Below are 130,987 nucleotides of genomic sequence, written 5' to 3' on the forward strand. Positions count from 1 at the left end.
CGACCAGTCAGGGAGCACCAGCCCATCCACATCAACGGTGTCAAGGTCGAAAGGGTCAGCAGCTTCAAATTCCTTGGCGTCAATATCACCGAGGATCTCTCCTGGACCCTTCACACAGACACTGCTATCAGGAAAGCTCGCCAGCGACTCTACTTCCTGAGGAGGCTGAGGAAGTTTGGCATGAACGCAAACATCACCTCAAATTTCTACAGGTGTGCAATCGAGAGCTTGCTGATGAGCTGCATTACATTTTGGTAGGGAAGTTGCTCTGCCAGCAGCCGTAAATCACTACAGAGGGTGGTGAAGGCAGCAGAGCACATCTCTGGCACGAGGCTTCCTGCCATTCAGGACATTTATCTCCAGCGATGCCTCTGTAAAGCACACAGCATCATCAAGGACCACAGCCACCCAGCACATCAGCTCTTCTCCTTGTTTCCATCTGGCAGACGTTACAGGAGTCTGTCTGCTCGGACTACAAGACTTAAAAACAGTTTCTACCATCAAGCCATACGACACCTCAACCACTACAATTAAACACACACAACCCACTCCACAGGATGCACTCAGAAGCTACCCTGCAGCTTCACAGGTACACTGTACACTGCGCTGGACACTTCACTCTTATTAATATTTAAACAAATAAAAACCTTACTCCGTGCAATACTGTACTAACTGCCACTCAAAATTTTGTATTGTTCGGTTTGTACTGCTGCTCACTCCTGCCATTTTATCTCATGTGCAATATCCCATTTAAATAACAGGCTATACATGTATAATAATAATGGATTGCATTTATATAGCGCTTTTCGAGACCCTCAAAGCGCTTTACAATTCCACTATTTATTCACTCTCAAATTCACACACTGGCAGCTACATATATATATATATATGGCTGTATATATATATATATGGCTTGGCTGTATGCCAAGAGTGAACGAGACATCGATTCACTGATCCACACTACCAGGCTATACAGCAATGACATTGGAATGTCGTTCGGACTGGAGAAGTGTAGTCGGATGGTAACAAAGAGAGGGAAGGTAGTCAGAACTGAGGGGATTGAACTACCAGAAGGCAACATTGCAGACATAGAGGACAGTTACAAGTACTTGGGGATCCCGCAGGCGAATGGGAACCATGAAGAGGCCGCTAGAAAAGCTGCAACCACCAAGTACCTGCAGAGGGTCAGGCAAGTCCTGAGGAGTCAGCTGAATGGTAAGAACAAGATCCGGGCCATCAACACGTACGCCCTGCCCGTGATCAGGTACCCTGCTGGGGTAATAGGCTGGCCAAAGGAGGAGATAGAAGCCACTGACATAAAGACAAGAAAGCTCCTTACCATGCATGGAGGGTTTCACCCCAAGTCCAGCACCCTGAGGCTGTACGCTAAGCGGAAGGAAGGGGGCCGGGGACTGGTGAGTGTCAGCACCACAGTCCAGGATGAGACAACGAACATCCAAGAATACATTGGGAAGATGGCCCCAACTGACCGAGTGCTCAGTGAATACCTCAGGCAGCAGAAACCCAAGAAAGAGGAGGGAGACGAGGAACCATCATGGAAGGACAGAGCCCTGCACGGTATGTACCACCGGCAGATAGAGGAGGTGGCTGATATCCAGAAATCCTACCAGTGGCTGGACAAAGCTGGACTGAAAGACAGCACAGAGGCACTAATCATGGCAGCACAAGAACAAGCTCTGAGCACAAGATCCATAGAGGCTGGGGTCTATCACACCAGGCAAGACCCCAGGTGCAGGCTGTGTAAAGATGCCCCAGAGACAATCCAGCACATAACAGCAGGGTGCAAGATGCTAGCAGGCAAGGCATACATGGAACGCCATAACCAAGTGGCCGGCATAGTGTACAGGAACATCTGTGCGGAGTATAACCTGGAAGTCCCGAGGTCAAAATGGGAGATGCCCCCAAGGGTGGTGGAGAATGACCGAGCTAAGATCCTGTGGGACTTCCAGATACAGACGGACAAAATGGTGGTGGCTAACCAACCGGACATAGTGGTGGTAGACAAACAGAAGAAGACGGCCGTAGTGATCGATGTAGCGGTTCCGAATGACAGCAATATCAGGAAGAAGGAACACGAGAAGCTGGAGAAATACCAAGGGCTCAGAGAAGAGCTCGAGAGGATGTGGAGGGTGAAGGTAACGGTGGTGCAACGATATTCGTATCGATATTGAACCGTTCGATACAGTGCTTTCGGTTCGGTACGCATATCTATCAAACAATACAAAATTTTAAATTTATTTTATCAACTTTCCTTCTGACGATGCTGTCTGTGTTGAGCACTCAGTGAATCTGCATTCGACTACTCCGCCTAGGCTGCAAATTGAACCTCCCCCACCCTCATTCAGATCTGGCGTTTGGAATTATTTTGGTTTTCATGTGACGTATGACCCTGAAGGTAAGCGAGTCATGGACTAAAGTAAAACAGTATGTTGGATGTGCCACACAATGCTTAATTACATGGGTGGGAACTAGTGTGTTAGCGCAGTTACTTCGTTAACGTGTTGGCCGTCTAGCCCCATGCACGGGGCGATCAGGGGTAGCTCGTTAACGGAGATTTGCCGTGTTGTGGCGTTAAGGTCATTTCAACGAGATTAACCTGAAAGCACTAGTGGGAACACAACGAATATGACTGCACATTTACATCATCCTAGTGCAAAGATAAGTGGAAGCAGACAAAAACGACAAGCATGCATGCTACAAACTTTACCCGAGTCATTTAGACGGCCGTTAGCACATGATTCTCCTCATGGGGACCTGATATGTTTAATATGCTGCTGAGAATATAGCCCAGAAGAAGCGGATAGTATAGCTTTTATTTTGGAAACAGACATTTCTCTGTAATAAACTCTCTTTTCCAAAGATGAGTGATTCCTCAATCAGATACAGGGCTCGCAATATCGCTAGCCCGATGTCCTGGGAAGTGTTGGTCAAGTTACTTGAAAAAAGTAATCAGTAACTAGGTTTACCCTGGTGCAGGTGTGCCGCGGTCAGTTGAAGAATCCGCGAGTTTCTCTGTGAATTTCCCATTACATCGTTGCGCACTCGGTGCTTGCTTGGAAGTTTTGGGGGGTTTTTTTCACTTTAAAAAGAAGTTTTTTTCCCACGCACGATGGACGCTAATGTTTTTGTCACTTTTTATGGAATCAAACTCAAAGGAAGGTCAGTACTTCCACGCTTTTAACGCTGCACGCTCATACTCTCTCCCACAATTGATATGTGATCCATTGTTCATCTGCACACAGCTGTTGTCACTAATGGCACACTCACTTACGTCACTGTCGTGAGACATTCTTGCAAAAAAAATCACGGTTTTAGTAACGCGGTAACGCAGCGTTCCTACGGGAAAGTAACGGTAATCTAATTACCGTTTTTGCAATAGTGATCCCTTACTTTACTCGTTACTTGAAAAAAGTAATCAGATTACAGTAACGCGTTACAAGTAACGCAGTAACGCGTTACAAAAAGCTGGCTGCCTCTGCCTCAATTTTATCGCACAACTTAGACATTCACATTACTCACACTCTCATTACACATACATATAGGATCTTGGGGGTGGGCACGATACACGGAATCCAAAGTACCATCAGGGTGTACACCTCACCCCTGGCGTCGTCGCCCACCTCTCAATTTTAAATACACGTAGACATTGAGGGCTAGCAGGAGGGACCATGCGTTTACCTGCTGCTCTCTGGCAGGTAGCTCCATGCCCTCCTGGGTTTTAAATGCACCTTAGAACACATATGCATCAACACTACAATGAGCGGGTGGAGGGAGGTTTGGAGTCTTCTCTCACCCCCATTCTCTGCGGCCTGCTGGAGCGGGGGGGCTAGGAGGAGGAGTTGGCCGTCCGACTGCGGTCTGGAGTGTGGGGCCTCCCTGCTGCTGCGGAGTCGGGGCGGTCTGCCTCCCCCCACCGCAGGGAAAAGGGTAACACCACCTGGGTCTGGGTGCAGTTCCCCCCTCCAGGGGCAAGGGTACCTAGACCCGGTTAGTAGAGTACGCTTGGGGAGTGTGATCGTGTGTACAGTGTCTCTTTATGTCTGTCTCCACGTTGGTTGAGTGTGGAGTAAGTGCATATGAGAGCATGAGGGTGGGAATGGATGTTTGTATCTGTGTATGCCTGTATGTCTGTGTCTATATGTCAGGTTGGGTGTCAGGCGCCACCTCTCTGGGGACATCTCAGGCCCTCCAAGGTTTGGAGGCCTATCTCCCCCTACCACCACTTCCCCTGCCAGTGGTGGACTCCCTCAGACATCGGTGCGTTGGTGGTTCTTTGTGTCCGGGGATGGGCGTCCAGGTACACACCGGCTCACTCCTTGGCGGCCGCTTATCGGGGCCTGGAGCCTGGGGCTCGCTCGGGCCACTTCGGAGGTGGGGTGCCCCCGGCCTCTCGGCCTGGGGCTCGGTCACTCAGGCACGGCTGGCTGCCGGCGGAGCTCACGGGCGCGTCACTGCAACTCCCCCTGGCTTCTGCTCCGCGGCTGCTGAGTGAGCCCTCATCTGGGACTCTCCTCAGCTCTTTCTGGGACAGTGGCGCGGCTGCCCCTCTGTTGGTCTTCCTTGGTCTCTTGTGTTCTGGGGGCCTCTGGATGTCTGGAGTTTTGATCTCCTCCATACCTGCTTCATGCCCTGGAGGACGGGGCTGTGGCCCCCCCACACCCTACAGATCATTACATGAAGGAACCTTTTAAAAAACAAAAAACAAGCGCGTCCATGCTCACAGGTGTACACACGGGTGATCACACCCACAAACTACACCCTTTTTGGCTCCTACCTCAAAGCACACTGTGTTCTGTTGATCTTATGTGCTGCACAATAATGTTTAATATTTAGTATTTACTCTCATATTCCCATATATCATTGTGATGTTGTTTATTCTATTACTCTTGTTCTCTTCTGCTTGTTTTCTTTTTTCTTTCTCAGCAGGTGACCCAGGTGATTGATAGATGCATTTTTTATTTTCTGCCCGTTCTGTTGGTTTTTGTTTTTTGCCCTTCTCCCCGTCCCTCCCCTGTTTCTCTTTCCCTCTTTCTTTCTCCCCTTCTTTCCCCCAGTCAAGTCTGTCCCGTATTCAGTAAGTGAAAATAAAATAAACAATAAAAGGTCAATCAAATGGACCATTACGGCAAGGCTGGGATGGTCAATTTGGTAAAGTAAATCCGTTGGGCATCTTTCTTTGCCTTTAGACAACAATTCTGATGGCAAAAGAGCCAAACGGGACAGGCAAAAAAAAAAGAAAAAAGAAAAGAAAAGCTTACCACAAAACGGAAAAGTTATGACAAATCACACTATAAGGCAAAAAGAAAGTGCAGCTTTATGGTTTCATGGACAAAAGAATTTCTGTGGCTGCAATATGATGAGCTATATAACCAAGGTGCACATAAGTGGTCCGCAGGTGCGCATTCGCTGTTAAAATAAAAAACATGCACAAGGGTTAGGGTTAGGGTTAAATTTAAAAACTGTACTTTTGAGTTAAAATATATATTTACAATTTTAATAAATGACAAATTAAAAAGGCATGAACAATTTTTTTTGTATCGAAAAAATATCGGACCGTGACACCAAAGTATCGAACTGAACCGTGAATTTTGTGTATCGTTGCACCCCTTATATATATATATATATATATATATATATATATATATATATATATATATATATAACACACGGGAAAAGACACAGGGAAGCTGAGGTAATGATAAAAACACTAAGTATTAACAATATAAATGAGTAAAAACCCTGAAAACATAAACCGGTCCATGGCCCAGGGTTTGGGGACCACTGCCTTAGATGATTTGAATGCGCCTGCAGACAGCGACCATCAGGGGGAGACAAACACTGAGGGACAAACACTTCATCTATTTGCTATGTGTCAGTGTGAATCCTGTCGGGAACACAGTTCCTCCTCATCAAATCATAACTCTGTTCCATCCACCTCTGGCCCTCTGGCAGCTAGAAGCACAGGCTCCAGAGAATGGGTGCATGGATGTTTCCATTAGTCTGTATGTTAACTCCTTTCTACACGTTTAAATACTCGCTTGGTTTCCCAGGAAAGAGGACGTGGTGTGAACAGCTCAGTTATGTACCCACAGGTTTCCAGTTACTGATTCAGTGTTACAATGATGCAGCCAGTAAACTGTAAAGTCAGCCACATCGTCACCCGTTTGACCATCTGCACTGTCCTCTGCACCATCTCCACGTCTCCACCTGTATGTGTAGACCTCCTCTTGTTGACCTGTAGGATGGCTTCTTGGGCATTCTCTGCTGTCGTGGAACATGGGGTTAATATCGTGATCACAGATAATCATATTTACTGCAGATCTTCAAATAAATCTTTTTTTCCATTTAACAATGAAGGCCTAACAAAAGACTTTTAGTTTGAAAATAACACAGGAAGTATCGGGTTGATATAAATAGTTCAATACAGTAACACTAACACTAATCAGACAAAGATCAAAGGTCAGGGATAGTGACATCACATTTTACAAATGTAGCTGTTCCAGCTATATCTGATCTAATACCATGAACTAAACATGAATATAATGGCTTTGAACGCTGAGTATGGCACGCTGGTGACTGAATGTAACACAGCTCAAGTTAAACATGGTCATTTTGTTTCCTCACTGAGCAAGAACTTACACAATGTGTCACTGAGCTATGTGCATTCACAGTAAAAACAGAGTGGCCCCTCAGGACCTTCCATAACCAGTCTGCTGGGGAACGGGCTTAATGGATAGCAGAGGAGGATGAAGATGTGTGTTTCAGCTCCTGAGGGATTTTAGGGATTTTAACTCAGGAGAACCAGCTGATGTCCGTGGCCCTTTAGCTCCATCACTCTGCTCCTTTCATCTCCAACCAAAGTAGGAGGGTAGGGGGTGGGGGTTTCTTTCAACAGGAAAATTCATCTGAAGAACCTTTATTTATTTATTTGGCTGTTGTTAATTTTTTTAAATTTTATTTTATTTACAAACATTTTAATGCTCAGGTTTGTGTTCAGTGACAGAAGAAAAGAATGTCTAAAAAATATGTTTAAAGCTTGACAATAATAATAATGGATTGCATTTATATAGCGCTTTTCGAGACCCTCAAAGCGCTTTACAATTCCACTATTCATTCACACACTGGTGGAGGCAAGCTACAGCTGCCCTGGGGCAGACTGACAGAAGCGAGGCTGCCATATCACGCCATCACCAGTCGGGTGAAGCGTCTTGCCCAAGGACACAACGACCAGACAGAGCTGGGGATCAAACCAGCAACCTTTCGGTTGAGCTTCCCAACCCCCTGAACCACAGTCGCCCCCAGTAAGCATAAACACTAAAGAATCAAAAATAAGAAAAGAATTAAAAACCTGATGTAAAACATCCACAGGACAGAGAACAACAAGAGCAAAGATCCTCCTGGGATTAATCCAAACAACACTCCAGTTAGAGAACACAGAATTAAAATCGGCTGGGCCACAACTATGCAGATGATATCAAATAATAACGATATCAAAATAAGCATTTGGGTCAGAAATCTGTGGACAGTAATGTCACATTTAACAAGGTCGCCAAATGTCTCCATACATGGTCAAGCTACTGAAGGACGAACAACTAAATGTTTCTCCCACTGAAAATTTACAGAATCAACTTTGTAGAATTTCGTTAAATTTTTGAGGTTAAAACTGTAAAGAAACTGTTTTATTATTATGTTATTATATCTGGATATGAAAGAGAGTACAGTATGAACAAAACTGTCTGTATGAAAGACCAAGAACAAGCACAGCAAGGTGTCTGGACAAATGTTGTTTCTGCATTGTTGCTCAGGTTTCTGGCCTTTTTGATCACATTAATGCTCAGCTTTTTGGCCTTGTTGCTCACATTGCAGCTCAGGTTTTGAGCTGCAAATTATCGTCAGAGTTTCTGGTCCTTGTGAACCAAAAGATCTGCAGTTCATCACTCCTCCTGGTTTTCCCTCCTCTGTACTTGAGCTCCTGTTGTTTTCTCTCAGCTCAGCTTTCATCTTCACTCTCAGCTCCTTCACTACTCTCCCTCTCCTCCTAATGCCCTCTTGTTTTGTCTCAGTGCTTACAGGCCACCTGCTTACCTCCACTTCACCTTTTCATCTCCTCCTCCTTCTTCTTCTCCTGGTTCTCCTTTTCTTTCATATTTGAGAGCAGACACATTTTCAGAGGTCTTAACACAATCTGAAGATTTGAGACTGAAACCTGATTTTAATAACTCACTTTTAATTTTTTTTACGTTTCTTCTGCCTTTTCGGTGAAAATAAACACAAATGCATACGCCTTTAAAGTCCACATTTATTATAAATGTAAAATGTGTAAGATGTGCAATCACTTCCTCATACAGCTTGGTATTTATGGTTATGTATTGTGATATTTTTTAAATATGTTTTAGTTGTAATGAAAATGAGACATAAATAATAGTATTATTCTCATATGTCTCTAGGCAGATATACACTGTAACCTATAGTATATCCTTTTCTTTCTGTACTTTGACAAAGTGTTGTGTTGAACATGCATGTAAGTACAGCTGTTAAGCACATAATTAAGATTCAAGAAGTTTATTGTCATGTACACTGCAAAACACAAATGGTTATGCAGAGAAATGAAATTATTACTTTGCAGGTTCCCTTCACACAACTAAAAGAAAGTAATAGTAAGTAAACAGTGCTTTGTAGATCTTGTAGCTTATATGTGGGTGTAAAGAATTTAAAGTGCAAGTTTTTGAAACACTGTCACAGTGATTATATACAGAGTGCAGTATTAAGGTGTATATGTAAAGATATGTCTAAAAATTGCAACAACAAAAAATACCCAGTGGAAATCTAAATTTTTGTGTTACACCACACTTACAAAACGCTGACCACCATTGTAGCTGATTTGTTCATAAGCAGGACAAAAGGACTTTAAAGCCTAAATTAACTATATATTATAAAATAATATGCAGGAATAAAGTTATACATAAAATCTAATTATTGCATTAATACAGTAAAGCAGTAAAACCCAGACAATTTAACAACATTTCATAATAATCAATGAAATCAATAAATGTGAAAGAGAAACAGAAGAGCAAGTCCAATAAACCACAGTGTTAAACAGTGATTCTTGAAATAAGGGACAAAACGTGTCCGCCAGACAAAACCCAATTTTGGGGTTAAAAATATGCATACAAGTATTAACCCAACTGACTAAAAGACAAACCAAGGTAATTTTTATACAACAAAAGTATGATTTTGCATTTTTATACATATATATTTATTTTAAATGGTACAATAGATCACCAGTACCTTAAAACTCCATTGTCCAGAAGCAGGTGTGATATTATTAAAATACAGAATTTTTTTTTAAAGTAATGTAAAATTAAACATCATGGCTCTCGTCACTAAGTATTTAAGTCAATACCTTATATAGTATCAAAATATGCAATTGAAAATTTATTTTTACATATTTTTTAAGTGATTAAAATCGTGTCCAGAGTTTTTGTGAACACCATCAGATTTTTTTAAAAGTACAAAAAAATCAGGAATTATTGTGGGTAGCTTACACTCTGAGGACCCCTTTACCACTTTACCACAGATGTGTCGAATATTATCGAATTTGTCTTATCTTGAATCTCATTGTTTATGTATACTTTATTAATCCTGTAGGAAACTGCTTAGTCCTCTGCATTTAACCCATTCACTCAGTGATGCAGTGGGCAGCTACCAATCCAGGATAGCCTCTGTTCGTTGGATCTGAACGCCCAACCTTCCGATCATGTGGCATCTACTGCTATCTCTGCCCCGAGAGCTGGTCTTTAAGTGCTGATGTATGAATCCTGCTTCCAGGCCCAAACTACTCTGTGTTTATTAAGCCTGTTGTGTTGTTAAAATGTTTTAATGCTTTTTATTGTGTTCTATTTAATCTGAACAAGCCCCTAAAAACAGTCAGTGATCACTGTCGGCACAATAATCAGAAACCCTTGCATTACCTTTTATCGAGTGGAAAAAAAGTTAGCGTTCATCCTTCAGCTTCACTGTGTTTATGTTATGCTAACATAGCTGTGTCGCTACTGATCACGTAGCACATCATTATATACCAGCTAGCCCAACTTCAGTAACCTGACAAAAGTCACTGCTGTTTAGTTTTCTGTCTCCATTTATGTTGGAATGTAGGAGGAAACCAGCGAGCTAACTTCTAACTCAGCCACACTGATCCTTTTATTAAAGATGAAAGAATTTAGACAGTTTGTAACTCTCAGTGATGCCGCAGAGTTCCTTTGACTTTGGGATCTGCAGCGGAGTTTGGACCTGGAAACAGTTAATGACGTCAGACTTAAAGACTGGATAGCATCTCTGTTGCTTAATACAATTGTGTTGTGAATATTCATCCTTAATCTGTATAAATGGTTCAGAAAAATTATAGTAATTACATAATGGTACATTTCAGGCTAGAATGCCAAAGGGGAAGCTGTCAGTAGAGGAATGAAAGAAAAGGAACAGGGAGTATCAAAAAAGGAGAAAAAAATTAACAGCCAGCCTGAGTTGAAGAAAGAGTTCCTCATAAAGGAAAGGGAAAGATGGAGAACTAGAATGAAAGAGGGAAAAATAAAGAACATCAGTGATCTGAAAGAAAGACAAAAAAGGCAGAAGCGAAGGTTTTGGAAACAAGCACAGAGAAACTCGAGACATCGCAGGAAAAAAGGAGAGAAAGTACAGCGGGGTATAAACACACAACCACAGAGTAATTTAGACATTAATTCTGAGGAATCGAGGAGTAGTAGCTACTTGCTGGTGAACTATTAAGATGTAGAACTTGACATGTGCAAAAACAGAGTTGTTATGAAGCGTCTTGTGATATTACATAGTTGTTAAACTTTAATGGTCATTTTGACAGTAATAATATCTTGGGTCCCCACCGTCAGCACCTTCTCAACTCCATAATATGGATTTTCTTGTTTATTTTTCTCTTTTGAAGAACCACATATTTTCCCCCTCTCATGATCTTCCAATAAAAATCTGTAATTTTCTCAATAAATGTGTCATTTGCATGCTTCTAAATATGATTGTTTCTTTTAGAGATTAAATACGAGCTTCTGAAAATATGTATGACTGTAACGCTAATAATAAAAAGCCAAAACAATCTTACTTTTAAACATAGTATAATTAGTTTGAAAACATATGTGCATAAACAGTAGAACAGTGCTCACAGTCAAAATAGCTGAAACAACTTAATTTAAAATATATATTTTTGCATTTGTTTGTCTCTGATGGTGTGGACAAAAACCTTGCACTTCTCCAGCAAAAACATACATTTTTAAAAATGTTACACCTGGGAGATTGTACCAAAACATGGTGAAACACCCAAAACTTTGTGTAACAATCATATGTAAATATGTTTTTGAAAAATCAAAAAATATATTTTAGAAAATTAAAACCTGTTTGGTCTCTAATCTCAGGAATCACTGTAAAATAAAATAGAGTGATAAAACAAAGTTATTCATATGCAGATGAAGACATGAGGAAATGAAAAACGTATCAAAGGCTAGAAAATAAAAAAAGGTAACCTACAAAAACTCTAAAGTCTGAAGTCTGCAGAGAAATGAACCTCCAGTTGGTTCCAGATCAACAACGTCAGCGTGAAGGTTCCTGCTGGGCTGACTTTGGTCAGGATGAGATGGTCCATCGTGAAGGTGAACGCAGACTTTATTCATGGCTGCATTTTCTACATCAACAGCTAATCACTTCCTGTTATTGGCAGTCAGTGTTTGCATTGATCCACGGAACAGACCCCCATCAGAAAGAGCAGATAGTTCAGCATCTTCCGACCGCTGTGCACCATGGGAGTTTAACGACGTCCTCCTCAGTCACACTGCAGGAGAAAGTGACACCTTCGCACCTCCTGTGTTTACAGCCAACAGCGTGAGGACAGGTGAGCATCCAGGTGCGTCTCAGGTTACCTTGGGGAACGTTCGTCCTGTTTGGATCAAACACTCTCTGCTTGTTGTCTGTTTCCATCGCCTCATTAACTCCAACTACACACCAGGTAGAAAGGACATAAGGATGGAGGACAGGTTGTGGTCGAGTGGTCCTTTTTTCTCGGGAAGGTTCCTACCTGAGTGAAGTGACCCTGAAGTATCTGCAGACATAATAAGATCCGGGCTTCACCTCTGCCTTTTTAATTCCTCTAGCAGAGGAATTAAAAAAGAAGCGTGCTTTCTGAAAGGAAACGAGATTGGAAACGAGACTGTTCATAGAAACAAACCTTCAAAAAGGGCCTAAATTCCTGCTTTGGGGGACTCTGATATTTTTGTTAAAAGCACAGCTGAAACACTGTTAACATGACTTCATTAACATGTATGAAACCAAATAAACCAACTGCTCTCATATTGTGGGGGATAGCTCTGTGTGGGTGAGTGAGCTCTTCTGAATGAGTGACAGAAATGGACTGTTTCTGAGATTTAAGATCTGGTAATAAAGTCTTATGTTGACTGCGCTGTAGTCTCTTCACACCTGACTGATGTCAGCAACATCCAGCTGCACATAATGAAACAGAGTGTGTGAAAGCAGCTGGACCTTCTCAGCACCACGCTTCTCTTTTCCTGTGATATCTTTACGTCATCGCGTTCAACATCAGGAAACTGAATTACAGACAGGAAGGATTTCTTTCACTATCCCTTCCTGGTATGTCTTTCATGTCTTTTCTGTGTTTTTAACTGCGTTCTCTGTCTTCGTCTGTAGGTCTTGCAGGTTTGGTTGTACCCATGTTGCCGTCTCGCCTCCATCTATCCTCTGTGTTGTTTACTAACAGCCAGCTGATCACACAGTTGATTATCTGATCAGGACGACTTCAAACGCTCCAACAACTTCACCTGGTCAGGTGACTGTGCTCAAACCACATTGACGCAGGAAACCTGTTAGAATAATATTTTCTAAGTATGAAAAATACCTATTTATGTTAGAAACAGAGCAGGTAATGTCTCCAACACGTGTCACATGAAACGCCCTTCCTGTTGGAATTCATTCAATTCTACATTCGGACTGTAAATGTGGGACAGTTTCATACCACACAAACGGATCATATTTTCATGAGTGTTTCAGGGGAGACAAGGGAGAATAAAAATGAACAAACATTAATGAACCTAAACACGAAAATCAAACAGGTAATAACAATAAAAATACTGACTGATTGATTGATGGTTTATTTCGAGGATTTGTGTACATATATACAAAACAGAGCACGGTGGTCAAAAAGGAGTGGGACATGTAGTCCCACCCCATTCATATGTTTAAAGCTCAGTCATGTGGTTGTGCTGCTCCTTCCTGACTATTTAAAACACTGTTTAAGAACAATAATGTAGCTTAATACTGCTCTCATCCCTGTACTGCATGAAAACACAAGCTTATACACTGATTTAAATTTGTGGATATTTGGACGATGCTTGTGCTGAGCCCCTAACCCACTCAACAATATAACCCCACACGTAGACACACACAAACCTTTCCTAGTAGTCCTTACCACGTGCACTTTAAAATTTTCAGTCCCCTTCATACTGTAGCCCCCATCTCTGTGGATGAAAAGATTTAGACTGGCAATAGATTACTTTGAGCTCTAAACAGTATCTGTGCTTTACTGTAATTAACCAGGTCATGAAGTTTTAATTTAACTGTAAAAATGAGAACTGCACCTTTTGTAGTATGAAAAGTGAATTTAGTGTGTTTTTATAATTATTTCAGTGCAAGATATGGAAGATTTAGAGAACAATAAAGAGCATAGAGTGAATTTTGTTCATGACTGAGATACTTTTGGACACTTTGTATTGCACATGTCTGATTTTATTGTCAAGTATCAGTCTTTTTAGTAAAGGAGAGTTTAATCTCCTTTACTATTTCAGTTTTGTTATTTGACCTCCCAGTGTTAATTCTGCGCTCCCTCGGTTCTGTGTCATCCCTGCCTGTGTATCCCCTCTAGTGTAGTCATGTCTCTGTGTAAAGCCCACGTCTCTGGGTCTGTGTCTTCGCATGTGTTTTGAGTTTCCTGTTTTATTGTGAAAGCCTGTGTCTTATGTGTTCAGTTTGCGTTTCCCCTGTCTCGTCTTGTCGATCACAATCAGCCTTGCCTCCCTCCTGTGTGTAGTTTCCTCGTTCCCTTCTGTGTATTTATAGTGTGTGTTCACTCATGTTCGTCGCTATAGTCCATCTGTGTTTCTTCCCTGCGTTTTCTCCTAGAGTCACCTGTTCAGGTTCGTTTTGTTAGTCATTCCCAGTTTAGGTCACCTGTAAGTTTTGTTTTTGCTCACTGTGTTTCTGTTTGTGCCGCCGGTGTGCAAATAAAGCTCCCGTCCAAGCCAGTGTCAATTCAATTCAATTCAATTTTATTTATATAGTGCCAAATCACAACAAAAGTCGCCTCAAGGCGCTTCATAGATACAGAGAAAAATCCAACAATCATATGACCCCCTATGAGCAAGCACTTTGGCGACAGTGGGAAGGAAAAGCTCCCTTTTAACAGTGAAGAAACCTCCGGCAGAACCAGGCTCAGGGAGGGGCGGGGCCATCTGCTGCGACCGGTTGGGGTGCCAGCATCTGGGTCCTCTCTCACACCCTCCACACGTCTGCAGCCGTGACAGTTCAACTGTTTTAGTAGAATTTTAGTTTTTTAATTTGATAACATTTCCATAAAGATTGCTTTTCTTTTCTCACACAGCTTGTAGCCCTTTGATTAAATATGGACCATTTTTATATTTATTATTTGTATTAATCATTTGAACTAGGTCATTTTTATTGTGTAATAATTTAAATAGCTCTATAAATTTATTGTAGGCTCTATCCATGTCTGTCTCTCTATAGACCTCGTCCTAGTCTGAAAGTATTAAATTGTCTCATGATGCTGTAATTGTTCCTTCTGCTTGTTTATAAACAGCTTGTATACATTTTGGCCTCATTAGTTTCATGCCTACGCCTCCACTGAAACAATTAATATAATTTATTAGTATAGCACTACTGAACTGTGTCTAATGACATTTGTAAAGATGTTGTCTATTAAAGTTGCACAGTATGAAATTATTCTCATGGGTTTTTTGGAAATAAGATTAAACTAAAGATCGTGTTTAAAAACCTTGGGTTGGTTTGTGTTCCCCTGGTACCAGACCCACCTGGCCTTTTTGACGGCCACGTCTGTCCCATGTACCTGAAACATAAGAACTCAGACTTTATATCTGATTTAGTTCTCAGCTCAGATAAAATAATTATTGTGGGTGATTTTAACATCCATGTAGATGCTAAAAATGACAGCCTCAACATGGCATTTAATCTGTTATTAGACTCAATTGGTTTCTCTCAAAATGTAAAAGAACCCACCCACCACTTTAATCACACTCTAGATCTTGTTTTAACATATGGCATAGAAACTGAACATTTAACAGTGTTTCCTGAAAACCCTCTCCTGTCTGATCATTTCCTGATAACATTTACACTTACAATAATTGATTACACAGCGGTGAAGAGTAGACTTTATCAAAGTAGATGTCTTTCTGAAAGTGCTGTAACTAAGTTTAAGAATATAATCCACCCACTGTTATCATCTTCAATGCCCTGTACCAACATAGAGCAGAGCAGCTATCTGAACGCTGCTCCAACAGAGGTCGATTATCTTGTTAATAATTTCACCTCCTCACTACGTACGACTCTGGATACTGTAGCTCCTGTGAAAACTAAGGCCTCAAATCAGAAGTATCTGACTCCGTGGTATAATTCTCAAACACGTAGCCTAAAGCAGATGACTCGTAATCTGGAGAGGAAATGGCGTGTCACAAATCTAGAGGATCATCATTTAGCCTGGAGAAATAGTTTGCTGCTTTATAAGAAAGCCCTCCACAGAGCAAGAACATCTTACTATTCGTCACTGATTGAAGTAAATAAGAACAACCCCAGGTTTCTCTTCAGCACTGTAGCCAGGCTGACAAAAAGTCAGAGCTCTTTTGAGCCAACCATCCCTTTAACGTTAACTAGATTAGATTAGATTAAATTAGATAGAACTTTATTAATCCCTCGGGTGGGTTCCTCTGGGAAATTCGATTTCCAAAAAAGCACAGCACCGACAGAAGTTACAGAGTTACAGAATATTATATATATATATATACATATATATATATATATGTATATATATATATATATATATATATATATATATATATATATATATATATATATATATATATTCACACACACACACACACACATATATATAAATACAGAGACAATATAAATAAAATATACCAAGGGGATAAATAGAATAAATAGGAATAAAAAATAAAAATACAAGTGAATTGCACATTTCAAGTATTGAGGTCTATTGCACTGTTGACTATTTACAAAAGTATTGCACAAAAGGTATTGCACAGTGAGGTGAAGAGGCACTACAGCTTAGTTGTTCCCCCCTCCTTTGTCCTCCTGTTTCCCCTCCCTCTCCCCTCCAGAGAGGAGTTAAACAGTCTGATGGCGTGTGGGACAAAGGAGTTTTTAAGTCTGTTAGTTCTTGTCTTTGGGAGAAGCAACCTGTCACTGAACAGACTCTTCTGGTTGTTAATGGCCGTGTGCAGAGGATGCCTGGCATTGTCCATAATGTCCATCAGTTTCTTTAATGTCCTTTTCTCTGCCACTGTCACCAGAGTGTCCAGCTTCATGCCGACCACAGAGCCAGCCTTCCTGATCAGTTTCTCCAGCCTGGATGAGTCCTTCTTTGCTGTGCTGCTCCCCCAGCACACCACAGCATAGAAAAGTACTCCAGCAACCACCGACTGGTAAAACATCCTCAGGAGCTTCCTGCAGATGTTAAAAGACCTCAGCCTCCTGAGGAAGTACAGTCGGCTTTGGGCTTTTTTATACAGGTGCTCTGTGTTGCATGACCAGTCCAGTTTATTGTCCACCCACAGCCCGAGGTACTTGTACTTGTTAACCACCTCCACCTCCTCCCCCTCTATCTGAACCGGCAGTGGACCTGCTCTAGACCTCCCGAAGTCCACAACCAGTTCCTTAGTCTTTGAGGTGTTGAGTTGCAGTAACTAGTAATGACTTCATGAACTTCTTCACAAATAAAATTTTTATCATTAGAGAAAAAATTACCAATAATCATCCCACAGATGTAATATTATCTACAGCTACTCTTAGTACCATTGATGTTAAGTTAGACTCTTTTTCTCTAATTGATCTTTCTGAGTTAACGTCAATACTTACTTCCTCCAAACCATCAACGTGTCTTTTAGACCCCATTCCTACAAAACTGTTCAAAGAAGTCCTGCCATTAATTAATTCTTCGATCTTAAATATGATCAACCTATCTCTAATGATCGGCTATGTACCACAGGCCTTCAAGCTGGCTGTAGTTAAACCTTTAATCAAAAAGCCATCTCTAGACCCAGCAGTCTTAGCTAATTATAGGCCAATCTCCAACCTTCCTTTCATATCAAAAATCCTTGAAAGAGTAGTTGTCAAACAGCTAACAGATCATCTGCAGAGGAATGGTTTATTTGAAGAGTTTCAGTCAGGTTTCAGAGCTCATCACAGCACAGAAACAGCTTTAGTGAAGGTTACAAATGATCTTCTTATGGCCTCTGACAGTGGACTCATCTCTGTGCTTGTCCTGCTAGACCTTAGCGCAGCATTCGATACTGTTGACCATAATATCCTATTAGAGCGATTAGAACATGCTGTAGGTATTACAGGTACTGCGCTGCAGTGGTTTGTATCATATCTATCTAATAGACTCCAATTTGTGCATGTAAATGGAGAGTCCTCTTCACACACTGAGGTTAATTATGGAGTTCCACAGGGTTCAGTGCTAGGACCAATTCTATTTACATTATACATGCTTCCCTTAGGCAGTATCATTAGAAGACATAGCATACATTTTCACTGCTATGCAGATGACACCCAGCTCTATCTGTCCATGAAGCCAGATGACACACACCAATTAGTTAAATTGCAGGAATGTCTTAAAGACATAAAGACCTGGATGGCCGCTAACTTTCTGCTTCTTAATTCAGATCAAACTGAGGTTATTGTACTCGGCCCTCAAAATCTTAGAAATATGGTATCTAACCAGATTCATACTCTGGATGGCATTACCTTGGCCTCCAGTAACGCTGTGAGGAACCTTGGAGTCATTTTTGACCAGGACATGTCCTTCAACGCATATATTAAACAAATGTGTAAGACTGCTTTCTTCCATTTGCGCGACATCTCTAAAATTAGAAATATCCTGTCTCAGAGTGACGCTGAAAAACTAGTTCAGGAGGGACTATGCGCTTACCTGCTGCTCTCTGGCAGGTAGCTCTATGCCCTCCTGGGTTTTAATTGCACATTAGAACACACATGCATCAACACTACAATGAGCGGGTGGAGGGAGGCTTGGAGTCTTCTCTCACCCCCATTCTCTGCGGCCTACTGGAGCGGGGGGGCTAGGAGGAGTGGGCCGTCCGACTGCGGTCTGGGGCCTCCCTGCTGCTGCGGAGTCGGGGCGGTCTGCCTCTCCCCACCGCAGGGAAAAGGGTAACACCACCTGGGTCTGGGTGCAGTTTCCCCCTCCAGGGGCAAGGGTACCTAGACCCGGTTAGTAGAGTACGCTTGGGGAGTGTGATCGTGTATACATTGTCCCTTTATGTCTGTCTCCACGTCGGTTGAGTGTGAAGTACATATGAGAGCATGAGGGTGGGAATGGATGTTTGTATCTGTGTGTGCCTGTATGTCTGTGTCTATATGTCAGGTTGGGTATCAGACGCCACCTCTCTGTGGACATCTCGGGCCCTCCAAGGTTTGGAGGCCTATCTCCACCCACCACCACTTCCCCTGCCGGTGGCGGACTCCCTCAGGTATCGGTGCGTTGGTGGTTCTTTGTATCTGGGGGTGGGCGTCCGGGTACACACCGGCTCACTCCTTGGTGGCCGCTTATTGGGGCTCGCTCGGGCCACTTTGGAGGTGGGGTGCCCCCGGCCTCTCGGCCTGGGGCTCGGTCACTCAGGCACAGCTGGCTGCCGGCGGAGCTCACGGGCGCGTCACTGCAACTCCCCCTGGCTTCTGCTCCGCGGCTGCTGAATGAGCTCTCATCTGGGACTCTCCTTAGCTCTTACTGGGACAGTGGCGCGGCTGCCCCTCTGTGGGTCTTCCTTGGTCTCTTGTGTTCTGGGGGCCTCTGGATGTCTGGAGTTTTGATCTCCTCCATACCTGCTTGATACCATAGAGGACAGGGCTGTGGCTCCCCACACTCTCTAGCAGATCATTACATGGAGAAACCTTTGGAATGCAAGCATGCTGATCCACACAGGTATGCACACAGGTGTACACATGGGTATTCACAGATGCGGACTACAGCTTTCTTGGCTGCTGCCTCAAAGCACACTGTGCGCTGTCTATCTTGCGTGCTGCACAATATCGTTTATTATTTAGTAACTATTGATATCTATGACTAGCTAGTTTATTGTGATGGTGCTTTTTTTATTATTATTATTATGTTGCTCTTTGTTGTTTGCTGTCTCCCCTGTTTTTTTTGTTTTTCTTTCTCTCCATACAGGTGACCCAGGAGTTTTTTTTTTTTTTTTTCTCTCTTCCCCCCCTTCTCACCGTCTCTTCTCCCCTTTGGTTTTCTTTCTTCCTCTCCCCCTCTTTCTTTCATTCTTTCCCCCTGTCCTATTAAAAAAAAAAAAAAAAGGATGACAAAGGATGAACTGAAGCTCCGCCATCACGTGATGTCACATGCTGCTGTTTCTGATGTCACTTCCAAAAAAAAAAAGAAAAAAAAAAGAAAAAAAAGAAAAAAGAAAAACTAGTTCATGCATTTATTACTTCCAGGCTGGACGACTGTAATTCATTATTATCAGGAAGTCCAAAAAACTCACTGAAAAGCCTTCAGTTAATCCAAAATGCTGCAGCAAGAGTACTGACAGGGACTAGAAAGAGAGAGCATATTTCTCCTGTTTTGTCTTCCCATCATTGGCTTCCTGTTAAGTCCAGAATTGAATTCAAAATCCTGCTCCTCACATATAAGGTCTTAAATAATCAGGCCCCATCTTATCTTAATGACCTTGTAGTACCATATCACCCTATTAGAGCACTTCGCTCTCGCTCTGCAGGCCTACTTGTTGTTCCTAGAGTATTTAAAAGTAGAATGGGAGGCAGAGCCTTCAGTTTTCAGGCCCCTCTTCTGTGGAACCAGCTTCCAGTTTGGATTCAGGAGACAGACACTATCTCTACTTTCAAGATTAGGCTTCAAACTTTCCTTTTTGCTAAAGCATATAGTTAGGGCTGGACCAGGTGACCCTGAATCCTCCCTTAGTTATGCTGCAATAGATGTAGGCTGCCGGGGGATTCCCATGATGCATTGAGTTTTTCCTTTCCAGTCACCTTTCTCACTCACTATGTATTAACAGACCTCTCTGCATTGAATCATATCTGTTATTAACCTCTGTCTCTCTTTCACAGCATGTCTTTATCCTGTCTTCCTTCTCTCACCCCAACCAATCACAGCAGATGGTCGCCCCTCCCTGAGCCTGGTTCTGCCGGAGGTTTCTTCCTGTTAAAAGGGAGTTTTTCCTTCCCACTGTTGCCAAAGTGCTTGCTCATAGGGGGTCATGTGATTGTTGGGTTTTTCTCTGTATCTATGAAGCGCCTTGAGGCAACTTATGTTGTGATTTGGCGCTATATAAATAAAATTGAATTGAATTGAATCTTTGAAAATGTTCATATCCAGGTGCTCCATAAATGCAACTCAGAATCATATTCTGTCTTTTGTCCATTATAATTTTAGTTGTTAAACATAGAGTGCCCCCCCCCCAACCACCACCACAATGTTTTGTTTTCATTACTGTTCTGGATTTACATCTCATGTGTCTCATGTCATTAATCCAGGTTTCTTAGATGGCTATAATCCTAAACAGGGTCTTAAAAATCTTTAATATGATCAAAGTTGGCATAAAGACTTTTACTTTTTGACAGCATCTGATCTGTATTTGTAATTTCATTTAGCTGCTTTTCCTAGTAATAAATACAGCTGTTGTTGATATGATTGAAAAAGTCTCGATAGATATCACCCAGAACATCTTGTAGTCACTGACAATGGGTCCAAAAAATTTCCAGTTCTCATAATGCATTTGTTTTCATGTCTTCACTATTAATGAGAGAGGATAATTAGAGCTGAATCCTGAAGTATGTCAGTGAACGCACATGAAATTATTCATATTGAGTTGTACTTTTACTGGGACCTGTCCAGTTCATGTTCATCTTCTTCTGGTATCCATTTATTTGATGTATATCTTACAGTTTTATGTTCATGCTGCTTGGATCCTGTTCTTGTTTGTTTTTCTTGTGATGTCAGCTTTTTTTTTTGTAAGATGGGCGTTGATGAGTATGTTAGTCTCGTTCAGTTTTCTCCCTTGCTTTAGTACAGCATTTTCTGCTTTCTGTTCAAAAACCCTCAGGCTTTGTTTTTCTTCATGGGTTAGAGGGTGGCCTATTTAGCTCTATAATCCCTTCAGTGGAGTCTGACTCCGACTCTGTGGGCTCCCCCACTGAAGCCACTGCTCTGTCATATGTGTTGATGTCCAAACCAGTAATTATTACATCATTTATCCTGGAGTATTGTCCCATGTTGGCTACCCGAGTGGCCACCTGTCCTCAGACATCCTGGTGAACTTCTATCGTTGCACCATCGAGAGCATCCTGACCAACTGTATAACCGTCTGGTACGGGAACTGCTCTGCCTCGGACCGGAAGGCGTTGCAGAGGGTCATGAAAACTGCCCAGCGCATCGCCGGAGCACCACTTCCTGCCATAAAGGACATCTACAGGAAGCGGTGTCTGAAAAGGGCTGGGAAAATCATCAAAGACCCCAGTCACCCATCACATGGACTCTTCACCCTCCTGCCCTCTGGGAGGCGCTACAGGAGCCTCCGGACTCAGACCACCAGGTACCGGAACAGCTTCTTCCCCACAGCTGTCAGACTCCTGAACTCTGCCTCCTGACATCTGACCCATGTTAACACATGGACTGAACATACACACACTCACAATGGACAACTGTACCCTCAAACACACAATAATAACATGGACTGAACCACCACTCACAACCACTAGCACTTTATATAGCCTCTGTAGGAATTATATCTCACTTATCTTAACTGAACTACTGTATAGCTCTGTGTAAATAATCATTCTGTACATTTGATAATTTTTAATCCTACAACTGTTTACAACTTGCATAGTTCCCATTTCTGTATAGCTGTATATCCCAGATTTCTGTAAAGTTATTTATTTCATATTCTGTATAGTTTTTCATATTTATATCCTGTTCATATCCTGTACATAGCTTGTACTCACTACAGCCTGTACATACTTATAGTTATAGAATATTCACAACATACTTCATACCGTGTACATTATAACATACCATAATAGACCCATTTCTGTAATATATTCACATATCTATATTATTGCTAATATATATTGTAATATATCTATATCACTAAAGCACTTCTGGATGGATGCAAACTGCATTTCGTTGCCCTGTACCTGTGCATGTGCAATGACAATAAAGTTGAATTCTGTTCTATTCTACAGGGAGTGCAGAATTATTAGGCAAGTTGTATTTTTGAGGAATAATTTTATTATTGAACAACAACCATGTTCTCAATGAACCCAAAAAACTCATTAATATCAAAGCTGAATGTTTGTGGAAGTAGTTTTTAGTTTGTTTTTAGTTTTAGCTACTTTAGGGGGATATCTGTCTGTGCAGGTGACTATTACTGTGCATAATTATTAGGCAACTTAACAAAAAACAAATATATACCCATTTCAATTATTTCTTTTTACCAGTGAAACCAATATAACATCTCCACATTCACAAATATACATTTCTGACATTCAAAAACAAAACAAAAACAAATCAGCGACCAATATAGCCACCTTTCTTTGCAAGGACACTCAAAAGCCTGCCATCCATGGATTCTGTCAGTGTTTTGATCTGTTCACCATCAACATTGCGTGCAGCAGCAACCACAGCCTCCCAGACACTGTTCAGAGAGGTGTACTGTTTTCCCTCCTCATAAATCTCACATTTGATGATCGACCACAGGTTCTCAATGGGGTTCAGATCAGGTGAACAAGGTGGCCATGTCATTAGTTTTTCTTCTTTTATACCCTTTCTTGTCAGCCACGCTGTGGAATACTTGGACGCGTGTGATGGAGCATTGTCCTGCATGAAAATCATGTTTTTCTTGAAGGATGCAGACTTCTTCCTGTACCACTGCTTGAAGGTGTCTTCCAGAAACTGGCAGTAGGACTGGGAGTTGAGCTTGACTCCATCCTCAACCCGAAAAGGCCCCACAAGCTCATCTTTGATGATACCAGCCCAAACCAGTACTCCACCTCCACCTTGCTGGCGTCTGAGTGGCACTGGAGCTCTCTGCCCTTTACCAATCCAGCCACGGGCCCATCCATCTGGCCCATCAAGACTCACTCTCATTTCATCAGTCCATAAAACCTTAGAAAAATCAGTCTTGAGATATTTCTTGGCCCAGTCTTGACGTTTCAGCTTGTGTGTCTTGTTCAGTGGTGGTCGTCTTTCAGCCTTTCTTACCTTGGCCATGTCTCTGAGTATTGCACACCTTGTGCTTTTGGGCACTCCAGTGATGTTGCAGCTCTGAAATGTGGCCAAACTGGTGGCAAGTGGCATCTTGGCAGCTGCACGCTTGACTTTTCTCAGTTCGTGGGCAGTTATTTTGCGCCTTGGTTTTTCCACACGCTTCTTGCGACCCTGTTGACTATTTTGAATGAAACGCTTGATTGTTCGATGATCACGCTTCAGAAGCTTTGCAATTTTGAGACTGCTGCATCCCTCTGCAAGATATCTCACTATTTTTGACTTTTCTGAGCCTGTCAAGTCCTTCTTTTGACCCATTTTGCCAAACAAGAGGACGCTGCCTAATAATTATGCACACCTGATATAGGGTGTTGATGTCATTAGACCACACCCCTTCTCATTACAGAGATGCACATCACCTAATATGCTTAATTGGTAGTAGGCTTTCGAGCCTATACAGCTTGGAGTAAGACAACATGCATGAAGAGGATGATGTGGACAAAATACTCATTTGCCTAATAATTCTGCACTCCCTGTATAGTGTTACATCATATTCTGTAAGGATGCTATGTGTTTGTAGACTTTGTATATATATATATATATATATATATATATATATATACACACACACACACACACACACATATATATATATATACACACACACACACACACACATATATATATATATATATATATATATATATATATATATATATATATATATATATATATATATATATATATATATACCGTCCCATTTCACAAGCCTCTCACTTCCGCACTTCTCGTACTTATAGTACGCACCGTACATAGTACGCGTAGTGTGCGTACTTCAAGCGTGCAGACCCTGAATTGGGACACAGCCTCAGTCACCTGTTAATGGGAAGGCTCCTGATCTGACCCCCGTATCAGTGCATCTCTCTAATGCTTAATTCAGATGGATCCAGGTGTGTTAAGTAGCTGTGAGCACACTCAGGTGTGTTACCTGCCGTCACATGATGGATGTTGTTGCTTTGTCCTCGTCACTGATCCACAGCAGGAATGTCAGCTATGCTAACACCCTGGCTCCTCTGTGGTATGCTGCTAGCTTACACACACACACACACACACACACACACACACACACACACACACACACACACACACACCTGTGGTCACATGACTGTCCTGAGACACCTGATTCTCATCTGAACGTGCTCTCTCTGACTGTTCTGTTTTACGAGTTCGGGCTTTTATTTTGAAGTCTTTGCTTTGTAGGCTTTCATACCTCTGTAGTAGGGCTGGGTATCGTCACTGATTTCTAGAATCGATTCGATTCCGATTCCATTTGAATTGGGGTAATTTTACCTTACTCAGAAATATTATAATTCTGATCACGTATCAGTGCTAGAGATGGCACGATACCACTTTTTTTATGTCCGATACCGATATCATAAATTTGGATATCTGCCAATACCGATATGAATCCGATATAGTGTATTTTAATCAATAAAACTGTTTTTTTCAGTATCTTGCTGCATTTTGTATAAGTTCATACTCAAGTTTAAAAAGACAAAAAAACAAACAAAGCAAAAAACACTAAAGCTATTCTGTTATACCTGTATGCAAAAAACTACACTGCAGCCAAAATATTTCATAGTTCAGCAATAGTTTAATAGTTTAATAGTTTAATTATTTATATAGCACATTTAATTACAACAGGGGTGTTGACCAAAGTGCTGTACAAGAATACAACATACATAATAAAATAACTGTGCGAGAATACAACATACTCTAAGTTATTTTATTAGGTATTGATAGCAAACACCAAATATTAATTAACAAATAACTCTCATGCTGTATTAAAAGCCAGTAAATAAAAATGCGTTTTAAGATTAGATTTAAAAAGATTGACAGCAGGAGCCTGTCTGATGTGTAGGGGTAAATTATTACACAGCCTAGGCGCTACGACTGCAAATGCTCGATCGCCTCTATGAACCAGCCTCAACCTTGGTAGCTAAAAGCAAAAGATCACTTGATCTAAGAGGGGTATAAGTCTGCAAGAGGTCAGACAAATACCCGGGAGCCTGTCCATTCAGGGGTTTGTAAGTCAACAATAAAATTTTAAAATTAATTCTGAAGCGGACAGGGAGCCAATGAAGAGAGGCAATCACCGAGGAAATGTGTTCACATCTTTTAGTACGTGTCAGAAGACGAGCTGCAGCCTTGCCGGGCAGGTCTGGCTAACTCCAGCATATAAGGAGTTACAATAGTCCAGCTGGGATATAATAAAAGCATGAATCCCCTGTTCAACGTTTTTAAAAGATAAAAATGATCTCACCTTAGATAAAAGACAATACTGAGCTAATAAACTTAAACCTGCACCATCCTTCCTATTCTGGTATTTTAAAGGTCACTTAGCAGAAATATTAAACAACCTAACTAATAGGGTTGCCAACTCCCAGCAAAAATATTAGAGAACCACCCCCCACCCTTCGCAGGTGCAAAAAAAAAATGCACAGAAATTAACAATTTTTCTACAATAATTAAATAGATTCAACTTCTTTCTTCAATAGAACTGCAGACTGCACAGATGGTACCTTCCCAAAGTAAAGTACTATAGCTTACTAAGGTATATATTAGAGTTAATAGTTAATATATTGTTACGTTTCGGTGTTGTCAGTGTGTTGTTTTTGCGTGACTGTCATGTGTTTCCTGTTTTACTTTGAAGGTCTGTTGTTATCTTAGTGTGTTCAGTTTACATTTTCCCTGTCTCGTCAGTTCTAATTTGCCCCAGCTGTGTTTCCCTCCTGTGGTCCATTCCCTGATTGCTCCTTCTATGTATTTAAACCCTGTGTTTCAGTTGGTCATGGTCGCGATCTTCCCCCCGTCCTCCCTTTGCAAACGGCGGCGCGCACCATCGCCCGCTCCCGTGACGCAGCGCATCCCCGTGCTGCACAGATGCCGGAGTGGAAGCGACAGGCGCGCTCATCCAAACGCATCGAACACAGGGGACGTGGGAGAAGATCGTCCGATTTGCGTCCGTCTAAGAGCTCCAGACCGCGGGGAACGATGCTCGGAACAAGTCGCTCGGTGGGAAGCAGGACTTAAAAAGCTGCGGAACACTTTTATCTGTATTCTCTCTTTTCCCCCACTCCGATAATAATCAAGATTCCGGGCAGTCGCCGTCCAGTTTTCTCGATCACTGAGAATTTAGTTCCAGTTTCACGACAGGTCGGTGTTTCGTTTGGACACGATGTGGAAGCCGGGAACCCTCCTCCTGCTGTTGCTGTGGCTGGCATCCGGCGAACTCCAGCAAGAGACGGAGCCGCGGAGACTCCCACCCCCAGGAAAGTTGAATTTCGGCTATGTGCCAGCGGGAGTTTACGAGACGCTGGCCCATTACGAACCTGGACCGATAGGGATTCTGTTCCACATGGTCCATGCTTTCCTGTATGCGGTACAACCCAACGCTTTTCCACACGGCCGGGGTGTAACATATGGGGGCTCGTCCAATCGTCCGGGATCCGAGGACCGCTTCAGCCGTCCGCCGTCGCTGGAGGGTCCGGGATCGCTGGAGGGTCCGAAGGAGGGACAGCTTCGGCCTTCTGTCTTCGCTGGAGGGTCCGGGGACCGCTCCAGCCTTCATCCGCCTTCGTTGGAGGGCCCGGGGACCGCTCCAGCCTTCGTCGTCTGCTGGAGGGTCAGGGGGACCGCTCCAGCCTCCATCAGTTTCATCTGCCTCCGCTGGAGGGTCCGAGGGACCGCCCCAGCCTTCGTCGTCTGCTGGAGGGTCCGTGGGACCGCTCCAGCCTCCATCAGCTTCGTCAGCCTTCGTTTGTCTTCGCTGGAGGATCCGAGGGACCGCTCCAGCCTTCATCCGCCTTCGCTGGAGGATCCGAGGGACCGCTCCAGCCTTCTGCAGCTGGTGGGCTGCGTGTCTGTGTGTGCAGCTGGTGGGCTGCTCGTCTGTCTTCGCTGGAGGACCCGTGGGACCGCTCCAGCCTTTCGTCTGTCTTCGCTTCCACTGGAGGACCCGTCCAGCCATCAGCGTCGCCTGCGGGACGGCGGCCGGTGCCGTATGGGCTGGACATGGAACAAACATTTTTCGTTGGGGTTGTATGTTTTAAATGTTTGTTTTTTTTGGGTGGGGGCTATGTTACGGTTCGGTGTTGGCAGGGTATTGTTTTAGGCGTTTTGTTTTGGCGTGACTGTTATGGAGGGCCTGCTCCAGCCTTCATCCGCCTTCGCTGGAGGGTCCGAGGGACCGCTCCAGCCTTCGTCGTCTGCTGGAGGGTCAGTGGGACCGCTCCAGCCTTCATCAGCCTTCGTCCGTCTTCGCTGGAGGGTCCGTTGGGGGGACCGCTTCAGCCTTCGTCTGCCTTCGCTGGAGGGTTCGAGGCACCGCTTCAGTCTTCGTTTGTCTTCGCTGGGGGTCCGAGGCACTGCTCCAGCCTTCGTCTGCCTTCGCTGGAGGGTCCGTGGGACCGCTCCAGACTTGATCCGTCTTCGCTGGAGGGTCCGGGGGACCGCTCCAGCCTTCGTCGTCTGCTGGAGGGTCCGTGGGACCGCTCCAGCCTCCACCAGCCTTCATCCGCTTTTGATCAAACATTTCACTTGGGGTTACATGTTTGATTTTTGGGTGGGGGGAAATGTTACGTTTCGGTGTTGTCAGTGTTTTGTTTTTGCGTGACTGTCATGTGTTTCCTGTTTTACTTTGAAGGTCTGTTGTTATCTTAGTGTGTTCAGTTTACATTTTCCCTGTCTCGTCAGTTCTAATTTGCCCCAGCTGTGTTTCCCTCCTGTGGTCCATTCCCTGATTGCTCCTTCTATGTATTTAAGCCCTGTGTGTCAGTTGGTCATGGTCGCGATCTTCCCCCCGTTGTAAATAGTTTGACGTCTTGTGTTTGGTGATGTAAATAAATGTCGTTTCTTGCTTTAAATCTCGTTTTGGGATTATCTTTTGTGGAAGCCCGTATTAGTTTTTTCTCGTGTGTTTTTGTCTTTATTTTTACTTTTTTCGTGTTGCACTCCGGTTGCCTAGGCCGGGGTGTAACATATGGGGCCTCGTCCGGGATTGCCTTCGCTGGGGGGTCCGGGGACCGCCCCAGCCTTTGTCGTCTGCTGGAGGGTCCGTGGGACCGCTCCAGCCTTCATTCGCCTTCGCTGAAGGGTCCGAGGGACCACTCCAGCCTTCATCCGCCTTCGCTAGATGGTCCGTGGGACCGCTCCATCCTTCGTCGTCTGCTGGAGGGTCGGTGGGGCCGCTCCAGCCGTCATCAGCTTCGTCTGCCTTCGCTTCAGCCGTCCGTCTCCGCTGGAGGGTCCGAGGGACCGCTCCAGCCTTCATCCGCCTTCGCTGGAGGGTCCGTGGGACCGCTCCAGCCTCCGTCGTCTGCTGGAGGGTCAGTGGGACCGCTCCAGCCTTCATCAGCTTCGTCTGCCTTCGCTGAGGGGAGGGTCCGTGGGACTGCTCCAGCCTTTGTCGTCGCTGGAGGGTCCGTGGGACCGCTCCAGCCTTCATCTGCCTTCGCTGGAGGGTCCGTGGGACTGCTCCAGCCTTCGTCGTCTGCTGGAGGGTCAGTGGGACCGCTCCAGCCTTCATCGGCTTCGTCTGTCTGGATCAAACTTTTCACTTGGTGTTAAATGTTTGATTTTTGGGTGGGGGGAACTGTTACGTTTCGGTGTTGTCAGTGTGTTGTTTTTGGCGTGACTGTTATGTGTTTCCTGTTTACTTTGAAAGTCTGTGTTATCTTAGTGTTTTCAGTTTACGTTTCCCTGTCTCGTCAGTTCTAATTTGCCCCAGCTGTGTTTCCCTCCTGATGTCCATTTTCCTGATTGCTCCCTCTATGTATTTAAACCCTGTGTTTCAGTGTGTCATGGTCGCGATCTCCCCCGTGTTGTAAATAGTTTGGTGTTTTGTTGTAAATAAATAGTTTGTTGTAAATAGCTTTAAATAGATTTGTCGATACTTTCGTTTCGGGATTTTGGTGGTGAGCTTTAGTGGGGTTTTTTGTGTGTTTTTTTTTTTTTTTTTTTTTTTTTTTTTACCAAACACAAGACGTCAAACTATTTACAAGGGGGGGAAGATCGCGACCATGACCAACTGACACACAGGGCTTAAATACATAGAAGGAGCAATCAGGGAATGGACCACAGGAGGGAAACACAGCTGGGGCAAATTAGAACTGACGAGACAGGGAAAATGTAAACTGAACACACTAAGATAACAACAGACCTTCAAAGTAAAACAGGAAACACATGACAGTCACGCAAAAACAAAACACTGACAACACCGAAACGTAACATTTCCCCCCACCCAAAAATCAAACATGTAACCCCAAGTGAAATGTTTGATCAAAAGCGGATGAAGGCTGGTGGAGGCTGGAGCGGTCCCACGGACCCTCCAGCAGACGACGAAGGCTGGAGCGGTCCCCCGGACCCTCCAGCGAAGACGGATCAAGTCTGGAGCGGTCCCACGGACCCTCCAGCGAAGGCAGACGAAGGCTGGAGCAGTGCCTCGGACCCCCAGCGAAGACAAACGAAGACTGAAGCGGTGCCTCGAACCCTCCAGCGAAGGCAGACGAAGGCTGAAGCGGTCCCCCCAACGGACCCTCCAGCGAAGACGGACGAAGGCTGATGAAGGCTGGAGCGGTCCCACTGACCCTCCAGCAGACGACGAAGGCTGGAGCGGTCCCTCGGACCCTCCAGCGAAGGCGGATGAAGGCTGGAGCAGTCCCTCCATAACAGTCACGCCAAAAACAACACACTGACAACACCGAAACGTAACAATATACAGTAATGGACTTCTATACATTTTACATCAGAAACTTTGGATGTAAGAGTCAGATAATTATTTATTAAAAGCTAGACATTTTAAATGAGAATAAGAAAGAAAAGGAACTGAAAATAAAATAAATTCATAATTATAATAAAGGTCAATCAAATGGACCAATATGGCAAGGCCATGATGATCCACTTGGTAAAATAAATCCGCTTGGCATCTTTCTTGGCCTTAAGACAACAATTCTGATGGCTAAAGATCCAAACGGGACACAAAAAAAAAAAAAAAAAAAAAAAAGAAAGGAAGAAGTCTGCATCCTTCAAGAAAAACATGATTTTCATGCAGGACAATGCTCCATCACACGCGTCCAAGTACTCCACAGCGTGGCTGGCAAGAAAGGGTATAAAAGAAGGAAAACTAATGACATGGTCACCTTGTTCACATGATCTGAACCCCATTGAGAACCTGTGGTCGATCATCAAATGTGAGATTTATGAGGAGGGAAAACAGTACACCTCTCTGAACAGTGTCTGGGAGGCTGTGGTTGCTGCTGCACACAATGTTGATGGTGAACAGATCAAAACACTGACAGAATCCATGGATGGCAGGCTTTTGAGTGTCCTTGCAAAGAAAGGTGGCTATATTGGTCGCTGATTTGTTTTTGTTTTGTTTTTGAATGTCAGAAATGTATATTTGTGAATGTGGAGATGTTACATTGGTTTCACAGGTGAAAATAAATAATTGAAATGGGTATATATTTGTTTTTTGTTAAGTTGCCTAATAATTATCCACAGTAATAGTCACGTGCACACACAGATATCCCCCTAAAATAGCTCAAACTAAAAACAAACTAAAAACTACTTCCAAAAACATTCAGCTTTGATATTAATGAGTTTTTTGGGTTCATTGAGAACATGGTTGTTGTTCAATAATAAAATTATTCCTCAAAAATACAACTTGCCTAATAATTCTGCACTCCCTGTAGATCAACTTACCTCAGAATATATAAAGCATATAAACAATCACAGCAATATGATGCAACAAACACAGCAGTGCTACTAATCCAAAATACTCAAAGCTTCATAGAACTGAAACAAACATTTATTTTTAGCTCCATTCTGCTCCTGATACATACTTTAGGTTTCTGAACATTAAACTTGTTGCTGCCTTTCATAGTGTGTAACTTGAAGGCCCTGAGTACTTTCTCCCACACTGAAAACACTGGGATGATAAAATTATTTGAACATTACCTAATAAGAATGATTCAGGACAGACAATTAGTTATGTTAAACTTTCCTCCCTTCTGCCGTATTTTGCGGCAAAATTATCCACACCCACCGCTGCGCTATGAATTGTGGGATATATGGCATGCACTGGACCACGCTTGATATTTGGGGAAATCGCCGGCGCATTTGGAGTATGCATTTGAAGTACACTTCGAATTGGGACGGTGGCGGTGACGTAATCGCACTCAAAATGCGTACTTCAAGCGTGCAGACCCTGAATTGGGACACAGCCTCAGAGATCTCAGGTGAGATTCTGAGTCATGTGACCATTTCCTTCCTGTCACTTCCTCTGGCTCCGTTTCAAACTTTATTCAGGTGTTTATAACAAAACAAGGTCAGTGGGTGACAGAAACTGTGGACAGTAGAGGTGAAACACTCTGCCTTCAGGACAGAGTCAGGGGACAAAGTTCGCTTCTTCATGTTTCGTCAGCACATTTCTGTTTACATAAATACTCTTCACAGTAAAAGTACCTGTGACTGAACCGCAAGTACACATACAGTGGGGCAAAAAAGTATTTAGTCAGCCACCGATTGTGCAAGTTCCCCCACTTAAAATGATGACAGAGGTCAGTAATTTGCACCAGAGGTACACTTCAACTGTGAGAGACAGAATGTGAAAAAAAAAATCCATGAATCCACATGGTAGGATTTGTAAAGAATTTATTCGTAAATCAGGGTGGAAAATAAGTATTTGGTCAATAACAAAAATACAACTCAATACTTTGTAACATAACCTTTGTTGGCAATAACAGAGGTCAAACGTTTACTATAGGTCTTTACCAGGTTTGCACACACAGTAGCTGGTATTTTGGCCCATTCCTCCATGCAGATCTTCTCGAGAGCAGTGATGTTTTGGGGCTGTCGCCGAGCAACACGGACTTTCAACTCCCGCCACAGATTTTCTATGGGGTTGAGGTCTGGATTTAAAGATGGCGCCGGTGAGGTCGGCTGCCGTCACGACTGCTCCGACCACTTTTTCTTTGTCTTTGTTTTTTAAGTTAGTTTTCAGCGTTTCTAAATCGGCAAAATCACCACCATTGGGTACATTAGGTATGACAGTGACACTCTTGTTTCTATTGGTTTACAATGTACTCACAATTCGAAGTTTTTAACTCCGGATCCGAGCTGGCCGAGTGAGATCTTGAGGGAGAACAAAGGGAAGCGGCGGCGGCCTAGAGGGAAGCGAGCCGGCGTCAGGAACAGGCTGAGAGCTCGTGCACACCTCTGCCTAGCATCCTGCTCGCCAACGTCCAGTCACTGGAGAACAAGCTTGACGACCTCAGGGCCAGGATAAAGTTCCAGAGAGACATTCGGGACTGCAATCTCCTCTGCTTCACCGAGACATGGCTGAACCCAGCGGTGCCGGACCACGCCATCCAGCCGGCCGAGTTCTTCTCGGTTCACTGCATGGACAGGACACGGGACTCGGGGAAGTCAAGGGGAGGCGGCGTGTGTTTAATGGTGAACAACAACTGGTGCAACAGTGCGAACGTTGTTCCTCTCACACGCTCCTGCACACCAAATCTGGAACTACTGTCCATCATGTGTCGTCCTTTTTATCTACCTCGGGAATTTACATCGGTCATTATAAGTGCCGTTTATATTCCACCACAAGCGGACACGGTCACCGCCTTATGCGAGCTGCATGAGGCACTCACACAGCACCAGACACAACACCGGGACGCTGCGCTTATTGTGACGGGGGACTTTAATAGCGCCAACCTCAAACGCGCAGTGCCGAACTTTTATCAACACATCACCTGCCCCACCAGGGGTGAAAGGACACTGGACCACTGCTACACTACGGTCAAGGACGGCTACAAGGCACAATCCCGCCCTCCTTTTGGCAAATCTGATCACGCCGCCATCTTCCTCATCCCAAAATACAAACAAAGGCTGAAACAGGAAGTTCCGGTTCAGAGGAAGGTCGCGCGCTGGACGGATCAATCAGTGGCCGCGTTACAGGACGCACTCGATGACGCAGACTGGGGCATGTTCAGAAACAGCTCCGATGATGATGTCAACGTGTTTACGGAAGCGGTTGTGGGATTCATCGGGAAACTAGCGGATGATACCATGGAGACAAAGACTATCACAACGTTTCCCAACCAGAAGCCGTGGGTGGATAAAACCATCCGCGACGCTCTGAGATCCCGCACCGCTGCCTACAACACGGGACTCACGACGGGGGACATGGACCCGTACAAAGCCGCGTCATATAACGTGCGGAGGGCGGTGAAAGAGGCGAAGCAGCGCTACGGGAGGAAACTAGAGTCACAACTCCAACAGAGTGACTCTAGGAGGCTGTGGCGGGGACTAAGGACAATAACGGACTATAAAGCACCAACAACCGGTATGACGAACGCGGCCGTGACTCTGGCAGACGAGCTGAACACTTTCTATGCTCGCTTCGAGGCTGCAGCTAAGGACTCCAACAATGCTAGTGTTAGCGGCGCTAACGGCTGCAGACAGGAAGATACTGCCAGCACCGGAAACGTGCTCGTCATCTCCGAGCATGAAGTAAGGAAAGCCTTCAAGAGAGTGAACACCAGGAAAGCAGCAGGACCAGACGGCATCCCAGGTCGCATCCTAAGAGACTGCGCATACCAGCTAGCTCCTGTGTTCACTGAGATATTCAACATCTCTCTATCTCAGTCGGTGATCCCCACATGCTTCAAAGAGTCCATCATTGTTCCTGTCCCGAAGAAACCCCACCCTGCTTCTCTCAATGACTATCGCCCTGTAGCCCTCACCTCAGTAGTGATGAAGTGCTTTGAACGCCTGGTCAGAGACTTCATCATTTCACTACCAGACACACTGGACCGACTACAGTTCGCTTACCCTCCAAATCGTTCCACAGGCGATGCCATCTCTCATCTCCTCCACACATCACTTACTCACTTGGACACTAGAAGGGGGAATTATGTTAAAATGCTCTTCATAGACTACAGCTCTGCATTTAACACCATAATTCCCTCCACACTCACCACCAAGCTGGAGCATCTGTGACTCAGCTCATCTATGTGTCTGTGGATCTCCAACTTCCTAACTGGCAGACCACAGGCAGTAAGGATGGGCGGACATGTCTCAGCCTCCACCACTCTCAGCACTGGAGCCCCCCAGGGGTGTGTTCTGAGCCCCCTGCTGTACTCTTTGTACACATATGACTGTGTGGCCACTACCAGATCCACCACCATCATCAAGTTTGCTGACGACACCGTCGTGGTGGGCCTGATCTCTGATAACAACGAGACGGCCTACCTGAAGGAGATTAGGAATCTGGAGAACTGGTGCCAGAGGAACAACCTCCTTCTAAACGTCAGTAAGACAAAGGAGCTGATAGTGGACTTCAGCACTAAGCAGGAGAGGAACTACCAGATCCCTGTCATCAACGAGTGCCCAGTGGAGAGAGTGGACAGCTTCAAATACCTCGGAGTTCACATCACAGAGGACCTGTCATGGTCCTGTCACATCAACACCGTGGTGAAAAAGGCCCGTCAGCGTCTCTACCACCTCAGACGCTTGAGAGACTTCCAACTGCCCTCCAAGGTGCTCAGGAACTTTTACTCCTGCACCATAGAGAGCATCCTGACGGGAAACATCTTAACCTGGTTCGGGAACAGCACCATGCAGGACAGACGAGCTCTACAGAGGGTTGTGCGGTCAGCTGAGCGCACCATCCGCTCCGAGCTCCCTGACCTGCACTCAATCTACAGCAGACGGTGCTGGACCAAGGCTAGGAAGATCGTGAAGGACCTCAGCCATCCCAACAACAGACTGTTCTCTCTGCTGAGGTCAGGAAAGCGATTCCGCTCCCTGAAGACCAACACAGAGAGACTGAGGAGGAGCTTCTTCCCGCAGGCGATACGGTCTCTCAATCACACCACCACACAGTACTGACCCACACATACAGTTCTTACACACACTGGACATTCTGGACATTGTTTCACTTCATTACTTAAATCACGCTGCTGTTATTGTGTATATGCTGCTGTTATTGTGTATATATTTATTTATATTTCTTCATACATTCTTATATAGTTCTATATTGTGTATTTTGTTGTACAGTTATTTTATTTTCAACTTTAATTTATATATTTTATCTTATTCTCCCAGTTAAATTTACCCTTCATTCTAATTTGTGTTGTACAGTTATTTCATTTTTAACCTTAATTTATATTTTATTCCTTCCTAGTTAAATTTACCCTTTTTAATTTTTCATATTTATTTCCTATCTTATTCATAGCCTTTTCCTTTTTTGTTTTCTTTAGGTCACGAGCAGTTGTCCAAGCATTTCACTACATATCGTACTGTGTATGACTGTGTACGTGACAAATAAAATTTGAATTTTGAAAATTTGGAGACTGGCTAGGCCACTTCAGGACTTTCAAATGCTTCTTACGGAGCCACTCCTTTGTTGCCCGGTTGGTGTGTTTTGGATCATTGTCATGTTGAAAGACCCAGCCTCGTTTCATCTTCAAAGTTCTCACTGATGGAAGGAGGTTTTGGCTCAAAATCTCACGATACATGGCCCCATTCATTCTGTCCTTAACACGGATCAGTCGTCCTGTCCCCTTGGCAGAAAAACAGCCCCATAGCATGATGTTTCCACCCCCATGCTTCACAGTAGGTATGGTGTTCTTGGGATGCAACTCAGTATTCTTCTTCCTCCAAACACGACGAGTTGAGTTTATACCAAGAAGTTCTACTTTGGTTTCATCTGACCACATGACATTCTCCCAATCCTCTGCTGTATCATCCATGTGCTCTCTGGCAAACTTCAGACGGGCCTGGACATGCACTGGCTTCAGCAGCGGAACACGTCTGGCACTGCGGGATTTGATTCCCTGCCGTTGTAGTGTGTTACTGATGGTGACCTTTGTTACTTTGGTCCCAGCTCTCTGCAGGTCATTCACCAGGTCCCCCCGTGTGGTTCTGGGATCTTTGCTCACCGTTCTCATGATCATTTTGACCCCACGGGATGAGATCTTGCGTGGAGCCCCAGATCGAGGGAGATTATCAGTGGTCTTGTATGTCTTCCATTTTCTGATGATTGCTCCCACAGTTGATTTTTTCACACCAAGCTGCTTGCCTATTGTAGATTCACTCTTCCCAGTCTGGTGCAGGTCTACAATACTTTTCCTGGTGTCTTTCGAAAGCTCTTTGGTCTTGGCCATGGCGGAGTTTGGAGTCTGACTGTTTGAGGCTGTGGACAGGTGTCTTTTATACAGATGATGAGTTCAAATAGGTGCCATTCATACAGGTAACGAGTGGGGGACAGAAAAGCTTCTTACAGAAGACGTTACAGGTCTGTGAGAGCCAGAGATTTTCCATGTTTGAGGTGACCAAATACTTATTTTCCACCCTGATTTACGAATAAATTCTTTACAAATCCTACCATGTGAATTCATGGATTTTTTTTTTCACATTCTGTCTCTCACAGTTGAAGTGTACCTCTGGTGCAAATTACTGACCTCTGTCATCATTTTAAGTGGGGGAACTTGCACAATCGGTGGCTGACTAAATACTTTTTTGCCCCACTGTATTAGCTGCAGTACTGAGTATATGAACTACATTCTATATTCTATTTCATGTAGCATTCTTTATATTTTGTATAGTATGTTATTCTGTTTATCTTATTCTATTCTATTCTATTCTATTCTCTATTCTATTCTCTTTTTTCTCTTAATTTTTTACTGCTCTTTGACTTTCTGCTGTGAACAACAATGTCCCATGTGTGGGACTAATAAAGGTTTATCGTATTGCTGTTTCAGTACACTGCACATGACTCTCTATGTGGACTCGCTGTTTTATTTTGAAAACCTCTTCTCTCTTCTTGTTCTGAGTTCCTTTAAGAGTGTACAGGTATTTATAGCGCAAGGATTTTTTTTCCCCCCGTTATACTGAAAACGTGGTGCTAATGAAAAGTCTACAAAGGATAACCATGCACAGTCTGAGCAGTTGCTAAAGGAGATGAAGACACAAACATCTGTCGTGCAAGGAAAACACCTCTGCTCTCCTTGTCCAGGTGTAAGAAACTGATGATCTAGAAGATTTAATGAGAGCTGGATTAAACAAGCATTGTACCATCATACCTCCCTGTGGTGCCTGCAAGCCGAATCATCTCTGTGAAGTTAGCTGTAGGATGGTGCACAACATTCTGCAGCTTAATGCCTCAGAAGTATGACTCCTGATGCTCACACACAAACATATTAATATCTCTGATTGACAGAAGCCTTTACCTTCTCTAAATGTCTCCTTAAATCACAGTTATAGACACAAGTATCTGTGAATGACAGCTCACCTGTCAGAACTGATTCCTCAGATGTGTTTGAGTTTGCTCCCTCATGCCCTCCTGGGTCTAATCTCTCCAATGTTTCTATCTCTGTTTACGCAATCTGGATTAAATCTCCTAATCTGTTTCTCACTCAAACTAAATCAAAGTCTGCCACAGGACCAAGCACCACATGAGAAGAAAGCCAGGCATCCTCGCTCTTAATGCCAGGTTTATGTTTGAAACACAAGTTCAGATATCACAGCTTTTGCGTGTGTGTGTGTGTGTTTGTGTGTCTGTGTGCGTGTGTGTCTGTGTGTCTGTGTGCGTGTCTGTCTGTGTGTGTGTTTGTGTGTCTGTGTGCGTGTTTGTGTGTGTGTGTCTGTGTGCGTGTGTGTGCGTGTGTGCACGTGTGTGTGTGTCTGTGTGCGTGTGTGTATGTGTGTGTGTTTGTGTGTGTTTGTGTGTCTGTGTGCGTGTGTGTCTGTGTGTCTGTGTGCGTGTCTGTCTGTGTGTGTTTGTGTGTCTGTGTGCGTGTTTGTGTGTGTGTGTCTGTGTGTGTGTGTGTGCGTGTGTGCACGTGTGTGTGTATGTGTGTGCGTGTCTGTGTGTCTGTGTGCATGTGTGCGTGGGTGTGTGTGTGTGTGTGTCTGTGTGCGTGTGTGTGTGTGTTTGTGTGTCTGTGTGCGTGTGTGTGTGTGTGTGCGTGTCTGTGTGCATGTGTGTGTGTGCGTGCGCGTGTGTGTGTGCGTGTCTGTGTGTGCGTGTGTGTCTGTGTGTGTGTGCGTGTGTGTCTGTGTGTGTGTGCGTGTGTGTGTGTGTGTGTTTGTATGTGTGTGTGTATGTGTGTTTGTATGTGTGTGTGTGTGTGTGTGTGTGTGTGTGTGTTTGTGTGTCTGTGTGTGTGTGTGCGTGTGTGTGTGCGTGTGTGTGTGTGTGTGTGTGTGTGTTTGTGTGTGTTTGTGTGTCTGTGTGCGTGTGTGTGTGCGTGTGTGTGAGTCACTAACTTCAGAAATGTTTCGGTTCATAGCTGTGACGCCACATTATCTGATCGCTCCCTCAGGTCTTGACTCGTCCTGTCAGTCTTCTTCTTCTTCTCTTCAAAGATAAACTTCAGCATAAACCGACTTCATTCTTCTTCATTCAACCACAAACACTTCCTGTTCTGCTGTCAGTGCCGAACTCGCACTGTCCTGAACCTGAACCTGAACCTGGTCCTGTACACACAGTTAGAAATCGTTGTGTAAATCATTGAATTGCTCTTCACTGTCCGTCCTCTGGCTGAACCTGGGCCGTCTGCCCACCTGGGTTACCTGTGTTTAGTCTGCACTCGGGTGTCAACAGACAGACGCTGACTTTAATCTGACAGCTACAAAAGCAGCAAGACTGACAGCAATCCCAAACTGACTCTGTTCATCTGGACGTAGCATCCACACTGAAGAATTGATAACGATGAGTGACGAAGCGTTTCTCCCTACATGCAGGTGAACAGGACCCAACCTTTGGGATTTACTTACCTGGATGACAGACTTTGCAGCATGACTGAAAACTTTACTCTGCTGCTCCTGTTGCCTGTTTTTTCCTTTCTTCTTTTGCTATAGTTGTTTTATTGAGCTGCTGTGTTTGCCGCTCTCTGTTGTTGCTTTGGTCAGAATACTTTATTAATTATGTGGTGACACATTCACACAACTTGGAGTTGTTTGTTATCACTATCACTTCTAAAGTTGCTCCCACTGTTGCAGTTCTTTCCTCGAGCACCATTGCTCCTGCTGCTTGTTGCTAAAGTTGCTGTTGAACAGAATTCTTTGTTGCTGCTTTCTGTTGTTGCAAATCTGTCTTTTTTTTGCACAAATGCTTTCTGATGATGTCGTGATTCTTATTCAGTAGGTAACTCTGCATTGCTCTGTGCTCTCACTATAGTTTATGTTGCTTCCATTGGCCTTGCACTTTTCTCTGTCTAGTTTATGTTGCGTTGCAGCTCATTTTGTTCAACCTTCAGAAATAGTTGTTTGTTTTGAAGCCACTTCAAAGCTACCAGCATGTTGCTATGTTGCTGTGTTGCTGCTGGCGAGCAGCCTTCATGCCTACGTGATGTTTCTGTGAGTCTTGACAGCGAGAAGATAAAAAGATAAAGACAGACGGATGGAGGGAGAAGATAGAGGACAAGCACAGATTAAAAAGCAACAGGTACGACTGGTTTCAAATAAACAATCACAGGACATTTCCCAGCATGCAATGCTCACACCTTAATGGACAGGTAAAACATGCTGATTGTCTGATTACAACTGTAGGAAGAGAAAATCACATTTGGATCAATCTTTGTTGAATCTGACTTTTCAGTGGCGAATTCAAATATTTACAGATATGTTGCGTCCATCCATCGTCGACCTCTTATCGGGATCTCAGGGCAGCAGTCTGATCAGTGACTCACTCTTGTAGCCAACTCCTCCAGTTCTTCTGTGGGGACACGAGGTGTTCCCAAACCAGTCAAGTTACAGTCTCCCCAGCATGTCCTCTGTTTGCTTCAGAGTCTCCCACAGGAAACACCACGTCACTCAGGAGGCATCCCAAATGACCACGCTCATCAGCCTTTCTCTGAGAGAGATCATTCAGTAATCATCCACTTTGTTCATATAAATCAAAAAATGTGAACCGTTAAACAAAGAAGCACCGGAGATGCAACCATGTTCACTATGGATAAAGAGAAGATTTCCTACATCACGTGACGCAACAAGAGACATGAAAGCCGCTCTCAGAAGGATCCTGCTGCAATCTTCTTATCTGCGTTTGACTCAGAATATCCTGATTCTTTTCCAGGAGCTTCAGTCATCATGAGGCCGAGCGATGCTATCACAGCGCAGGCAGATACACATCGGACCGGCACTGTCACGCCTTTTTTAAGAAGACAGTACATTTGTGAGTCGTCCTCCACCGATAAGACTTCTCACGGCACCAACAACAGCCAAGAAACCGTAGGCAACAGTTCCACCACAGGCACATGGCAACACTACAGGCAACACAGGAAACATGGCAACAGCCCACATGTGTGCTGTAAACTGTAAACGAGGAGCGCTGCATTCGTCTGCTTTGATAGTTTTTATCTTTCATCTTTGTTTTTTGCTTTTTTGCCTTTGAAGCTGATACGATTTTCACTTCTTTCTGCAGCAGACGACTGTTTATAGGGGCCACCTCCATCATCACCCTCCGTCGTTCCACCATCATCAGCTACACCTCCATCTTCTTCTTTTCCAGCTCCATCACAGTAATCCTTGAAACTGTACGTTGGTTTGGATTCAGATGGATTTCTCTCCTCAGCTCTGCTTCTCCGTCTTTGACCTGTTTCTGGTTGTATCTGCCTCTGTGACAGAAAAGACTCTTATTTTCTGTCCTTTCTTGGGATTTTCAAGAACAAATCTTCACACTCGGTGATCGCTCCATCACCATTATCGACCGTTAAAATCAATAGGCTCATATTCTGTTTGTCATCTGCATACTGTTGTTACAGCTAAAGGCTGTGTTGGTGGCCCTCTCCCATTATTACCTACACAGAGTGTTTAATATAATGCTGATGCACATGCCAAACTAAAGAGATGGACGCCACAGCATCACTAAATCAGAACAGTAACTAACACAGACAGGAAAGCTGATGCAGAAGGCAGACGGTCCAATGATGGGAAAAGACTGGACGGCGAAATGAGGCATTTTAATGTTAAACCCACACAGCAGCAGGGGTGGATCCACAGTTAGGCAACAGAGGTGATGCAGACGTTATAGAATAGAATAGAACATGTAAAACAAAACAGTTGGCGAGCTCCACACAAAGTAAAGAAAATATATATGTATTACATTATATAATAGCAAACAGAGGGGAATACACAGTCTAGAGCGATTGGAGAGAAAAGTGCTTGGAAGCAGTGCAAAGGGACTTTGTCTGCGTATAGAGTCCATGTGTGAGTGTACTGAGTGATGAGGGTTAGTCAGACCACGGCTCAGATTGGTGAGGGGGCGTAGTATGCCCCAGGGGAAGAGGTTGTGAGTCTGGAGGTGTGGGACGGGGTGGTGGGGAGGGGGGTAAGGGGTCATCTGTGATGGCCCTGGTTTACCTGAGACAGGAACTTGTTCTTCATGTTAATAACTGACCTTCTGGTGTGGATGGACCATCTCTTGGCATACCTTCTTCATGTCATATGATGGTGTTTGTCTCTGCCCTCTGAAGACCCTCAAGTTTTTTTCAGGACAATCAAATCCTCAGGAAGCCAGAGAAGCGCCAGAGCGTCCAAATCACAGGATCGGTTTTAAATGACGAAGCAGCAAGACACACCCTCACCGAGTATCTGTTTCAACTTGAATGGACTTCAAATTATGCACCAGTTTTTAAATTGTGTTGATAGACCAAGTAAAACCAGAGTTTCCCTCAGTACTGTTGCCATGTTTGCTACAGGAAGGAAAGGTTGAAAAAACAAGACTTTTCAAAGAGAAGATGCTTCCGAGCAAAAAACATGACACACTCTTCCTATTGGCTGAAAAATGCAGCAAACCAAAAAATTATATGGCAACACCTGGCCTTTGGTTGCTTAGTAAAAGAGGAAAGTTGTGTGTGTGACGCCAAATGCAAGCACAGTGATATTCATAGCGAGCTTTGAGATGTGAGAGATAAGCGTGCAGCATAGTTGTTCTGTGTCACCATCATCACATCATTATAAGTGAACTAGCCCGACTTCACAGATGTCATTGCTATGTGTTCATTTACATCCAGAGCTGGACGTTCCAGTGTAGAAATCCCAGTCAGAACACGGATGCATCGGGAAGCCTGCACATTAAACTTTTTTGTGACTCCTGGGAGAACAGCTGCACTCATCGTGCTATTGGAGTTGAAAGAATGACACAGAATCAGAATCAGAAAGACTTTATTTATCCCCAAGGGGCAATTAACTTACAACAAAGCAGCATAACGTTGACAATAAGAACAGGCAATAAGAGTGAGATAACAAATACAAAGAATATACAGTATATACAGTTTTAAAATTACACAGTTTAAAATTAAAGTGAGCAACACGAGACCAGAGAAGCAGTTAATCCTACACCTGGTCCTGTTCAGCCAGACTTGTTGTTTCCTTGAATCTCTCAGAGGACGGTGTCGATTTAATGGGAACACAAAGTTAAAATGGAGCAGGTGAACCACAGCGACCCTCTAATGTACTTTAAAGTCTGGACAGGTTTCCCTGGCTCTAAGACGGTCATTGGACGTTATTGTACAATAAGGTTATTCTTCTCGTTAACACGTCTTTCCTCATCCTGCCTCTGTCTCGCTCCATCTGTCTGTCTCTCTGTCGGGAATCACAACCATGTAGCATCAAATTGAAAACATCCATTAGCGTGAAGCCACATCAGAGTGGAGGGATCGGTGGATGGAGGGGTGGAGGGCACATGTGCCGTTGTTTGGAAAGGTATCTCATGTCAGCAGACGATGATTTATTTAGCAGAGAAGAAGTAGAAGAAGAAGAAGAAGAAGAAGAAGAGGAGGGATGAAATTATTTGCGTGTGAAAGAGCGGCGATGGAAATCAGCGGAGAGGAAGAAGAAAAAGAAGAAGATAAGGAGATAAGGAGACAGGATGAGGTGATTGTTGGGGAAAGGATAGAATTACACAGTCTGGGATTATCTGCACTCAGCCTCACCTGGTTTACAGGTGAGAGACAGGTGAGGCACCAGGTGAGTCAGGAGACAGAAACCTCTTGTGCAGGAATTCAACTATGCGGTGTTCCTCAGCAGGGATACGTTCAGCACAGGTTACTGTAACTTATCAATAACAAGTATTGATTAGAACATCATTGAACTACCTGAAAGCGCCAAACCTCCTGATTTCAAAGGTTTTTTGGCACCATACAGGAGGAAAAACTTCATGTTTCCTGCCTGTCTCCATCAATCATCATCTGATTATTGAGCAATAAAGTCTGAAAAGATGTTCCTTTTCAGCATCCCGGTCCAACTGATGACAGTGACAGAGCAAACATGGCTGCTGGCGGGTGCAGATATTTGGTTTATTCAGGGTAAGGGGCAGAGAGGAGAAGTATCACCGAGAGTGTGTGTGTGTGTAACGTGAGCATTTGGATGAGTATTGTCAGACTCGTCACCTTCACATAAATTTATCACATGTGAGGATGATGAAGATCGTGGCCTAGTGTCTGCTTGAAGAAGATCCCGCCTGTGGAAACATTGTTTGCTCACCTGGTACTTAAGGTGCAGAAAATCCTCTTATATTTATATCTTATATCTTTACATTTTACCGTTCAAATCTCTTTGATATGAAAATCATCATCATCGTCGTCATCCTACTGGAGAATAGTTTTAACTCTAACCTCGCTGTGTACAGCATTATGATGTGAGCGTGTTTTCTTTTAGGCTGTTGGACAGAAGCAGAGTTTTGATATCTCAGTTTCAGATTTGTTATGGAGTAATCTGCAGGATTGTAGGGCAGGGATAGCTCAGTAGGTGGGCAGGGATAGCTCAGTAGGTAGAGTGGTGGCCCCATGATCGGAAGGTCGGGGGTTCGACTCCACTGAACGGCTACCCTGAGGTACCCCTGAGCAAGGTACCGTCCCTACACACTGCTCCCCGGGCGCTGCACTGGTGGCTGCCCACTGCTTCACTGGGTGAATGGGTTAAATGCAGAGGAACTATTTCCCTATGGGGACTAACACGCACACTTTACTGTGAGTGTGTGTGCGAGGATCAGACTGGGTGGCTCCGCCGCCTGCCAGCCTCTGAACATAATCATCCACTGATGGATGTTAGCGTACACTGAAGGCAGGTAACAAGTGAGCTGAGGAGTGAGCGATCGTAATGGATCGTAGTGAAAGAGAGGAAGATGAGGCGGTCGAAGAGCGTCTGCGAGGACATAAAGGTTCACCCTGAGGACAGCTCAGTGAGTCCTGTCCCGACATGCTCTTGTCAAAACAACATTTATTACTCAGACCGAAACCCGCAGATGTCCAAACAGCAGCGCTTTGATCCTGTGCTGCAGGGTGCTCACTATGAGGCTCGGAGCCCACAAGGGGTCCTTCTGACAGTGGTCTCAGTGATGACTTCACATCCATGTTGCTGAATGAAGCTGGACTCACTAAAGGCCGCCTTCACCTGTGCACTAGGCTTACCTGTGACTCGGAAACACCTGTGGCAGTTTTAGATGTTAATTCGTCATCCTGTTAAACTTTTCTCTAAATAAGCTCTGAGATCAGCAAACTCAAAGAAAGAAAGTCCCACTAACATTCAATATTAATATTCCTGAAAACATCTGCGTGCCTGAATTAGCGTGAACTGTACTGAGGACGAGCCAGGTGTGAGTCGCTGTGTGACAGACGCTGATAACTTCATGGTGTTGTCTCCTTTCCAAGGTCATTGTGACAAAACTGTGTAACCTTGAACCGACTCTGGTACAGGTAGACCCCTGGTTGCCTAGGTAACCATTCAACGTATTAACTACACACTCATGTCAGTCAACAGTATCCTTGTCTGGGTTATTTTGTCTGTTGTTGATGAAGGTTACTCACGTTTGGTCTGTTGTCCACTCACTGCTTTACACTTTCTCAGCATCCATTTGAAAACACAGTTTTATTTATACGGTTTTAATTCTGCACAACAGTCCTTCTGAAGGTTTCTGCTGCCCTGTAAAGTCCCTGCAGCACCACAGCTGATTCACTCTGCCCCGAATCAGCTCGTTGCTTTATTAAATTCACAATCTGTTTCATTTTATAGTTAGCACAGTCTCACACTAAAGCTATAGGAACCATTTTTATCTGTTTTTATCATAATGATAAAATTATAACTGATGATGTGTACTTATAGTCGATATTGTGTGTTGCTGATTGAGAGCCTGCTCATTTAACCCCTGTCAGATCTTAAAGGGCCATTCCACCAGTTTGTTTCATACTGTTAAAGACATGAGTGTGGGTTTGATTTCAGAAAGAATCGAGAAACAGCAGAGTGTGAAGATCAGCTGCTTTAATGTGTCACTTCAACAGGTTCAGATCTCCTCAGTCAAACGTTGTTTGTTCTTCCAGGTTCAGGAAAAGGCAGTGGCTTTAACAGATAGAATAAATACTCCAAGTGCATACAGGTCATTATGATTTCTGATTGCAGAGTGTTTAAAAGTCTCTCACGTGAAAGTCTTTTCAGACGTTTTAGTTCTACTTTATTTATGGATATATATATGTTTGGATCCAGCTTTCAGTCACATCTCAGGGTCTTCCTCGGCACACAGAGACACTTATAGTTCAGTTTTGATCTTTGACATCGCCCCTTTGTTGCAGCCCTCTGTTTTCAGATGCTCACAGAAATTTGTTCCAGTGAAACTAATAAAATGTTCTTAAAAATATGAAACATGATTAAATGGGTTTTGAAATAAAGGAAATCCAGTCCAACAAACAGTGCGACGTGTGTGCTGGTTATTCAGTAATGAATCTCAGTCTGCTGATGGAGCCAAATGTTCTCATTCTGACATGATGACTTCCTGTGCTCACTGCCAGTTTAATTCTGTGACTCTATATCTTACGTAGATGAGATGGGATCTATATAGGTTATACAATCTATGACTATCTCTGTGACATCAATGTGATGTCATATGATATTTAATGATAATTACAGATACAGAGTGTAGTCTCTTTCTCTCTCTGTTCCCTCTGCTCGTCTGATCACAATGGGAGGGAGGGCCTTTAGCTGCTCTGCCCCTCGACTTTGGAATTCCCTACCCCCGGACCTCAGAAATATTAGTTCATTCTCTCTTTTTAAGTCCACCCTCAAAACTCATCTGTTTAAAATTGCCTATTCTTAAATTTCTGTATGTTTTAACTTTTATCTTCTATTTTTACCATTGTGTATATTTCCAGTTTTTATCTGTTGTACAGTGTCCTTGGGTGCTTTGAAAGGCGCTATTTAAATAAAATGTATTATTATTATTATTATTATTATTATTAAAAAACCCAGCAGGAAACCAAGTGTTCAGAGCAGTGAGCTTAGCTTTAGACTGTTAGGCTCTGTTATTTGAAACTTTGGCCAAAGTTGATATGAAGACTATCCATCGAAATACAAATTTGTGTTTTGTGGTGAAAACATAAAACCTTCTGCTCAAATATGCTGTACAGTTTGTTGTGTCTTGACTAGATTTTGGAGATTACCACGAATCAGCGTGTCAGCCTGTTTCAGGAAATATCAGAAAGTTGAAAGATAATAAATAATATACACAGTATTTTAATGATTTATGCTGTTTTTCTTTTGTGAGAAGCACCTAAAGGGTGAGCTCCAGAAACACCAGCCCAGTAACAGGATACTGGTTGCAAATATTCCCATTTGCCTGAGTTCCTCCCCTGAACGTCTCCAGAGGTGATTCTCTGACGTCCGACGTGAAAAAGATCATCGTTTGATAAGTGAATTTTTCCAGAAAGTCTCTCAGGGACCAAAACCTGGATTCAGACTGATCCTCTTGGTACCTGAATGGTCCAGTGATACTAGCAGCCATAGGAAGTTTGCGGCAGTGGTAACAGTGATGGATGTATTGCTCCCTCAGTAGTCGTCGTAGCGGTACGTGTTGGGGTACGAGTAGCGGTAGTCGTAGCCGTCAGCCCGTTCGGTTTTGGTCTGAAGAGGCTCAGGCTGGAAAGATAGAGACTTGATGACTCCACCCGAATCCTCTGTCACCTTCACCTCGGTGGAGTATGAGGATGAGGAGGGGTCGTCTAGTAAGGAGGAGCAGCCAGGAAGGCCAGCAGGTTTGGAGGGAGTGCAGGGCTGGTAAGAGGGCAGGCCGACAGAGGGTTTGGGACACGACTGGTAAGGAGGGAGGGCAGCAGGAGGCTTCGGACACGGTTGATAGGAGACCTGAGGAGGAACACAGGAGGTGATAATGTGACAACGACATTATTTACAGGTGAAACAGATATTCAAGCTTCTATGTCAGCCAATTGTTTTCAGTTTACAGTGAAATACACAAGGTCAACCATGTGCAAGTCCAACTACAAAACACGTATCTCATACCTGACTCTTACGCATGTCTCCTGCAGGCTCTACAAGTTGAGACAAACCTCAGGTTTTGAGGGTTACTCACCTTGGTTGTCGTTGTGATGATGGTCTGCAGTGCTGCTGGTGAACCCGGGTTGTTGCTGGCATAACGGCAAGGGTACTCTGTGCTGTAGTAATGGTGGTTGTCACTGTAGGGGGCAGAGTTCTTCAGCAGTTCTTTCCATCCAGAAGGGGTCTTTGTCTGGGGGTCAAAGGAGGTAGAGGAGGAGGAGAGAGGAGCTGACGATGGAGACGAGGACGACGAGGAACCCAGGACCGGGGCCACTCTGCACAGAAACCAGAATCTGGTTTAAACCTGTGAAACTTTACATGTCATTTATGGTGCATTTTATTATTTTTACACTACCAGAAACTGTTTTGAGGAATATCTGAAGCTAACCTAGGGTCGCAAAGGTCAGAGGTCACAGGATATGAAGGTGAGGTCAGGTATCCTTGGAAGTCATATCCGGGCCTGCTCATATAAAGCCTGGGATTGGCTGGTTTCTGAAGTGTTGGTGTGCTCTCTCCCAGTGCATTGTGGGGGTTGTAGTAGGTTTCTGGGCTTTGGAATGCTGGGTAGTGCTGAGGGAAGTTTGGTTCAATGAAGGAAATCCTATCCGTTGGTTCAACGCAGGAGAGGAGCGCAGGGCCAAGAGCCTAAAGGGAAAATTACAGGGAAACAGTAAGTAAACAGCAGAGATGTGAACAAACAGTGGTTATTGTTTGTGGCTTATTGGTAGCAACCTGTGTTTCAATGAGTCGTCTCTTTGGTGTGAATGGAGGTGAGTTGACTCGTCTCTTTACTGAACTCCTTCTGGCTTCAGTCTCTGATTTGGACTCTGGTCTGGGATGATCATGAACGCCTTTTGCCTGGAGGACAATAATAGTAACATCAAATTCACAAAAATGTCATTTAGATAAATAGATACATAAATAAAAACACTGAATTTGATTTGTACCCTAATTTTGACAGTTGTAGTTTAAACCTGTTTAAAACTGTACCGAATAAAATATGATGGAAATCATTGTTTCATGATAAACAGAACAAAATCAACACATCAAAACTTAAATCTTTTTAAAGATGCAGCAATACATTTCAATAAAGTTGCAGTAAAGGTTGTGCAATAAACACCTGATGGACCAGCAACTATAGATAATTCAACAGTTCAAACCGAACATTGTTAGCGTTAGCGTGATCCGAGCCTTAATCCAAAGATTGATTTTTATCCTTCTCAATCATCCAGGTAAGGAAATCCCAGAAAACATTAAACATTTCTCTCACTGAAAATGCAGATAAACACAATTAACGTTGTGATTCTATCATCAGTGTTTCATCATTTGACAAAAGATTTTGGAGAATCTGAAAAAACTTGTAGACACGAAAAGGCTGCAGTGTTCAGAGGGTTGACGAAGACCCGATGATGCCCTTTGATAACTGCTTTATTCAAATGTGTTGCAGTTAGTTTTAAACCAAACACAAAATGAGCAAATATTTCTTATTAGCTATCATTTAAATATTTATTCATGTTTAAATATTTTAAATACAATTTTTTTTCACTGACAGTGTTACAGCTAGAAAACCAGTTGTGCTGATAATCAAATTGGGGCGATCGTGGCTCAAGAGTTGGCAGTTTGTCTTGCAATTGGAAGGTTGCCGGTTCGAGCCCCGGCTTGGACAGTCTTGGTCGTTGTGTCCCTGGGCAAGACACTTCACCTACTGGTGATTGTCAGAGGGGCCGATGGTGCGATATGGCAGCCTCGCTTCTGTCAGTCTGCCCCAGGACAGCTGTGGCTACAACTGTAGCTGCCTCCACCAGTGTGTGAATGTGAGAGTGAATGAATAGTGGAATTGTAAGCGCTTTGGGTGCCTAGAAAAGTGTTATATAAATGCAATCCATTATTATTAGTCAACCTGGAAGAAGATGGCCTTTCCATCGACTCTCCAGAAGTTGGTGACAGGGTAACCACTGTGACCACGGCATGGGAGCAGCTCCAGAGCAACATTACAATTGGGACAAAGCTTCTCTGAAACACACAAGAAAAATAAACTGGTCAGGTGAACGTGAACACAGGTGAGGAAGTCCTGAGAAGTCTTTGGTCCAGGCTCTTCTTACTCTGCTGCTTCTGCCGGGCTTTGTCACAGATGGCAGGTCGAAGCTGAAGTCTGGATCCATCAGGCAGTGTGCAGCCTCGAGAACAAACCACCACACCTAAACACGATTTCTTCAAGATCTGACAGTTGTGGTTGTTGGTGTTTCTCATTGCCCAGCCAGACAGATGTCTCTGAGCATTCTTATCTTCAGCTGCAAAACAAAATCCACCAAACAGTGACTTTTAGACCACTGAGCAATTATATTTCCTAATTAAATCATTTCATGGTGTATATTTTAAAATGTATTCAACCAACTCCAACATCTCATTGGTTAGCCACAGCCAATCAAGACAGAAACAGCTTTAGTGAAGGTTACAAATGATCTTCTTATGGCCTCTGACAGTGGACTCATCTCTGTGCTTGTCCTGCTAGACCTCAGTTCAGCGTTCGATACTGTTGACCATAATATCCTATTAGAGCGATTAGAACATGCTGTAGGTATTACAGGTACTGTGCTGCAGTGGTTTGTATCATATCTATCTAATAGACTCCAGTTTGTGCATGTAAATAGAGAGTCCTCTTCACACACACTGAGGTTAATTATGGAGTTCCACAGGGTTCAGTGCTAGGACCAATTCTGTTTACATTATACATGCTTCCCTTAGGCAGCATCATTAGAAGACATAGCATACATTTACACTGCTATGCAGATGACACCCAGCTCTATCTGTCCATGAAGCCAGATAACACACACCAATTAGTTAAACTGCAGGAATGTCTTAAAGACATAAAGACCTGGATGGCCGCTAACTTTCTGCTTCTTAATTCAGATAAAACTGAGGTTATTGTACTCGGCCCTCAAAATCTTAGAAATATGGTATCTAAGCAGATTCTTACTCTGGATGGCATTACCTTGGCCTCCAGTAACACTGTGAGGAACCTTGGAGTCATTTTTGACCAGGACATGTCCTTCAATGCACATATTAAACAAATATGTAAGACTGCGTTCTTCCATTTGTGCAACATCTCTAAAGTTAGAAATATCCTGTCTCAGAGTGACGCTGAAAAACTAGTTCATGCATTTATTACTTCCAGGCTGGATGACTGTAATTCATTATTATCAGGATGTCCAAAAAACTCCCTAAAAAGCCTTCAGCTAATCCAAAATGCTGCAGCAAGAGTCCTGACAGGGACTAGAAAGAGAGAGCAGATTTCTCCTGTTTTGGCTTCCCTTCATTGACTCCCCGTTAAATCCTCACATTTTTAACATCCTGTTAAAAGGGAGTTTTTCCTTCCCATTGTCGCCAAAGTGCATGCGGTGTCCAACTCCAGGCCTCGAGGGCAGGTTTCAGATCTCACCCTGGGTCAACACACCTGAATCACATGATTAGGCCTCTGGAGAACTTCGAGACATGTTGAGGAGGTCATCTAGCCATTTAAATCGGCTGTGTTGGATCAAGGACACATCTAAAACCTGCAGGACAGTTGGACACCCTGCTGTGGGTCTCTACTCTACAACATAAAACTCATGAATTTGGGACTATATTGGTAAAAAAATTAACTAAACTGAACTAAAATGCTTTTTATTTACTTGTTGCCATGGTAAGTCGTGACTTTCTTTCTCTGGTCAGACATGCACTTAACTCAGCTGACTGAACAAACTCATTTTATTATGTTTTGAGTAATTACCCAAACACTGCAGCATGTTTATGACATTTTAAAACAATTTCACAATAATAACTTGTACATATATATTTTGACATGTAATCATGCTCCCTAAAAGAAAATGACTGAGAAGGTCAAATAAAGTTTAAAAATGATTAAAGCTGAGTGGGAATCAACCTACAGGCTCATAAATCTTCACATCATGTCTTTTATGTTTGGACAGAATTTAAATAAACAAAAATTTAAAAAAATCTTAGCAACACGAAAAAGTTTCTCACCGCTGTAAATGTACCGAACGTAACCGTCTGTCCACTCCTGGAACGGGTCAAACTGCTTCGTGTCCTGCAGACAGACGAACACACACACGGGTAAGACTTTGAAGCTCTGACTCAATGCGCTTTATGTATTTATTGTTGCTGACATAATAATATAATATGATATAATAATGAAAATAAAGGCAAAATTATGAGTCAAAGGCCGCTACACAGGAATAGATTACTGCAGTGATCGATCAGCTGATGACGGTGTGACGCACCGATGCCCTCACACTGAAACAGACCTGGGCTGTACCCCAATTCAGGGTCTAAAAGTACGCAGCCTCAACGGTCCTCAAGGGCCGCGTACTCAAAGACCGCTAAGGCCGGAAGTGCGAGGCTTGTGAAATGGGCGGTCTAGCCTCCATCGCGCTGCCCAGGTTGCCTAGCAACCATGATAGCTGGAAACGTGTAGTTGACAGAAATGAAGGAGAACATATTTTGTTCATTTGTTTGTTTGTTTCTACACGAGCTTTGTGTGATTTAATAAGTATCTGAGGCTGAGACCACAGGACTGTAAAACATGATTGTTGGGCTTCATATCTGTACTGAACAGTCATATAAGATTAGTTAGTAAATAACAATTAGTTAATGTTGTTCATGAGACTAAAGTCAGTGTAAATATAATATGGCCAATATTATAGTTATTATATTAATCATTATTAGTTATTACAGCAGTGAGTTTGAACTCTCAAATCAAATCACTTCTATTGTCACATCACATGTGCAGGTACACTGGTACAGCACATGTGAGTGAACTCTGTGTCAAACACTGAGCTTCAGTAAAGATTCAAGTTGAAGTCATTTATGTTTCCTATCACCTTAAATCTTCACTCAAAGACACTCAAGTATCTGTGACAGTGTATATACAGATGTATCATATATGAGAGACAAATATTGTTCGTTTAATATGTTGGCATTTCTAAATTTGGCTCAATGCTTACAAATATGTGTAAAAAGAAAATGTACGAGCTGTGATAACTGTTTCTGATAGAATGAAGAGTAGACTGATATATGAAATATTCCTTTATTGGGTGAGAAAATCAGACCATGTCATAACTGCTGTAAGTCACACAGAATAGATATCAGAGCCTTAAACAGGCTGACTTCTGCTAAATGGGTCAAACTGGGCAGAAAGTCTACAAACACATAACATCCTTAATAGAATATGATGTAACACATCCTGATCGGATACAGCCCTGAACGCTGTGTGAAATGTACGGTGGCCCCGAGAAAACACACGTGCTTACTGATGTTGGTAAATCTTTGTCTGATTCTGTGAATAGATGTGTGAGCGTTATCAGTAAAGTGTGAAAAGTTTATCTTTAACAAAGAAAAACGCCAGACTCACAGTCAGGAAACAGAAAAAACACTGAAAACGACCTTAAATTCATACAAACATTCAGTTACATCATTTCACTCAAACAAGGAACCGCACATTTTAAACTCGTTTTATTTCCACGTTACACTGGAGACACGTCTCGGCTCATCGCCGTGGTGGGAACACGTCGGTACCTACGCGGCTAATAGAGTAGACCTCGCATCACAGGACAGAAGCCAGCTCCAGTCTGACCAGCACCAACTTGCTGCTTATTATTGTCCTCACTGGGAGGGTTTCTTCAACAAAGTCTTCAGGTAGCAGCGACTTCACACCACGGCCCGTTCCACGGAGTTGCACTCGTGTTTAGTTTGAAACAGCGGCCGGTTTATATCTCCAGAATCCAGTCTTAGGACGTCCAGTCAGAGACATCAGAGGATCATAGTGGGCCAAACCCAGGAGACCAGAGACGAGAGCCCGGTACATGAACCAGCCCACGGCACTTTAAGCGGAGGAGCCCAGATTAAAAACGGCTGGTTCAGTGCGATCGTGGAAAATCCTCTGCACATATTTTCACGCAGCTCTCCAAAAAGCGATTCTTTGAATCACTTTGAGTTAAATGTAGATGACTAGTCAACGGTTTGTTTATTGAAATAATTACTGATTATTTATGTCTATTTATATCTATTAATGTCTCACACAAAGCACAGCAACAATTTCCTAATGTTGCAAATCTGCTCAACGTTTGGCAATAAAACTCTTGATTCTGATTCGTACAAACAAAAAAATCATTTGACCCGATTCGTGAAATGTAATCTCATTACTTAAAATTATTTGGGCGTAAATATTTCTGGAGCAAATTTTGAATTTCTTGTCAGGCAGTGAATTAACAAACAACCAAACCCCGTTTCCACGTGACCCGAAACCATTCGGCAAACATTCTTACCCATGTCCACGTCCAGGATCATGACACGGAGCGTGGACAGTCGGCTGGGAGTCAGGCTGTGAAGCCAGATAAAGTCTAGTCCAGGCCGTGGCCCTCAGCGGCCTCTGAACCACACTATTTATCCTGCATCAGCTCCATCATTTGAATTCGATCTGAAAAATCAGCTCTGAGTGTAAAAGCTGTGTCCCGGATCGATCACAGATATCGATCAGCGTGGGAGCTGTGTGCGATGGGAGATGTGTGTTTGGTTTCACTGGAAACAAAAATATACAAACCAGTTTTTTCTGTTTGAGCAACAACAGAGCGGAGAGCCGAGTCAGCACGGGTCACACGAACCTTCACATAACCTTCAAACAACCTCCAGAAAAACAGAGTCAAAGAGCCGAGTCAGCGCGGGTCACACGGCGGCTTCACGTAACCTTCAAACAACCTCCACAAAACCTCTGACTCTGCACCGGTCTGTGGGAATGTGTGAAACTTTCACGCGTGACACATTCTCCTGATTCAAACCACTGAACTGAAGTAATAATACAAATATTATTTATTATCAATAATAATTATTGATTATTATTACCAAATTAATGAAAACGTGTTTGTGAAGGCTCGTCTGTTTGGATCTGCGCATGTCATGAAAAAAAATAAATAAATAAAAACGTGTCTGAAAAAACGCCTGCAGGAGAAACATGATTTTATTCAACGGACATTTTTCACATTCATTACATTAAAAAGAACTGAAATATAATTTGTTCTGCTTGTTCTTAAATGTGGGGTTTTTCAGTCCGCTCTCTCTCTCTCACACACACACACACACACACACACACTACAAATAAATGTCTTTATTTTTTATTAAATCCTCTGAACAGTTTGTTTAAATAAAGTTTTGTAGAATAAGATACTGGAGAACGTGTTTAATGATGTGAAAGTGACCGATTATCGATAACTGATCAATAATCCAATCAAACTTTCAAAGACTCGACCTGTGAATGTAAATAAAAACAGGTCGATGGTTTGATTATTGATCAAACACGTTCATGTGTTCCATACAAGGCAGAAAAATCCAGAAACTACAAACAAACATTTTCTCGATGCAGAACAGCTGATTTCAATATTGTGTTTTTATTTTGAAGCGCCTTGAGGCGACTTTTGTTGTGATTTGGCGCTATATAAATAAAATTTAATTGAATTGAATTTTGTAACCCTTTTAAACTTCGACCTCTGCCCTCCTCTAATTCCTCATGCACGACTGAGTGTTTGTAATGTCAGTTACTGCATCATATATTCATTATAGATTTTTAGTTAATTATCGATAATTACGTGCATCAGGAATGGACGTGGTTTCGCGCTGGGATGTGTCAAAGCTTCCATGTAAATCACACACTGGACCGTTTTCTTTAGACCATCTCACAAAATCAAAATAAATAAAATAAGAAACATTTATTGAGTTGCTCACTTTGATTTCTGTAGACTTATAAATTCAAATAATGTTATAATATAATAAGCAGTGTGTACGCTCTTATTAATGAACGAATTCCTTTTTATTGTGACACTTATATGTGTGTAAATATTCTGCATGAACGAGTTATTTTTCAGATATTTGTTTAGTTTTCAAAAGCTTATTTTTAAACGTGGATATTTGGGTTTGTCACTGTGTGTTCGCTCACACTCTCAGACCTGCTGCTCTTTCACATTTTTATTTTATTTATTTCTTTTTTTTTTCGTTTCATTTTCTCGAAAGCAAAAAATCTAACTAAATTCAAACACTTTTTTTTTATTTAATTTGAGCTCCAGATGTGACGACAATTCTCCAGAGGTGGCCTGTAATTCTAAAACAAACTCGGATTATTTCTATGCAAATTAAAAACATCTGACTTTAATTTTATTTTCGTGTTTTGCTTTTTCTGTTTGTTTCTTCTTGCCGCGTTTGTGCTCGGAGCGGATCAAACTGTGATCACTGATGAACAAACGTCTCCGGCCCTGACTCCCTGCTTCTCCAGACTCCGTTCATTGTCTGCCTAATTTAAGCTTCCTTCTTATTTCCTCTCAATCTTTTTTTATTGATTACATTTAAAATCAATAAAGGATGACTGGGATCACGTGGTACCTGGGGCAGCTTGGGGTCATTGATGTCCCACGTTAACTTCATCCCGACGGAACACACGCAGTCCGCCTCCTCGCGCTCCTCGGCACGGGACATCCTCCTGCCGCTGGCGGGCCTGACCCTGTCCTCTTCGGCTCTCCGATGGTTCTTTCGAAATCAAAGAATTAGAATCTGAGCCAAATTAAAAGTTTTCAAACCTCTTTTCAAACCGGAAGTCCGCAGGTGAAATAAAACATTCAAAATGATCCGCGCGACTCCGGACAGCGCGTGCAGCTCTGTAGAGGACTCAGGTAGAAGTGAGAGGACAGGTGAGAGAGTCGCGAGCCTGCGGAGGGAAGAGGGAGCGGGAGGGGGTGTGTACAGGTGAGAGAGGAAGAAAAACTAAAAATACAAACGAGACAAAAACAAGTGTGCAGCCTCGTGACGATCACCAATAATCAATCAATGCTCTGAACAACAGCCACATTAATAACAACAGCTGTTTATTATTCTTATTAATTATTTTTCTTCTAAATAAATAAGCTGATTTTGAAAAAATCTGTCCGTGTGTGTTGTGTAAACACGTCAGTGTTTCTCCCAAAACAAACAAATTCATTAGTCATCTATTAGAGGACACACCTAATGACCTGCTCACCTGCGCGCCCGCCTCCGTGTGTGTGTGAGAGAGACTTTTGGTGTTTCTCATTAAAACAATTTTTTTTTTAATGAAAGTTGATTTTTAAGATTTTCATTAATTTTATTTACAATTTTTTGTGAGAATCTCAAAGTACACAAAAAAGAAGCCGATATTCCTTCGCGTGTCGGAACTACTTTCTCTGTGATGAGTTAATGACCTCCAGCTGTGCGCGCCCCCGTCACATCAGAAGCTGAGGGAGGACGAGGAGACGCGATGGTAAACTCACAGTTTGATATGATCACTGATCATTAAGTCAAGTATCGATTGGAAGTATATTTATGAACTTTGGTTGTTTCCCTGCTCGATTTATGAAACTCCGAAAACTGCAGTGCGTCATAGATCAGGGTGATGACATCACATACTAGGAATCAATAACGCTTCTATATCGATTCAAAATCGTTTTTAACTTTAAAAACGTGTTTAACAGCAGCTTCTGCGGGTGTTTCTGTTATTTTGTCCACCCCTGTGCCACACAGTCCAGCCTGTACTGCCCCCTGCTGTCCGTCACCGGAAGTGATCCTTTTGCATTTAAACTGGGAGCAAACAAACGTCTGATTCTTAAATCAGAGTGAATGTCAGTGGGGTCTGGTGCAGGGAGCACACTTTATGTCTGATGGTTTTACACACCTGCATCTCCCTGTCGCTCAGTTCGAGGTTCAGGTGGAGGACTGTATGCTCCATGGAGACACGTCCCATCTGGCTTCTCTGCTCTACTATGAAGGACTGACCAGCAGCACCCTCACCCGGCTGGACCAGCTGGTTACCAAGGTAAGGGGGTAACTGTTTGTTCTCTATGCATGACTATCAGACAGGAGTTCTCCATGTTCACCACAAATGTTCACTTAAGCTTTAAAAGTTTATGCATTTAACAAAAACCTTCACCACCAAGGGGCAGTGTCTGCCCACACTGTGTTGGTTTGTTGACCTGTGCCATTAGAAACCACCTGATGCAGTGCCTGTCCTGAGGTCAGGGTGGTGCAACAGTTGGTGCTGTTACAGACGGAAGATTAAACGTCCTGTCTGGGCCAAGCTGACCACCACATTGCCATTCAGGTGCACCTGCCTCTCACCTGGTGACAGGTTAGATCAAAGTTAACATAAAGATGCTGTAGAGCTCAGGCATCATCTTATCCTCCTGTTACAGCTTTTAGAAAACAATGAAGTTTAAATGATGAACAGAAAGGTAAATGATGTCATTTACCTTTAACAAGTCACATGACCTCAGGATGTTTTCTGTGATTGGCTGAAAATCATTGGCCAGAATGAAGTCAGACTGAGCATGCTCCTCAGTCTGTCTGCTAAATGAAATGGGCTTTTGTGTTGATGCCTCTGAGAGTGCCTGGGTTTGGGACTAAAAATCTGCACGATAAGTTCATATTTCATACCAGCTGATGTGGAAAGTCCACTGATTACATTTAGTTTTGTCCATGTTAAAGCAAGCGCTCTGGAAGGTTCCAAGCAGCCATAAAGACCCGACATGTTCATAATCAAAGTTTCATGTCAAACAAAGTATTCCATGTGGAGGTGTTTGAGTCACGCTGTTGTACGTGAAACGTCTGGCCTGCCTGACGTTAAAAGGCCTCAGCGTGCCTCTGTGGTACGTTTTACTTGGTTTGTAGTAGGTTTGTGTTCTTTATGCTCCTGTTTGTGTAACGTCCGTTTCCACTGCAGGATCAATAAAGCATCAGAGTGATGTGAGCATGACTGAGTCTTACCACACACCTGTTTGCTTGCTTGGTTGTTAGGAGCTGCGTGATTCTGGTTTCAGCAGAGCTATGCTTGTCTTGAAGTCTTTGGGGATTCTGGCAGAGAACAAAGAAGACCTGCAGATGCTCATCGGTCATGGACTGACTGCTAAAGTAATCTGTCTAAATTTGTCAGAATAAATCGGGTCAGATGTCATGCGTCACATTACCTTCATGTTGTTGTTTGCCTTTTAGGCATTGATGTGGTTTGAAGCGGTCTGTGAACGGCTGACTTCTGACCTTCAGAGAATCTCCACCCCCCTGCTGAATCTCACTGAGGAGTTCTTTGACTTCTTCCTGGTGAGAACATTTCTCTACCCAGAGGGCTATAACTGTGGAGCCACATCCATGTGTTAGCTAGCTGTGTCGATAAGGCCAATATTGTTTTACTTGTTGAATCGCCATGGTAACAGATGCTAAACATCTCACCTGGGACTTATTCTATAAAGTGAGTTTAACATACCCAGGGTTGTCTAAGGAGCTTGGAAAGAAAAGCGTCTGGACTTCTTTAAGTTGCTTGAAGATGTTTCACCCCAAAGTATCCCCCCCAAAGAGGTACGAAGGAGTAACCCAGTGGGATACTTCCACTGGGTTTAATTCTGGGACTCTCCACCATTTGACCTTAGAACTGAAGAAGCTTCTCGGATGAGAGGTGAAACGTCTTCAAGTAACTTAAAGAAGTCCAGACGCTTTTCTTTCCAAGCTCCTTAGACTACGATGACGTGGATGTCTGAGAACCTTCACAGACATACCCAGGGTTTTTTATCTGAATCCACTTACCCTGATGTTAGCAGTCACCATAAACTGTTAAGCTGGTTATCAACTCGCTGTGTTCACACCCTGCATGCTGACATTAAAGGTGGTGTTGGTAGCATTCTATCAATCTGAAAGGAACAGCTTATATGACTTGATGTAGCTCATTGTCTTGCACAGGAAATTATTTCTATCCACTGGTGATTAAAAATCTATAAACAACATGAATAAAATGCTACAGTGTTGTAAAAGGTAGCAGAATGTTGCAGAAAGGTCTTGATGCATGCTCAATCATCCAGGTAAGGAAATCCCAAAAGGCTGATTCTGGACATAGTACAGTTCACAGAGAGTTGGGGAATGGCTGTGATTACAGCACTGTAAGATGGTGAAAGAAGAAACTGACCTCACAGATTTCAGATTGTGTCTAAGGTTGGGGAAACCTGCAGTCAGCTGACACTGAAGAAGTCACCTGACGATGAAACGTTTGTCCCACTAAAAATGTCCAGATGAACAGAATCAAACTCCTGGGATTACAGAAATGGGTTCTGGTGATTTGGTGGTAAAATGCAGTACTGCTGATTATTTCACAGGTTATACGTTAGAGCTGTAAAACCTTCAAATGGATCTGTGTAAATTTAAAGCGCTGTTCGATACCGCTGAATGAAGCCCAGCTCAGACGGACTGTCCATGTGTTCACGTGCCAAGTCTCTGGACAAGCAGAACGCACACAAAGAACACCTGTCCAACCAATCGCATTCATTCATCAGGCTGTGGAACAGGATGCTTTCATGTTTCCATGGGTCCAGTTTAAACTTTCATATGTGTAACTGTTACTTTAGAAATAAAAAGCACCACTGGACATGCTCAGACACACCTTTTTCCACTCTGTGCCCCAAATGAATACATCACACTTCATTTACTGTTTCGTACCGTTAAGTATGTGAGATCAAATCTAACGTCCTGTTGAACACATATAGTGATGGACCTGGAAATGATTCCCTAATGTGTCTGGGTGATTAGGATCTAGCTGTACTTCATTCATCCATGTCACCTCCCGGTCCAAGTCAAATTATTTCTGCCATTGGTTTGGATCCAAAGTCCTGTACTGGGGTCACTGTAAAGATTCTGCTCTGGTCTTGGACTCTGGCAGCACCAGATGTGGTGGCCTTCAAGCTCTCTCTGCTACAGCTTTATTTTAGCATTACAGGTAACCGACACAGTGATGACCACTATGACAGAAGAGCTCCTTCACTTTGTTGTGATGAGAGATGTTCTCCTGGAGGTTGGCCAAAGCTGCATCCAGCTTGTGTTTCTGAACAGTCTGGGATTCATGGTGAGCCTGGAGCTAAAACTCACAATAAATGGCCTGTATTTATATAGCGCTTTACTAGTCCTTAAGGACCCCAAAGCGCTTTACATATCCAGTCATCCACCAATAAGAGGCCAACACTGTAGACAGTTTCTGCGAGCTTTAAGTTTCCTCTCAGTACATGCAGCTCCTGCTAACTCTAACAAAGAGAGTTCATAACGTAAACAGAACTGGTCCTACCGCAGAACCCTGAAGCAGAAAAACCCCAAACATTTGTTTTGTACAACTTTGTGCTCGCTACAGGCTCTGGCTGCAGATGTCTGATTAATGCAGTTAATTTGATCGATTTTATAACTGGGTCAATGCTAAACACTTTGCTGATGGAGTGAAACCGTCATTAAAATCTTTTCCACATTAATTCAGTGTAACATAGGATGTAAGAGTTGCTGTTTGCTGGGAGATGAACCAGGCTCATTAAATACACTCTCTATCGTCTCGTTTCAGCTGCTTGGCCAAGCTTCTCTTCCAGGTTGGTTTCTGTCTTTGCTTTGATCTTCATGTGTTAGGCTTCATTTAGACTTCTGCTGGAGATGATGATGTCCTAGCTTCGTTAACTGGCAGCTCCTTTCATCCCTAAACCACAACCTTCCAGGTAGTTCAGTGACATGTAGGTACATTTCTTGGAAGGTTACAGTGTAGGGATCAAATGAGTTTCTGGTGGCAGTGTAAGTTATGATGTAGATTTCCCACCGAAGCATGAGTCTCACCTGTCCGTCCTGTCATCTACTACCTGTCCGTTTCTCAGTGAGTCAGCTGTCAGTAGTTCTTCTGCAGTTGGTTCATCTGACTCTGGAAACAGAAGTTCACTTCCCATTGAGACTGGAGGTAATGCACTGACACAGTGTGCTTTTCATTGTCTGTGCTGGGCTGTGATGTGTTTTTGTACACAGCTTTGCTCTGACTCTAAAGAACAGCTGGGTCACATAGTATTTGGACAATACAGAGGCAATCTAAGGAGCGTGGAAAGAGAAGCGGATGAACCAAAGGAGCAGTTAAGTTTCTCAAAGAAACTCAAAGAACTCCAGTGGCTTTTCTTTCCACGCTCCTTAGATCACCGTGATCTGGATGACTGACCTCAGTGTAATTTCTCTTGTTTCAGGCCATCAGGACTTTCAACAGCGTGCTGGAGTCTCTGAGCCGAGAACAGAGGCGACTGATCCAGAATGACCAGAATCAAAACCAAATGCTGTCTGTAGTGCACACTGAGATTTTTACATTGAAATGTTTCTAACCAGCACATGTATACCCATCTAAATTCAGTACTATCTGCTTGATTGCCTGTCTGACAGACCCCAGGTGGCTGCAGCAGTTCTGACAGTTGGAGGTGAGTTACAGCAAATCGCACCGAATATTCAACATGAGCGATTCTTGTTTTCTTTATTGGGATTGTTTTCTCTTCACCTGTCATAATGCTTTACGGATATTTAGAATCGCTGTGGTTAAACGATGTCCTGAGGAAGTCTCATGAGTGTGAACAGAAGAGTTTAGAGCCGAGTCTTGACTCTGCACTTGGAACACCTGAGCACACCGTCCCCTCAGTGCTGTTAGCAGTGAATATATAGAAGCGTCATGTTTGTCACCTCTATGTTAGACAGGAAGCCCGTAAACAGGAAAGGGCCTAGAATAAAAGTGTTATTACAGACAGCCACGTTTGTAGTTCTCCGTTTCAGACTATGAGCTGCAGGTCAGCCTGTCAGAAGCTCTGTGTCGCATGACTCCACGCAGAGACCGCATGCAGAAAGCCAGTCAGTGGTTCTCCATCCCTGACATCAGCATGGCTTTCTGTGACATCAGAGATGCTGATTTTGAGTCGGTGAGTTCTCAGCTGTCTCACTCTGTATGTCATTTCCAAGCTTTCTGTTTAAATTCCACAGTGTGATGAACACAACACACACAGTTCAGGTTGTTAAGCCTGTATTGAACCTTCTGAGTAATCAAAGTGAATCTTTAAATTTTCTCCAAGTCTACCTCGGGTCAGCCACAAGATTGGACTAGATTCATACCCTAAAAACAAGTACATCCACAAAGCATTATTAGTATTTCATTAATGTGATCTTGAAGGGAAAAAAATGTTTTTTTTCCCTGACAATTTGTATATTAAAAAAACAAACAAACAACAATCTTCTCTAATATAACTTGAAGCTTTTAGGCTAAACATGCAGCATTAATGTAACAGCTTATTAGCCAGCTATCATTCTGGCATCACTGTTTTCCGTGTTTCACATAAACATTATTTGTGCAAGAGTCATTTGATAAAACACCTTAAGGCAACTGTTGTTATTTGGTCCTATACAAATAAAACTGAACTGACTAAAGTGAACCAAGGTCATTTTGGCCACAGTAGAAAATAATTTATTTTCTGTTTTGTTTTTTTGTTTGTTTGTCTTTTTTGCCTGTCCCGTTTGGATCTTAGGCGTCAGAATTGATGTCTGAAGGCCAAAAAAGATGCCAAGCGGATTTAGTTTACCAATTGGATCATCATGGCCTTGCCATATTGGTCCAATTGGTAAACCTTTTATTATAATTAAAAAACAAACAAAAAAGAGCAACATAATAAATACAGCACCATCACAATAAACTAGCTAACAGTAGATACTAAATATTACATGTTATTGTGCAGTACGCAAGCTCAACAGTGCACAATGTGCTTTGAGGCAGCAGCCAAGAAAGGTGTAGTTTGTGTCTGTGTGCACACCTGTGTGGATCAGCACACTTGTATTCAAAAGGTTTCTCCATGTAATGGTCTGCTAGGGAGTGTGGGGAGCCATAGCCCCGTCCCCCAGGGCATATAGCAAGTATGGAGGAGATCCAGGTCCCAGAGTACAAGAACCCAAGGAGGACCACCAGGGGGGCAACCGTGCCACCCTCCTGGGAAGAGCTGAGGAGAGCCCCAAACGAGAGGTCACCCAGCAGCCACGGAGCAAAGGCCAGAGGGGGTTGCTGTGACGTGCCCGCATGCTTTGCCGGCAGCCAGCTGTGCCAGAGAGGACCGAGCCCCATGCCCACAGGCCTGAGGGCACCCTATCCCCCGGAAGAGGCCCACCTGGGCCACAGGCGCCAGGGCCCGCCAATCGGCCATGAATCGGTACATACATGAGCTCTCAGCCCCAGACACCAAGAACCACAAACACACCAACGTCTGAGGGCATCAGCCACTGGCAGGGAGTGTGGTGAGGTGAGATGGGCCTCCATTCCTCGGAGAGCCTAAGATGTTCCCAGAGAGGTGGAGTCTAGAAAATAATTTCAATAAAAACCCAACCAGACAGCCAATTGCTCTAATCTAACCAGCATGTCCTGGGTCTAGCCTGGACCTCCATTCCTGCAATACCTCACCGAGGAGATGTCACTTTTGATGTGGAGCAGCAGCAGTTCTACCCCTCCTAAATGACCAAAGTCCTCACCCCATCTCAAGGAAGAGCCAGAGGAAGCTATTTTCTGTGTCTTTTAGTCCATGCCACGGCTTGTGACCACAGGTGAGGTTGGGATAAACCAACAGGGTCTCATCACGTCGTGGATCGATGACGCCAACTGAACCGCATATCTGGGAAACTGGCTTAACTGTCTTTATACAGGTTTTTAATTTTTTTATGAAGTAAGTCAGCCATCTGTCTCACTGTGCAGGACTGCAGACGATTCTTGAATTTTGTCAACTGCTACCATGGAAACCAGGGGAGGTGATGAACCATATTTAAATATTTAAATATTTATTAATATAAAGTAAATCGGAGAACTCTGATCACAGTAGTTACCTGTGTTCTGTCTCTCAGCGTCTACACTATTCCCTGCCTCCGTGCCTTTCTCAGTTCCACTCAGGTACATTTTTCACCCTTTGAAAAATAAATTTTTTTTAAAAAGGACGTAATTTTTTTTGGCATTTGTATTCAGACTCTGTATGTTTTCTTGTGCAGCTCTTTCGTCCAAAAGATGAGAAACTAGATGAGTTCTGGATAGACTTTAACACGGGCTCAGGATGTGTCAGCTTCTTCATTGATGAGCCTCAGGTAGTACTCCATACTATGAAGTTTTACTGTAGAACTGACAGACTTTAGGTTGTTTTGGGGGGCTTGCTTGATAAGCTGTATTCAATTCTTCGGCAGCTTCACTGGTTGCCAATAGAAGCCAGGATAAACTCTAAAATCTTACTTCTCACTTGGAAGTGTATCCATAAATCTGCTCCTTATCTCTGTGATCTGCTTCATACCAACACTGTTTCCCGCCTCTCAGATCCTCGTCTGCCATTCAAGTTGTTCCTTCTCCTCGTCTTACCACTATGGGGAGCCTTCAGTTGCTCTGCTCCTCGGTTCTGGATCTCTGTTCCTCCAGCCATAAGAAATGTAGACTCTCTTCCTATATTTAAGTCACAGTTCAAAACCCATCTGTTCAAACTGGCTTATTCACTTTTTTGCTGATTTTTATCTGTTGTCAAGTTCTGTTTTGCAATTTTAACTTATTTTATGGGCAGCACACTGGTTAGCACTGTTGCTGCACACCAAGAAGGTCCTGAGTTCAATTTCACCATCAGGCCGGGGTCTTTCTGTGTGTAGTTTGCATGTTCTCCCAGGTACTCCGGCTTCCTTCCACCGTCCAAAGACATGCAGTTTGTGGGGATAGGTTAATTGATTAAACTAAATTGTCCATAGGTATGAATGTGGGAGTGAATGTGAGTGTGAATGGATGTCTGTGTGTGTTAGCCCTGCGACAGACTGGCGACCTGTCCAGGGTGTACCCCGCCTATTGCCCTATGACAGCTGGGATAGGCTCCAGCGCCCCCCACAACTCTGAAAAAGAGAAGTGGATGGATGGATAACTTGTTTTATAATTATTGCCCCTTTCATTTTTTTGCTTTGTAAGGTGACCTTGGGTTTCTGAAAGGCACCCTCAAATAAAATGTTGTGTCAAATAATGCAATAAGGTTTTGTTTAAAAGCACCAAAGGGAACAACTGCCTTGAAGTTTTAGTTGGACACTGAGTTTGGCTGCATATTCACATTTTTCTCCTGCTGTGTTCTGGTTATGTTTTTGTTCAGGGTTTCCTGTGGGGATCCATTCATGTGCCGAAGGAGGAGGTGGATCATTACAGTCTGCAGGTCAAACAGAATGGTCAGAACTTTAACCCTAAAATCCAGCATGTTGAAGCATTCAGGTATGTTAGATCATGTATAAGTAGGACCAGAGCATGAATTGGACAATTCTGTTTTTCCCATGATGCCCTGGGGAAGAGACGGTCCTCAGTTTCTGGCTGAACAATCCCATCATGCACCACAATGTCAGAGGCCAGACAGTGGAGCTGACCTTCAACTCCAAACACCACAAAGAACTGGAAGAGGCAGCTGGGAGAGTGTTCATGGTAATGGTTTGTCTCACCACCTGTCCTGTCAGCCTGCCGCTCTGTCTCGCCAACTCGCAAAGACAGTGATGACTGTTCTGTTATTGGACTTCTAATCAGTTTTTCCTGTAAAAAAACAAACAAAACAAAAACCCCTACCATGTTTGAACAAAAAGGTTTTGATGACTGCTGGTCAAGGATCAATATTTGTAATTGTATCATCAGATCTGCAGTCTGCGTGTCTTAGACAGGTGACACAGGTAGTTTAAATCTGTCAGTGCTTCTCTTCTGATAACCGGTCTCTCTTCAGACTTGAATTTGTACCTGAGCCATGGTTTTATTTTTTGTTTGATTTCTCGGTGTTATGAGAAGCTGCATCAATGGTTATAAAAGTCTAACAGCTGCTGGGAGGAAGGACCTGCCATAACGCTTCTTTGTGTACTGTGGATGCGGCAGTCTGTCACTGAAGGGGCTCTCCAGTTCTGCAACAGCTTCATGCACGGGTTGGGAGACATTGGAGTTCTTCTGTCTCCTACTACCTGCACTGGGGGCATCCTTGGACAGAGCTGGCCTCGTATGGAGCTTATCCAACTGCTTCCTCTCAGCTGTAGAGAAGCTGCTGTTCCAACAGACAACACCATAGATGATGGCCGAGGCCACAACAGAGGTCTTGGAGTGCAGGGTATGCTCCTGAAAAGATCTTGTTGTCCTCAGCAGGTGGAGTCTGCTCTGACCCATACTGTAAATAACGTCAGTGTTGGGACTCCAGTCCAGTTTATTGTTCAGGTGAACACCCAGGTACAGGTCCGTTCCCTGAATGTTCACTGGTGTCAGTGTGGGGGGTCTGTTGTCGTCCTCACATGTTCAGGAGAGGGAGCAGTTTAGATGGCTTGGGGGAGCTGGTGCTGTGGCTTGTCTCCAATTCAGGCTAGTTTGTCTTGTTCTTCTGTCTTCACTGTCGGTTGAGTGATGTGCTGGTGCTTTGAGAGGTTGAGCTGGAGTACTCGCTGTGGTGGGGAGGAAGGGTGCTGGCCTCCAGTTTGGTGCTGCACTCAACACTGGTCCGTTCTTTCTTGCCCTGTGGCAGGGTGTGAGAACTGGCGGTGCTTACTGAACCTCTCTCTTTCCAGGGAGTCCCCAACATCTTTGTGGGGGCGAGTACACTGCACCCGGGATCACTGCAGAGCACGGGGCCACCTGCCCATCCACGCTTCAGAAGGTGTAGGTGGACAGGCCTGGATCTAGGGCTCGCTGCATCTACATCCCTTTGTTATTAAGGGTAGAGGATTGGTCTGGTTGCTGGGTCTCAGAAGGGTTTCTTGATTGCAGCCTCACAATGATTTTTAAATCACTACACACACACACACACACACAAACAAGCTGTATATTTGTTTGTGTGCCCCCTCTGTTTTGTCTTTAGGTGCTGTGTATCATATGAGTGAGCTTTGTTAGAGAACTCTGTTTACTTCACCCTTTTCTTTTATTTCTATTTCTCTGCATTCCTTTTGTTTTACCAATCTAACCTGCATAACCAGCATCCAGCATAACAACCACTAGAGAAGATGAATAATAAAACAAAACAAAAACACCCCCCCCCCCCCCCCCCCCCAAAAGAACTTGAGAAATTAAAGAAAATGATCCCCACACTGCTTGCAGACTCCAGTGAGTCAGAGCTTGGTGCAGGAGGTAGATGTTGGCATCATCTAGCCCAGTGCTAGGGTCGTAGGCCAACTGCAGCAGATCCAATTAAGACGTCAGAGGGCGAAGATGTTTGAGTACCAACCTCTCAAGGGTCTTCATCAGCTGTTGAGGTCCATCCAGGATGTGTGGTCTTCAGTACTAGTACCACTCCACAGCTGTGGAGCTTCCCCTGCTCGTGCTGAACATGTATGCCAGGATGCCACACAATTGGTCTGCACAGCTCCTCAGGAGCCTGGAGCTGATGCCATCCAGACCTGCAGCCTTTCTCACCTTGACCTTGAGCCATTCCTCGCCTGAAGTACTGACAGGGACAGGATGGTGGTGGAGGAGGGGAGCTGTGAGATGGAGTCTTGTGTAGCAGAAGAGTGGGTGAGGGCAGAGAGGTGTGAAATCATGGGAACAAAAGCTGACATTTGTCGAAGACGCGGGGGTTTGCAAAAGAGATGATTGGGCTGGGGGAGTGGAGTGTCTGTTCAAACCTGTTTGGACATCAGGGTTGGGACAGGTAAAGATCCCTGGGTACTTCACCTTAACAATAAACTGGACACACAACGCTCACGCACTGTACAAGCTGTTTTAAAGTGGGCTCCATGTGCTAGACAGGCATGTGCAGGATATTAGTGAAGAGTGTTTATTACACTGTGATGGCTTCAGCTATCTTTTATGCAGTTGTCTGCTGGGGAGGCAAGGGAGAGATGGAGAGCAACAGATTAATAGGTGAAGAAGGCAAGCTCTATCCTGGACAGTCCTCCAGACCCCATAGAGATGCTGGGCCTTGTTCATTATGGACAACACTGGTCACCCCCTGCATGAGACTGTGGAGGCCCTGAACAGCTCCTTCAGCAGTGGGCTGTTAGTCACGGTGTAGGAGCAGGGTCGTAGGCCCTTCATCCCCACAGCAGACTGCAGTACACAGCTGTGATAGCTGTCTGCAAAAATATTCAGACTTTATTTACTGTAAATAGCATCCATTTGTAAGTATTATAGTGTTTAGCTTTATTGCACACTGTTTGTTCTATTAAGTTTTTCTAGTAATCACGAATTTATTTTCGGGGGCGACCATGGCTCAGGGGGTTGGGAATCGCATCTGTAACCGGAAGGTCACCGGTTCGATCCCTGGGCTCTAGTGAGGTCCTGGTCGTTGTGTCCTTGGGCAAGACACTTTACCCTACTGCCTACTGGTGTTGGCCAGAGGGGCCGATGGCGCGATATGGCAGCCTGGCTTCTGTCAGTCTGCCCCAGGGCAGCTGTGGCTACAACTGTAGCTTGCCTCCACCAGTGTATGAATGTGAGAGTGAATGAATAGTGGTATTGTAAAGCGCTTTGGATTTATATAGCGCTTTTCAAGGCACCCAATCTATTATTATTATTATTATTATTATTTTGTCTTCCGTTCTCTTGATGTAACAAGTAAATTTCCTGTGTGGAATTAATATTAGTCTGTCTATTTCATGTTGATGATGTCCCACTCTGACAGAAAGTGCAGAATACCCCACATGTCAAAGATCCAGGCGGTACAGCCCAGGCCTCGACTACAAACAAACATGGCAGACGAGCGTATGGCCATAAGAAGGCGCCAAGTAAGAGCCAGCTTAAGAGTGAGTCACATCTTCATTGAACTTGTACATAATTGTTATCACCGCACCATCATCAGAGGGAGATGGCTTTCATTGTGTTATCGTTACAAATTAACTAACCTTTCTCCTTCCATAGTTTTACCTCTGTCGTCTCCGAGCAGTGAAGACGACTCCACTGTATCCAAGGTAACAACAATCGCCAACAAATAAACAGTTTGTTTCTGATGTCTAACCTTCAGGGTTCTGCTTTTAGCCTGCAGCCAGAAGTGCAGCGGAGGTCCTGTTTGATCAAATCAGACACACGACGTCTGGATGTCACAGTAAGTTAGCTTCTTCTTTAAGCCCCGGGTTATTTCGAAGTTTAGAGTTACTGTAAAGATCTAAACAAATGAACGTCTCAGTGGTTTATCACTGTGAATCACGGCTATTCAACTCAATCGTTGGGAAAGATTTTGAAACCGAGGAACTGATCTTTTGTTGCAGTCAGTAAGCAGCAGATCATGATCCATTTCAAACCCACACAAGTGAAAAACAAGTAATGTTTATTCTTTTTTTTTCCCTGTGAATCTGGTGACCGCTCACAAAAAAGGGCCATTAAAAAGGGGAGCTCTAACTAAACTCTTTGCACATTTGAAATAAAAAAACAAAACATTTTGAAAATTCCCTTTCAAAACAAATATTTTGCTGAAACAGACACATTTTAAAGGACAATGGTCACATCTGCAGTTTCTGCTTTTTTTTGCCTGCTGTGATCTCCTCTTTGACATCACAGAAATGCTCCAGTGCCCTGGCTTTGGACAGCCACCTGGCATCGTTGTGCAACAGCAGGTTATGGTGCTCAGCAGACTTTTCTGCGAGCAGCATGCGGAATAAGCAGTGCTGGAGGCTTGATGTTGAGCGAATAAAATAAACTGCAGCCATGACGCTGTCCATTGTGGTTTTGAGCTCCGCACTTAGTTTTGTGTACAACACAGTCTGATGAACAATGCAGTGCAAGGTTCAAGGTTCTTTATTTGTCACATGCATAGTTATACAAGTATAACACACAGTGAAATGTAGCCTGACACGCTCCTCGACATGTGCAAAAAAGGAGTTGATAGTGGACTTCCGGAGGTGCAGAGAAGTACACACCCCCATCACCATCAACGGCGCTGCTGTGGAGAGAGTGAGCAGCTTCCGGTTCCTTGGTGTACATCTGGCTGAGGATCTTACGTGGTCAGTACACACAAACAAAACAGTGAAGAAGGCGCAGCAGCGCCTCTTCTTTCTCAGGAGACTGAAAAGATTCGGCATGAACCCCCGCATCCTCAGGACCTTCTATCACTGTGCCATTGAGAGCATCCTCACTGGATGCATCACCACCTGGTATGGCAACAGCACCGCCTACAACCGCAAAGCTCTCCAGCGAGTAGTGCGGTGCTCTGAACAGATAATTGGAGGTGAGCTTCCCTCTCTCCAAGACATCTACAGGAAGCGGTGCCTGAGGAAAGCGGGGAGGATCATCAAGGACTCCAGTCACCCCAGCCATAAACTGTTCAGACTACTTCCATCAGGAAGGAGGTTCTGCAGCATCCGGTCCCGTACCAGCAGACTGAGAGACAGCTTTTTCCATCAGGCCATCAGACTGCTGAACACTTCATAGACACCTCAGCTTCACTACTAGAACTTTAACATTATGCACTCCATACTGTACAGTAACGCCACTGTTTTGCACATGTCTACACTCTGTATATTTTATTTTATATATTTTATTTATTGTTTACTCTATTTAATTTGTAAAATATGTGTGTGTGTACACACACACACACACACACACACACACACAAAAAATTTAGTATACACATCCAGAAATGCATATACTATTATATATTGTACATATATTTATTAGTTTCAGATGTAGCCATTCTTGTATTTTGCTTGTTTACATTATTGTATTTTGCACAACTCTGTTGCTTGTGAAGCTCGCACACAAGAATTTCACTCACATGTGCTGTACCAATGTACCTGCACATGTGATGTGACAATAAAAGTGATTTGATTTGAATATATATAGTGTGTGTATATAGTATATACACTGGGTGAATGTGCAGTAGTAGCAGCAAGCAGGTGAATTCTGTACATTAATATGAATAGACATCTGACTATTTTACAGGATAGACAATATAAACATATTAAAGTTAAAGGAATTGAAATGTACATTGTGCCTTGGTTTAGTGTCTGGAAGAGTCCTGACTCAGTCAGTTATAGATGATGTGAGAGGGCGGGTGTGTGTGTTTAGGGCACGGATGGTTTGGGGATAGAAGCTCCTCTTGAGTCTCTCTGTCCTTGCCCGGATGATGCGGAACCTTCTACCAGATTGCAGAAGTTGGAACAGTTTGTTGCCAGGATGGGACGGGTCCTTCAGTATCTGCGCTGCTCTAGTCTGGCATCTCCTGGTGTAGGTGTCCTGAAGCGGGGGGAGAGCAATCCTGCAGCAGCGTTCTGCTGTACGGATCACTCTCTGGAGAGCTTTTTGGTCCTTCACACAGCTGTTCCCAAACCACGATGTCATGTTCTGTGTGAGGATGCTCTCCACAGCGCCTGTATAGAAAATCCTGAGGATCTTTGGAGAGACCCTGAACTTCCTCAGTTGTCGTAGGTGATACAGGCGCTGCCTAGCCTTTTTGGTCTGGACCTGAATGTGGGCAGCCCATGTCAGGTCTGAGGAGATGTGGACACCAAGATACTTGAAGGACTGCACCCTCTCCACTGGAGCTCCATTGATGATGATGGGCTTGTAGTCTCTGTGCTGACCCCTTCTGAAGTCCACCACCAGCTCCTTGGTCTTGCTGACGTTCAGCTGGAGGTGGTTGTCCTGGCACCACGATGCCAGATTCTTCACTTCATCCATGTAGGCCGCCTCATCGTTGTTGGAGATGGCACCCAACACCACTGTGTCGTCAGCAAACTTCACAATGGTGTTGGAGCCATGGGTGGCCACACAGTCTGAAGTGTAGAGGGAGTAGAGCAGTGGCGAGAGGACACATCCCTGAGGTGCTCCTGTGTTGATGGTGATGCTGTTGGAGAAGCACCTGCCCACCCTCACCACCTGAGTTCTGCCAGTGAGGAAGTCCAACACCCATGCACACAGACGGCTGTTAAGTCCCAGATCCCTCAGCTTTGTGAACAGTCTGCAGGGCACTATTGTGTTAAACGCTGAACTGTAATCAACAAACAGCATTCGCACATAGTTACCCTGTTTCTTGTCCACGTGGCTGAGAGTGGTGTGTAGGACGTGGGCGATGGCATCCTCTGTGGATCTGTTGGATCTGTAGGCGAACTGCAGCGGATCTGTGGTGTCTGGGATGGAGGAGGAGATGATGTTCTTCAGCAGCCTCTCAAACACCTTCATTACTACAGAGGTCAGTGCAACTGGCCGGTAATCGTTCAGGGATGAGGGTTTGCTGTTCTTGGGCACGGGGATGATGGTGGATCTTTTGAAACATGTGGGGACCACAGACTTCGCCAGGGACTCGTTGAAGATGTAAGTGAACACACCTGCTAGCTGGTCAGCACAGCAGCACAGCAGACAGCCGGTGATGCCGTCTGGCCCCGCCGCTTTCCTTGTGTTCACTCTCCTCAGTGCCGCTCGGACGTCATGCTCTGCGATGCTGGTCACCGGTCTCTCGCTGATGACGTCACTGTCCTCGGTAGTCAGGCGGTAGATAGCATTAGCCGCCTGGCTAACCTCGAAACGGGCGTAGAACCGATTCAGCTCGTTGGTGAATGCAGAGTCGGCGTTGATCGGCGCAGTGTCCCTGGCTTTGTAGTCCGTAATGGTGCGTAGTCCGTGCCACATACTCCGTGTGTCGCCCTGGTGGAAGCGGGACTCCACACGTTCCCGGTACCGGCGTTTGGCATCTCTCACCGCACGCCGTATGAGGCCGCTTTGTAGGCGCTCATATCGCCAGTGGCGAGACCCGCGTTGTAGGAGGCGGTCCTGGCGTTTACTGCAGTGCGGATCGATCTGTCCATCCACGGTTTCTGGTTTGGGAATGTGGTGACTCTGGCAGTGGGGATAATCTCCTCCGCTAGCATATTGACGAAGCATACTGCTACTTCCGTAAACTCGTTGATGTTGACTGCGCATGCTCTGAACATGTCCCAGTCGACGTCGTTGAGTGCGTGCTGTAGCGTAGCTTCTGATTGGGCAGTCCACCGTTTTACCTCCCTCTTGGTCACGTCTTCCCTCTGTATGCTTTGTTTATACTGGGGAATGAGGAAGATGGCGTTGTGGTCAGACTTCCCAAAAGCCGGGTGTGAGACAGCTTTGTAGCCCTGCTTGTATGGCGTGTAGCAGTGATCCAAAATCCGATCCCCTCTCGTTGGACACGAGACATGCTGGTAAAAGTTTGGCATGACTTGTCTGAGGTTCGCTTTGTTAAAGTCTCCTGCTGCGCCCGGGTCCTTGTTTTGAAGCGAGCTCAGCACATCATGTAATTCGGACAAAGCCATACCTGTGTCCGCTTGGGGTGGGATGTAGACCGCCGTGGCGATGACTGAGGTGAACTCACGGGGCAGATAGAAAGGGCGGCACTTAATGCTCAGGAACTCCAGATGTGGCGAGCAGCCGCTGGAGAGAGTAGAAATGCTCATGGCATCACACCACTTTCTGTTTATCATGAAACACACTCCCCCACCTTTGGTTTTGTTCGACTCTGCCGTTCTGTCCGCGCGGAGCACAAAGAATGAATCCGACAGAGTTACGGCCTGGTCCGGCATGGTGGGGGTCAGCCATGTCTCCGTGAAGCACAGAATGTTGCAGTCCCTCATGTCACGTTGGAAGGTGACCCATGCTCTTAGGTCATCGAGCTTGTTCTCCATGGATTGTACATTGGCCAGTAGGATACTGGGCAGTGGTGCGCGATGCGCCTGCTGTCTCAGTCTGTTCCTAATACCAGCGCGTTTTCCCCGGCGCTTCTTTGTTCTGTGCCTCGGATGAGCGGCCCGTCCTTTGTTGTTCTCCGCGCCGCGTAGAATCTCTGGCGGCCAGGAAGGGTCAGGTTTAAAAGTGGCCAAGATTAGATGTGCAACCTTGGCACCGATGTTTACAAGTGATCCGCTGTCGTATACTATAAGACTAGAGGATTTTGGGATGTAAACCAGAGCAAAAAATAGGTAAAAAACAAGAAAAGTGGATAGTCGGAGTGGAGCGGTCAGGAAGGCGTCTGGACGTGGCCGCGCCATCTTGTTCAACAGCCAACCACCGTGCTGCCAAAGCACTCACTTCTCCTGCCATGGATGGAGCCTCCTCCGTCACAAGTATACAGACAAATTTCAAATCCAGACCACTTTCCTCAAAAAAAGCTGAAATCTTCTCAAGCATTGTTTCGCCAGCTGTGTGTCCCTTTAGTGGTAGTAAGCCTAGCAATTTGCCATCAAAAAAACGGACATATATGCACAACTGTGCATTATCAGTTCTGTCTGTGAACCCATCTCCTGCTATAGGCATCAGTTTTCTTCAGGTCATCTAACAGCACTTCGAACTCGTCTGATGCCAGAACTTCAACTCTATGAATATTTGAACTGTGTGACAGGTTTTTAATAGCAGATGTCACACTCACTTTAATTTTTTCATCATTTATCACCACATCCACCACGGCCAGCATGCAGTATTTCACTGTTTCAGAATCTGTGAAAGGCCTTTTCTTTTTCACCAAGATCCAGCAAACATGAAGGGAAGCTGCTGCATGTCTCTTGGGCTGTGCAGGACCCTCATCATCGTAGTGCAACTCCGGTTGTAAGATGCAGTTAAACTCGCAATTAAACTGTGCTTTTGCAGCCCTCTCCTTCGATCGCTCTGGAAAGTTTGTATAGGAAGTCTGGTGTTTATCATTGTGTTGCCTTCACACACTCACGGCAAATTAAACACATAGGTTTGGTGTTTGGATTTGGCGGTAAAATGATTAAGTACTTGTCAGTCCAGGCAGGGTTAAACCGAAAGGTTTTCATTGTCAATTTTACGCGTTTGGACTGAGAAAGACATGCTGTTGTCGCATCCTATATTACGATGATTATTTATAATGTTTACGTCACAGTGCATTGTGGGTTAAATATTGCTAGGCTACTAGGAGTGTTTCATTCAGTCTACACTATGCTGTAGGAATTTCAATTTTTAATTTTTTTAAATTAATTTTTTTTTGCGTTTCTTCCACGACCACAGACGGGGCCACTCACAGGTTGCTTCTGGGCTGCATGTGGCCCGTGGGCTGCCATTTGAATAGGCTTAACTGTGGATAATATTGTGCTTTGCTAAAGGCCAGTCCCATCTATAGGAAAATAAATGAACCTCTCTGAACAGGAAGAACTGTAATGATCTCCTGTCCTCTACAGGTCTGTTTTTTGTTTTCTATTTCAGGTTTTCATACTGTCAGCGACGTCACTGTTGAAACTCACCTGCCAGATGCAATAGAACCGGTGTCAGATGACCCTAAAGGGGTGGAGCTACAGGTCTCCCAGGACTTTGAAGAAAGCAGCTTCCCTTTGGAGCAGGTTCATGTCCTTTGATAGTTCTTTTCAGATCCATTGTTCCTTCTTGTTTTTTTTGTTTTGTTTTTATCAGTTTCCTGTTTCTTCCTGCAGGAAGTGTTCAGGAAAAGAAAAGCTCCAGACTCAGGTGTGCTCTTCTCAGCCTCCACATTTGTCACTTCCAAACTGACTTTCATGACATCTGAAACACCTTTTTAATCATTTGTTTTTGCAGACCTGTGAGAAATGTAACAGAAAAACACTAACAGCAAAAAGAATGACCAAACCCACATGACTCATTTTAGCTGATAATTTCTTTTTTTTTTCTTTCTTTTTTTTTACTCACAACCTGAAGACTCTTTTTATACACTGAACAAAAATATAAACGCAACACTTTTGTTTTTGCTCCCATTCCCCATGGGATGGACGTAGAGACCTAAAATTCATTCCAGATACACAATATAACCATCCCTCCCAAACAGTGGTCACAAATCAGTCCAAATGTGTGGTAGTGGGAACATCTGCTATATTGAGATAATCCATCCTACCTCACAGGTGTGCCACATCAGGATGCTGATCTGACATCATGAGTAGTGCACAGACCTGCACATTCCAGGGTGGCCTTTTGTTGTGGGCAGTCTGAGGTACACCTGTGCACTACTCATGATGTCAGATCAGCATCCTGATGTGGCACACCTGTGAGGTGGGATGGATTATCTCAATATAGCAGATGTGCCCACTACCACACATTTGGACTGATTTGTGACCACTGTTTGGGAGGGATGGTTATATTGTGTATCTGGAATGAATTTTAGGTCTCTACGTCCATCCCATGGGGAATGGGAGCAAAAACAAAAGTGTTGCGTTTATATTTTTGTTCAGTGTATAAAGGGTTTTATACATTTATCTATTTAGGTTACCTGTTACCTGTTCCTGTATTTAGGTTACCTGTCAGATCAAACTGAGGGTGAGTTGGTCCACAAGAGAAGGGCAGCGTTTCAACAAGAGGGAGAAGGATCTAAACCACTGTCGACAGGTAAATTCTTATACTTTTCACACAGTTTGCCTGAAGTTAAAATGATTGATAATCTTGCTCCAGCTCACCTGGTTATAGACCGCTCACCTGAAGAGCCGGGGCTGTTAACAGAGGAGGCGGGACCACCTGTGGACAGTGAGACTTGTGAGCTGAGAGCAGTGACAGAGTCAGACCTGATGTATGGTATCACAGCTTCCATCAAAACCTTCAGAGCACAGCTGGAGGAACACTTCACTGTCAGTAACCACATCTTATTGATTATTGGTTTTATTATTGGCTGTGATTAGATAATCAGTAACTCAAATTTCAGGGCCACTGGCAGAAAGTTGAAACTGAAATTCTTCTTTCGCTAAAGGAGCAACAACAACATGTGTCCGCCCTGCTCATGGCTCTACATCAACACAGGTACAGCATACACCATCCCTTTCCCCAGAATCCACTTCTCCATACCCAGGATCTCTTTTGACTTCTTATTTTTACATCATCACTCACAAGAAGTTAGTTTTCTACTTGATTAGACAACTCAGGGGTTCATCTATCGAGCTATGAGCATGTTCATAAACATGCACAGCTGTACTGCTAGCAGAGCAACTGATTTTACAACTAAAACTATAATATTATAAAAATCTGAACAAGCTTAGGCAGGCTGTCACCGGGTGTTCACTCCCTCTATGGTAGAATATCACTTTCTGTTCCTGTTACAACACACAATGGTGTTTTTCTGTAGCCAATTTAATTGTTTAGGAAGTCCTGAGGATCCCTGGAGAGAAACTGAACTTCCTCAGTTGTCGGAGATGATACATGTGCTGCCTAGTTTTTTGTTTTTTTGTTTTGGTCTGGACCTGAATGTGGGCAGACCATGTCAAGTCTGAGGAGATGTGGTCACCGATGTACTTGAAGGACTGCACACTCTCCACTGGACCTCCATTGATGATAATAGGCTTGTAGTCTCTGTGCTGACTCCTTAAGTCCACCACCAGCTCCTTGGTCCTACAGATGTTCAGCTGGAGGTTAAGTACTGGGGGTGATCAACCAATTATCCAATCCCAGGACAGGAACCAACTCCACCAAACAACTCAGCAGGCACACCCAGGTGTCCATCCCTAAGAGACAGAGAAAAGGAAAAACCCACAGCCATTGTCTGGTGGGAGGAGTCACACATAAAGAACAAACACTCATAACATTGAATAATGACAGAAGGTATTACAGGTACTGCACTGCAGTGGTTTATATCTATCTAATAGACTCGAATTTGCACATGTAAATGGAGAGTCCTCTTCACACACACTGAGGTTAATTATGGAGTTCCACAGGGTTCAGTGCTAGGACCAATTCTGTTTACATTATACATGCTTCCCTTAGGCAGCATCATTAGAAGACATAGCATACATTTACACTGCTATGCAGATGACACCCAGCTCTATCTGTCCATGAAGCCAGATAACACACACCAATGAGTTAAACTGCAGGAATGTCTTAAAGGCATAAAGACCTGGATGGCCGCTAACTTTCTGCTTCTTAATTCAGATCAAACTGAGGTTATTGTACTCGGCCCTCAAAATCTTAGAAATATGGTTTCTTAATCTGGATGGCATTACCTTGGCCTCCAGTAACGCTGTGAGGAACCTTGGAGTCATTTTTGACCAGGACATGTCCTTCAACGCACATATTAAACAAATATGTAAGACTGCTTTCTTCCATTTGTGCAACATCTCTGAAGTAAGAAATATCCTGTCTCAGAGTGACGCTGAAAAACTAGTTCATGCATTTATTACTTCCAGGCTGGACGACTATAATTCATTATTATCAGGAAGTCCTAAAAACTTGCTGAAAAGCCTTCAGTTATTCCAAAATGCTGCAGCAAGAGTCCTGACAGTGACTAGAAAGAGAGAGCATATTTAGTATTTTAGTATTTTATTTATTTATTGTCATTGTCAGAGAACAATGAAATTGCGTTTGGGGCTTCCGTACAACCCGTAAATAAAATAGTGAAGAAAATAATAAATACCCCTTAAAACCCAAGTGTAAATATTTAACCCAGTGTGACTCCAGTGCAATAAGACAATCCTTAGCAACAACATGAGAACATGACAAGTAATGTTCATAAGAAATTCAGACAAAGACCTGAGAAACATGACATGACATGTACAACAATGCAACCCGTTCAATATTATTGTACTGTGAGATATGATATTTCTCCTGTTTTGTCTTTCCTTCATTGGCTTCCTGTTAAATCCAGAATTCAAAATCCTGCTCCTCACATACAAGGTCTTAAATAATCAGGCCCCATCTCATCTTAATGACCTTGTAGTACCATATCACCCTATTAGAGCACTTCGCTCTCGCTCTGCAGGCCTACTTGTTGTTCCTAGAGTATTTAAAAGTAGAATGGGAGGCAGAGCCTTCAGTTTTCAGGCCCCTCTGGGGGATTTCCATAATGCATTGAGTTTTTCCTTTCGAGTCACCTTTCACTCACTCAACGTTGGTTAATAGGACTCTCTGGTGAATCACACTTGTTATTAATCTCTCTCTCTTCCACATCGTGTCTTTATCCTGTTTTTCTTCTCTCACCCTAACCAATCATAGCAGATGGCCCCGTCCCTCCCTGAGCCTGGTTCTGCCGGATGTTTCTTCCTGTTAAAAGGGAGTTTTTCCTTCCGACTGTTGCCAAAGTGCTCATAGGGGTTCATATGATTGTTGGGTTTTGCCCTGTATGGATTATTGTGGGGTCTACCTTACAATATAAAGCACCTTGAGGCAACTGTTCTCATTTGGCGCTGTATAAATAAAGTTGAATTGAAAAACAGAATAATACAGACTGAAAGAACAACAGCTACAGCAGACTAAACAGCGCTGTGTGTTTGTGTGTTTGCAGGTTATTGCTGCTACAAAGGCTGGAAAAGGGTGTGTCTGATCAGGTGAAGCAATTTGAAGAAAACTCAACAAACCTGAACTCCTTAACCACTCAGATCCAGGTACTACAACAGACTGCAGTAATACTACAGTCTGTGTACATGCTCAAACACTTGAGTGCTAAATCACGGCCTCTGATTTGCAAAGTTGTAGTTTGAAAATTTATTTTAAAATGTTTAGCATTTATGCATAAGCTTCCATTTCTCCTCAGCTTAACCCCCAAAGTTAAGATATTTCCTCTGCACATCTCCAAACCATCTCTGCCTCGCCTCTTTAACTTTATCTCTAAACACATTTCTCTGCCACTCCTGAAAGTTGCTCTCTTGACACTCTATCATCTGCTTTCACATCTGTAGTGCTCTCTTCATTGAGATTGTCAAAGCAGGCCTAAAGCTACGTCCACTTTGGAAGCATTTCATGGTGATGTGGTGACAACTCACTGCAACTTAAAGTGACCGTGGCCCAAATGAGGACTGGTGGTGGGGAACAGGGCAGGGCCCGAGAAACTTATCTCTACTTCTACTACTAATGACAGTGAGGTGTATTTGAGGAATATATGAGTCTGTAGTACATGCACTGAACAACCAAGAAAAACATAAGCTGATGAAAAGTTGTGGCTTCTTCCAAACCAAAGGTTGAATTTTTAAGACCTGATCCAAAAATTGTTTTTTCCAGTCTGAGATGCAGCGACTCAGCTCCTTCTGCGCTGAACAACAGCAGAGGTCAGTCTGATTCCACCTGTTCACACGGAAAGATCGAGTTTGAGTTTTGTTTTAAATCTTACACTTAACTGATCCAGACTAGTTTTAACTTGTCAGACTTTAAATCTTCAGGATTCATTTTTTGTCACCTCAGGTTGAAGTCTTCGGAGAGTGGCGAGGCGGGGGTGGAGCATCCAGCCAGCCAGTAAAGAAGCATATGTCTTTGAGAGACACATTTCAGTTTCTTTTGTTAGAACACAAAGTTTAGTATTTAAGTTTCTCCTCAGAATACGGACAAAATATATTTGAAGACAACAAATAAAAACAAAGAGCAGAAGTCAGTGAGTTCATTTTTATTTGTTGTAGTAGTGATGATGATTTTATTTATAAAGTGCTTTCAGACAAAGTACACCTCTTTGAAAATAAAGAGATAAATAAAAGTGATGCACAGCAATACACGTTTAAAAACACAAGTTAAAAATAACTTCTTTTTTTTTTTTTTTTTTTTTTTAAAGGCAGCGAATTAAGACATGTAGGATCGGATGAACAAGTGAGTCTTCAACTTAGCTTTAAAAACCCCCACAGAGCATGCCTGCCTTGCACCATCTGTAAACCTCTAAAACTTTTCTTTGGTAGCCTAGAAAGGAGAGCGTTACAATAATCGATACGTGCTGACATTTATTTGTTTATATTTTATTTCTTATTGTCTTTAGTGGTAACAGCTCATTGCCATGGTTAAAGTTTGAAAGGCTGCAGTGACTTGACCAATCCACCAGGTGGAGACAAACTTGGTGGAGCACTTGAGAAATGATGTCTGTTCCAAAGAACAAACGCAAACAAAATATTTTAATAATCACAATAAATATGAGGGGAATAATGCCCACAGTTTAAAAAAAAAAAAAAAAAAAAAAAAAGAAGAAGCGCTCCTTGAGCCTGCACAGGTGGTGAAACGCTGAGTGTACTGGTCCCTGTGCAGCAGCGCCCCTGCTGCTTAAACAGTTTATGGTCTGTATCACACGCATGCAGCTCAGAGTAATCAGCCAGAGATTCAGAGCTTTCTGCAGTTTGGTGTTTAAAACAGCTGCAGTTGGTTGTGGACAAAAACCTTTATTTATGATTCAGATTACACTGACTGCATGTGAGCCACATGTTAATGTCGCTGCATGGCTGAAGAAATAAAAGGAGTTCAGGTGTTTGTACGAGGAGCTGCTGAAAAAACTGCAGTCACGTTATCTCCCAAAGCTTCATTTATTTCAGTAAGGTTACAAAGGAAACGCATCGCATGTTGAAATATCTCAGATTTGTCTTTCCGAGTTTTATTCCTGCACCCGTTTCCTCCCAAACATCAGTTTCGACCTTTTATCTGGACTGGAGTCTGTTCTGGTCCAACAGAGTCCTGCCTGAAACCAGTTTGTTTTTGTGTCTGTGCCACTAGTCGTCAGGCAACAAACTGACACAAGAGGAAAAACAGCAAAGATCCCCCAAAGGAAAGGCGATGGGGAGATGCCTAATGAGGCACCGTTAGAGACCTTAGAGGGGAGGCAGGTGGGAGAGAGCTGCTCAGGTGTGTCACTACTCAGAGAAGAGCACACCCGAGCAGCAGCAATCTGCTCCGTCTGCCTGAACTGGACTGAAACTGGACCTGGGCCAACAACTCTGTATTCTTCTTCTTCGTGGACTTTGATGGCCGGACTGATCCTGAGCTGCTGAGACATCACGGGTCGGTACCTTTCAGACTTTTAAACTGGATCAGTGCTAGGGTCCTGTACCCAGCTCATTTACAGTTTAGAATGTAGTTTATCTCAGAGCAATCAGTTTATTATAAGAGTGAAAACTGTTTATTTACATTTTTAAGATTTCGTTTTCCATTCAAACCCATTTCCATTTTTCCTCTATGGTTTGTTTTTGTTATTGCTTGTTATAAATCTACGTGAGTGTGACAGAGAGACCTGTCAGGCATGAACCAGGCTGTGAAGACCAGAAAGTATTTGTGAAGAAGGGTAAAAGCACAAATACACAAATCCTTTGCTGTCTGTGATCCATCATGTAGGATGTTTCCAGGAGGAAAAAGCAAATCCAGTGTAGGAAACGTTGTTTGGCTCCGTGTCCCCACACGACTGCAAGGATTTTAAATCTGGTTTGTGTTAAACAACTTCTACAATTTAAACTCAGCATTTCAATTAAAAAATAAACTACCTGTAGCATTTAAAGTAAAAGTACTCGGAACAATTATACACATTCTTCAAATGCTCTTCACAGTAACACTTTCATCTACTGATATCAGATTTCTATTTTAAAAAAACTCCAATACTGAAAACCAAGATCTATGCTACGCTAGATCTTGGTTTTCAGTATTGGAGATCTGCTTTTTTAGTACAAGTGTACTTAAGTAAAGCACTTGAGCAGCGGCAAAATACATGCAGACCCATACACACCAAAAACATTCCTTTTAGGAATGAAGCTAGCTAGCTAACACTGAAGAAACTGCTTGAGCTTCCTACACTACGAGTTTCATTAGTCTGTCTATCCCAGGCTTCACGTTTTAATGGAGCCATCCAACCGTCTTACTGCTCGGCATCAGCTGGGGGGCGTGCTCCTGGACCAAATCATGAAATGAGGTGGGGTGAGGCGGGGCCAGAAGCTAACTGGATTTATTCCTCCTTGCCAAAAAGAAAACAAAACTAATGTTGGTAAACAAATGTTATTTCTGTCAACGATCCTTAAAGTGGACTTTTCTCCCCCTTACGCCGTCCCTGCTACGATGTGCCAAGCTGTCAGCCAACAGTCAAAAACATGAATGAAAAAGCAGCCAAAGAAGAAGTTTAAAGGAGCTTCCTCAAAGCCTGAAAAACAACTGCTCAAGACCACTTTAAAAGTCACCAGGAAGTTGAGCTATAAAAAAAACCTGAGGGATGGCTCAAGAATTTACACACATTAAAAAAAAAACAAAGATGCGCTGTGTGGTGGGTCTTTGTCCGGTTCTTACTGGTTTCTATGGTTCCAGTTGAGATGGGCTGTCTGGGCGGCAAAACAGATGAAGAACGACTGGATGAAAAGGCAAAGAGAGAAGCAAATAAGAAGATTGAGAAGCAGCTGCAGAGGGAACGACAGACGTACAAAGCTACACACAGACTCTTACTGCTTGGTGAGATGCCGCCGTCTCTTTCAATCTATTTTTGTTTGAGCAATTTCAGAATTAACTTTAAAAAGTAGTTCCAAATATGGGGCACAATAAGGCTATGTTAGGCTTTCTGTCACAGTAGCACCGTCATGTCACCAGATTTTGGGTCCTCTGACAAAGCTTATATAATATTTTGAACTTTAGCCAAACATTTAGTTACCCAACAATAAATTATGACAATACTTGACATCTCTAATCAGACTTTAGCTCTTGAGCTCGTCACCCATGAAAGCTATGAGACTCCATGTGTTTACACCAGTAGGTGATATAAGAAGAAAAAAGCAGCCACTCATTTTATCCACTAAAACCTGGCTCAGCTTTCTGAATATTATGTGTGAGGAAGACCATGTTGACTGTAAGGATCGCATCTGTCCATCCATCTCTCTGTAACTGTAGGTGCAGGAGAATCGGGTAAAAGCACCATTGTCAAACAGATGAGGATTCTTCATGTGGACGGCTTTAATGCTGAGTGAGTTTATTAAAGCCATTAGCACATACACATTCGTACACGCATGCATACATCACAGTGTACATAACCAGTAGGTGTTGGCTCATGGAAACCTACGTCATGAAGCTTCTGGCTCAGTCTTTGTGCTGATGTTAATCCCAGGCTAGGTTGAAACTCTGCTGTTATTGAGTGAGCAGTGCGTCTGGGACTTAGGCACTCTGCCCCTCATGTACAGTAGACACTGCACCCTTTTCTATCTGAGAATCAGAAGTTGGACTTCTCATTCCCACTGCTTTACCAATGCACCCGGTGCTAAAAGAATCACATAATCCACAAAGTGCAGAGAGATCAAAGCAGATCCCTCCATCACTTGGATACGCCATGAAGTTCTATGAACAGACTGACAAAAGGCGAGTCTGGCAGAGCCCACCAAGAATGAATAGGATGCAGAACATAGCTAGTAAGGTAAACATACAGTGGGGCAAAAAAGTATTTAGTCAGCCACTGATTGTGCAAGTTCCCCCACTTAAAATGATGACAGAGGTCAGTAATTTGCACCAGAGGTACACTTCAACTGTGAGAGACAGAATGTGAAAAAAAAATCCATGAATCCACATGGTAGGATTTGTAAAGAATTTATTCGTAAATCAGGGTGGAAAATAAGTATTTGGTCAATAACAAAAATACAACTCAATACTTTGTAACATAACCTTTGTTGGCAATAACAGAGGTCAAACGTTTACTATAGGTCTTTACCAGGTTTGCACACACAGTAGCTGGTATTTTGGCCCATTCCTCCATGCAGATCTTCTCGAGAGCAGTGATGTTTTGGGGCTGTCGCCGAGCAACACGGACTTTCAACTCCCGCCACAGATTTTCTATGGGGTTGAGGTCTGGAGACTGGCTAGGCCACTCCAGGACTTTCAAATGATTCTTACGGAGCCACTCCTTTGTTGCCCGGGCGGTGTGTTTTGGATCATTGTCATGTTGGAAGACCCAGCCTCGTTTCATCTTCAAAGTTCTCACTGATGGAAGGAGGTTTTGGCCCCATTCATTCTGTCCTTAACACGGATCAGTCGTCCTGTCCCCTTGGCAGAAAAACAGCCCCATAGCATGATGTTTCCACCCCCATGCTTCACAGTAGGTATGGTGTTCTTGGGATGCAACTCAGTATTCTTCTTCCTCCAAACACGACGAGTTGAGTTTATACCAAGAAGTTCTACTTTGGTTTCATCTGACCACATGACATTCTCCCAATCCTCTGCTGTATCATCCATGTGCTCTCTGGCAAACTTCAGACGGGCCTGGACATGCACTGGCTTCAGCAGCGGAACACGTCTGGCACTGCGGGATTTGATTCCCTGCCGTTGTAGTGTGTTACTGATGGTGACCTTTGTTACTTTGGTCCCAGCTCTCTGCAGGTCATTCACCAGGTCCCCCCGTGTGGTTCTGGGATCTTTGCTCACCGTTCTCATGATCATTTTGACCCCACGGGATGAGATCTTGCGTGGAGCCCCAGATCGAGGGAGATTATCAGTGGTCTTGTATGTCTTCCATTTTCTGATGATTGCTCCCACAGTTGATGTTTTCACACCAAGCTGCTTGCCTATTGTAGATTCACTCTTCCCAGTCTGGTGCAGGTCTACAATACTTTTCCTGGTGTCCTTCGAAAGCTCTTTGGTCTTGGCCATGGCGGAGTTTGGAGTCTGACTGTTTGAGACTGTGGACAGGTGTCTTTTATACAGATGATGAGTTCAAACAGGTGCCATTCATACAGGTAACGAGTGGGGGACAGAAAAGCTTCTTACAGAAGACGTCACAGGTCTGTGAGAGCCAGAGATTTTCCTTGTTTGAGGTGACCAAATACTTATTTTCCACCCTGATTTACGAATAAATTCTTTACAAATCCTACCATGTGAATTCATGGATTTTTTTTTTCACATTCTGTCTCTCACAGTTGAAGTGTACCTCTGGTGCAAATTACTGACCTCTGTCATCATTTTAAGTCGGGGAACTTGCACAATCAGTGGCTGACTAAATACTTTTTTGCCCCACTGTATATGGTACAGGGACTGGATAGTTAACCCTACACTACTGATGCACCCTCAGCAGGACACAGGACACCCTGTTTCCACACCACAAAGCACATGAAGGTTGGCTGTGAAAACTTTCATGCATCCTTAAATATAGTTATGCTTCTGCTAAACCAACACATCTAAAAGAAAAGTTTGAAACTGCACAAAGCAGATCCACTTGCTTTAAAGCATCAGCTGACTGCAGTGCGGTTGGTTAAATACATAACCCTGGCCAATAGGCATGATGTATAGGTCTTAGACAGAACCATGGTTTTCTCCAAACATGCGCATTATAAAAAAACAAATATCTTGACTTTGGTATTGTATAAAAGTGTAAGTGTTCTGGTTTAATACGATGCAGCTTTGCAAACTGTCCATACCTGTTCAGTCTTTGGGGTGAATTTGCTGGGATGTCCATTCCTAGGAAAATTGTCAGTAAGTAAAATGTTATTTATATAGCACGTTTCTAGATAGAAAGATCACAAAGTGCTTCACAAAGTATAAAACAAAAACTGTCAGCTGTCTTCCGCTTGTGAAAAATCCTTAAAAATGTTTATGAATGGCCTCGGTAGATGCTGGAGTCACTATATTTAATCCCTCATTAATGTCAAAGTGTTTATTATTATAATAAGTGTTTTTTGGATCAATATTTCTAATAATGACATCACAGGTGGAGACGCCCAGATGTGTCTCTGTTTGTGACTTGAATTGGAATAAAGTTTTATCTTGTGGAGTGTAGCTTGAATGACAAGACGTTGGGTGTAGATGGAGACTGAGGACTAAACAAACTGCAGCTGAACATGTTCAGACTCTTGAGGCATCAGGATGTTTTACCTGAGCCAGTTTTCATGTTGGTCTTTCAGGGAGAAGCAGCAAAAGGTTCAGGACATCAGGAAGAACGTGAAGGACGCCATCGTGGTGAGTGACATGATGGCGAACACAGAACCTCAGTAATTGGTTCAAACATTTGAAAAACAATTTCCAGTTGGAGGTTAATCACAGGTGGTGACGGACAGCTGGAGCAAGTGTGTGTGTGTGTGTGTGTGTGTGTGTGTTTGTTTTAGACAATTGTGTCAGCTATGACTATTCTGGCTCCGCCCATTCCCCTGGGTAACCCTGGTAACCAGTTCAGAGCGGACTACATCAAGAGCATCGGTCCTCTGTCTGACTTTGAATACACCGAGGTAACACACACACACACACACACACACACACACACACACACACACACACACACACACACAGGTGAGGCTGCTTACCTGTAAAGCTGGCGCAGCGAGCATAAGCAGGCGAGTTTCTTTCAGTCCTGCAGGAAATCAGACACGTCACATGACGGTCGGAGGTCGTGTGGCGTGTGAACGTTTGACTGGCTGGAAGAAAGAAGTTGTTGAAGGTGTTTCTGTTTTAAAGGTTGACGCTGGTGGATTTGAAGTGGGTGACATCACTGGGGTGTGATTGTTGTGTGAATTGTCAAAAGGATTTTCTTCACCACTCTGTGTAAAGATCAGTTTGTGTTTAAGTTTCCAGCCATCACAGAAATATAAATAATCACTGAAAGCGATGAAGTTAATCCAACATCTCCGTATTGTCACCTCGTGACCAATGGTCAGGACTTCCTGCAGGACAGGTGAGACCAAGGTGTGACACATACAGGCAGCTCGGCTGAAGCTGTCTGCAGTCGTCAGCAGCTAAGAGAAGACTTACCTGATTACAGGTGAGCTGCACCTTTAAAGCAGCACCAGGAGACCTGCTTTAAATCTTGTTTGTTTTAATGATGTTAATGACATGATGTAACGGCTTCACCTCAGCCGCACACACACCTGCCTCGGGGAATCACCTGAGGCCTCATTATCCAAACAGTGGAGTCTCTGAAGACTCAGACTCAAAACAAATGTCTTCCTGCGTTGCTTCACTCTCACACGCTTCACGGCGCAGTCACTGCTGTCCAGTCAGCCGACATCGCCCTGCCAACGTGTCAGCCGCCCTAAAAATATTAAACTGTGGAAATCACAGCTCCTCCTCAGTAGATTAGGTGTGGACGCTACTGTAATAACCAGCAACATGAGCTCTGTTCATCCAGCCTTCAGTCAGCACCACATGATTTATAAATGATAAAATCAACTACCTGTGAGTTCATGTTTAACAACATCTGCCCACTGACATACCAGTGTGGCCGGAGGGTTACAGAGCTGTGACATTCTACTGCATAGACAGGAAGCCTGGGTTTGAACGGCAAACACGTGAAAATGAATGAAATAAACTACCTTTGTGTCCCGAACTGGATCAAGGTTTCAGTGTGACGGGATCACTTTAGTGCTGCAGCAGTGAGTTCATGTTAAACCAGGAAAGACTGTCCACTTTACTGTCTGTAGCAGGAAGTGCTGCACTGAAACAGCTGTTAGCTGTGAGGTTGGTGTTTGTGTACGAGGAGTGTGGAGGTGGAGAGCCTGTTTGAGTCCCCAGACCGACGGCTGGAGTCCGACACTCCAGTTTTTCCCTGCAACACCGGGTGTATCGAGCCAATCAGCTGGGCAAAGCAGATGATCAGCTATCAGTGCTACTTTATGCTATAAATGAGTCTCTTAGCCAACACAACCAAACAGTTTACAGCATCACAGGTTATCACACAGCACAAAATATTTCCTACTGAAACACAATCATGCTAACATCCATCAGCATGTCCACAGGGAAAAAAATCTCCATGTTACGGTCTCATCACATTTGACTTTGCTTTTCCTCACTTCTGATATGAAGTCGTCCAGTCAGTCAGACGATGTAAGGGAAAACACATCTCCAAAAAGTGTGCCGTCTCTTCCTCGTTGTCTACGCCCTTTTCCCCCTGCAGATATGCTGATGGATTCACAATCATGCTTCGACAGAAAACGTCAAAGCTAAACTTTTGATCTTTCAGGAGTTCTTTGAGCATGCTCAGAAGCTGTGGGAGGACGACGGTGTGAAGGCGTGCTTTGAGCGTGCCAATGAATATCAGCTGATTGACTGCGCTCAGTAGTAAGACACTCACATTCACATGTTCCAGTCTTTGTGAGGGGCTTCATTACACCCAGGGCACTGGCACACCTCAGCACAGATACCGCTTCTGACCCTCACTCATGTTACAACTTGGTTCAAAAGCATAAATGTGGAGACTGAGACCAGAGCTTGAAGAAGCATGGGTTTGACTTTAAATTACAAAAGAAGTTAGCTGTATCATTTGGTAACCCAAAGATTCTCAGGCATCCCATTGGCAGGTGTAGTCAGTTCACAATCAAACATAGGCCCCACCTGAATGCTACTGCACTGTCACTGCAAAGAGAACTGTGTCCTCATAAAGATATACAAACCATCACACACTCTGCAATCTCAGTGGACCAATCACAACACTCCTGTACAGCTTCTCATCATTATCTCATCCTGTGTTTCAGCTTCCTGAATCGGCTGGAATCAGTTCGGAGGCCCGATTACTCACCCACCGACCAGGTAACGAACCAGCCAATCAAACAGCAGCACCCAGCATGACTCACCTATTGCTGACTCGCTGTTCTCCTCCTGCAGGACCTGCTGCGCTGCAGAGTTCTGACTTCAGGGATTTTTGAAACCAGTTTTCAGGTGGACAAAGTCAACTTCCAGTAAGTGGAACGACCAGCAGAACAGTTTCACGGACAGGAAATTAGAATCGGAATCAGAAAGGGTTTTACTAGGGGACTAGTAAAAGCGCTATACAAATACAGGCCATTTACCAGGCCAATGTTGAGCAGGTTTACAACATTAGGAAATTGCTGTGGTACTTAGTGCAAACATACTGTCAGACAACGCTGAAATAAACAAAAATAAAAATAAGTGCTAAGTAGATAGATTTATATACATGAGTGCAGGTGGTGATCAGTGCAAACATGGAATGATGCAGTGAACACAGCGTAGGGTCATATGTTAGTGGTGCCAACAGTCATGTGGTTATTGTTCATGAGTCCAACAGCAGAGGGGAAGAAACTGTTCTCATGGCGAGAGGTTCTGGTGCGAATGGACCGGAGCCTCCTGCCTGAGGGGAGCAGGTCAAACAGACTGTGTCCAGGGTGAGAACGGTCAGCTGTGAGCTGAGCTGTACGCCCCAGTGTCCTGGAGGCGTACAGGTCCTGCAGAGATGGGAGTCTGCAGCCAATCACCTTCTCAGCAGAGCGCACAACACGCTGCAGTCTCTGTTTGTCCCTGATAGTGGCTCCAGCGTACCACACGGTGATGGAGGAGGTGAGGATGGACTCGATGATTGCAGTGTAGAATTGCGTCATCGTCCGTGTTGGCAGGTTGAATTTCTTCAGCTGCCTCAGGAAGTACATCTCTGCTGGGCTTTCTTTATGACGGAGGTGATGGTGGGCTCCCACTTCAGGTCCTGGGTGATGGTGGTACCCAGGAAGTGGAATGAGTCCACAGTGGTGATGGGGGTGTCAGTCAGGATGATTGGGGGGGGGGCTGTGTGCTTCCTGAAGTCCACAATAATCTCCACTGTCTTCTGGGCGTTCAGCACCAGGTTGTTGTGGCTGCACCAGGGCACCAGACGTTCAACCTCCCTCCTGTAGGCAGACTCATCCCCGTCCGAGATGAGTCCAATAACGGTGGTGTCATCTGCAAACTTGATTAGCTTGACAGACTGGTGGGTGGAGGTGCAGCAGTTGGTGTACAGGGAGAAGAGCAGAGGAGAAAGAACACAGCCCTGAGGGGAGCTGGTGCTGATGGTCCGGGAGTCCGAGACGTTCTTTCCCAGCCTCACATGCTGCTTCCTGTCCGTCAGGAAGTCAGTGATCCACCGGCAGATGGGATCAGGCACATTCATCTGGGAAAGCTTGCCTTGGAGATGGTCTGGAAGGATGGTGTTGAAGGCAGAGCTGAAGTCCACAAACAGGATCCTGGCGTAGGTTCCTGGGGAGTCCAGATGCTGCAGGATGAAGTGTAGGGCCATGTTGATGGCGTCATCTACAGACCTGTTGGCTCTGTATGCAAACTGCAGGGGGTCCAGGAGGGGGGCCGTAGGGTCTTGAGGTAGGAGAGAACCAGGCGCTCAAATGACTTCATGACCACAGATGTCAGAGCCACAGGTCTGTAGTCATTTAGTCCAGTGATCCTAGGTTTCTTGGGGACAGGGATTATGGTAGAGGACTTGAAGCAGGCAGACACATGACATGCCTGCAGTGACGAGTTGAAAATGCCAGAAAACACTGAGGCCAGCTCGTTTGCACAGTGTCTGAGGGTGGCAGGAGACACACCATCTGGGCCAGGAGCTTTCCGAGCATTCAGACTCTTAAACTGCTTCCTCACATCTGTTTGAATATGAAGAGTTGTGGTGGGAGGAGGTGGTGTGAAATCCTCTTTTTTGTGGGGTGAGGAGGGGGGTGTTGTAGGTGAAGTGTTTGAAGGTGGTGATGGCTCTATGGAGGGGGGAGAGGTGGGGGAATGAGTGTCCAAAGTGTCTCTATTGTTGGGGCCGTTGGAGGTGTGAAGGCTGCCTGATAGCTCGTCAAAACGGCAGTAAAAGTCGTTAAGGGTGTTGGCCAAGAGCAAGTCATCGGTGGATGGGGGGTTTTAGGAGTAAACCAGGGTTTGTCATTGTTATAACTCACCCTGGTGCGTGATGGCACAATGCTGACCTCACAGAAGTGGATATAGGAGGTGACAGTGTCCGTAAACTCGTCCAAGCTGTTAGAAGCAGCCTTCATTGTGTCCCAGTCTGTAGACTCCAAACACGTGTGAAGCTCCTCCACAGCCTCGTTGCTCCAGTTTTTTTGGGTTTTTTTTTAGCCCTCACGACAGGTTTGGAGAGCTTCAGCCTCTGTCTGTACGCGGGGATTAGGTGGATCATGACGTGGTCAGAAAGTCCGAGTGAACCACGCGATAGACCCCGCTGATCGTGCTGTAACAGTGGTCCAAGGTCCTCTCCTCTCTGGTCGGGCATTTAATATACTGCTTGTATTTGGGAAGCTCTTGGCTCAGATTGGCTTTGTTTGCTTTGTTACTTACTTAATTACTTCTTGTTCCTAAAGAAAACCATAAGCCCCATCAGAGAACCTGATTGTAGATCACTGATGAATAACCACAATGCACTGCTGACAAGTGTTGGGGAGTAATGGAATAGATGTACCGGTGTTACGTATTAAAATGCAAAATATGAGTAACTGTATTCCATTACAGTTACCCTTTAAAAGGTGGTAATCAGAATACAGTTACTTTGTTGAAATAAATGGATTACACAGCGGTATTTCCCTGTGTCATATATTAGGCTATGGCCTCTCGATTTTTGGTAATTCCACACACAGTGGAAACCCAAACAAAACACGCATTAAGAGGCTCTAATGCCCGTGTCTCAATCTCGCGGCCCATGTCACCTCTACTTGCGGCCCAGATAATGATGTGAAGAAATATTTTTCAATTCAATTTTATTTATATAGCGCCAAATCACAACAGTCGCCTCAAGGCGCTTTATATTGTAAGGTAGAGCCTAAAATAATACAGAGAAAATACAGAGAAAAAACCCAACAATCATATGACCCCCTATGAGCAAGCACTTTGGCGACAGTGGGAAGGAAAAACTCCCTTTTAACAGGAAGAAACCTCCGGCAGAACCAGGATCAGGGAAGGGTGGGGCCATCTGCTGTGATTAGTTGGGGTGAGAGAAGGAAAACAGGATGAAGACAATCTGTGGAAGAGAGACAGAGATTAATAACAAGTATGATTCAGTGCAGAGAGGTCTATTAATACAGTGGGGCAAAAAAGTATTTAGTCAGCCACCGATTGTGCAAGTTCCCCCACTTAAAATGATGACAGAGGTCAGTAATTTGCACCAGAGGTACACTACAACTGTGAGAGACAGAATGTGAAAAAAAAAATCCATGAATTCACATGGTAGGATTTGTAAAGAATTTATTCGTAAATTAGGGTGGAAAATAAGTATTTGGTCACCTCAAACAAGGAAAATCTCTGGCTCTCACAGACCTGTAACGTCTTCTGTAAGAAGCTTTTCTGTCCCCCACTCGTTACCTGTATGAATGGCACCTGTTTGAACTCATCATCTGTATAAAAGACACCTGTCCACAGCCTCAAACAGTCAGACTCCAAACTCCGCCATGGCCAAGACCAAAGAGCTTTCGAAGGACACCAGGAAAAGTATTGTAGACCTGCACCAGACTGGGAAGAGTGAATCTACAATAGGCAAGCAGCTTGGTGTGAAAAAATCAACTGTGGGAGCAATCATCAGAAAATGGAAGACATACAAGACCACTGATAATCTCCCTCCATCTGGGGCTCCACGCAAGATCTCATCCCGTGGGGTCAAAATGATCATGAGAACGGTGAGCAAAGATCCCAGAACCACACGGGGGGACCTGGTGAATGACCTGCAGAGAGCTGGGACCAAAGTAACAAAGGTCACCATCAGTAACACACTACAACGGCAGGGAATCAAATCCCGCAGTGCCAGACGTGTTCCGCTGCTGAAGCCAGTGCATGTCCAGGCCCGTCTGAAGTTTGCCAGAGAGCACATGGATGATACAGCAGAGGATTGGGAGAATGTCATGTGGTCAGATGAAACCAAAGTAGAACTTTTTGGTATAAACTCAACTCGTCGTGTTTGGAGGAAGAAGAATACTGAGTTGCATCCCAAGAACACCATACCTACTGTGAAGCATGGGGGTGGAAACATCATGCTATGGGGCTGTTTTTCTGCCAAGGGGACAGGACGACTGATCCGTGTTAAGGACAGAATGAATGGGGCCATGTATCGTGAGATTTTGAGCCAAAACCTCCTTCCATCAGTGAGAACTTTGAAGATGAAACGAGGCTGGGTCTTCCAACATGACAATGATCCAAAACACACCGCCCGGGCAACAAAGGAGTGGCTCCGTAAGAAGCATTTGAAAGTCCTGGAGTGGCCTAGCCAGTCTCCAGACCTCAACCCCATAGAAAATCTGTGGCAGGAGTTGAAAGTCCGTGTTGCTCGGCGACAGCCCCAAAACATCACTGCTCTCGAGAAGATCTGCATGGAGGAATGGGCCAAAATACCAGCTACTGTGTGTGCAAACCTGGTAAAGACCTATAGTAAACGTTTGACCTCTGTTATTGCCAACAAAGGTTATGTTACAAAGTATTGAGTTGTATTTTTGTTATTGACCAAATACTTATTTTCCACCCTGATTTACGAATAAATTCTTTACAAATCCTACCATGTGGATTCATGGATTTTTTTTTCACATTCTGTCTCTCACAGTTGAAGTGTACCTCTGGTGCAAATTACTGACCTGTGTCATCATTTTAGGTGGGGGAACTTGCACAATCGGTGGCTGACTAAATACTTTTTTGCCCCACTGTACATAGTGAGTGAGAAAGGTGACTGGAAAGGAAACACCCAATGCATCATGGGAAGCCCCGGCAGCCTACGTCTATTGCAGCATAACTAAGGGAGGATTCAGGGTCACCTGGTCCAGCCCTAACTATATGCTTTAGCAAAAAGGAAAGTTTTAAGCCTAATCTTAAAAATTTTAAAAATCATTATTCAAAAAAAAATTTTTAATGAGGGGAAATAGGCAGAGCTTTCCAGGCTCTGCTCGACTACTCATCACCTTGACAATAATCGACTGGTAAGACTCGACTGTACACTGTGTTCGTGTTTTCCTCCCAAACAATAAGTTCAGTTGGAGCAGCCTTTCAATGCCTCTCTGTGTCTCTCGCAAAGTCGACCCAGACAACAAAGTAAAGCTAGTTTTCAGCTACAAGCCCAACACGAACCCGACGTATTAGCCAGAGGTCCCTTTACTATGGTTCGGAGCCGCGGACCTGTTTTATATACGTGCCAAACAGTTTTCTATACGAGATTGCTGCAAAAAGTGCAGCCTTACCTAATGTCCACCTACTGTTACTCATTTATATTAAGATTTAAACATCTAGCTGGTGTTGGTATGGAGAGTAACCTTCAGTAATAGTAATAAATCACACAGCAATTGGACATTCATGTACTATTCAAAACACGTTACTCTCATTGAGTAACGTAACAGAATAAAGTACAAACTACATTTTGGGGCATGTAGTCAGTAGTGGAATACATTTTTAAAGTAACCTTCCCATCACTGATGCTGACAGACAGCTCTAACCGTGTTTGTGTGTGTCAGTATGTTTGATGTAGGAGGACAGCGGGACGAACGCAGGAAGTGGATTCAGTGCTTCAACGGTGAGGAAAAAACAGATTCTTTATCGATCGAGCCTGAAAGCAGCAGGGAGTTTGATGTGTGTGTGCACTTGCGTCCAGATGTGACCGCCATCATCTTCGTGGCAGCGAGCAGCAGCTACAACATGGTGATCCGTGAGGACAACTCCACCAATCGGCTGCGAGAATCTCTGGACCTCTTCAGATCCATCTGGACCAACAGGTTCTCTGACTGACTGAAGTTGCCAATTACACTCTGATTGGCTGCCTTAAACAGGGCAGGGATAGCTCAGTAGGTAGAGTGGTGGCCCCATGATCGGGAGGTCGGGGGTTCGATTCCCCTGAACAGCTACCCTGAGGTACCCCTGAGCAAGGTACTGTCCCTACACACTGCTCCCTGGGCGCCCAATGGCTGCCCACTGCTTCACTGAGTGAATGGGTTAAATGCAGAGAGGGATTTTCCCCACGGGGACCAATAAAGTACACTTTCTTCTTCTTCTTTCTTCTAAACACTTCCTACCAACTGAGTACATGTAGTTGACTGTCCTGTTCTCTGATTGGCCGTAGGTTCCTGAAGACTATTTCAGTGATCCTCTTCCTGAACAAACAGGATGTTCTTGCTGAGAAGATTCTGGCTGGAAAGTCGAAGCTGGAGGATTATTTCCCAGAATATAACAACTACCAGCTTCCTGCTGATGGTAAATATCCAAAGAGTGTGGAAAGTTAATATCCTTGTCTCAAAGGTTTGCACTGAATTTCAAACTTGCTGCTCCTTCCTCCTGGAATAGGCTGCAGAATGTGCAGGAGACTTAAGGTTTGACTGAGTTTAAGGCCATTTTAAATGAGCTGAATGCAGTTAATTCAGGATGCAAATGGTTTTTCCTGAATATTATTAGCTTTGTTTCTGGCCTTGGAGCGTTGCTTCTGAAGGCTTATTGTGACTGAAGTCTGTACGTGATTTTTCTCCCCCCCCCCCCCCCCCCTTTGTGTGATTGACTGCTGTATGACTTGTGTGTATATATATGTGTAGCTTACGCCTGTAATGCTGTCATTCTTGGTTGAGACTTTTTATTTTTTCCTGGTTGAATAAACACAAATTGAAATCTGTCCCACCAACACGTGAGTGCGCCTCGAGCATGTGAACACACCTCTTGACCATGCACACTTGTTTCAGCTGTTCCAGACACTGATGAAGACCCCAAAGTGATGAGGGCCAAGTTCTTCATCAGAGATGAGTTTCTGGTAAAATCGCTTCCCGCCTTGACATCACGCTATCACACGATGGCGTGTTCAGACTAACATGCGACTCCCGTTTCAGAGGATCAGTACAGCGAGTGGTGACGGCAAACATTACTGCTACCCTCACTTCACCTGTGCTGTTGACACCGAGAACATCCGCCGTGTCTTCAACGACTGCCGTGACATCATCCAGCGGATGCACCTGCGGCAGTATGAACTGCTCTGACTGCTGGGTGCCGCCTGGCCCCGGCCACTCTGAAGAAGCCGATAAGTAATGGAAGCAGATAGCCGATCAATGCTCATAGCGTTTGTGATATTTATTAGTGATTATAGATTAGGACAGACTCTTATTAGCTGTGTGTTCCATGTTCTTTATGTCCTGCAGGGCATTGTGGTCAGAATTATTGGCATGGCAGCAATGTGTCATGTGGGAGGAGGTGGAGTCTGGAAATCTATTTTTACATGTTATTTGTGTTATCTTTGCTCTGATTGGCTGATCCATTTGAATAATTAAACACCTTTGTTTACCTGTGAACTTGGGGTCAAAGGTCAGTCTTTATTCAGAAGCTGTTCAAATGTTTTTATTTGTTATTCAGAGAGCTAAGTGTTTACCTGCAGGTTGCCAGGTGTGTCCTGGCTCTGCTACGCCACGGTAACCTATAGACTCAAGATTCATGTCCACAGCAGATAGAATATAACATGACAGGAAACGACTCTGTTTTCTAATCTGAAGACTCTTTCCAATTAATTTCCAAATTAAAATTCAGGGATCTTTCCCTTTAAAAAAAAAAAAAAAACAAAAAAAAAAAACCTCTTCACATTTTAAGAGCTTCACGTTGTTGATTTTGAACACTTTCTCAGAAACACAAGCTGTGACGATGTTTTCACTCTTTGAGAAGCAACAGCACACAGAGAAACTGGGGACTTTGAAGTGAGACCAGATTGTTCAGCTTTCTGCTCCTGAACAACTATAACATATCTTTATGGTTTGATCCAAATGAAACATACAAATAAAATTTTTATTTTTTATTTTTGTTGCTGATCTTCAGATGACAGTGCATCTAAATAAAGGGCACAGAGACACAGAACTACTACTCTGTCATTAAAAGAGTTAGGAGAGAGTAATGTAGCTTACTGCCAACATGTAGATGAAAATGAGCTGATGGTAACTAACCTCAGGCTGGCAGTATTATACCTGCTGGCTTTAATGCCACAAACTAGCCAGGTGAGCAGGTGCAGATGACTCTGCCGGCTTGAGGACTCTGATCACCAGAGCAGGTACGAAGCACTAAAGTGATCTCGTTTATCCTCAGTCTTTACTAAAAATAATAAACTGTGAGAGGATGAGATAACTGAGCTATGCTGCAGAATCATGTACGTGTGTCTGGATTCTGACTGCCACCAGGTGAGAGGCATGTGTACCTGAGTGTGTCACCTGCTCATCACCAGGCACACCTTTACTATCCCATAGTTTGGGCTGTGGGAGAACAGAGATATCTTTGAACCTTCTTCCTGTAACAGCGCCACTTGAACTTAGGACAGGTACTTTATCAGCTGGTTTATACCTGCACAACTAAGCACGCAACACTGCCCCCTGATGGTGAAGCTTCTCTTAAATTCTCTGATTAAACATTCTCACATTAAACATTTCCTGTGGTCCGAGTCAGCTGATGGCTTTGTAAAGTTTCACATAGGATAAGGTCAGATCATGTGAACGCCATAAATGAATGCAGTGATGGGAAAACAAATGCGAGTCTGACTTAAATGGGCTAAACACCATAGGTGTGAAAACACCCTAAGACTGTAATTGGAGTATTCTCAGTAATCTGAGTAATCTTCATGTAAACAGTTGGTTTTTATGCTGTGTTGTGGACTGAATATTTTTAAGTATCGGAGTACCTGTAACAGCTGTTACCATGGTTACTGCTCATCATGTACTAATGTTCAATCGACTTGAAATAATCCACTTCCTGTACAGATGTTTCTAACATGGTCGGCAGGTCAGAAGGGTCTGTGGCCACATTTTCTACAGGTGCACCAGATCTTCTGAACTAGTCAAAAGTAAGTGGACAGACCGACATGATCTGTCACTCTGTCTTCCAGTGAGTCAGAGAATGACTCATGACCTGTATGTGATGCCAGTGATGTTTAAAAAGAAAAGAAAAAGCTTTTATTCTGAAGAGTATTACATTTTTATTTCGCCTGTAAAGTCAGACAGGTAGACAGGTGGGACATTCGGGCTCTGTGCCTCCTTCACCAACTCCAGTAACAGGTGAGCACATCTGTCAAGATTTCTTCTTCTCTGTTATTATTAACTGCAGGTGACCTCACGGTGTGTTCAAAGCTCTCTGTGTAAAAACTGCTTTTCTGGAACCACTCCTCTGTCCGTCCACTGTTCTGGTCACAGAGATCCATGCAGTTCTCTGAGATCCTGACTGCGTGTCGCTCGGATGGTGCGCCTGCTGAATTTGGACTAGTTGCAGCTGGATAGTGTAGTGGTAAAACTACACACCTCTGGAGTGCAGGTCACAAATTCAGTTCCCACCCAGTATCCAGTAAGGGTTCTGGCTAGATCCCTCATTCTAAAAACCAGCCCTGGAGTGACGCGGCTATGTCTGCAGCCTGTCCGCAGTTCAGGACACAAGCATTTCACCACATGTTCACTATATGTTGTACTGTGTATGTGACAAATAAAATCTGTGTCTGATAAAAGGGTGGAAATAGAACGATAGTGGCGTTCACGAGAATGGGACATAAAAAAAAAAGTTTAACGTTTGCAGCCTGTCTGTGTTTTTCCAACACTGGCTTTCACCTCCAGTCTCTGATGTTAGAGGGCGCTCTCCTGCGCGCCTGGTGGAGGCAGCGTTGCCAACTAAGCAAGTTTGTCGCTATATTTAGCGAGTTTTCAGACCCCCTTAGCGACTTTTTTTCTAAAAAGCGACTAGCGATAAATCTAGCGGCTTTTTCTGGTATTATTGGAGACTTATTTATGACGACTTTTTGACGTGAAAGTGCGTATCGCTCTTAGTCTCAATAAGCAGCGGTGCTGCCGTGGGCACCTCGCCCGTTCCAAAGCGCTCACGGGCGGAGGTAGTCCTCCCCCAGCTGCTATCAGGGCAGATGATGTTCACACCTATGCGTCCAAACTGCAAATGAATTGCGCATGAGCGAAGCCGCTGCTCCTGCACTGACTGTAACGCAGTCAATTCTTTTACTCTTATGCTGTTTTATGGATCACAAGGTTTAAAACTACTTATAAACCAGAGGCGGAGCCAGACATTTGAAACACCCGGGGCTTAGCCCTAAAGGGTAGTATGCATGTGGGATTTTATTTTATTTATTTATTTATTTATTTTTTTTGGGGGGGGGGGGGGGTTTAGAAATGACTGAAAGATTAATTGGCTCTGTTTTGAGTTTTGTTCAAAAAAGTGACTTCATATGGGGAAAAATATATATCACATATGCAGGACACCTTAAACTAGTTTTTTAATTAAGCAGCAAGGCAGAACAAAGTCGGGGCTGTATCAAGACACGAGGACTAAACCCCAATTCAACCAGACCCAGAACTGATCCGGAATTAAAACAGGACTACAACAGTTCAAAATCAGGACTACTGAGGACTTAACCAAGACAGAACCACAATCAGAACTAGATGATAGACCTGCACTACACTTATTTTTTTTAATTCTACCAAAGTCCACTATTTAGATTGAGAAAAGTTTATATAATTATTTAGCCTTGTTGTGCAAACAAGCCTGCATAACTTAATAAATACAGAATTTGAAAAATAACAAACCTAAAAAGAAACACTAGGTACGAGATACATGAGTACCTATGATACGGTGATACTTTTGGTAAACAACCATTTGACTAACATGTCTGTCTCACCTGCTCTTGTTCATCTCTGTTCTGTCCTCATTCTCCATCTCCCTCTCTGTTCCTCTCTCCCTCTTTGTGCTGACAATCATCAAATATACAGTTGAAACCAGATATTTACATGCTCTTCAGATAAAAACACAAACACTTATTTAAGGTAAAACCTCAAATTAGACTAAATGTTTAATTTATATTTGTTAAATTTAAGAGTAAAGAGAGAAACTATCTGTATTTCTTAATTGCAAATGACACCCAAATTGTATTCAAAATTGAGCCACACTTATGGAGCTCCACAATTCTTTTCCTGGTGTTTTGGTTGACATCTCTTGATTTTCCCATGTTAAAGAAACAGGCTCTGTGTTTTGCCTTATGCATCCACAGCTGTGCCACCAATTTACTCACATGGACTCTACTAACCTATCAGAAGCTTCTTCAGCTCAGAATGGAATCGTCTGGAGTTTTCATATTAATTAACAATAAACTTAGTGTATATGTACTCCTACATTTGATGAAAGTGATAAAAATAGAAGCTCTGTCTCTCTTTATTCTGACATTTAACTAATTCAAAATATATTTCAATATTTATCTAAAACAAAAGTTTACTCTAAATTGATGTTGTACAGTAAAAATGTTTTATGTTTTCTCCCTAAAGAGTATGTAAATATCTGGTTACAAATGTGAATATCCTGCTGTGTACTGAAATTCCTCTTGTTTTGCATAGAAATATACTGAACAACATACAAAGCATAATATATAAAATAACATTTAACTGAGTTTTTTCTTTGAAAGAACCCTCTAATGTCCATTCTTATATTTCAGTACATTACTGAAACCGATTTAGTCGAGGAGGGTAAGAACTGAAAATATGAAATAAACACACGTAAGCTAAGACTCTCTAAAAAAATAGCATTTGTTCGGCTTTTCATTTCGCCATTTGTTGATTCACTTGAAGAGCAAGTAACGTAATATTGGTCAAGTGATCAGTTTGATATCAATCTTTCATGATACACCGTTATATTTACATTATTTGTATGGTACGAATGATTTGCTTTGGTACCTGGTCAATCTTAAGGTCTCCTTAGTATGGCTGACTCCGTTTCTCCAACAGCGCACTCACAGGCAGCAGCTGCCCCGCCCTCTCGCTCAGTCGCTTAGTGCCTGAGCTCGGATCATACCAATAGAGATTGAAAATGTGACGTCACTCAGGGGTAAAACCGCAAAGAATTCTGGGAACTCGTGGCAAGAGGTACTAGCGCACGCAGGCTTTCAATTGAAATCAGTTATACAGCGATAAAAAGAAACACAAAAAATGGCAAGAAGCTGTTGTATTATTAACTGCAATAGCCGGTCGCATGACAGCCACGGAAAGCCGACGGGTAAAGAGATCGGTTGTTATCGGATTACGTCGTTGAAGAGAAATAGTTCGAGCCGTGTTTCCGAAGTAACGAAGAGGCAACGGGTGGCCTGGATTGCAGCCATTCAAAGAGCAAATATAACGTCCCAGAACACTCCAGCTCACAGGTTAGTCTGCTCCAAGCATTTCCACAAAGGTCAGTCTTCTGTTGTAGTTAATACGTCATTTTTCTTAACATAATTAGTGATATAGGTTACAAGCAAGTCTGGCGCTGAACAGAAATTGTCGCGCTATGCTCCTTTATTTATTGTGCATAAATAGTGAATTGTCCTGACACAATATTGTGTTTCGCTTCTGTTATTACCATGGTACATTGACAAAAACATATACTTTTATTCACAGGATAAAACAGTTGTTTTGTATCACTAATTGCCCAGTGCGATTACAGCATACAATATTATTGTCACTGCTACATTTCTGTGATGCTACCAGAAATTATTTCCACTACTAATTAATTACCATTGAGCTCAAAGGTCCTATTAATAAATGGTTAACGAATGTGTATTTATGAAGACGATTTGTGAGACTGGTAAACTTATGATACGTACGATGGTCTTTACTTTCTACACAGTGCATTTCAAGGTCCTGCACCCATCCGTCGGTAAACTGTACCTGGGCTTGTTGCAGTGACCGGAAGTTACTAAACTTCACAAGTGTATGCACTCACTCCAAGAACCGTATAATTATAAATATGAGCGTGGTGAAAGTTGGGCAGCACGCTAACGTATTTTGTCCCTCTGTGTGCTGTAAGGATCTAACACTTTCACTGGTTTGATTTTTTTCCTCGTATCTTTTCTTTGACTTTTCATCAAGTCTGTCTTTGTACAGACCGGCATTGTTCTCCTTCGTTTTGTACAGAACCTTTTTGGGGGGCAAAGAAAAAGCAAGACTTTATTGGAACCGAAGAATGAACGTTTTGCGGTGCTGCAAATGCTTGCATTTGATGCGGTACTTGGATTGTTTTGCCACGAGTTCACGGCATGCAATGAGCGAAAGTCACGTGGTCTGTCAATCTCTATATCAGGGGGGATTCACGCACAGTCGTAAATTCCCACAGTGTGCACTATGTGCTTCGAATATTGTGTGTACTTTTTGTTTTATACAGTTGTCAGCCAGGCATCTAACTATGAAAAAATTACACTCCAAAAGACCCCGGGCTTCTGACAAAACAACCCGGGCTGAAGCCCAGTAAGCCACCCCCACGCTCCGCCCCTGTTATAAACACACACTCACACAGAGTAACTCCACCAGGGTGCTAATTTCGGGTCACTGTTGCCGGTCCAGGCCCGGATAAAGGATCAGGGTTGGAATTGTGACATTTAAAAAAACAATAATTGCTAAAAGAAATGTAATTTTTAGTTCTAAATAAATTCTAAATGCATTTACAACGTTTTCTAATCACTTTATGTCTCTTCAACGATGTTATTTCTCTCTCCAACAACGTGGGTTACAATTACATTAGCATGACCAATTATGCAAATTAGGCAATTACGTCATTTAGCGACTTCTAGCGACTTTTAGGGCAGCCAGTAGCGATTTTCCTTACTGAGGAGTTGGCAACACTGGGCAGAGCCCCCCTTCATGTAAACGCAACATTGCTCCGTCAGCACGAGCCGTTCAGAGGCTCTGCTGTGGTCACGTGACTGCACTGCTTCCAACGCGCGCAAACACATTCGGGGGGACCAAACGGGCGCGTTCGGAGCCCTGTCCACAACAACTGCACTGCGCATGCGCGTCTCCCACAGGGGTTTGGCGCGCTGCCTGCGTGCCTCCGCAGAGTGAGCGTGCTGGCGCAAAGCTCGTCACCGTCACAACAACAACAACAGGAGGACAAAGTGTCGCGACCTCCCCCCCCTCCCCGCCGGAACCGACCCCCTCCCCCGACGGACGCCCCCGGTCTCGTGTCACGGTAAGACTCGCTCGCGGACCCGCGCGCCCCTGGTCCCGCCGCGGTCGCCGTTTCCGCGGGGATGCTGCGCGCTCTCGAGCCGTTCATGGCCGCTCGAGCTCCGTGTGGCCGAGGCCGCGGCGCCGTGGCTGCTCGCGTGCCTGCGTGTCCGTCCCGGGGACGGCGGAGCGGTGGCCCGCGAGCCGGTGAGCGCGCGGGTTAGCGAGAAACTCCATCTTCTCTCCGTCCTGCCCGCCATTTCACGCGCACTGACCGGGGCCCGCTCACGCACCGGTACCAAGTACAGATGGCGGAAGTACCGGTGATCCGACTAACGGCAACGCGACTTTCCCCGATCCTCACCAAGCGCCGTTCAGACCGGAATTGGCTGGCTTTATCCCGGGTTGGACCGGTACCGGGACAGGCTATCCCGGGCCGGGCTGTACCGGAACGCTCCGATCAACGATCGATATTAACGGCTACATGCTAACAGCTAGCCTGCTCTCGTCTCCTCAGCTCGACTCGCAGCGTGCACGCGTTCCATGCGCGTGTCCGCTGTATAGAAGCTGCATGTACTGCGCGCGCGTGTACCCGAGTCTGGTATTACAGCAGCACGTGACAGCTGGATCAACGACAGCATTGATGATTATCAGCGAATTGATCTGCTGATTGAACATTGATCACGTGTTGTTTGTTAAGCCAATTGGCTGCAGTTCTGCTCAGAGTTCCTGGATTACAGCAGTTGGAAATAAAGCTGTTGAAAAGTGTTTCACCTTTGACCTCAGCCTTACCACTTCCTATGTCCTAGCCTTGTTTCCTTTCCTTAGAGCAAGTGTGGAATCGTCCCAAGAAAAACCTCCGTCCTCAGACTGTTCGTCAGTAGGTCAGAATCAGATATCAGAATACTTTATTAATCCCTGGAGAAATTATTTTGATTACAGTGCTCCAGTACAAACAGTAACAAAGACAGACATTACAAGAAGTAACTAATAGACACAATATACTATATACTAGAGCAGGGCGATATGGCCAAAAATATTTATCACGATATATATTTGAAAATTTGCGATAACGATATAACTGACGATATAATTGATGCGAGACAAAATACAACTCCACAACATTACTAGCGCAAAAAGACAACCTCCCATTTATTTTCACTTAAACAAGAAGCTGGTTTTTATGTAAATTAAAGCTTTATAAAAATGTAACAGTGCAAATGTAAATTCCTTGCTTAAAGTATAACCAAAAGGCATTTCCAGTAGAAATGGGCTGACATATCCTGAGCATAACCATGTATAATATCCACTGAAGTTAAAAAGAGGTGCTTTGCAACATTAAACTGCAGTGTGCAGTACGTATTTTTTGGACCATAAGGTGCACGGGATTATAAGGCACATTAAGCGAAACAAAGCAGTCAGATAAATCAAACTTTATTAAACTCATTCTTCTTGCTTCCTCCACTTCTGTACCATTGATTCATTAATGTTGAATTCTCTGGCAGCTGCTCTATACCCATGTTGTTGCAGTATATTAATGACTAACCTTGTATTGTGGATGGATTATCTCAGTTGTTCTCCTGACTGAAGTTTGGTCCGTTTACAGCATCCTGCCATGCGATTGCATTTGTCTCTAACTATCAGGAACCTTAACGTTAACTTTTATAAGTGGAAAAGTGTTAGTGTTCGTCCTCCAGCTTCACTGTTTATGTTATGCTAACATAGCTGTGTCGCTAGCGATCACGTAGCACATCATTATATACCAGCTAGCCCAACTTCAGTAACTCTACAAACGTCACTGCTGTTTAGTTTCCTGTCTTCATTTATGTTGGACGTGATAGCAGAGCTGTACGTTTGAATTTTTTCAGAAATCTCTCAGTCAGAACATGCTATATCATGCTTAGGTAACTAGCGAAACTAGCGAGCAAACTTCCGCTAGCTTCCTGCTAACTTCTAACTCCGTTAAATGTAATAAATTTTGTTTTCATGGATGCCTGGAAGTTAAACTTCATAGTTACACCTGGTAAAGCAGCAACACTGGTCATTTTATTAAAGATGAAAGAATTGAGACAGTTTTTAACTATCAGTGATGCTGCAGTGTTCGTTTGAACTGAAGCATACAGAGTTTAGGACACAGATTACTCCCAGATTTAAGAGCATCTTAGTCTGACAAATACGACAATAACGACGGCCGCTTGCATGTTCTGCAAAAAATTGTGCTTTGTCGTGTATCTGACGGACAAACACCAAACCAGTTCCACATCACTGAAGTTGCACCATTTTTACAAACCAATTCTGGTTCATCTATTTCACTCAGCAATCGGCCATGTGCGTATGAAAACAAAGGCACTGCATGCGCGTTTTACTCATATTCTATCGCGATATTTCATTTTCCTATCTTTGCCTAACATTATACCGGTACAATATATGAACGGTACAATATGGCCCAGCCCTACTATATACTACACTATATATATATATATATATATATATATATATATATACATACACATATATATACACACATATATATATATATATATATATATACATACACACATATATATATATATATATATATATACACATATATGTGTGTGTGTGTGTGTGTGTGTGTGTGTGTGTGTGTAGAAGTCACTTATTGATAAATGTCTGAATAAGAAAGAAGAGCATGTGCAAAAAGGGTGTAGCTGTTGCAGTATACAGTGTGTTAAGAGGATGACTAAAGCTGGGCAGACACTGCGATTTTTTTTTTCAGTCGCGTTATTCAGCTTCTGCTCAAACTGTACGATTGACTCGCAGGGGTTAGAAGGTCGTAGGTCACAATGCAGGGTCTCACACTATACGGCCCGATGCTCTGATGCGCCCCGAGTGCTCACACTGTGCGTCCATAGCATGAAGGTTATAACAGAAATTCTGTCGCTCGCTCCCTCTGTCTTTCACTCACACAGACACACACCACCATCAACTTTGCTAAATTGCTAATGAAAAATCAGGCAGCTGTTATTGAGCAGCAATGTAAATCCAACTATTTTCATGGTTGTTGTGGTCGTGATAATTTTGTGAGGCCACATCGAAAAGGCTCGGATGAGCTTTCCAAAGTTCTACAAGTGCCTCCATCGCTTGTTTCCAGATCACACGCTGCACTGCTGCTCCGTCTTTTTCACCAACGTTTATGTGTTTGCGTGTGCGCAGTGTGAGCGGCTGCGGTGGCACTCACGACGGTCATGTGGATTTCAAACCGGGAGCTGGTCGTGAGGTGTTAATCGCTTGCCATCACCAGTGTGTGAATGGGTGGATGACTGGATATGTAAAGCGCTTTGGGGTCCTTAGGGACTAGTAAAGCGCTATATAAATACAGGCCATTTACCATTTACACGACACACGATGAAGGCCAAAATCGGGCCGATCAACAAAACGTTCGCACGACTCAAAAATCGGCTCAAAATGGGCCAAAAATCGCACAGTGTAAACCCAGCATTGTACAGGGATGGTGTACATCAGCTGTTCACACAGGTGGAACGACTGCGTCCTGACCCTCAGAGCTCTCTCATATATCCAAAGCACACTGAGCCTCAGCTCATGTGTCTGAACTGCCGGAAATATTGAGCCACTAATTTGCTCTGCTAAAAACATAGCTGGCTGCTTTTTCTTTGTAAGGAAGTGACTGTTAGGAGATTAGAATAAGTTACCTTACATAGCACAAGATGAAATCTCACATTTTTATATTTTCCTGCTGTGGAACTCCTTTCCTCCACCCTGTTTGGGATTTGCAGTAACAGTCCTCCATCATCACTGATCCCAGCTGACATGAAGCATGAGTCCTGAAGACTGTTAAGTCCTCTAAGCACACGCTGGTCAGTTCATGTAGATCACAGTGTTGAGTAGGGCTGGGGCATATTATACCGTTCACGGTAATACTGGTACAATGCTAGGCAACGATAAGAAAATGAAATACTGCGATAGAATATGGGTAAAACGCGCAAGCGCAGTGCCGAAAAAGCGCGGCGGTAACGGAGAATGAGAATGGGGAAAGCAGATTGAGTGAAACGGATGAACCAGAATTAGTTTGTAAAAATGGTGCAACTTAACTGGTTTGGTGTTTGTCCATCAGATACACAACAAAGCACTTTTTTTTGTAGAACATGCAAGTGGCCATCGTTATTGCCGTATTTGTTGGCCTAAGGTGCTCGTTAATCTGGGAGTAATCTGGGTCCTAAACGCCGTCCTTTAAGGTCCCGAAGTCAAACAAACATCACTGAGAGTTAAAAACTGTCTAAATTCTTCCATCTTTAATAAAATGACCAGTGTTGCTGCTTTACCAGGTATAACTATGATGTTTAACATCCAGGCATCCATGAAAACAGAATTCATTACATTTAACGGAGTTAGAAGTTAGCGGAAGTTAGCTCGCTAGTTTCGCTAGTTACCTAAGCATGATATAGCATGTTCTGACTGAGAGATTTCTGAAAAAAAAAATCAAACGTACAGCTCTGCTATCACTTCCAATATAAATGAAGACAATGACGTTTGTAGCGTTACTGAAGTTGGGCTAGCTGGTGTTTAATGCTGTGCTACGTGATCGCTAGCGACACAGCTATGTTAGCATAACATAAACAGTGAAGCTGGAGGACGAACACTAACACTTTTCCACTTATAAAAGTTAACGTTAAGGTTCCTGATAGTTAGAGACAAATGCAATCGCATGGCAGGATGCTGTAAACGGACCAAACTTCAGTCAGGAGAACAACTGAGATAATCCATCCACAATACGAGGTTAGTCATTAATATACTGCAACAACATGGGAATAGAGCTGCTGCCAGAGAATACAACATTAATGAATCAATGGTACAGAAGTGGAGGAAGCAAGAAGAATGAGTTCAATAAAGTTTGATTTATCTGACTGCTTTGTTTCGCTTGATGTGCCTTATAATCCTGTGCACCTTATGGTCCGAAAAATACATATTTGACTTTTTTATTTGGCACACTGCAGTTTAATGTTGCAAAGCACCTCTTTTTAACTTCAGTGGATATTATACATGGTTATCGTCAGTTATATCGTTATCGCAAATTTTCAAATATATATCGTGATATATATTTTTGGCCATATCGCCCTGCCCTAGTGTTGTGCTCATACAGCATTCTTCACACAGCGACGACTCAACGGGAAGTAGTTTTATTCTAGCTGTGTGATGTTCAGTTGTGAGTTTAACAGCTGCTGATAAAAACTATAAATATGTCAGCAGGTTACCGATGAAATAGAAAATGCAGTTATGACGAACACATGATATTACGTCGATGTTTTCATGAAAGATTAGGACTGTGGACAGCTATCTAAAGGATGCTCCGGCGTCTCCTCTGCTTAAGGACGCACTGAAGCTCCTTTCCTTAGTATGTGGGACAGCTCTGATTATGGCCGCCACACAGATACTTTCGGGTCACGTCTCTCAGTGAAGAACTTTCACTAGCAAAATGGACTCAGTGGGTTCAGTGAGCTGACAGGAAGTGACATCATTAACAGTTAGTGGTGGTTGATGTGACAGAAAGTTCAAAGATGAATCATCATTACGCTGATGGTGCGATCTCAAACATCGACTGTTTTTAAGAATCCAAACACTCTGAAGGGAAATCTTTAAAACCGCACCGTGAGTCGGAGGAGGCCTGTGAACATGTGACACATGGATCACATGACCTGACAATAAAAGCCTGCTCACACGTTTGCAGTGAAAGGCTTTTAATTTGAAATAATACAGGAAGTTTATGTATAAGGGTTGGAGCAGGTCAGGTCTGCTGATTGGAAGGTCGGCGGTCCGATCTCTGGCCGCTGCAGTCTGTGTACCCTTGTTTCTCCATTAGAGTGTGAATGAGTGTGATTGGGAGACAGAGGCGCGTTGTATATAGCGCTCAAAGAGAAGTGCTACATAAGAACCAGTCCATTTACCACAAACAGCATGATGCAGTAACAGGTGACCAGGTTGCTATGGTAACAGACACCATCCAGCTGTGTACTGCAACTCCATTTACGCTGTTGTAATGTCAGAGCTGATGTCATCTGTGTTCAGTATCATGTGACGTATCACGTGATCAGCTGTGACCTCATGCAAACAGCTACAGATGTTCTTCCTGGCTAGTGTCGTTAGCTAACCATCAACACCTGGTTGTTGCTGGAGCCGGGGCATCGCCTCGGTCATAGCTGAAGGGAGAAATGGTGTCCTGGACCTCTGACATAGAACGCTGATCATTCATGCCTGAGGCCTTAGGATGGGGAAGGTATAGATCAGAGACACGAGGAGAACCTCACATGATTGTAATGTAAAAACGGGTGTTGATGATGTCACACATTTTGATTGGTCAGGTGGTTTCAGTCCTGGGGGATAATACTAGCTGTAAGTATCATTACCCCCAGACCAGGGTGCTTTGAACCTGATCACGTGATCTGTACCTGTTCTCAGATGGCGGAAATGGTGAAGTACGTGGACGACGAACATAAGAGCATCTTCTTGAAGCTGCTGAACGAGCAGCGGCTGGAGGGCGAGCACTGCGACATTGCCGTGGTCGTCGAAGACGTCAAGTTCCGTGCTCACCGCTGCGTCCTCGCCGCCTGCTCCAACTACTTTAAAAAGCTCTTCAAAAAACACGAGGTACCTCAAAAATACATCTGTGTACTTAATGAGTACTTCGAACACAAAGTATTGTGCAGATTTTTTCAGTTTTATTAGTATAGTGCCAACAACAGTTGCCTCAGGCAATTTAGATAGTAAGGTAAAGAGTACAATAATACAACAAATACAGTTTACCTGGTGAAGACCGACTGTGCAAGGTGACACCAAGGTCCCCGCCAGCAACATCTTATTAACATTTAAATCTACAACACATTTAATTTCATCATTTCATTTTAGAGGATCATCATTTAGCCTGGAGAAATAGTTTGCTGCTTTATAAGAAAGCCCTCCGCGAAGCCAGAACATCTTACTATTCGTCACTGATTGAAGAAAATAAGAACAACCCCAGGTTTCTCTTCAGCACTGTAGCCAGGCTGACAAACAGTCAGAGCTCTGTTGAGCCAACCATCCCTTTAACGTTAACTAGTAATGACTTCATGAACTTCTTCACAAATAAAATTTATACATTAGAGAAAAAAAGACCAATAATCATCCCACAGATGTAATATTATCTACAGCTGCTCTTAGTACTAATGCTTAGTATTGATGTTAAGTTAGACTCTTTTTCTCCAGTTGATCTTTCTGAGTTAACTTCAATAATTACTTCCTCCAAGCCATCAACGTGTCTTTTAGACCCCATTCCTACAAAACTGCTCAAAGAAGTCCTGCCATTAATTAATTCTTCGATCTTAAATATGATCAACCTATCTCTAATGATCGGCTATGTACCACAGGCCTTCAAGCTGGCTGTAGTTAAACCTTTACTCAAAAAGCATCTCTAGACCCGGCAGTCGTAGCTAATTATAGGCCAATCTCCAACCTTCCTTTCATATCAAACATCCTTGAAAGAGTAGTTGTCAAACAGCTAACAGATCATCTGCAGAGGCTTATTTGAAGAGTTTCAGTCAGGTTTCAGAGCTCATCACAGCACAGAAACAGCTTTAGTGAAGGTTACAAATGATCTTCTTATGGCCTCTGACAGTGGACTCATCTCTGTGCTTGTCCTGCTAGACCTCAGTGCAGCGTTCGATACTGTCGACCATAATATCCTATTAGAGCGATTAGAACATGCTGTAGGTATTACAGGTACTGTGCTGCAGTGGTTTGTATCATATCTATCTAATAGACTCCAGTTTGTTCATGTAAATGGAGAGTCCTCTTCACAGCTTAACAGCTGTGTGCTGTGTCCCAGTTCAGGGTATAATGGTTACGCACACACAAACACACAGTAACACAGTATATATATATATATCCATCCATCCATCCATCTTCATCCGCTTTATCTGAGGCCGGGTCGCGGGGGCAGCAGCCTAAGCAAAGAGGCCCAGACCTCCCTCTCCCCAGCCACCTCCTCCAGCTTATCCGGGGGAATACCAAGGCGTTCCCAGGCCAGCCGAGAGATATAATCTCTCCAGCGTGTCCTGGGTCTGCCCCGGGGCCTCCTCCCGGTGGGACATGCCTGGAACACCTCACCCAGGAGGTGCCCAGGGGGCATCCTTGTCAGATGCCCGAACCACCTCAGCTGGCTCCTTTCGATGTGGAGCAGCAGCTGCTCTACTCTGAGCCCCTCCCGGATGGCCGAACTTCTCACCCTATCTCTAAGGGAGAGGCCAGCCACCCTTCGGAGGAAGCTCATTTCTGCCGCTTGTATCCGCGATCTCGTTCTTTCGGTAACTACCCACAGCTCATTGCCATAGGTGAGAGTAGGGACGTAGATCGACCGGTAAATTAATAATAATAATAATACATTTTATTTAAATAGCGCCTTTGAGAGCTTCGCTTTTACACTCAGCTCCCTCTTCACCACGACGGACCGGTGCAGCGTCTGCATTACTGCAGCCCCAATCCGTCTGTCGATCTCCGGCTCCCTTCTCCCATCACTCGCGAACAAGACCCCGAGATACTTCAACTCCTCCACTTGGGGCAGGAACTCATCCCCGACCCGGAGTGGGCACTCCACCCTTGTCCGGCTGGGAACCATGGCCTCAGATTTGGAGGTGCTGATCCTCATTCCTGCTGCTTCACACTCGGCTGCGAACCGTTCCAGTGCGAGCTGGAGGCCCTCACCCGATGAAGCCAACAGAACCACATCATCCGCAAAAATCAGAGATGAGATTCTGAGGCCACCAAAGCGAAAGCCCTCCGCCACTTGGCTGCGCCTAGAAATCCTGTCCATAAAAATTATGAACAGAACCGGAGACAAAGGGCAGCCCTGGCAGAGCCCATCACCCACCGGGAACGAGTCCGACTTATTGCCGGCAATGTGAACCAAGCTCTTGCAACGGTTGTATAGGGATCGAATGGCCCGTAGCAATGGGCCAGACACCCCATACTCCCGCAACACCTCCCTCAGGACACCCCGAGGGACACGGTCAAATGCCTTCTCCAAGTCCACAAAACACATGTAGACTGGTTGGGCAAACTCCCATGCATCCTCGAGCGGATAAAGAGCTGGTCCAGTGTTCCGCGACCAGGACGAAAACTGCATTGTTCCTCCTGTATCCGAGGTTCGACTAGCGGACGAACTCTCCTTTCCAGCACCCTGGCATAGACTTCCCCAGGGAGGCTGAGGAGTGTGATCCCCTGTAGTTGGAACACACCCTCCGGTCTCCCTTCTTAAAGATATATATATATCTCCTCCTATATATGATATGTGTATATATATGGTAAATGGCCTGTATTTATATAGCGCTTTACTAGTCCCTAAGGACCCCAAAGCGCTTTACATATCCAGTCATCCACCCATTCACACACACATTCACACACTGGTGATGGCAGCTACATTGTAGCCACAGCCACCCTGGGGCGCACTGACAGAGGCGAGGCTGCCGGACACTGGCGCCACCTCTGACCACGAGTAGGCAACAGGTGAAGTGTCTTGCCCAAGGACACAACGACCGAGACTGTCCAAGCCGGGGCTCGAACCGGCAACCTTCCGATTACAAGGCGAACTGCCAACTCTTGAGCCACGATCGCCCCCACATACAGGGAGTGCAGAATTATTAGGCAAATGAGTATTTTGTCCACATCATCCTCTTCATGCATGTTGTCTTACTCCAAGCTGTATAGGCTCGAAAGCCTACTACCAATTAAGCATATTAGGTGATGTGCAACTCTGTAATGAGAAGGGGTGTGGTCTAATGACATCAACACCCTATATCAGGTGTGCATAATTATTAGGCAACGTCCTTTCCTTTGGCAAAATGGGTCAAAAGAAGGACTTGACAGGCTCAGAAAAGTCAAAAATAGTGAGATATCTTGCAGAGGGATGCAGCAGTCTCAAAATTGCAAAGCTTCTGAAGCGTGATCATCGAACAATCAAGCGTTTCATTCAAAACAGTCAACAGGGTTGCAAGAAGCGTGTGGAAAAACCAAGGCGCAAAATAACTGCCCATGAACTGAGAAAAGTCAAGCGTGCAGCTGCCAAGATGCCACTTGCCACCAGTTTGGCCATATTTCAGAGCTGCAACATCACTGGAGTGCCCAAGAGCACAAGGTGTGCAATACTCAGAGACATGGCCAAGGTAAGAAAGGCTGAAAGACGACCACCACTGAACAAGACACACAAGCTGAAACGTCAAGACTGGGCCAAGAAATATCTCAAGACTGGTTTTTCTAAGGTTTTATGGACTGATGAAATGAGAGTGAGTCTTGATGGGCCCGTGGCTGGATTGGTAAAGGGCAGAGAGCTCCAGTCCGACTCAGACGCCAGCAAGGTGGAGGTGGAGTACTGGTTTGGGCTGGTATCATCAAAGATGAGCTTGTGGGTCCTTTTCGGGTTGAGGATGGAGTCAAGCTCAACTCCCAGTCCTACTGCCAGTTTCTGGAAGACACCTTCTTCAAGCAGTGGTACAGGAAGAAGTCTGCATCCTTCAAGAAAAACATGATTTTCATGCAGGACAATGCTCCATCACACGCGCCCAAGTACTCCACAGCGTGGCTGCAAGAAAGGGTATAAAAGAAGACAAACTAATGACATGGCCTCCTTGTTCACCTGATCTGAACCCCATTGAGAACCTGTGGTCCATCATCAAATGTGAGATTTACAAGGAGGGAAAACAGTACACCTCTCTGAACAGTGTCTGGGAGGCTGTGGTTGCTGCTGCACGCAATGTTGATGGTGAACAGATCAAAACACTGACAGAATCCATGGATGGCAGGCTTTTGAGTGTCCTTGCAAAGAAAGGTGGCTATATTGGTCGCTGATTTGTTTTTGTTTTGTTTTTGAATGTCAGAAATGTATATTTGTGAATGTGGAGATGTTACATTGGTGTCACTGGTAAAAATAAATAATTGAAATGGGTATATATTTGTTTTTTGTTAAGTTGCCTTATAATTATGCACAGTAATAGTCACCTGCACACACAGATATCCCCCTAAAATAGCTAAAACTAAAAACAAACTAAAAACTACTTCCAAAAACATTCAGCTTTGATATTAATGAGTTTTTTGGGTTCATTGAGAACATGGTTGTTGTTCAATAATAAAATTATTGCTCAAAAATACAACTTTCCTAATAATTCTGCACTCCCTGTATACACATACATCATACATGTATGTGTATATGTATGGTGACTGCAGTTCACTTCATGGCCTCCAGGGGTTCCCGAGTGTGTTCTGGTGAGATGTCTCACCTGTACGTGTGTGTCTTCTCAGGTGGACAACTCATCAGTGATTGAGATTGACTTCATCCGCTCTGACATCTTTGAGGAAGTCCTGAACTACATGTACACGGCAAAGATCTCTGTGAAGAAGAAGGACGTCAACCTGATGATGTCATCAGGCCAGATCCTCGGCATCCGCTTCCTTGACAAACTCTGCTCTCAGGTAACACACACGGGCGACACACAGACAGGTAATCCACATACAAGTGAAGCGTGTACACAGGTAATGCACATGCAGGTAGCATAAAATGCATGTAACACACAAGCTGGTGACACACACAGGTAACAGGTGTTGGTGGGTGTGTCCTCAGAAGCGAGATGTGTCGTCGGAGGACAAGGAGAAGTTTCCCTATGACATCGTAAAGATGGCGCTGCCGCCTGAGGCTCAGCTGGCCGCCGACTCGGAGGTACGGATTAACCCATTGTTTACCAGTTAACTGTCAGAGCCTGTACTTTGTAATCTGATTACTGTTGTGTGTAGGTGCTTGACGATGACACGTCCGCCACAGATGACCTTGTGGAGCCCTCGGCCAATCCGGAGCTGGAGAAGTCTCCCAGTACAGCGCTGCATGTGCAAGAGGCGATCCTAAAGGAACTGACCAATGAGGATGTGCACAAGGTACGCATACTTACACCTGAGTATTCCTGTATCCACGACGACTGTCACTGACACATCGTCCATCCAGGTAACCTGCTACAACCAGGATGTGGTGACGGAGATGGAGGCGGAGCCTAAAGAGCTTGGAGCGGAGCATCACGCCACACAGACGCTGACCTTCGCGGACAGCATAGGGGAAGTGAAGGACGAGCAGCCGCCAGGCTGGTCAACGGCGACTGCCGACATGAAGTTCGAATACCTGCTGTACGGACACCGCGAGCAGCTCGCCTGCCAGGTGTGTGGGAAGACTTTCTTGGATGAGAGCAGACTCAGGTAAGTACACACCTCAATGATGAAAATGGATCTTGAAGCCACAGGCGAAGGACACATCTGTCTGTCTCTGCTCAGGAAGCACGAGAAGCTTCACTCGGCCGAGCGTCCGTTCGCCTGTGACATTTGCACCAAAGCTTTCACTACCCACGCTCACCTGAAAGGTAACCACACCCACGTACGTTTACTTGCTTCTTACTTCTATGCTCCCTGAGGTCACCCTAACCCTCACCTGTCTGTTCAGAACACCTGAAGATCCATGCAGGTTTCAAACCCTACAGGTGTGACGTGTGTGGGAAATCGTTCATTCGCGCTCCGGACCTGAAGAAACACGAACGAGTTCACAGCAACGAGCGGCCCTTCGCCTGCCAGATGTGCGAAAAGGTGAACTCACCTGTCCTCTCACCTGTGCGCCCATCTTTCCTGTCACCATTGTAACCAGTCTGGCTCTCACCTGTGTGCCTGCAGGCTTTTAAACACAAGTCTCACCTGAAGGATCACGAGAGGAGACACAGAGGAGAGAAACCTTTCGTCTGTCCGTCCTGCACCAAGGCCTTCGCCAAGGTACTGCACTCAGTGTACTGAGTACTACATATGGTATATATAGACAGTACTACACACAGTATATAGACTAGAGATGGCACGATACCACTTTTAATGTCCGACACCGATATCATAAATTTGGATATCGGCCGATACCGATATGAATCCAATATAGTGTTTTTTAATCAATAAAACTCTTTTTTTAATATCTTGCTGCTTTTTGTATAAGTTCATACTCAAGTTTAAATAAACAACAACACTAAAGCTATTCTGTTATACCTGTATGTAAAAAATACACTGCACCCAAAATATTTCATAGTTCAGCAACACTGATCAATCTAATAAACTTAAACCTGCTCCATCCTCCTATTCTGGTATTTTAAAGAGTAAGCAACCAAACTAATAGGGCTCTAAAACATATATCGGTTGTTAAGCGTAACGCTGGAATGCTTTACAAACACTCAGAGATGAACTTACACACTTGTTTTACTTCTCTCTGGGATCACTTCCTCGGAGATGAAATGCTGGTTTGGTAGCGAGGCTACAAATACACACAGCCGCTCTATCAGGTGACCACACTGCTGCGACGTTATGAGCCGAGTTACGCCGTGTCGCAAGTTTTGTGAGGTGCTTTTTTGATATTTAATGGATCGGATTACATTTTTTATTTCTCTCCGATATCCGATCCAGTAATTCACGTCAGTATTGGACCGATACGTAATATCAGATCGGTCCATCTCTAGTACATATTATACCATATATACAGTACTGCAATCAGTATATACACAGTACTGTGTGGTCTTCCTAGTTAAAAATAACACAGCATCCTCTTTTGCATTGTGAGCTTCCTCGCCAAACATTATTATGCAACACCACAGACCAGTCTTCTTTTAGGTGCCCCACTGTTGCCATTCATCAGCTTTCTTAAATGCAGTGCCCCCTGCTGGTCAGCCTTATCATTACATCAACATCTGCATGTCAACACAAGTACTATAACAGAGTATATACAGTACTGCACTAAGTATGTGTAATATTATGCTGTAGTATTACACAGTGTCCGTAGTGCCGGTACGTTTGTGTTGTGGTGCGTTCACTGTCCTTCTGTCATTTCAGGCGTCAGATCTGAAGCGTCATGAGAACAACATGCACAGTGAGAGGAAGCAGCTGAATCCTTTGCAGAGTGACACTGAGACACTGCAGGCTGCTGCCATGGCTGCTGAGGAGCAACATCTGGACTCCATCAGCTGCTCCTAACATCTGGACAGCCCATTAACCTTTTGTTTTCTCACAAACTTTGAACTGACTTTGGCTGTGTTTGCTAGGAGCCTTTTTTCCTGCATCGAGTTGATGCACGTGAACCCAAGTGTAAGATAAACCGAGCGGTCATGTGATTCACATGTTGTCATGTGACCTCCCTCTGGCTACATGTGTGATTTGTAACCTGGCGTGTTTGTCTTTTCAGTTTGAAGCATAAATTTATAAACTGTGTAAATTATAAACACTTCTGCTCAGTTTCATGAGCAATGACAGAGAGAACAGTTTCAATAAAGATTCAACCTTATCGACATGTTCTCCTAAGGTTATTAGCCCAAAAAGGTTGTTCATCATTGGTCACATGACCAATTTAAGACAACACAACAACAAGATGCAGCGACCCAGAGTCTCCATTTCCACTTAGGTCGAAAGTGCAGACTTCAAACTATATACCAGTTTTTAAATTGTGTCGATGGGCCACAAAACCAGAGTTATGATTAAAAAATACACGCAATGGTTTTTCTGAACAAAAGAGCGGTGTTTACAGCGGGAAGAAACGGCGTTTTCTAAGGACAACGCTAGCAAACACTCTCCGTTTGCAATTGAAAAAAGAAAAAGAAAAAACACCCCTAATTTTTGTTAAAGTTTTCCATGTCAACCAATCAACTTGTTCTGTAAATAGATTTAAATGGTTATATAAAACACGCCTGAAGCCTTGGCTGCATTTTTTGGTGAATAGTACCATATAACTTTGTAGTTTGCAAATCTTGTACATACTTTTTTAGAAATATACAATTTATAATTGCATTTCAAGTTATGAAAATGATTCATTAAACATGTTTGAGGTTTTTACAGTAAAACATAACTTTTTTCTACTCGGATTTTACATTTTTTGTCTGAATTTAGATTAATTGTGCAAATACAGTATGTCAAAATGAAAAAATAACTCCAATTTCAGATATTTGAGGTTGTGCTGAAAATAATGATACCAAACAAGGCAAGATAAACCGTTTTTAAAGTTGAAATATAGAAGTAAAATCAAAAGTAGTCAAAAACGGCCGGTTAAACTCACAGCTGGACTGCTACTTCCTGTTGAACGGTTGCTGCATGAGCTCCACATTAAGGCTCAGTGAATAGTAATGCCTTTTGCGGTATTGCAGTCTTTAGAATTAGTTTTTCCCTTCAGTACAAATCTGCTGGGATAACTGATGATGGAGAAATGCTTTCAGCTGCTGCAGACATCAGTAAATCTGACCTTTGTAAAGAAGGAGACTGATCTTGTTTCTATGACCACCATAAAACAATGGGGTCAGAACACCTAGCGAAATCAGATGTGTGCTTTGTAGTCCATCAACTGGTTTCAACATGGCAGACATCCAGCGTGGCACTGGATGCCACAAAGGTAAGGGCTTTTCTCTTTTCCTAAGACCTTCTCCTACCCACTTTTCCTTGATCTCGATGATGCAGGATCAGGAGACCGGAGGAACTTTTGCAGCTTTGTCTCTTTGTCGAGGGCATGTCTGTCTTCCGTTAACATTGGCTGTATCCTGGTATGCTCAGTGTTTTGCTCATGCACATTCTGGACAAACCTCTGGTCTGACGGTAAACTGATGAGAGAGCGCTGCTGCTGGTCTGCTTTCATTGTTCTGAGATCAGCTAGCAAGAAAACAAATGTCAGTGAAAAATGAGTTTTGTCATGTGGCCGACGTGATGTAAAGATGGGGCACGAATAAGTTTTTAATAACGAGTTTCATACATTAACACGTAAATGTGTGATGTTGACCATCTCTGATCAAAGATGAACCGATGCTGGTGCAGCAGCACTTTCAGCATCTGTGAGAACGTCTGAATGTAACCGGCTGCCATGACAACACTCTAACTTCATGTGAATATTGACCATTAACCATGTCAAGACTGATCACACGTTTTAATTTTTGAATTAATATTTTAATATGCGTTTGTACGTAGATGTAGGCCTGTGGTTCTGTTTTTCGGGGTCCCAACAGGACTCCAAACATATGCTTTATACAGCATCATATTTGATGTATCACATCATGTACTGAAACTAGCTCAACCGCCCCTCCCTGAGCCTGACTCTGCCGGAGGGTTTTGCTCATAGGGCATATGATTGTTGCCACTATTGTTGTGATTTGGCGCTGTATAAATAAAACTGAAGCGAATTGAACTTAATTTTACAACAGAGACTCTAGAGGGACTGATCTACCATCAACAGGTGGGACTGATAGGGTTTGACCTTCAAGGCTACTCAGGTCTGCTTATTGTCTCAGTGTTAGTGAAGAAAACAGCTGGACCATTTGGAGGTAGGATGCTCACCCACACTGGTTCCATCTGAACTCTGGGCAGATGTCATGGGACCGGAGGTTAGGACTTTCAATCAGAGAGGCAGGACAGACTTCCTGTACAGGGGTCGTGGGCCGTGCAGATCGACGAGGGTATGCAGGGAACTTGAATAAATGTTCAGTTTCTATGCTGTACGTCAGAACAAGATCCAGACTGTGATGAAAGTGGTGGCTTTTACATTTTCAGAGAAAAGTCAGCTTTGAGACTAATCATTTAAGTATCTAGATCAGGGGTATACACAGTGGGCCGAAATTCAAAACTGGAACAAAGTCGCGGGCTAACGTTAATATTTATTGAAATATATTTATTCCTCCAGATATAAGAATGAATCTTTTCGTATGGACTCAAACACGTTTTGCTGAAAAACTGAATATGGAACAAGCAAAGCTTAATACTAAACAATATATACATTAGCTGTATAATATAATATTTGGTATGGCTTCGCGGGCCAAATGTAATTAGGCTGCGGGCCAGAGTTTGACACCTATGATCTAGATAATGAAATTGAGTAAGGTGATTGATGGATAACAACGAGTGTAGAGTAATGAGGTGGAATGGAAGATTACTACTGCTGCTCCTCCACAGGAGCAACAATGTGGCCTTGTGAGCTTCTCATTGTCTTTTATTTTGGTGCTTTGGAAGGAAACACAGTCTTTTCTCTCCCAAGAAGACCAGTGTTTCCACAGAAGGTTTCTGAATTATCCAAATTTCCGAATTAAGGACCACATCATTTTTTGGACACCACTCAGACAGACAGCGAATTATGGAGAGCATGTAGGTAAACATGTCACTCCTGGTGCGACTGGGACCAGAGAAAACAAATTAGTAACCCATTAATTCATTATTACCTTTCTAACGTCTGATTGAGAGAACTGATTTTATCTTTAATATATCTTTAAAAATGTGATTTATCCATGAATTTATGATCAGCATTTCATAAAAAACAAAAATCTTTCACTTCCATCTTTTTTAATTCAGGACATTAAACACATAAACTGTCATGTGTCCGCTTTAGTGACCAGGATATAAAGAGTCCTTTAAATAAGCTGTCCAAAACTTTCAGGTAAATGGCCTGCATTTGTATAGCGCTTTTATAGTCCCTAAGGACCCCAAAGCGCTTCACACTACATTCAGTCATCCACCCATTCACACACACATTCACACACTGGTGATGGCAGCTACATTGTAGCCACGGCTGCCCTGGGGCGCACTGACAGAGGCGAGGCTGCCGGACACAGGCGCCACCGGGCCCTCTGACCACCACCAGTAGGCAAACATGGGGTTAGTATCTTGCCCAAGGATATTTGGCATGCAGCCAGGAGGCAGCCTGGGATCGAACCACCGACCTTCTGATTAGTGGCTGACCTGCTCTGCCACTTGAGCAGGTCAGCCAAATGTTAATAAACAGAAGTTTACAAACAGCACAATAAACACTGCTTTAAGCTGATCTGTAAACTCTGTCCTTTTCCAAAAGTCCGGGCTGGTAACCTGAACCCAGAGACAAGAGGACATGAAAAGATTCAGCTTATGGAGATCCAAATAAAACATCTGCAGATGCAGAGAGTGAACTGGAACATGTTTCTGAAGATGCAGAAAATAAAAGTGAAGAAAATTAATGAAAAACAGTCAAACTACAAAAGAAAGATCAATGAAAACCTGGAGGAAAGTAAACTTGTTCTGGTAAAATGATCATTAATAATATTCAGATGTTTTCTGAGTTTATCTGTGGAGCAAATAAAATATTTAACCTGAAGGAATTGAAATTGTGTCCTGATACGAGCTGAGCAGCAGAACACACTGTGTAACTCTAAAGTAGTAGGAAAGAGAAGCAGCAGAGTTTGATTACTGACAGAGACGTTAGTGATGGACTGCAGATGTTATTTCAAATCAAATCTCTTTGTTTGTATTGGGAGTGAAGGAAAGCTTTAATGAGACAAAACAAACTAGTTGTTATGTTTTATACAGTCTGTAATCTGACTACTGTAAAGAGTAACAAACTACAACAGGTAAAGTAATCTGTAACGTGAAATTCAATAAAAGAAAGGATTAAAAAACAGTATTGTGACAAAGTGAATCGAGCTGCTCCAGCTTCTTAGTGAGACAAAACTTAATTGATGCTGAGCAGGTTCAAGCCTGCAGGTCTGTTTCTGCACATCAAACCAAACATCTACCTTTTATCCTTCATCACTCCTCTTCTTTTTCTTCGCAGGAAATCTAATCTGCAGCTCCATCAGGCAGACCTCCCCTCTGCTCCTCCTCTTCCTCCTCTGCTTTCTCCTGAAAATTTCAGCCTCAGTCTCGATGAGCGTCTTTCACTGAGCACGTCGAGTGACTGAACGGGAGCTGAACAACAACCAATTGCACAGCTTCACATGCCACTTGGTGGTCAGGTGTTGTTACCGTGATGACGGTGAGCCGTGTGTTTAGGATGACGGGAAATTCTTCAGCTCTGACTCGTCAAAATCATGTAGTGAAGGAGATGAAAAGGGAAATCTACAGTAAACCTCCTCGAAACAGGATTGGAGCTGCGGTAAGTCTCTGTATCGAATTACTCACTAACTAGTCAAAGGCCACTAACTTATCATTAAACACTAACAGATCAATATCAGCCAATAACCATCCAGTAATCATAAAATAGTGACACTTGTTTTTTTTCTGACAGCAAAGTTTCTTCGTCATGTCGGTGTTTGCAGCGGCCATGCTAGCTCCTGCGGCGTGGATCCTCCGTCACCTACCAGAGTACCGCCAAAGGGTGCAGCGCAGTCCCAGGACCTGACCCTCATCTTCATCATTATTACCAGACCCTCATCTTCATCAAGCTGACTGTTCTGAAGCTGCTCTCATCTTCCTTGCCACTTTAAACCTATGATGAAGTTTTAAATATCAATAATAAACTTTGATCAGTCTCTGAAATCAATCGCATTTTTATACTGAAGTTTGCAGGTTTTGTTTATTACAGTGTGAGCAGTTTCTCCTCATGGAAGCACTGGTAATTATAATGAATGTGGCAGTTGGCTTCTTTCAGAAGAACGTATCTGATGTGCCCTGTCTTTTCTTCGAGGGCTGCTCCTTGTTGGATTGGACTGTTTGTCCCATTTGAGTGGCTTAATAAAAGAACAGCAACAGGAAGTGTGTTTGTGCAGGAATGTTTCTGTTTATTTTGCCAGATTTACAGAGTCAATTATTTTCAATGATAGAGAACATCAGTTCCCACGGAAATGACCGGATTAAAATTGAGACAGGAAGTGTTTCTTGTTTTCACACACGTTCAGATTCTGTGACTGAGCAGAGAAAAAAGGGATTAAACCAAAGAATAGTGAATCAGCCTTGACTGGTCAATGCTCTATCAGTTGTTACATAAGTTAAAATATTGGAGTCAGATCAAAATAAAACTGCTCCCCTGATGTTTATTTTACATCAGTGTTCCCACTATTATCTCTCTCACTTCTCTGAAGACGAAGAAGAAGAGGAGGCTCTGAGGCCACAAAGTTAAGCTCTATCACAAATGTTGTTTTTGTCTGTATAGAGCAAGGGTGGGAACTGCAGGCCTGGAGGGCCGGTGTCCTGCTGGGGCCTGTGCCCTTGATCCAACACAGCTGATTTAAATGGATAAATGAAAGTTCTCCAGCGGCCTGGTAATGAACTAATCATCTGATTCAGGTGTGAAACCTGCAGGACACCATCTGTGAGAATACAGTTACAAATCACACTTGTAGTTTCTCCCACATACTGCAGAACAACTGCTTGCTCTAGAACCCTGAATGTTGAAGTGGAGAAACCCAACCCTAGGCAGCCAATAGGTCAGTTTATTCACCCTGTTGGATAACTTATAACTTCCACAACCAGATGCCATTTTTTATGGACCCAGATGTTTTACTGCAATTCCAAAGACCATTTCTGTTTTACTCTGCACAACCTTTCTCATATTTACAGTCAGGCTGTTTTCATCAGCACAGCCTTTCCCTTTGTCTTTACAGCAGTCAGTGGATACTGGAAATGTAGCTGAGATATAATATACTGAGTGTGAACATTCTCAAAACTGTATTGTATATAGTTTTTTTTAATAAATAAAAAAAAATATATACAATACATAAATAAATCCAGTTTCCAGCCAGTCTGTCTGTCGTCACAACGCAGTCAACCGTTTGAAATCTGCTACAGAAACACAGACCAGTGACATGTTTTGTAAGTGATCTCATATGATGCCAATCAAATCCTTTATTCAGAGCACATGTGAAAAATAGAAAACTAAAGAGACAAGGGGCCTGTCTCAATATGCGTACTTGCGTTCTCATGTACTGGGAATACGTCATCAGTCAGAGACCAAGTACTGTTCCAATTCGAAGTACGCATCAAGGCGAGAACGTGAAAAATTCCTGGATGTGTTCTCGCTCCGCCCGTTTTATCGAGCATGCATCGGCGGTGACTTGTGTGGACTTGGTACAGCTAAATATCCCAGAATGCATTTCGCAAGACCTTTATGAAAATGGCCGAGGAGAAAACGCATAATTGTATGTTCAATACTACTATTATTGTAATATGCAGTGCATTTTCAATGCATTTTTATACAATAATATAGTTATTTAAACTTCGAATGCTTAGTAAATGTAACACTGCAGACCCTAATTAAAAATTTCCTATGCCCCTTTTTTGGAGGCGCCTTGCCCGCCAAATACACTGCAAAATCTCCAGTGTTAAATTGACACTAGAAAGTGTCTATATGTGTCCACTCTTTTGAGTGTTAAATTAACACTTTTGACAATACCCCTGGCTATTAAAATTAGGGAAGATTCAAGTATTGTGGGTGTGAACGGAGCAGGGAGAGGACATAAATTATTTCTGTATGCAGACGATATTTTAGAGATGTGTCAGGACCAGTGTTGGGACTAACGCGTTATTAAGTAACGCGTTACAGTAACTACGTTATTATTGTGGTAACGAGCACGGTAACTAGTTATTATGCCAAAATCAGGAACGCGTTAGTCGTTACTGGGATTTAGATAGGGTCGTTACTCGTTACTTCGTGTGGTGCCTATCGCGGAGCTTCCCCAGATTCAGTAACATTAGCAAATGGTAGATCTCAGACCTACCATTTATCAGCTCAAACATCCAACGACATGAATGCTTTAAAAGCATCAGCATCAACTCTTCTCTGACAGCATGGTGGGAGTTTCTAAAATTGACGGCGTCTTCATTAATCCCATGCAAACGTACACCTATCTGGAACAACCCTGACATATTACAAAACAATAATATGATAAACTTTTCAGATTGGAGTGGTAAAGGAATCAAATATTTAGAACATATACTAGAAGGAACAGAATTAATTTCATTTGACGGACTAGTTACACAATATGGGATCAACAAGAAAAGATTTTTAGAATATCAACAAATTAAATCCATAGTAAAAAAGAAATTTAAACCGGGTCAAGTTGAACTACAAACACCACCAAGTGTGGTTCAATTTCTTACTCTTAAACCCCCCAAATTACTATCCAAAATATACAGAATGCTTTCTAAAACAGATGAATCAATATCACTTCCTATTGCAAAATGGGAAGCGGATTTATCAGTTAACTTAGACCTAAACTTCTGGTCTCAGATTTGCTTAAAAACCTTTCATCTAATTAGAAATCCCAGTCTTCAATTAATTCAATACAAAATATTACATAGAGTGCACTATACAAGTCATCGGATGTTCAAGATGGGGTTTACGTCTACCAACAACTGCTCACACTGCCAAACCAATTCACCGGACAATTATATCCACGCTCTTTGGTTCTGTCCACCAGTTCAGAAGTTTTGGCGCGAGATATGTGAAGACTTATCGAAGTGTCTGAAATGTAACATTCCAACTTCCCCCTTAGTGTGTTTGTTGGGCAGCTTAGATAATGTCACTACAGAAAAGAATATAGCCCATATGGTTTTCACTGCCCTATGCATAGCCAAGAAAACAGTCCTCATGAACTGGAAAAATAAAAATAATCTTAATTCTAACCAATATAGAAATTATCTATTAGATTACATTAGTCTTGATACAGCCTCTGCCACCACATCAGATCAATTGCTCTGGGCTCCTTTGATCAGCTCCATCACCTAGTGGGGGTGGGGGGTCATAGTTTGGTTCCGCCTTCACTGTTGTGATTGGTGTGGGGGTAGGGACAGGCTTAGGGCGTCAGGGGGTTCCCCGGAGGCATCTTCCTTGGGGGGCTCAACCCGGGGTAGTGGTCATGTCCGGTTAGGGGCTCTGTTGGCTCTCAGGTGACTGTTTCCTCGCGGCTGCGTGCAGCGGGGCTAGGGGAGGGTTAGGGGTAGGTTTGTGTAAATAAGCAGGCCGCCAGCAAGCTGGCAACCTGAAGTGCACGGGCCATCAATGGGGCTGGGTGGTGATGTCCCTGCCCTGTTTCAAAAAATTACCCATCTTGGGTGTATGCGCATTTTACATCATTGGGCCCTCGCGACGTTTCGGCATATCTGTGCCTTCTTCAGGCTGGCCCAATGTGTGTTCTCTTGTGTCTGTTTGACTTCTGTCTTGTCTGTGCCTCTCTTGGCTTTTATACTCTGTCTTGGCTCCTCCCACTCTTGGGTTTCCAACTTGTGTTTCTTACTTGTTTTTCTTTCTGTTTTTCTCTTTACGTGACTTTCTTGTCTTACTATGTTTCTTAAAAATTCTTACTTGCTTTTCTTACTGTTTTTCTCTTTACGTGACTTCCTTGTCTTACTGTACTTATGTTTTCTCTTACTTTTCATCTCTTTATCTTTGTTTCTTACTTTTCTTTCTCTGTTTCTTTTTCGTGACTTTCTCTTTGTCTTTCTTTGTCTTTATCTTTGTTTCTTACTTTTCTTTCTCTGTTTGTTTTTTCGTGACTTTCTCTTTGTCTACTTTTCTTCATTTCTCCACTTGTTTTCTATATTATTGTTTTTCATGGCACCCCCTGCTGTTTTGACATCCCGTCCTTTGATCTTTATTCATATTTATGATTTTGGCACCCCCTTCCTTTTATGTCCTTTCCTTGTTTCCTACTTGGTTTTTTACGTGACTTTGTCTTGTTTTCCTACTTGGTTTTTCTGTGACTCTTTGTCTTTGTGTTCTACGTTTTTCTTTGTGTTTTAGGGGAACCCCCTGGTTAGGGATGGGGTGAAAACAGGCCACCAAGGGCCTGACGTGCACTGTCCATCAATGGGGGCCGGGAGATGGAGACCCTGCCCGGGTGTTCAAAAAATTGCCCATATCTTGGGTTAACTGTCTTGGGGCCGTCGTGACGTTTCGGCTGAGTAGTGCCTTCTTCAGACTGGCCCGGTAATTGTGACTCCTTTTATATAGGTTCTGTCAGGTAAGACTTTTCTTTTTCCTTTTATTTAGGTTTGGCGACAGGTAAGTATTTTTTTATTTTATTTTTTTCTTTTCCCTTTCTTTTTAGGTTTTTTTTCTTTAAGTATATTTTCTTACTTTTCTTTTTCCTTTTATTTAGGTTTGGCGACAGGTAAGTATTTTTTTATTTTATTTTTTCCTTTCCCTTCTTTTTAGGTTTTTTTTCTTTCCTTCTTTTTAGGTTTTTGTTCAAAGTTTTAAATTTCAAACCCCCCCCCCTGGTTAGGGATTAGGTGAAAACAGGCCACCAGGGGCCTGACGTGCACTGTCCATCAATGGGGGCTGAGGAGCCCTGCCCGGCGGTTCCAAAAATTACCCATGTCTTGGGTTTGAGAGCTAGTGGGCTATCGCGAGACGTTTCGGCATAGAAGTGCCTTCTCCAGTCGAGCCCAGGTAAATATGAGGTCTTCCTTTATACAGGCTTTCTTTTACAGGTAAGTATTTTTCCTTTAATAAGTTTTTTCTTCGGTAAGTATTTTTCCCTTTTGTTTCTTTCCTTTATACAGGCTTTATTTTAACAGGTAAGTTTTTTCTTCAGTAAGTATTTTTCCCTTTTGTTTCTTTCCTTTATACAGGCTTTATTTTAACAGGTAAGTATTTTTCAGGGTTTTTCCTTCGCTCTTTTTCTCTTTTTTTTAAGTTTTTTTTCTTTTTCTAAGTTAAATTAACCCCCCCTGGTTAGGGGAAATCAAAGTTGGGAGCACGGTCCCCGAAGGGGGCTCCAATGCACAGACCATAACTGCTCCCTTCTCAGGCGTCCAGGACCCCACCAGTGGGGTTTCAAATGGAGTGTTATAGATTTGGTCAGAGAGGTGGGGTTTTTTTCAGATTGGCAAATGGTTAGGTTTAGGGCAGGAGGCCAATTATTCTGGGGGTCACTGAGGGTTAGGGGTTAGGTGTTGGGTAAAGACCAGGCCCGGCTATTGCCGGAACCTGAATGCACGGTCCATCAAATGGGACTGGGAACGGTAGGGTTAGGGTTTGGGAAAGAGAAAGGGGACCCAGCAGCCGCTGGACCCCCTTGGAGGCACGCTCACGACGAATGAAGTGGGCAGATGTCCCCCGTTCAAAAAATTGCCCATATAGGGTGATAATTGGCCAACTGCGCATCGTTGGGCCGTCGCGACGTTTCGGCGTAACTTGGCCTTCTTCAAGCTGGCCCAACGTGTCTGTCTGTTTGTGTTGCATGCCTGTCTCGGCTTTTATACTGTCTGTCTCCACCCACTTTGGGTTTTCTGTTTTTTATTTAATTTTCTTTTCTTTCTCAGTTTGCTCTTTAACTTTTCTCTGTTTGTTCTTTAACTTTCTTTGCTTTATACTTCTGTTTCTCAACTTGTTCTTTTTCTCTGTTTGTTCTTTCTTAATACTTCTGTTTCTCAACTTGTTCTTTTTCTTACTGTGCTCTCTTTGTTTTTTTCTGTCCTTCTGTTGTTGTTTATCCTTTTTATATTTTTAAATGGCACCCCCTGCTTTATAGACATCCCGTCCTGTATTTTTCCTTTTTTGGCACCCCCTTCTTATTTATCCTTTCCAGTTCTGTGGCTTTTACGTGTTTCCATTATTTTTTGGCTTTTTTTAATTTTTTATTTTTAGGAGGGAGGGAGGGAGGGAGGGTTTTAGGGGTTAGGGTAAGGGCAGGAGGGAAGGAGTGGTTAGGGTTAGGGCAGGGAGGGCGGGTAGGGGAATCACCCACTCCACCGGGACCCGGCCGGTAAGGGTTTGGGAAAGAGAAAGGGGACCCAGCAGCCGCTGGACCCCCTTGGAGGCACGCTCACGACGAATGAAGTGGGCAGATGTCCCCCGTTCAAAAAATTGCCCATATAGGGTGATAATTGGCCAACTGCGCATCGTTGGGCCGTCGCGACGTTTCGGCGTAACTTGGCCTTCTTCAAGCTGGCCCAACGTGTCTGTCTGTTTGTGTTGCATGCCTGTCTCGGCTTTTATACTGTCTGTCTCCACCCACTTTGGGTTTTCTGTTTTTTATTTAATTTTCTTTTCTTTCTCAGTTTGCTCTTTAACTTTTCTCTGTTTGTTCTTTAACTTTCTTTGCTTTATACTTCTGTTTCTCAACTTGTTCTTTTTCTCTGTTTGTTCTTTCTTAATACTTCTGTTTCTCAACTTGTTCTTTTTCTTACTGTGCTCTCTTTGTTTTTTTCTGTCCTTCTGTTGTTGTTTATCCTTTTTATATTTTTAAATGGCACCCCCTGCTTTATAGGGGTTAGGGGTTAGGGGGTTAGGGTTTGAGAAAGGACTGGGGCCCCAGCAATGCTGGAGACCCACAAGTGCACGGTCCTTCGTGGAACGGGGGATGGTGCCCCCACCAAGATAATTGTTCAAAAAATTGCCCATCACGGGAGTTTAGTAGGCCATAAATGTTTTTGTTGAGCTCTTCTTCGCGACGTTTCGGCGTCTGTAACGCCTTCCTCAGGCTGGAGCTCAATGAATTTTAATTTTTATCCCTCTGTTCTTAATAAAGTTTTTATCCCTTTTCTCTGTGTCCCGTGTGGTCTTTTATTCCCTTGTAGGCAGGCTTTTTAAGTGACATTTATTTATTTATTCATATCCTTTGTGGATTTTTAATTCTTTCCGGGTGCCAATGAATTTAGGGGGTTAAGTAGGGTTAGGGTTAGGCGAGAAGAGAGGAGTGGTTATGTTTAGGGCAAGACCCCTTGGCCAGGGTCCTCTCCCTTCTGCCTACCCACCAAAAATTAGTTTATGCAATTTAAATTGTACCCAATTGGGGTTTACTGTGTGGCCAACAGGCATCGTGGGGCCCCTTCGCTGAGGGGTACAGCCCCAAGCAGGAAGAACCGCCTCCTCACACACTGGCATCACGGATCCCTTCCAGAGACCAATTTCCAAGTCTAGGTCTCGCCAATAGGCATCACGGGTCCCCTTCCAGGACCAATTCCCAATCCTAGGTCTCACCAATGTGTGCATTGGGGGACTCCCCAACCAAGAGACCGACCCCTGAGAGACCAGGGTCCGACTTCCGTTACGTGGTCTCACCTGGTGGCTAGGGAAAGAAGGTAAAGGGCACCGCCCATCCCACGAGGCACAGGCGAGTTAGGATTTGAGAAAGGACTGGGGCCCCAGCAATGCTGGAGACCCACAAGTGCACGGTCCTTCGTGGAACGGGGGATGGTGCCCCCACCAAG

At 43.8% G+C, this 130,987-nt stretch overlaps 4 protein-coding genes across 10 annotated transcripts; 3 read left to right on the plus strand and 1 right to left on the minus strand.

Annotated features, from left to right (window-relative positions):
- Window positions 1–45,959: 45,959 nt before the first annotated feature.
- Window positions 45,960–56,735, minus strand: gcm2 (glial cells missing transcription factor 2). Its single transcript, XM_082546819.1, has 8 exons — window positions 56,444–56,735; window positions 52,043–52,106; window positions 50,122–50,310; window positions 49,920–50,032; window positions 48,752–48,877; window positions 48,408–48,664; window positions 48,054–48,294; window positions 45,960–47,827 (listed from the first exon to the last, which is right to left on the minus strand). The coding sequence occupies exons 1-8, from the start codon at window positions 56,534–56,536 to the stop codon at window positions 47,513–47,515; spliced, it is 1,398 nt and encodes a 465-aa protein (XP_082402945.1). The 5' UTR covers window positions 56,537–56,735; the 3' UTR covers window positions 45,960–47,512.
- A 340-nt stretch (window positions 56,736–57,075) lies between these two features.
- On the plus strand, window positions 57,076–81,055 carry sycp2l (synaptonemal complex protein 2-like). Of its 6 annotated transcripts, none has more exons than XM_082546795.1 (25): window positions 57,076–57,332; window positions 57,765–57,884; window positions 58,862–58,975; window positions 59,057–59,161; window positions 61,428–61,452; window positions 61,729–61,808; window positions 62,083–62,171; window positions 62,273–62,307; window positions 62,654–62,796; window positions 64,605–64,657; window positions 64,751–64,796; window positions 64,892–64,984; window positions 66,010–66,082; window positions 66,202–66,329; window positions 69,487–69,607; window positions 69,723–69,772; window positions 69,840–69,906; window positions 75,984–76,117; window positions 76,208–76,241; window positions 77,037–77,129; window positions 77,193–77,365; window positions 77,440–77,534; window positions 80,005–80,104; window positions 80,718–80,764; window positions 80,898–81,055. In XM_082546795.1, exons 1-25 carry the CDS (start codon window positions 57,330–57,332, stop codon window positions 80,950–80,952), a joined length of 2,076 nt encoding a protein of 691 aa, XP_082402921.1. In that variant the 5' UTR covers window positions 57,076–57,329; the 3' UTR covers window positions 80,953–81,055. The 6 variants fall into 6 exon arrangements, 5 of the variants coding, with proteins under 5 accessions (XP_082402921.1, XP_082402922.1, XP_082402923.1 ...); XM_082546796.1 differs by having other exon boundaries at window positions 77,452–77,534; window positions 80,898–81,053; XM_082546797.1 differs by having other exon boundaries at window positions 77,208–77,365; window positions 80,898–81,053.
- A 1,181-nt stretch (window positions 81,056–82,236) lies between these two features.
- gnal (guanine nucleotide binding protein (G protein), alpha activating activity polypeptide, olfactory type) lies at window positions 82,237–97,560 on the plus strand. Of its 2 annotated transcripts, XM_082546833.1 has the most exons (13): window positions 82,237–82,463; window positions 83,748–83,888; window positions 84,321–84,393; window positions 87,311–87,365; window positions 87,512–87,631; window positions 89,359–89,456; window positions 89,870–89,924; window positions 90,000–90,073; window positions 95,594–95,652; window positions 95,731–95,851; window positions 96,196–96,326; window positions 96,803–96,870; window positions 96,947–97,560. In XM_082546833.1, the coding sequence occupies exons 2-13, from the start codon at window positions 83,753–83,755 to the stop codon at window positions 97,091–97,093; spliced, it is 1,137 nt and encodes a 378-aa protein (XP_082402959.1). In that variant the 5' UTR covers window positions 82,237–82,463; window positions 83,748–83,752; the 3' UTR covers window positions 97,094–97,560. The 2 variants fall into 2 exon arrangements, with proteins under 2 accessions (XP_082402959.1, XP_082402958.1); XM_082546832.1 differs by lacking the exon at window positions 82,237–82,463 and having other exon boundaries at window positions 83,716–83,888.
- An 11,331-nt stretch (window positions 97,561–108,891) lies between these two features.
- LOC309714382 (zinc finger and BTB domain-containing protein 14-like) lies at window positions 108,892–118,403 on the plus strand. Its single transcript, XM_082546818.1, is given in 10 exon segments — window positions 108,892–110,444; window positions 110,446–110,686; window positions 115,364–115,534; window positions 115,683–115,778; window positions 115,853–115,990; window positions 116,058–116,302; window positions 116,378–116,463; window positions 116,544–116,683; window positions 116,768–116,863; window positions 117,956–118,403. Coding segments are annotated over 10 exon segments (1,425 nt in total). The 5' UTR covers window positions 108,892–110,373; the 3' UTR covers window positions 118,097–118,403.
- The last annotated feature ends 12,584 nt before the right edge of the window (window positions 118,404–130,987 follow it).

This window comes from Aulonocara stuartgranti (genome assembly GCF_965226115.1).
Source record: "Aulonocara stuartgranti genome assembly, chromosome: 9".
NCBI classification, from domain to species: Eukaryota; Metazoa; Chordata; class Actinopteri; order Cichliformes; family Cichlidae; genus Aulonocara; species Aulonocara stuartgranti.

Coding starts and splice junctions, on each gene's coding strand:
- gnal (XM_082546832.1), top strand. CDS start 83,738: ATGGTTCCAGTTGAGATGGGCTGTCTGGGCGGCAAAACAGATGAAGAA. Junction 89,457..89,869: donor CTGATTGACTGCGCTCAGTA/GTAAGACACTCA, acceptor CCTGTGTTTCAG/CTTCCTGAATCGGCTGGAAT. Junction 89,925..89,999: donor ATTACTCACCCACCGACCAG/GTAACGAACCAG, acceptor CTCCTCCTGCAG/GACCTGCTGCGCTGCAGAGT.
- sycp2l (XM_082546795.1), top strand. Junction 57,885..58,861: donor TGGACCAGCTGGTTACCAAG/GTAAGGGGGTAA, acceptor CTTGGTTGTTAG/GAGCTGCGTGATTCTGGTTT. Junction 62,172..62,272: donor CAGAATCAAAACCAAATGCT/GTCTGTAGTGCA, acceptor CCTGTCTGACAG/ACCCCAGGTGGCTGCAGCAG.
- gcm2 (XM_082546819.1), bottom strand. CDS start 56,536: ATGTCCCGTGCCGAGGAGCGCGAGGAGGCGGACTGCGTGTGTTCCGTC. Junction 50,311..52,042: donor CGTTCGGTACATTTACAGCG/GTGAGAAACTTT, acceptor TTTGTTTTGCAG/CTGAAGATAAGAATGCTCAG. Junction 48,295..48,407: donor TCTGACCTTTGCGACCCTAG/GTTAGCTTCAGA, acceptor GTTTCTGTGCAG/AGTGGCCCCGGTCCTGGGTT.